At 41.0% G+C, this 124,723-nt stretch overlaps 5 protein-coding genes and 1 pseudogene across 6 annotated transcripts in view; 3 read left to right on the top strand and 3 right to left on the bottom strand.

Moving 5' to 3' along the window:
- The first annotated feature begins 6,496 nt into the window (after positions 1–6,496).
- On the top strand, positions 6,497–19,564 carry LOC120057763 (annotated as a pseudogene).
- A 3,803-nt stretch (positions 19,565–23,367) lies between these two features.
- Positions 23,368–33,522, top strand: LOC120057761 (fibroblast activation protein, alpha). The gene is made up of 24 exons (XM_039006235.1): positions 23,368–23,373; positions 23,467–23,551; positions 24,458–24,550; positions 24,688–24,782; positions 24,883–24,957; positions 25,045–25,097; positions 25,188–25,260; positions 25,884–26,004; positions 26,113–26,267; positions 26,469–26,566; positions 26,690–26,849; positions 27,349–27,419; positions 27,531–27,584; positions 27,839–27,963; positions 28,453–28,503; positions 28,624–28,722; positions 29,108–29,177; positions 29,268–29,462; positions 29,726–29,780; positions 29,899–29,998; positions 30,133–30,191; positions 31,898–31,970; positions 32,190–32,263; positions 32,671–33,522. Exons 1-24 carry the CDS (start codon positions 23,368–23,370, stop codon positions 32,776–32,778), a joined length of 2,148 nt encoding a protein of 715 aa, XP_038862163.1. The 3' UTR covers positions 32,779–33,522.
- Positions 33,523–33,996: 474 nt separating this feature from the next.
- Positions 33,997–35,243, top strand: LOC120057857 (glucagon-1-like). Its single transcript, XM_039006325.1, has 4 exons — positions 33,997–34,065; positions 34,223–34,328; positions 34,442–34,597; positions 34,989–35,243. Exons 2-4 carry the CDS (start codon positions 34,234–34,236, stop codon positions 35,107–35,109), a joined length of 372 nt encoding a protein of 123 aa, XP_038862253.1. The 5' UTR covers positions 33,997–34,065; positions 34,223–34,233; the 3' UTR covers positions 35,110–35,243.
- Positions 35,244–40,208: 4,965 nt separating this feature from the next.
- Positions 40,209–60,190, bottom strand: LOC120057760 (sodium-driven chloride bicarbonate exchanger-like). Its single transcript, XM_039006234.1, has 24 exons — positions 60,139–60,190; positions 58,524–58,667; positions 57,942–58,080; positions 56,446–56,606; positions 55,968–56,156; positions 53,510–53,601; positions 51,630–51,787; positions 51,225–51,312; positions 50,983–51,129; positions 50,771–50,868; positions 49,843–50,017; positions 49,488–49,621; positions 48,007–48,252; positions 47,738–47,843; positions 47,129–47,290; positions 46,589–46,702; positions 46,307–46,468; positions 45,761–46,012; positions 45,503–45,571; positions 42,987–43,160; positions 42,598–42,720; positions 40,895–40,959; positions 40,668–40,772; positions 40,209–40,215 (listed from the first exon to the last, which is right to left on the bottom strand). Exons 1-24 carry the CDS (start codon positions 60,173–60,175, stop codon positions 40,209–40,211), a joined length of 3,147 nt encoding a protein of 1,048 aa, XP_038862162.1. The 5' UTR covers positions 60,176–60,190.
- A 26,532-nt stretch (positions 60,191–86,722) lies between these two features.
- LOC120057856 (T-box brain protein 1-like) lies at positions 86,723–90,569 on the bottom strand. The gene is given in 7 exon segments (XM_039006323.1): positions 86,723–87,557; positions 88,316–88,377; positions 88,552–88,710; positions 89,065–89,186; positions 89,406–89,560; positions 89,883–90,473; positions 90,475–90,569. Coding segments are annotated over 7 exon segments (2,019 nt in total).
- A 22,224-nt stretch (positions 90,570–112,793) lies between these two features.
- The window catches only part of LOC120058236 (TRAF family member-associated NF-kappa-B activator-like), a 16,332-nt gene continuing 4,402 nt past the window's right edge, over positions 112,794–124,723 (bottom strand). Inside the window, exons 2-8 of one of the 2 annotated variants that reach the window (XM_039006748.1) lie at positions 117,606–117,747; positions 117,266–117,377; positions 116,875–116,984; positions 115,617–115,690; positions 115,417–115,535; positions 114,399–114,811; positions 112,794–113,272 (exon numbers count right to left, since the gene is read on the bottom strand). In XM_039006748.1, the coding sequence (XP_038862676.1) occupies positions 113,087–113,272; positions 114,399–114,811; positions 115,417–115,535; positions 115,617–115,690; positions 116,875–116,984; positions 117,266–117,377; positions 117,606–117,704 (1,113 nt within the window). In that variant the 5' untranslated portion in view covers positions 117,705–117,747 and the 3' untranslated portion in view covers positions 112,794–113,086. The remainder of the gene's footprint in view (positions 113,273–114,398; positions 114,812–115,416; positions 115,536–115,616; positions 115,691–116,874; positions 116,985–117,265; positions 117,378–117,605; positions 117,748–124,723) is intronic. The other variant, XM_039006750.1, reaches the window with a different exon arrangement.

Raw genomic sequence — 124,723 nt, 5'->3', positions numbered from 1 at the left:
TTTGGGGCGCTAAAATAAGGGCAATTGTACGGACCAAGGCGATGTACAAGTTTACGTGAGTTTACGTTATTCTCTCTAACAACACAGCAGCAGCTCCCCCAGCAAAACAAAACATCATCCATTTCCAGCAGCGTATAGCCAATAAACGACCATGAGCAAACCAACAACAAATGATAACGTGGGACAATTTTAATAAATGGCAACATTCAGATAAACATTAATAAATAGTTGGCATGTGTTAGTCACTCTAGAAGTGGCGCTAATGCTCGGTTTTTGCATACATTTAATGTAAGCTTGCTAGCTAGCCTGTGGTTATGTTCCATAGCAACCAGTCAAGCAACAAGACTTTTGTCCGGACTATGTTTTCTGGTGGAATGTATTTATTATCAATGTATTTATTAAAGCTACATTTTCAATTTAGATGTGTAGTTCCTTGCCTTACTGTGTTGGCAACCGGTTTATAAAAGCAATACAGTGGCTTGCAAAAGTATTCATCCCCCTTGGCGTTTTTCCTATTTTGTTGCATTACAACCTGTAATTTAAATAGATTTTTATTTGGCCAAATTGGTGGAGTGAAAAAAATTACTTGTTTAAAAAAATACAATTAAAACAGAAAAGTGGTGCGTGCATATGTATTCACCCCCTTTGCTATGAAGCCCCTAAATAAGATCTGGTGCAAACAATTACCTTCAGAAGTCACATAATTACTTAAATAAAGTCCACCTGTGTGCAATCTAAGTGTCACATGATCTGTCACATGATCTCAGTATATATACACCTGTTCTGAAAGGCCCCAGAGTCTGCAACACCAGTAAGCAAGCGGCACCACTAAGCAAGCGGCACCATGAAGACCAAGAGGCTCTCCAAACAGGTCAGGGACAAAGTTGTGGAGAAGTACAGATCAGGGTTTGGTTATAAAAAATATCAGAAAGTTTGAACATCCCACAGAGCACCATTAAATCCAATATTAAAAAATTGAAAGAATATGGCACCACAACAAACCTGCCAAGAGAGGGCCGCCCACCAAAACTCACAGACCAGGCAAGGAGGGCATTAATCAGAGAGTCAACAAAGAGACCAAAGATAACCGTGAAGGAGAGATTGGCCAGAAAAAAAGCCATTGCTTAAAGAAAAAAATAAGCAAACACGTTTGGTGTTTGCCAAAAGGCATGTGGGAGACTCCCCAAACATATGGAAGAAGGTACTCTGGTCAGATGAGACAAAAATTGAGCGTTTTGGCCATCAAGGAAAACGCTATGTCTGGCGCAAACCCAACACCTCTCATCACCCCAAGAACACCATCCCCACAGTGAAGCATGGTGGTGGCAGCATCATGCTGTGGGGATGTTTTTCTTCGGCAGGGACTGGGAAACTGGTCAGAATTGAAGGAATGATGGATGGCGCTAAATACAGGGAATTTCTTGAGGGAAACCTGTTTCAGCCTTCCAGAGATTTGAGACTGGGATGGAGGTTCACCTTCCAGCAGGACAATGACCCTAAGCATACTGCTAAAGCAACACTCGAGTGGTTTAAATGGAAACATTTAAATGTCTTGGAATGATCTAGCCAAAGCCCAGACCTCAATCCAATTGAGAATCTGTGGTATGACTTAAAGATTGCTGTACACCAGCAGTACCCATCCAACTTGAAGGAGCTGGAGCAGTTTTGCCTTGAAAAAAGGACAAACATCCCAGTGGCTAGATGTGCCAAGCTTGCAGCTGTAATTGCTGCAAAAGGTGGCTCTACAAAGTATTGACTTTGGGGGGGTGAATAGTTATGCACGCTCAAGTTTTCAGTTTTTTTGTCTTATTTCTTGTTTGTTTCAAAATAAAAAATATTTTACATCTTCAAAGTGGTAGGCATGTTGTGTAAATCAAATGATACACACTCCCCAAAAATACATTTTAATTCCAGGTTGTAAGTCAACAAAATAGGAAAAATGTCAAAGGGGGTGAATACTTTCGCAAGCCACTGTAAGGTACCTCAGGTATTTAAAAAAAAAAAATGTAACCTTTATTTAACTAGCCAAGTCAGTTAAGAACAAATTCTTATTTACAATGACGGCCTACACTGGCCAAACCTACGGCCTACACCGGACAACGCTGGGCCAATTGTGCACCGCCCTATGGGACTCCCAATCTCGGCTGGTTGTGATACAGTCTAGTTAGTGGTATAAGGCCTATATACCACGGCTAAGGGCTGTATCCAGGCACTCCGCGTTGCGTCGTGCTTAACAACACTTAGCCAGTGGTTTTGGCCATATGCCACACCCCCTCGGGTCTTATTGCTTAAACATGATCAATACACCAGATACAGTGCATTCGGAAAGTATTCAGATCACTTGACTTTTTCACATTTTGTTACATTACAGCCTTATTCTAAAATGGATTTAAAAAATAATGATCCTCAGCAATCTTCACACGATACCCAATAAAGACAAAGCGAAAACAGGTTTTTGGACATTTTTCCACATTTATTAGAACCCGATGGTCACTCTGACAGAGCTCTAGAGTTCCTCTGTGGAGATGGGAGAACCTTCCAGAAAGACAACCATCTTTGCAGCACTCCACCAATCAGGCCTTTATGGTAGAGGGGCCAGACAGAAGTCACTCCTCAGTAAAAGGCACATGACAGCCCGCTTGGAGTTTGCCAAAAGGCACCTAAAGACTATCAGACCATGAGAAACAAGATTCTCTGGTCTGATGAAACCAAGATTGAACTCTTTGGCCTGAATGCCAAGGGTCACATCTGGAAGAAACCTGACACCATCACTAAGGTGAAGCATGGTGTTACTAGCATCATGCAGTGGGGATGTTTTTCAGCAGACGGGACTGGAAGACTAGGCAGGATCGAGGGATAGATGAATGGAGCAAAGTACAGAGAGATCCTTGATGAAAACCTGCTCCAGAGCACTCAGGAACTCAGACTGTGGCAAAGGTTCACCTTCCAACAGGACAATGACCCTAGTTTACCAACATTTTGTCATTATGGAGTATTGTGTGTAGAGTGATGTGAAAAACAACAACAATTTAATACATTTTAGAATAATGCTGTTACGTAACAAAATGTGGAAAAAGTGAAGGGGTCTCAATACTTTCCGAATGCACTGTATATAGGCATACTGAACTCCTCTTTATACAAAGTGGGGAACCATCAAAAAGTCGCACTTTAAGGGGAGTTCTAATCCATCCCTCATTCTGCAGTCCGCAGTTCTGGATTAAGTTAGCAGCACTTGTATCGTGTCAGTTAGCATTCAACTTGAAACAAACTTTGGTGGAATCGTTTGAACAACTTATGGAAAGAGTGAGGAAATGCTGGAAATATGTAGGAGGAGCTTGCCAAGCTGGCTTCAAATGAAAGGGAAATGTGCAATGAAACCCAGGGCGGTATTCTTTTTGTACGTTTACCTTAAGTCAACAGGAAGTTACTCACTTAGTCAAATTTCCTGAAAAGTTATTGTTCCTGTTTCTTCTGAACATGCTGTGATGTCAGTCCTATATTGCATCATATTGTCCTCCTAACGTTACTTGAAAGCTGTCTTCATTGTTTTATGGATTTTAAACATTCAAATTGCATGTCCGGTCCTTCAATCAAAGCTCAACAGCTGGTGTTTCGCTGATTATAAAAGTATTACATCAGATCACTTAAAATAATGAGATGAATATGTAATTATAGTAAAGTTATAATAAGCATTTTTGGGGGTTAAAGGAAACATTTGCACTCCTCTTGAACATAATTTTGTACCAGAGTTTTAAACTAATTGAGGGGCACTTGTACATCAAGTGTAAGCATACGTTGCAGACAGTTCCATGCTTCTGGTGCACAATAGGAAAATACAGTCTTGCCTAACTCAGTAGCGGACCTCAGGACTATAAGTAGTTAGCAACCTTCTAGTAAACTGCATCTAGTAAGTCAAATCAAATTGTGAGTCGCTTACACATTTTGCAGATGTGCAGCAAAATGCTTGTAGCAAAGTTGCCTAGGAGCTAAGAACAGGGCTATCATGTATGTTGGCGCCATATTGTTAGTTGTGAAGGAGAGCAGGCTAAATAAGAATTTGTTCTTAACCTTTATTTAACTAGGCAAGTCAGTTAACTACAGAGATAGAGAGGGAGTTTACCCAGAAGGGCTTTGTTTATGAAAACATATACTATGTAGCTGTGCATGTAAAGCGAGGACCAGCCCATTAGTAACAAAGCGCAAGGATGCATGATAAACTGAATCCAGTCTGTAATTAATCACCATAATCCAACGGAAAGTAAGCCTTGTTACGAAAATAAAAACCCAATTTCACTATTGTTGCTTGTACTTGAGTTTTGAAAAAGATAGCATGAAAGGAACTTGCAGTTGATTTCCCATTTGGAGGAGAATCCATAGTTTGGGTAAGAGGAAAAAGAAATGAGAGAGAAGTTTGAATGGAAGAGTTCCTAGAGCCTGTCCTATTTGGCTCAGAGAATATGTTCCATGTGTATCATGGACAAACCACACAGAGGTTAAAAAGGGCGGAACATAGCCAAAACTCCAAATTGCAACCACATGCTATTTAGACTCCATAATGGGTCTAAAGAAAGGGTTGGATGTTGTTGCATGGTTATGATTCATTAGTGAAATAGCATTCTACCAAACAAAAAATGCGTACTTCCTCCTCATAACTGCATTTAGTAAAATAAACTCCCAACACAACTCTGCAAGCATCAGGTCAAATAGCTTTTAATTTCAGTTTCATCATCACATTTGTTGAATTAAATGACATGTCATAGCTTTGTGTACATAGATACACTACATGACCAAAAGTATGTGGACACCTGCTCGTCGACCATCTCATTCCAAAATCATGGGCATTAATATGGAGTTGGTCCTCCCTTTGCTGCAATAACAGCCTCCAAACTTCTGGGAAGGCTTTCCACTAGATGTTGGAACATTTCTGTGGGGACTTTCTTCCATTCAGCCACAAGAGCATTAGTGAGGTCAGGCACTTATGTTGGGCGATTAGGCCTGGCTTGCAGTCGACGTTCCAATCCATCCCAAAGGTGTTCAATGGGGTTGAGGTCAGGGCTCTGTGCAGGCCAGTCAAGTTCTTCCACACCGACCTTGACAAACCATTGTATGGACCTGTATGGAACTCACTTTGTGCACGGAGGCATTGTCATGTTGAAACAGGAAAGGGCCTTCCCCTTCCTCTAAACAGAATCGTCTAGAATGTCATTGTATGCTGTGTGTTAAGATATCCCTTCACTGGGACTAAGGGACCTAGCCCGAACCATGAAAAACAGCCCCAGACCATCATTCCTCTTCCACCAAACTTTACAGTTGGAACTATGCATTTGGGCAGGTAGTGTTCTCTTGGCAACCCAGATTTGTCCGTTGGACTGCCAGATGGTGAAGCGTGATTCATCACTCCAGAGAATGTGTTTCCACTGCTCCAGAGTCGGAGAGCTTTACACCGCTTTACACCGCATTGCCTACGGTGATCTTAGGCTTGTGTGCAGATGCTCAGCCATGGAAATCCATTTCATGAAGCTCCCGACTAACAGTTAATGTGCTGACTTTGCTTCCAGACTGTTTGGAACTAGGAAGTGAGTGTTACAACCGAGGACAGAGGATTTTTACGCTCTACGTGCTTCAGCACTCATCAATCTCATTCTGTGAGCTTGTGTGGCCTACCACTTCGCGGACTGAGCTGTTGTTGCTCCTAGACATTTTCAACTTTACAATAACATCACCCACAGTTGATAGGGGCAGCTCTAGCAGGGCAGAAATTTGATGAACTGACTTGTTGGAAAGGTGGCATCCTATGACGGTGCCATGTTGAAAGTCACTGAGCTCTTCAGTAAGGCCATTCTACTGCCAATGTTTGTGTATTGAGATTGCATGCCTGTGTTCAATTTATACACCTGTCAGAAACGTGTGTGCCTAAAATAGCCGAATACGCTAATTTGAAGGGGTGTCCACATACTTTTGTATATAGAGTGTAGGTCTGGGTTTTCCAGGAAGCCTCTCCTTTCTTTTTGTTGTCAGAAAGCGATTTGAATTTATGTTGATGACGCCTTGAGATCATAATCTTTCACATGCTAACACTTGAATTTAATTATGAGTAAGTGTATGCCCTTTTAGAGGCAACGTTTACTCTGCTCACCTCACGTAATAGTGATGACTGATTGGTTCACTTTATAAATCGTCCAATTGATATGTATGGCATGAATCCACCAGAAGGGGTATATGACATCATAATGATGATGTGGAGTGATGATGAGTCATGGGACGTCAATGTGATGTGGCGGTTGAGCTAACAGGAGGACAAGGACAGGTGAAGCCTGACACACTGATGCTGATATCTCCTGTCACTCAAACCAGCCTCTGATGACACCATAGTGTTGTACTGCCTTGATTTCGACTTACTGTCAATCTTGCTTACATTACTCTGCTATCAAGAGCGTGAGTTACCACAAGAAAAATAAAATGTTATACTGTATAGCTACTCTGGAAGTTGGGCACAATGCTTGATGTGAGCAGATCCAATACATCTGAGGTGATGTTGTGTTTCCATGAACCAGTGGAATGTGTGTTGCTCTGCAAAAAGAAGATATTGGAAATGCTTCATAATATATTGAAGTAGTAGACAGAAAACCAGTCTGTGTGGGATTTGTATCTTGTTGACATGGCATTAACCATGGATAATGGAGGCATTTCCTCTCTAATAAGTCAGAGGTCAGGGAATTGCTAATAAAAGAAAAGGAGTCCACAAAGTTCAATGTCTATTTCCTATTGAGTTTAGGACCATATCTCTCCATCTCCATAGTTTTGTGTTGCATGAGTCCAATTTAATAGTGTTCCTTCAGGCAAGACAGAGACCACTAACATACAATGTCTGGGCGACAGTAGGGAGATTAAAAAGTGTTCCATGTATATACAGTATGATGTTGTTTTAACAGCAGGGTTGAGAAGGACACAGCTCAGCGTAACACCAAACCCCATACAATGACAAACCAAGCCTTGACTTGCTGGGAATGTTGTAACCGTAGGCCCTAATTGTAGAGTGCTGACGTGGACAGCAGTTTTGTTATGAACCTCTCCCCTCTGCTCTGCTTTAGAGTGCTTTCCTGCTGCTTGAGGCCCTAGAAAAGATGACATTGTTCTTCAAAATTATCAGATGGCCATGGCCGGCCTTGGAGGGAAAAAACATCACCATATGCCTCTCAACAGGAAGTGGTAAAACCAGAGTTGCCGTCTATATTACCAGTGAGGGCCGATCAGTGAAGTTATTGTCCTGGTTAAGAAGGTACTAACTCCAGTTTTCCATGAAATGTCTTATGCAAACAATCTGTGTCTGTATGTGTGTGTATTGTAGCATAGCTATATGGATCACAAATAACTGCTAGTGCAGTATAGTACTGGGCAAGACACAATTTGTGTCTCTCTACTCTTCACAAATTCTATGTTAAAAGTATAAAAATACACCACTACAACATTTCAGCTTGGCACCGACTTTCTATATCTGAAAAACCCTTGTCATATGACATCTAGCGGGTTTCACATGGATAATAAAACCTGTTTTCTTCTCTATAGAAAGTGTTGCGTATAAATGATGCACATCCCAATCCATGTGGCCAATTTGAGAAATATCATTCAATAAAACCCACCATGTGATGTGCATCTTCATTAAAGTAGAGATTGAAATAAATTACTTTCCTAGTGCTGTTTTTGCGAGGAAAGGGAGTGTTTTCCCATCCGAGTACCTCCACAAACTGAAAACCAATCAACCTACTTGAAACCCTCCCTCAAACAAAGTTGAACCACTTTTGTGTCACCAGCCTAGTCTATTGACTAACTCTGTTGATAAATAGTGGCATTTTCAAACACAACAGTGAGAAATCCAGTATATCATTGTTTTTAGAGGCAGACTCTCACATCTTTAGTCTTTTTAATAATGTGTTATCCTTCAGGTGCCCCTGGTGGAGCAGCACTACTTCACAGAGTTCTGGAAGTTCCTGAAACACAAATACAATGTGGAGAGGGTCAGTGGGGACTCCCAGCTCAATCTCCTTCATAGAGATTGACCGGAAAAATTCTGTCATCATCTGTACGGCCCATATTCTGGAGAACTACTTGAAAAGGCCTCACAGTGGAGATGACAACGCGATTCAACTTTCAGGTTTGACATTTCTTGATTACTACAATGTGAGTGATGATGGTTCACGTTCATGCAAATCTTTGACTGTGTGTTTTATCTCAGCCAATGCTTTGCCTTACCCCAAAGTCAGTTTGCTGCCCACAGCTGTGGAAGTTACCAGGGATTTGAATTGGAATCGAAAGTAAACAGGAGTGTGTTTCCTCTGAGAATTCATCTGACAGGTTTTTGTCAGTCAGTTGCTTCTGGCTCTCCTGCTTGCTCTTGCTGGCACTCGCCAGTCCAAGGTGGAATATCCCTCAGTGTAACATATGCTGTTTGTTGAAACGCCTGAGAGGGTTCAAGTTTTTTCTGCTGCTTTCCAGGCCACACGTCTGTTCAAGCCATCAGTGTGTGCCTTATCAAATTCACAAGAGAGCCTCTGTCACTGCATCAGACTGAATGTTCTACTCCAGACTCCTATGCCCCTCCGGGGAAGTGATTTGTAGCACTCCTGTTTTAAAGTTGTATTTGTGAATGTTCATACCTCATCACACATCTCTCGTTGCTGTGAAATGCACACTTAAACCCCCTTCTGATAAATGGCCTCTAGCGCCACAGTAGTCATGCAGTGTGGTTGAAACTGCATCGTAGACTTCCTAGAAAAGTGGTGGTTAGTGTGGGAGTACCTCAGACACAGAGGCAGGGAGGAAGACTGACATTTGTGGGTGTCAATAAGCCACTTGTATATTTACAGCACTAGCATTATGGGAGAGAAAACAAAGGAGAGGTTGAATACCGGTAGTAAAGCTAAAGCAAACTCTTGTTCCTAGGTAGCCTACAGCAATGTAACCAGACCCACGGTACAATGTAATGGGAAAATCAGACTTTAGAGGAGACAAAGTGATCAGCAGACCAAGCTGGCCTCATCAGACGCTTTTCTACAATCTATGAGGGTCAGGCGGTTTTAGACTGTTGAATGAGTAATAGCAGGGATGTTTATGATTTGAGATGTACACCAGCTGTGACCTGCAGTGTATCCATTATATGACACATGTTCTTATGTTAAACCAATACATTTCATTGTCTTTTTGTTGACTTGTGTTTTGCTCCGTATTTCTGTTGTGTAGATTTGTCACTGATTGCCATCACACACAAAAGGGATGAGTCTACCTCAGTAGAAAAAAAGGTTCCAAAAGGGTTCTTTGCAGAGGGATAGGGTTCTACCAAGAACTGTTTTGATCTGAAGAACCCCTTTTTGGAAGACAAAGGTTATTTGTAAGGCAAAGTGTTCTACTAGAACCTTTAACTTCATAAGAACTGTTGTTGGAAGAAAGGGTTCTTTCATGATTTTTTGGAAGGCAAGAGGGCTTCTTTAAAAGGCAAGAAGGATTCTATATATATATATATATATTTCCCAGCATGCTCTATTGCAGGGTAATTTTCATAATTGTTTGTTTTAATATCTGTTTTTTTATTAATTTATTCATCTCATGCTACACAAAGATAAATAGCATAGATTTTTCTAAACTAATCCACTCTGTTAGTAGTTGGACTTATTGCACCCGTTACTGAGATGGTTGTTCCAGTTTAGATGATTGGGGTAGTCTCAGTATTCAATCATCCCTACCCTTGCAGTCATTCTGAATGCAGGTTGTGGGTGATAAAATATTCCACTTGTTGGATATCCTAAACTCTGGCTTGATTCCTATATGAATTAAACTTCACTTTGCAAGCCAACATAATGTGACTTTCAGGCCTGATGTGGCCTGTGAACCAGGAGTTTCCTAACACCACTGTGTTAGGGTAAAACTTGACCGTCAAAGAAAGGTCTTATGATATACTGTGCCTTCAGAAAGTATTCACAGTACTTGACTTTTATACCATTTTGTTGTGTTACAGGCTGAATTTAAAACAGATTACATTGAGAATGTTGGTCACTGGCCTACACACAATGCCCCATAATGGCAAAGTGGAATTAGGTTTATAGACATTTTTACAAATTAATTAAAAACAAAAAGCTGAAATGTCTTCAGTCAATACGTATTTGTTGTTATGGCAAGCCTAAATATATTCAATAGTAAAAATGTTCTGAACAAGTCACATATGTTGCAAGCACTCACTCCGTGTGCAATAATAGTGTTTAACATGATTTTTTTAATGAGTACTTCATCTCTGTACCCCATACATACAATTATCTGTAAGGTTTTCCAATGCCTTGCAAAGAAGGGCACCTATTGGTAGATGGGTAAAAATAATAAAAAGCAGACATTGAATATCTCTTTGAGCATGGTGAAGTTATTAATTAGTGTATCAATGGTGTATCAATACACCCAGTCACTACAGAGATACAGGTGTCCTTCCTAACTCTGTTGCCGGAGAGGAAGGAAACCGCTCAGGAATTTCATCATGACGCCAATGGTGACTTTAAAACAGTTATAGAGTTGAATGGTTGTGAAAAGGCTAAGGATAGATCAGCAAATTTAAAGTTACTCCACAATACTAACCTAAATGACAGAGTGAAAATAAAAAAGCCTGTACATAATCCTAAACATTCATCCTGTTTGCAATAAGGTACTAAAGTACAAAAATATGGCAAAGAAATTAACTTTATGTCCTGAATACAAAGCTTTATGTTTGGGACAAATCCAACACATCACTCTGTCACTCTGTATAATGATAGGAGACAGGCGCAGGAATACGTGATAGGTTTTTTTTCCCAACAATTGTTTACAGACATATTATTTCACTTATAATTCACTGTCACAATTCCAGTGGGTCAGAAGTTTACATACACTAAGTTGACTGTGCCAAAAAAAAAAAAAAAAAAAAAAAGTTGACTGTGCCTGTAAAAGCTTGGAAAATTCCAGAAAATTATGTCATGGCTTTAGAAGCTTCTGATACGCTAATTGACATCATTTGAATCAATTGCAGGTGTACCTGTGGATGTGTTTCAAGGGCTACCTTGACTCAGTGCCTCTTTGCTTGACATCGTGGGAAAATCAAAAGAAATCAGCCAAGACCCCAGAAAAAAAATTGTAGACCTCCACAAGTCTGGTTCATCCTTGGGAGCGATTTCCAAATGCCTGAAGGTACCACGTTCATCTGAACAAACAATAGTACGCAAGTATAAACAGCATGGGACCACACAGCCGTCATACCGCTCAGGAAGGAGACGCATTCTGTCTCCTAGAGATGAACGTACTTTGGTGCAAAAAGTGCAAATCAATCCCAGAACAGCAGCAAAGGACCTTGTGAAGATGCTGGAGGAAACAGGTACAAAAATATCTATATCCACAGTAAAACAAGTCCTATATCGACATAACCTGAAAGGCCGCTCAGCAAGGAAGAAGCCACTTCTCCAAAACCGGCATAAAAAAGCCAGACTACGGTTTGCAACTGCACATGGGGACAAAGATCGTACTTTTTGGAGAAATGTCCTCTGGTCTGAAGAAACAAAAATAGAACTGTTTGGTCATAATGACCATCGTTATGTTTGGAGGAAAAAGGGGGAGGCTTGCAAGCCGAAGAACACCATCCCAACCGTGAAGCACGGAGGTGGCAGCATCATGTTGTGGGGGTGCTTTGCTGCAGGAGGGACTGGTGCACTTCACAAAAAAGATGGCATCATGAGGGAGGAAAATTGTGTGGATATATTGAAGCAACATCTCAAGACATCAGTCAGGAAGTTAAAGCTTGGTCGCAAATGGACAATGACCCCACGCATACTTCCAAAGTTGTGGCAAAATGGCTTAAGGACAACAAAGTCAATAGAAAAATGTGTGGGCAGAAGTGAAAAAGGTTGTGCGAGCAAGAAGGCCTACAAACAGGAGGAATGGACCAAAATTCACCCAACTTATTGTGGGAAGCTTGTGGAAGGCTGCCCGAAACGTTTGACCCAAGTTAAATAATTTAAAGGCAATGCTACCAAATACTAATTGAGTGTATGTAAACTTCTGACCCACTGGGATGAAAGAAATAAAAGCTGAAATAAAATCATTCTCTCTACTATTATTCTGACATTTCACATTCTTAAAATAAAGTGGTGATCCTAACTGAACTAAAACAGAGCATTTTTACTCGGATTAAATGTCAGGAATTGTTTAAAACTGAGTTTAAATGTACTTGGCTAAGGTGTATGTAAACTTCTGACTTCCAACCAACTGTATATATGTGTTTGTTTTGGGCTTTGTCCTCGTCGTTTTCATGATGTACTTTATTTTGTTTGGAGAAATAAAACTCCCTATTACATATTCCTGCGCCTGTCTCCTGTCATTATACAGTGTGACAGAATAATCGACCCATCTAAACGGAGACAGCGCAAAAGGCCGAGCTGGTGACCATCGTAGAGACAGTCCAGCATCACGAGGACTGTCTCTCCAGACCCGGCAGTGCCATGGAGAGCTTGCTGGCAACCATCCTGCGTTTGGAGGGGAATGTGCAGTCCCTCCGGTCTCCAGCACCGGTTCTGGCATCAGCCCCCACACCACCAGTACCTGCCTCCGTCCCATCTGAGCCGGTCCGCGGAATATCCCTGTCCCCTCTGCAATGCGACTTATACCTCGCTCGCTACTCCGAGGTTGTCTCCGGGAGAGACAGGGTTGCCACCATCATCTTGGCACTGACCAGACGGGCCCTGGACTGTCTGGGAAACGGGCGGATCCGAGGTCGAGTCGTACGAGCGCTTCACCTTCCTCTTCCGCTCGGTGTTTGATCATCCTGTGGAGGGACGAGAAGGGGGTGAGTGCCTACTCCAACTACGCCAGGGATCTAGGACCACCTATGGAGTTCCGAATCATCGCGGTCTCCACCGGATGGGATGAGTCGGCTCTGGTCATCGTGTTCCCGCAACGAACTGCGGGAGGAGGTACAGATGAAGTTAGCCTGCCGGGATGACAACCTGTCACTCGACCAGCTCATCGGGATTGTGATCCGGTTGGACAACCTCCTGCGATTCCGACGAAGATCTGTGCGGAATCCGGAGCCCATGGCTACACCTGCTCCGTGGCCAGAGCCGATGGAGGTGGGCTCTGCACGTTTTACTGAGGCAGAGCATAGGAGAAGGAGGAATCTGGGCCTCTGCTCCTATTGTGGAGAAAGAAGTCATTTCTCCCCGACCTGCCCTCTATCTACTAATAGGCGAGGAGTAATGCCCTTTGGCCTGTCTAATACTCCTTCAGTCTCACAAGCCTTTATTAACGAAGTGTTTTGGGACATGCTGGGACGGGGCATAGTGGTTTAAATAGACAACATTTTGGTCTATTCTGCTGACCGCGCCCAGCATGTCTCGTTAGTCAGGTCTGTGCTGGGAAGACTGTTAGAGCATGATCTATATGTTAAACAAGAGGAATGTTTGTTTTTCCAGCAGTCCGTGTCCTTTTTGGGCTACCTCATATCCACGGAGGGAGTGGAGATGGAGGAGCAACACGTAAGCACAGTCAGGTCATGGCCCATCCCCAACTCCGTGAAAGCAGTCCAGCGATTCCTGAGGTTCGCCTACTACTTCCAGAGGTTTATCCAGGGCTTCAGCATGGTGGTCGTGCCTCTTACCCCCCTCTTGAGAGGAGGTCCCCAGCGGCTTCCTTGGACGGCGGAGGCGGAGAGGGTGTTTGAGACACTGAAGGCACACTTCACCACTGCTCCCTTGCTGGCATATCCCGACCCCTCACTCCCCTTCATCGTCGAGGTGGATGCCTCCACAGTAGGAGTTGGGGCAGTGCTGTCCCAGCACACCGGAACTCCTCCAAAACTGCGGCCCTGCGTCTTCTACTCCAAGCAGCTGAGCCCCGCCTACAGGAACTACGAAGTAGGGGACCGGGACCTCTTGGCGGTAAAGAAGGCTCTGAAGGCGTGGAGGCACTGGCTGGAGGGTTCCAAACACCCTTTCCTGGTGTGGACGGACCACCGCAACCTGGAGTACATCAGGGCAGCGAAGAGGCTAAACCCGAAACAGGCCAGGTGGGCTCTATTCTTTGCCAGGTTCCAATTAACGCTTTCCTATAGGCCAGGTTCGAAGAACGTGAATGATGCAGAGGAGAGGCAGAGAGAGGAGACACCCATCATCCCTCCGTCCCGTATCATTGTGCCATAGGTGTGGGACGTGGACGCTGACATAAGGCAGGCCCTGCGTACGGAACCCGCACCTGCACAGTGCCCGGAGAACTGTGCCTACATCCCCACGGGTGTGCGGGACTGCCTCCTTACTTGGGCGCACACGGCGCCTGTGTCGGGTCATCCTGGGATAAGCCGTACCATCGCCTGCCTGACTGAGAAGTAATGGCGGCCCACCCTGGCTAGGTACTCCCGGGTTTATGTCTCTTCCTGTTCCATCTGTGCCCAGTCAAAGACACCCTGCGTCCCTGTGGTCGTCCCCGAGGCCGGTGTCGTCCCGCTGCTGGTGCAGCGCATCAGGGGTACTGTCACGGATCCCCCCGTACTGCTGCTCATTCCGTTCACCAGCTCCGGAGGTCTACGTCACCAGCCTTCAAGGCATCACTGAATTGGAATCATTACCACCAACCCCGGACGGTCTTGTCTCATTATGCACACCTGGTTCCCATTCCCCCTGATTAGTATGTGTATATACAGTGGGGCAAAAAAATATTTAGTCAGCCACCAATTGTGCAAGTTCTCCCACTTAAAAAGATGAGAGAGGCCTGTAATGTTCATCATAGGTACACTTCAACTATGACAGACAAAATGAGAAAAAAAAAATCCAGAAAATCACATTGTAGGATTTTTTATGAATTTATTTGCAAATTATGGTGGAAAATAAGTATTTGGTCACCTACAAACAAGCAAGATTTCTGGCTCTCACAGACCTGTAACTTATTCTTTAAGAGGCTCCTCTGTCCTCCACTCGTTACCTGTATTAATGGCACCTGTTTGAACTTGTTATCAGTATAAAAGACACCTGTCCACAACCTCAAACAGTCACACTCCAAACTCCACTATGGCCAAGACCAAAGAGCTGTCAAAGGACACCAGAAACAAAATTGTAGACCTGCACCAGGCTGGGAAGACTGAATCTGCAATAGGTAAGCAGCTTGGTTTGAAGAAATCAACTGTGGGAGCAATTATTAGGAAATGGAAGACATACAAGACCACTGATAATCTCCCTCGATCTGGGGCTCCACGCAAGATCTCACCCCGTGGGGTCAAAATGATCACAAGAACGGTGAGCAAAAATCCCAGAACCACATGGGGGGACCTAGTGAATGACCTGCAGAGAGCTGGGACCAAAGTAACAAAGCCTACCATCAGTACATACTACGCCACCAGGGACTCAAATCCTGCAGTGCCAGACGTGTCCCCCTGCTTAAGCCAGTACATGTCCAGGCCCGTCTGAAGTTTGCTAGAGAGCATTTGGATGATCCAGAAGAAGATTGGGAGAATGTCATATGGTCAGATGAAACCAAAATATAACTTTTTGGTAAAAACTCAACTCGTCGTGTTTGGAGGACAAAGAATGCTGAGTTGCATCCAAAGAACACCATACCTACTGTGAAGCATGGGGGTGGAAACATCATGCTTTGGGGCTGTTTTTCTGCAAAGGGACCAGGACGATTGATCCGTGTAAATGAAAGAATGAATGGGGCCATGTATCGTGAGATTTTGACTGAAAACCTCCTTCCATCAGCAAGGGCATTGAAGATGAAACGTGGCTGGGTCTTTCAGCATGACAATGATCCCAAACACACAGCTGTAATTGCTGCCAAAGGTAATTCTAACATGGATTGCCTCAGGGAGCTGAATACTTATGGAATCAAGATATATACTGAAAGTGTTTTATTTTTCGTAAATTATAACATTTGTAAAAAAAAAAATAATAATGTTTTCACTTTGACATTACATAGTATTTTGTGTAGATCGTTGACAATTTTTTTAATAATAATAATTTAATCCATTTTAATCCCATCTTGTAACACAGCAAAATGTGGAATAAGTCAAGGGGTGTGAATACTTTCTGAAGGCAATGTATGTAATGTATTGTCATATATAATTAAATAGTGAAGGCTAATAAGGCTGGTGGAACCATTAGTAGAGGGTTCTAGGAAGAACCCTCCAAAAATAAAAGGGTTCTCGGAAGAACCCTTCATAGAGGGTTCTAGGAAAAACCTTAAAATTATAAAGTTATTGGTAGAACCCTTCATAGAGTGTTCTAGTTAGAACCATATACAGGGGTTTCTATGAATAACCCTACATGAAGGATTCTAGGGAGAACCCTCTGCAAAGGGTTCTACCTAGCACCAAATAGGGTTCCTCAATGGGGACAAACCGAAGAACCCTATATGGTTCTACTTAGCACCTTTTTTTCTAAGAGTGTACAACCACAGTATGATCCGTTACCTGAAGCAGAAGCACAAAAAAGCCATATTAAGGAAAGAGCAGAAGGATACAGCGGCCCTCCCACAGACCCTGGGCTTGGCCATCTCACCCGAAGTTGGTGGAGCCAATAAAATGGAGGAAGCCGAGGAGCACATTCTACAAGTAAATACCATGCACTAAGCTACATCTCTTTTTTTCTCCCTCTTTCTCTCTCTCTCTAGACACACACACCCTCATCATTCTCATTCTTGCCCTCCCTCTGTTCATTGAACAATTTCCTCCCTCCCAGTCAAGCACTTCCCCACCCTCCCTCAGTCCCTCCCTCATTCAGTTAGTACACTGCTCAGTGCAAACCCCTGCTCGGCCAAGCTGTTTCCAATGTTCCACATGGCCCCCGCACTCCAGGCAGCCATAAATCTTACCATGCCTCTCATACTTTCACCACACAGGAAAATGTTGGAAACAGCTTTTTATTTTAACTCTCTACAGGTCACACTGAACTGGTGATGTAAGTTGTTATTGTTTAATTTTATCACTAATCTATGTGATTGATTTAACGGAACACTACTTTGGAAGTATTGAATTGCTAATCTTTATTACAGAGTTAGATGCTTTCTGATATATGTGAAACCTTGTCATATTAGTTTGGATGTTTTTGCTCATTCATTCAACTCATGTTTTGTCTTTTGTAGATCTGTGCAAACGTGGACTCATATAAAATTGTGACAGTAAACCTTGGGGAAAACAACAACACTAAAACATTGCCACTGCTGAACAGAGAAAATAGGTACTCTTGTTATTTCCAGTGGAGAGAGAATGAATTAAGAGATGCATATACTGAAATCCTACCTGCGACCTAGGCACCCAGAGCAGTGGGTGGTCCGGAAATAACAAAATGATGAGATTACACATTTAATTTCATGTTCTACTGTACTACCGATAAGATTATTTTTCAACCATTTTTCATACCAAGTGTCATGACACCCTGTTATACCCCAAATGTACATTCCAAAGCAATTATCTATGTTTTCCTACAGCTGAAAAAGAGGAGAATCAGAAGGTGAAAGTTTGTGCTGAGCATTTACGGCAGTACAACTAGGCCCTGTACCTAAGCAAAACCATACGCATGTGTGATGCCTTCAGGTTCCTGGACAAATACTTTTACGAGGAGCTGAAGAAGAAAGTGACCCCTGAGGGCGAGGTTGCCATCATTAAGACCGACACAGAGAGATTCCGCTTCACACTTTTTAAGGGTAGCATACTGTATATCTAGTGTTTTTAGTCTGTAAAGTAGCCCTACATTGATGTCTGGGAGTTTAACTATTTTGCATGGCTTTCTTCCAAATATACTTTCTTGCAGATAGCAAAGAGAAACTGCAGGAATTGGCTAAGCTTCCCCAGTATGAATATAATATCCTCTCTAAGTTGAGAACCCTGATCCTGCCAGAGTTTACATTTAGAGAGAAGGCGAGTGGGATCATGTTCACCAAGACCCATTGCAGTGCCATTGCATTAGCTCAATTGGTTCAGGAGAACTCAAAGTTTGAGGAAGTCTGAGTAAAAGCTTACCATGTGATTGGAGGAGGAGACCAGAGTAAAGTGAAACCAATGACTGCTGTGAGTGCACTGTTTCCAATTTTATTCGGAGAGTATTCAGACCCCTTGACTTTTTCCATATTTTGTAATGTTACAGCCTTATTTTGAAATTGATTATATTGTTTCTTCCCCTCATCAATCTACACACAATTACCCATAATGACAAAGCAAAAACGGAAATATCACATTTACATAAGTATTCAGACCCTTTACTTAGTACTTTGTTGATGCACCTTTGGCAGCGATTACAGCCTCGAGTCTTGGCACACCTGTATTTGGGGAGTTTCTGCCATTTTTCTCTGCTGATCCTCTCAAGCTCTGTCAGGTTGGATGGGGAGCGTCACTGCACAGTATTTCTTTTTTTATATATATACATTTGCCAAAATGTACTGTTTTCGCTTTGTCATTATGGAGTATTGTGTGTAGATTGATGAGAAAATACAAATACATCATACAGTTTAGAATGAGGCTGTAACGCAACAAAATGTGGAAAAAGTGAAGGTCTCTGAAGACTTTCCAAATGCACTGTATTTTATTTTGCACACATTTGTGTTTATCAGGCAGAACAAAGGGAAGTTTTGGAACTGGAGGTGAACTTGCTGATGGCAACAACAGTAGCTGAAGACGGTCTGGACATAGCAGCATGTAACTTTTTGATACGATAGCTTGTGACCAATGAGATCACTATGATTCTGGTCAGTGATTTAAAAGGTTAACTGGCTTTGCCAAAAACATGTCATTATTAGTCAATATCCACGGTGTCATTATTAACTAAGAACTATGAACTAAGATTCTCTATTGTCCGCTAACTCTTTGGTATGCGCCACATGAGATAAATAGTATAATGTATTAGCAGTATAATGGTGTATAATGTATAATGGTTAGCAGACAACGTATTCACGGTACAATGGTTAGTAGACATCATCATACTGTTAGCATCACTTCAAGCTCCCGTTGCCATGGTTTAATGAGAGCATGTTTACTGTTTTTATGTCTTAGGCCCGAGGCAGAGGCGAGGACAGTAGTTACACTTTAGTGGCGGGGGAGGGTTCTGGGGTTGCTGAGCGAGAGTGTCAGTGAGTACCATGAGAAGATAATGAGCAAAGCCACCGATAAAGTCAAGAAATTAGATCAAGCGGAATATGATAAAAGGATATGCCTCCACTCTCAAATCGTAACTTCCAGTTTGATATTAAATGAATTGTTTTCCTGCAATTGAGCAAAATCATTTTAAGATTTGATTGACTTCTCAAACCTAGTTGAGTCAACATCCATAATGTAAAAAATGTATATACTAATTGTATTTCAATTGTTAGTTGCTAGATTAAGGAATTCCACATTCAGGCGATCATGGATGAAAGAGTGCGAACAACCATGAAAAAGCGTAAAGGCATGAAATAGGAGACCCCGTCCAAAGTGAAGCTCAGCTGTGGAAGCTGCAATAAACCAGTCAACGTGAAACACCAATTTAAGTATGTTCTGCTGCAAACACTGTCCTCTTGTCAAAGTAACCCAACCTGTGCAAGATCGTAGCCTAATATATAGTACACAGTTGTTGGTAAATATTTTTTGTCATGCACGCATATGTTATAGCGTTAGAAAATTGAAAAATATACCCCAAAACCCAATATTTTAATTTACAATGCATACCTCGATACAGAATCCAGACCCTCAACAAAAGATTAAGTTACTACTGAAACAATGTCTGAATGAAAAGTTCCCGGCGAAAGAGAAAACACATCACTTGTTGACCTATAATAGACAACATTTGACGTTAAAGTCTGAAAGACACTTGCTCATCTAGCAAATCAGGAGTATGTTTTGTTGCCTGAAGATTATGATCACTTGCCTGAAAATGTAAATGAACTTTTTACATGCAGGAAAGCCATAGACTGACTGTAGAAAACATTACGAACACATTCCTAATATTAAGTTGCACACCCTTTTGCCCTCAGACAGCCTCAATTTGTCGGGGCATGACCTCTACAAGGTGTCGAAACCGTTCCACAAGGATGCTGGACTATGTTGACTCCAATGCTTCCCACAGTTGTGTCAAGTTGGCTGGATGTCCTTTGGGTGGTGGACCATTCTGGATACACACAGGAAAATGTTGTGTGAAAAAAAAATCCAGCAGCGTTGCAGTTCTAGACACACTCAAACCGCTGTACCTGGCACCTACTACCATACCCCATTCAAAGGCACTTAAATACTTATTTAACCGGTCTCCTCCCCTTCATCTACACTGATTGAAGTGGATTTAACAAGTGACATCAATAAGGAATCATAACTTTCACCTGGATTCACCTAATCAGTCTATGTCATGGAAAGAGAAGGTGTTCCTAATGTTTTGTACTCTCAGTGTATATTTCCTGCTTTTCACCTACACATAGGGGATGAATCAGAAAGATCAGAATTCTTAGTATTTTTGTTGTTTTCAGTAAAAAAAAAACTCAGGATGCTGAACTTGCCCGACTGCCATAAATTGTCTGTCTTGGGACAATTGGGAGGAACCAAAATGATCAGTTTTAGGCTACTGGAATTCTTTCTGTTTGGTTGTTTTACCTGCCCAATGGGGCAACCTCAGAGGAGGCTCAACTTGCGCGTCTGCTCAGTTCACTTGCCCCAGGCAATAAGGCAACCTTTTAAAAAATCCCTGAATAGATATTCAAACATTTAAATCTATATCTACTGTAAGTGCATGTTACAAAGCTAATGCCAGTTGTCCACTCTCATTGATTTTTTCCTGCAGAGATGGGGTTCAATAATGCTCTACCGTGGAATTGAGGTACTTACTGGTGATGTGTGATGAGAAGAAGAACATCAACAAGTGGAGTGAGCTGGGTATCCAGTTACCTGCCTCTGACTATGCTGAACATGCTCAATCTGTGGTCGAAGCTCAGAGGATGAAGAATCACTGTATAACATGGTAGCTACAAGAATTGTTGGTAAATAGTAAGGTTCAAAATAAATGCGTGATGCTCCCTGTACCTTTTGGTAGTTGGACTTAATAAATCAGCCTTATTTTCCCTGCAAATTGCACATGTTCAAACTGTGTGTGACTTTTATATTTTTTATTGCGAAGACCGTTAAATGCGCAATGATATTGGGGGTTACAGATGCCTTCTTTCTTTTAACAAGTTGCCAATTGCAATGAAATGAATCAGTCATTGTCAATAAATTGAATTATGCAATCAGTAAATGTTGAATCCATTGAATAATATGCTTGCATAAAAAAAGGGATCCTAGAGAAAAGATTCCATTACTTATAACTATGTGCCCTAGATATTTCCATGCTTACTCACTGACTCGGTGTAACGATAGTCGTCATATTCCTCCTCCTCAGACGAGGAGAGGAGAGAGGGATCGGAAGACCAATTTGCAGCGAGGTATGATGACATAATGAACTTTATTAACAAGACGAAACTAAACACACGAAGAACACTTGATAATTTTACAAAACAACAAAACGACGTAGACAGACCTGAACGAGAGAACTATACATAAAACATGAAGAACGCACGAACAGGAACAGACTACATATACTAACGACAACGAAACAGTCCCGTGTGGTGCGAACATACACTGACACGGAAGACAACCACCCACAACAAACAATGTGAAACAACCTACCTTAATATGACTCTCAATCAGAGGAAACGCCAAACACCTGCCTCTAATTGAGAGCCATACCAGGCAACCCATTAACCCAACATAGAAAACACATAACATAGACTACCCACCCAAAACTCACGCCCTGACCAATTAAACACATACCAAACAACAGAAAACAGGTCAGGAACGTGACACTCGGGGAAAAAATGGTTTAGCAGGAAGAGAGCTGAGAGAGGAAGATGACTAGTTGAATATGATGTGCAAACATTTCACAATTGTGCTTGATCTGTGCTCCTAGATGAGCTATTAATGTGTCAGACACTGCATTTGCTTCCGTCAGTAACAACATAATTACACAATTATTGTCACATACCCTGGATAGGTGCAGTCAAATGTATTGTTTTACAGGGTCAACCATAGTAGTAAGTCACTCATGGAGCAAATTAGGCTTAAGTGCCTTGCTCAAGGGCACATTAACAGACTTTTCACCTTGTCAGGTCGGGCTATTCGAACCAGTGACCTTTCAGTTACTGGCCGAACTCTAACCGGAATGGATCAAACTAAAGATGATAATGAACTTCTTCACACTTCCTCTCCTTTGGGATCCTCTGGTGTTTCCCTGGTCCCTGTGGTACTTTCTCACTACAGTGCACCTGTTGGCACACATGCTCACGTTAGATCTGACATACAGAAAACAGGTGGTGTTTTTTGGTGATTTTCCTCTGCTGCTGGAAAATAGATTAATAAGTACACATCGCATTAAGATTGATGGTAAATTCACTTATCCCTTTGTCAATGTCACAGGTATGTGTTACCCTGGTTACTGGGATTTGATAGTTCAGGGAGTAATCAAAGAAAATGATATGAGGGCTTGCCTTATAAATTGCATGCTTATGCCTTTGCCCCTTGGTTATTGTTTTCATTGTTTTGTTGAATGTTTATCCTGAATGCATAGCTTTCTGGGTATTTCCAAAACACAAATTCCTGCCATGTGTAAAGTGTATGAGGAGACAATAAACTGGGGCAGAATCTGCTTTGATGTGTGTTTGCTTTCAATTATTTCTGCATGGTGTGTAAACGATGTACAAATATTTGGACTTTACAGATATACAAATTACTGGTTATTTATCCACAAAATACATAGAAATCCACAGATTGCAAATGTATTCTATATAATTGCAAAGCTTAACAAAGTTCACTGATAATAACTGGACGATTTATGATATGCGCTGAATGGAAAAGTCACTTCCTAAATCTTCACAAATTCGGCGCCATCGGAAAGTTATGTGGGCTGTTGACTTCGAGGAGGCATCCCTGTGACTAGTAAGAATTTCCAACTCTTCCTTACGGATGCACTCTGGAGTACAAGGGAAGCTATATTCAACTCGGACGGAGTAACATTGTTTATTTTCTGCTGCTTATGTTACAGTTTAATCAAGAATCTATATATTTTTTCTGCGCTATGTTAATTGTTTGACATCCAGAGAGAGTGCGAAGAAGTCGGCTGTCACTCAACGTCAGCGAACCGGATTCCTCAGGTTGAGAGCTGCATGTCCACTCCCGGGTGAATGCCGATACATCATCGGTGCTACTATGGTCAGTGAAACGAATGCATTATAAATACATACAATTGCAAAGTTAACTGTGTTTCTTTAAATGACAAGTCTTATTAATATGTAATCATATTAATAAGAAAATATGAAAACCGAAAAGATATAGATAGAATGCCAGTGAGTTCTCCTCCAAGACTATAATAGACTACTTTATAATTCACAAAGAACTTTTTGCAACATTTTGTCACCCTCGTCCCTCACCTTTAACAGGGCTGCGGCAAGGTGCTTTGGGCGGTTGTGGGGGCGGCTGTCGTCATCACTTTAATAACTGTCCCCATGGCAATATATCTGAATAGTAAGTTGCTTTATTTTATCAAAAAAGTATGATTTCAACATTTAATGCAATGAGATATGGTTTCCATTCACTCTGTAAACAATTTTCACACTATGGTGTCCACTGAGTTGACAGTGACTTATGATGATCGTTTGCTGACGAAGCGTTGTACAACTTCACCAAGTTTCATTAAGTCAGTCATCATAAATAACCAACAATACGCAGATTGTTGTGTTATTGTTTCACTGAAACTTCCAATGTGAGCATTAATTTGTCTGTTCTAGAATTATTTACGTTTCTTGAATCATTAAATCCAAAGATGAGATAGGATGGGGGGTTATTGAACCACAAACGCGAACATTTAAAATTCAAGTAGGCCTACTATACAATATAGTAATAACCATGTGGCGCCACCAAGTGATTGCTATTGCCTTTTTGGATGTACAGTTGAAGTCGGAAGTTTACATACACCAGCAGCTCTGTCAGGAGGAATGGGCTAAAATTCACCCAAGTTAAACAATTTAAAGGCAATGCTACCAAATACTAATTGAGTGTATGTAAACTTCTGACACACTGGGAATGTGATGAAAGAAATAAAAGCTGAAATAAATCATTCTCTCTACTATTATTCTGACATGTCACATTCTTAAAATAAAGTGGTGATCCTAACTGACGTAAGACAGGGAATTTTTACTAGGATTAAACGTCAGGAATTGTTTCAAACTGAGTTTAATTGTATTTGGCTAAGGTGTATGTAAACTTCTGACTTCAACTGTAGTAGTGTACAATTTCCAAGGATTTGTTGAAGATATCCACTTTTGTGGAAAGTATTAGCATATTGTTTGATTATCAACAAACCAATATTTGCAGTTGTTGATTCAAGTAAAATGCATCTGTCACTAATTCAAGTACATTTTCATGTTTCAGGAGAGGACGGAGGCTCCAAGAGGCCTTTTACCCTGGCAGATTATTTCAATGACACAATTAGGTATAAAATATATAATTTGCGGTGGATATCAGGTATTGCATTGTTTTCTTTATTCAATTGCTTCTAAAAGTGTATGCATGCATTCCTTGTCATTATCTGTTTTGATTTTAAGGGGCCTGCATTTTGATCATGTCTCAAAAAGTTACATTTCTGTCTCATTCTCCTATAGATAACGAATACGTGCATAAAACGAGACAAGGCAACATTATGCTTCACAATGCTGAAACAGGGGATTTCTTTGAATATATAAGCAACAACACATTTGTAAGATATTTTTCACGCAAAGAGCATTTTAAATCACCCGTAGTATCTTTCAAAGCGAATAATGTATTGACATTTTATATTTAAAATGTTTATGTCATAGGAACAAGTGTATGCCACAGACTATATTATTTCTGCTGATCGGAAATACATCTGCTTTGAGAGCAACTACTCCAAGGTAATATATTGAATGATTGTTTATAGTTTGATCATGGGGTGTCTTTTTGAATACACAACACTGATTTACTGTATCATGTGTTTACAGCAATGGAGACATTCATTCACAGCCTCTTACTCCATCTATGATTATGACAGTTCGTAAGTACATCTCTGTTTTCCCAGTGGAAGTGCCAGCCTCAACTACTCCTCTATCACTAAAGACCTGTTGTTTCCATCTCTTTCTCCCAGAACATTTCTCAAGTCTGTGAACATTCCACAAGTTGTGCAATACTTTGCCTGGGCACCAACAGGAAACAAACTGGTGAGTGATTAAAAACCAGTCTGATACACTATCTAGGGAAGTATGTCCCAAATGGCACCCTATTCCCTATTTAGTGCACTACTGTTGACCAGGGCCCATAGGGAAGTAGTGTACTGTGTAGGGAATAGGGTACCATTTGGGATGCACACGGGGTGTTCAAAGTCATGTGTATACACTATAAAATACAAATTCAAGTCTATCCATGGACAATATCTAACAAGATCAGATCAATAAATCAGATTATAACCTTTATTTGAAAAAAACAACATTTGTTACCTGACTAAAAGTCCTCTGAGGCCCTTGGTAATTATAACAAGTGTATAATGAGAAAAGAGGCTGGAGTGTATTTAATGTCATTGCTATTGCATCGTTCATCTGCTCACTAGTATCCTGCTAGGTTTTTGCAAACTGCTGGCACCATAATTAGCTCTCTCTCCCATGGCGAGTATGGGCGTTGGCCCAGAGAGATGCAAAACACAGTGGGATTAGCTGCTGCACCAACCAAAAGAATCTGGAATAGGATGCCAGGGAATAAAACCACTGTAGAGGAAGTAGGCTGTCTCTAGTATAAACTAAAGTCAATGGAATGCTGACATTAACTTGACTGCTGATCTCTCTGCCAGGCTTACGTCTGGAATTACAACATTTATTTGAAACCCAACGCCACTGCTGAAGCCATACAAGTGACCCATAATGGAAAAGAGAATCAGATTCTTAACGGTGCCCCTGACTGGGTATATGAGGGTGGGTATTAAGTAACATTGACCCATTTCATTTTAGGGGGAAGGGATGAGGTGGGTTTCATCACACACAAGGCTTTTGGGTAACTTGATTTCTTCCTCTTTTTTTCAGAGGAGGTTTTCTCATCGAACGAGGCAATATGGTGGTCACCAACTGGAAAGTATCTGGCTTATGCTGAGTTTAATGACACAGAGGTCCACACGATCGAGTACTCTTTGTATGGAAATGGACAATACCCCAGTACAGTGGTTGTCCCATATCCCAAGGTGGGATGTTGTAATATGTGCCTTTTTTAATGCATGGTATGAATGTCATAAGAATGAGAGACATACCACTGATAGCACGTAATAGGTCAATATACCATGATTATACACACAGTATGTGAATTATATGTACTGTACCCTTAAAAAATGCTCATGATTTTTGAAGATATCGAGTTTTTGTTATGCATGTTATCTCCTATCAAGGCTGGCTCAACTAATCCTAAGGCAAAGCTGTTTGTAGTGGACACAATAAATCCATCAAGACGGACACAGGTGGTGGTGCCAGATTCCATTGGTGCAGGGTACAGTATAATTTCATACTTTAATATACATTTGTAGTGGTTTAAATAGTCAAGGATAGTCAATATCAATCACATGTAAAAAGGGTGATATAAACCTGTCACTTTGTGTTGTTTTTCTCCCAGTGATCACTATTTGAGTTCAGTCACTTGGGTGACGGATGAGCGCATCGCTGTTCAGTGGACCAAGAGGAAGCAGAACCATGTCCTTTTACAGATCTATGACTTTGACGGAAACAACTGGAATGAGAACCAGGTACTTGTCACCTCACCTCAGACTCTGTGGGTGAGCTCATTGGTAGACAGCACTCAGTGAACAGAGGATCGTGTGTTTTTCGACATTAACTCCAGGAATGTTACTGTGTGAAGCATTCTGTAACTGTATAGGCCTAATAGGAATAAATGTAATAAAATATTTGTATTTTTTTCTTTTAGAAATATGAACAAATTAGCAAGACGGGTTGGGTTGGCCAAGTAAGTTCACATACTGTATACTGAAAGAACCATGAGAACTAAATCTAGGTTCTGAAATATTTTGTTTTCTAATAATCAATTATTTCAACTTTCCAGTATGTTCCTCTCCAACCTATGTTTGCAGAGGATCATATCAGTTTCTACAAAGTGATGAGTGACACGTACGGTTATAAGCACCTTCACCATGTGAAAGATGTAAGTATTTTATTCCTCAAAGTCATTGTTTCATCAAAATCAAAAAGTGCTTACTTACATGTAAATGTTAGCAATATCAGAATGCAGTACCTATGAAAGTGCATATCATTCCAAAGGGCAAGGCAACACCCATTACCTCAGGCAAGTGGGAGGTCATCTACATTTCAAAACTCACCAAAGACGCTATGTAAGTACAGATGCACAAGATGTATGTAAGAACTAGAAAAGTATCATTATAAACTATGGCATGTGTGTTGCTCCTTCAGAATGCTTCTTCACTATCGTTTCATTTTCACAGATACTATGTAAGTAATGAGTACCAAGGAAAGCCTGGACAGAGAAATCTATACAAGTAAGAAATACATTTAATTTAATTCGATAACAGAATAGAGTACATTTAGTATTTATCTATCACTATGACCATATTGTTTTTGATGTGTTTCTCATGATCCCCATAGATATTTCATTTAAAGTGCTTTCCCTAAATTCTTAATCATTCTGAATACAAAATAAACCATAAAAGTATGTTCAATTGCTACCGTAAATATTTTCGTTATTCAGACAGCAATGTTAACTCGTATGAACCTGTGTTTGTTTGTTTGTCAGGGTTATGATCGGAAGGAGCCACTCGGCTCCCCAGTGCCTCACCTGTGGCCTGTATAAGGACAGGTGTCAGTACAACTCAGCCTACTTCAGCTACGATGCCTCCTACTACCGCATGGACTGCTATGGTCAGTTACCCCATTCCCCATTCACATCCTGAGCACTAACCCATTCGTGATCAATGCTAAAAAAAAATAACTGGGGTGCGGAGTATCAATAAGTGATACAGGAAGTGTCCCAAATGACACCTTATTTTTATTTTATTTTCAATTTAACCTTTATTTAACTAGGCAAGTTGGTTAAGAACAAATTCTTATTTACAATGACAACCTACCAAAAGTCAAAAGGCCTCCTGCGGGGATGGGGGCTGGGAAAAATAAAAAATATAGGACAAAACACACATCACGACAAGAGAGACAACACAACCCCACATAATTCCCTATGTAGTGCACTACTTTTGACCAGGGCCCATAGGGAATAATGTGCCATTTGGGATGAAGCCGCAGTCTCAGTTCTGACCTCTGACCTCTAGGTCAGCTTGTACCTGAAGTTATGTGGTGAACAATTAGCCTACGTGATGTCATACTGTATTGTGTGTGCTGATTGTTTCTTTACAGGACCTGGAACACCATTGTTCACACTCATGGACAATAGAGGCTCAGGTAAAGGTATGCAAAAAGTACCAGTACTTTGAAGATACTCTTTGTAACTCAGCAATATACAGGTTCATGAATCTTTACCGTAAACGGGGAACTTCTGATTCAATTGATTAAGTTGTTTTGTGTTAGAGCTCCTGGTTCTTCGTGACAACAAAGATCTTGAAGAAATGCTAAAAGAATTCCAAATGCCAACCATGCAGCGTGGGACCCTGAGGGTAGCAGGATTTGGTGAGTGATAGTTTTAGAGACTGGTGGATCCAATCAAATCATGCCATGCATAATCAAATGTACAGATGTAGGATCTTAATTTAAGCCAGTCTGCTACAGTACACCAGAAAAATAATCCTGTAGCAACAGGAAATTTGAAATGTTATGTGGGTTATAATTAATGGACATTTGTGTAGGGGTTGATACATTTTGTGTAAGGGAAAAATCAAGTCTAAAATTTCAAAGTGTAAATTGCAAAACTTCAGATGCTTTTTTAAACCTCAAATACAATACACGTTTTAAATGTATTACATTGGAGGAATGTTCTCCTGCAACAGGGTGAACAAATTAAGATCCTACATCTATATTTCTAATGGCCTCATGTTTTACTACCTTTTGCCAATAGATCTATGGTATCAGATGATGTTACCCCCCAATTTCCAAAAGAACAAAAAGTACCCTCTTCTAATTGATGTGTAAGTATACAGGCTTAAGTATCTTTAAAGAGGATTTGCAGAGAATTAATTAGCCCAGCTGTGATTGTTAAATACTTATTTCCCTTACAGATATGGAGGCCCCTGTAGTCAGAAGGCAGATTATCGCTACAGACTAAACTGGGGTTCGTACCTCTCCAGTACAGAGGGGATCATAGTGGCCAGTTTCGATGGAAGGGGAAGCGGTTACCAAGGTGACAAAATAATGCACTCTATCTACCAACGTCTTGGAACATTTGAAGTGGAAGATCAAATAACGGCCACAAGGTAAAGTGCCATTGAAGTACAGAGACATCAGTGTGTAAAGTCTAACATCTGTTTAATAATATGTAAAAAAATATATATAATAATAATAATAATAAATACAAGACTTAATGTATTCATATCTGATAATGAATGTGAATTGGGAGTATCCTAAAGTATGCTATCTGTTGCTCTTGAAAATGGTCAATCAATCAATTGAATCTGCTCAACACTTTTAATGACATATAGCTAGAGCTATATAAAGATCTATATTTTTTTGTCACTAGAAAATTTATTGACATGGGCTTTATAGACAAAGAACGAATAGCCATATGGGGTTGGGTAAGTTGGAAATTCTTTTTGATTTTGACAATATTTCTTATAAATCTGTTGTTGTAAATACACAGTATTTGTTGAATTAAACTCTAATTGATGTGGTTTGAAATAATCTGTTTTTCAGTCATATGGTGGCTATGTCACGTCAATGGCTTTGGGTGCTGGAAGTGGAGTTTTCAAGTGTGGAATTGCAGTTGCCCCAGTAGCTAAGTGGGAATATTATGGTATGTATCAGTGCGTATAATCGTAGAAAGGGTCAAATAGGGAGAACACAGATTTAGTCATGCATAAACTTCAAAAGCCGGTGTTTCTTTCATCCTATATGAGTTCAGTCTCTATCTGGATATTCCTTTTCCAGACTCGGTGTATACTGAACGCTATATGAGTAAACCGGAGGAGAATGCTGACTCTTACAAGGTAAAGACCATAGAAATAGAATGAATAGAACGGCCATCCCCATTCAAGTCAGTGATGGCATAATGGGTGGACTGGCAGCCATTTTGAGTGTACCCATGCCTAGGTCAAAAATATACAGGTTAAGACAATGTCGTCACAAATCTGGGACCATCTTTGTTGCTAACTACCAGCGCCGTTACCAATTAGCATAGCAACCCATTGTTGCAAAGAGTTATGAGACATTAGGATCCCGTTGTCTTAACCTTTGTCATCGTCAACCTAGACGAATGCTAGGTTAAACACATACAGTTTAAGACAAGAGATTTCGAATATCCCATAACTCTTTGTGCCACTAGTCAACAAGGGACCAGCTTCCACATTCAGAATGACTGGGAGTGAATGGTAGCAGCACAGAAAGTTCACCATCAAAGTGAAAAATTAACACAATCGTATTGAATTTCAGCTAACTACTCAGTGAACACAAGCATAACTGCCTTACTGTCATTCTAGTAGTTTAGACATTAAAAAAATTACTTTATTACTAGATTTTCCAACCACTGGTCACATTTTCGATGCTGATCCAGGAGAATCCAGCAATGGCACTGGTCCCATTAATTTGTTTATTTTCAAACGCTTCCGCCTGAAATTATTATGCTGTCTTAACCTTCCCATCTTCAACCTAGACCCATGCAGGAAGTGTAACCTTCAATTTGTGCAGTGATTTGTTGAGTCACAACAGTTAGCATCATTTGAATGAACATTGTGCTTTACCATGGCAATCCAGCATAGTCCCAGTTCGTATTAAATAAAACGTTGCGGACCCGCCCGCCTGTGGGGAAAATAACCTGTGGTTACCTAGGTTACCACATTGGCTCACAGCAAAAACGTAGACTTTTTCCAAGTGCAATTTTCTTGTCTGTTTGTTTTAGTCAATTACAAAATTACATTTAAGAAAAGTAAAACATGTCTAAAGATGACTTTTCAACATTGCCCTACTCCCTAGCATTCTCACTAGTTATATAAACGTAATATTGTAGGGCTTCCCTCATTACCCTTTTCATGAGGATGCTAGCAGCCACGTGAGTGAGTGCTAGCTAGCTACCGACCAGAACATTAAGCTAGCCAAGACCAACAACACAAACAAATGGACTATACAGATACAAGTAGTGAGTGGCGTTACAAACAAACTATACTAAAACAAGTTAAAAGTCTCACCTGTGATTAAATGTTTTCCAATCATGTGTAGCCTACTTGGACACCTGGTCCCCACTCTCCCATGCCGAATAGCCTGAAGCCACAGTGCTCTTCTCGCAGTCTCTATTTCCCTACGTGGGAGCATTGCGAACCGTAGGTCAGGATTTTTTTACACTGGGGGTCAATGGGAAAGAATGTTTGTTTTCCCCAACTTGTGGGCTTCGTCGAGGGGCATTCCTTATTTACTATGTGAATATCGACTCGGAGTATCAGTTGATAGAACATTCCAAATTACCATGGAAATTATTAGCTCACAATACCAGGCAGCCATTGCAAGTGTACCCATGAGTTTACCAGTCAAATTGCCAGGTTAGAGCTTCCAAGCCCGTTCTATTCATTCTATATCTATGGTAAAGACATCAGACACATCAAAAAGCATGGTCTCTCTTTATTTGGATAGTCGTCACATAATCTGTTGTACTGTATGTCAACCGTAACTGTGTCCACATACAAACAACTTTCTATTCCAACAGAATTCCACAGTAACAAGTAGAGCAAAGAATTTCAAATCAGTGAACTATCTCCTGGTTCATGGGACAGCTGATGGTATGTGTTTCTGTTTCAGTGAAATACTGTATTTTACATTCTAAACAACCACACACTCATACACAATGTTCTATTCCTAATGTGTAATGTATAGGATACAGTATTCCGTATAGCCATTAAGAGGCTCCTGATCTTGTGCAAAATAATTTATCGTATTTTCACAGATGCATATGCTTCCTTGTTCAATCAGGTATTACAAACAGTTTGTTTTTCCTGTAGACAATGTTCACTTCCAGCAATCTGCACAGATCTCCAAAGCCCTGGTTGTCCAGCAAGTTGACTTTGAGGCGATGGTAAATGTTGGTTTTGGGGAGGACTACCTGAGAGGGGTGGTGGGGATGACGTGTTGCACTTGGAGTCTTATACTCTTCATCGGTTCTGATCTACAGTATGCCTATTTTTGATAAAGCCCTTATTTGATAGTCCCAGGGGTAAGTACAGTACGTGCAAGAATATTTTGGAGAGTTAGTACTGTGTGTTACAACTTTAATTACACAAATTTTACAGTCTATAAGACATTTTAGATGTCCTTCACTAGCTTATCGGTATATATAATATAATTATATGATATATGACCTGTCTATAATCTATATCTAGCCTCTGCTACAGACTTTCACCTGTGAGCGAGGCCTGGAGTCTAACCTATGTCCAACACCTTATCTAGAATAATAGTAATTGTGTGTTTTTGGATTCTTTTCAGTGGTACACTGACAGGGATCACGGACTTGGAGGACCTGCCTACCATCACCTCTACACCCACATGAGTCAATTCTTACAGAAATGTCTTGTCAAACCCAAGTCGATCTAATAACCCCTTACTAAGTTCAATGCCTTTTCATTGTATCAGTACGGCAGCATTTATATAGTATATTGCTACAATAAAAATGTTGACCGCTTTTCTTTATTGATGATATTCTGGACAGAGGATTCCATGCTATTGAAGTCTGTATTTTTTTTAAATAAGTTATATACTGTAATTAATATGTTGTTGCTTGTAATGACTATTTGTGTTTGATATGAAATGATTGTGCTGATCATAGACAAAAATGTGGCCATTGAATTCACCACTATGTACTCAAAGCCATTGCATGTTGGTATAATGGTATTTCATATCAATGACTTCAGTAATATTGGTTAAAATTGTTACTGCACTGAATTTGTTGTGTAATGTTCAAATCTTGTTTGTATTTTACATTGTATGTCAGATGTATTTGCATGTGGAATTTAAATATGGTTATAGCCATTTTCTCATTTGAAAATGTTGACAAAGACTGTTAATTGTCCTTACATGTGTTCAAAAGGAACACATCTTAGCGAGAGATATATTGACAAACATATATTGACAGACATTTTGGAATTCATTATCTTTCTAGCATGTTTGATACACTTCTGTATCCTGTTTATTCGGTAGAAAAAAGGGAAATTATGTATATGTATGCTTATTAGAAATTTGTGAAAAGATCTTATGGTATATGATTGTTCACTCTGGACATCTTATTGATACAGACTGTGTGTTTTGCATATTATCATAAGAGTATTGAACAAATAAAAAACTGAATATAAAACTGAAGAACATTGTATTTGTGCCTTAATCACCTAAGAAGCAGATAATTCACTAAATTCTACTTAGGGATAATATGCTGGAAAAACATGTTTTACAGTTTAACTCCATATTCAGAAATATTCAGAAATATTCCATGAACACTGAACCTGCAGTGCAAACCAGGTTATCTGAACACAGATGGCGGATGGTTATATAAGTATTTGGATTTGTTGGACAGGATGAAATCATGTTTGATTTCGACACCTAAGTGACAGCTTTTAACTCTGGACATTTCCACATCTCCTTTTGAACAAAGATGGACTGCAAATCTATCCAGTGCATTGAGTCGAGTTCTGACTAATGGATTGAGAGTAACAAACGGGCTAGTGCGTCTGTGAGGAAGGTGCCACCTGAGTAAACAGTCATTCATCTCAACTATATAAAGGCTGGTCAGACCTAGAAGGGATCATGAAGCAACTCCAGGGAACCAGAGAGAGAGAAGCCAGAAGACATCGACCAACATTTCTCACACACTCAACAGAGGGAATACAGGTGAGCAGCACCAAACCCCCTAATACTCCTTTTCAACCGCTGAAATATTTCTCATCGGGAATTTTCTCTGAATTATATTATCTTCTATCATGATGCTGTTTGGCTGAAATTGCTGACATTTGAAACAGCTCGTCCTCTTTTCTCTGCTAATATCTAGGAGGTCAAAAGATGAAAAGTACACACTCTTTCGCTGGACTTCTGCTCTTGATCATTGTTCAGAGCAGCTGGCAGATCCCACAGGAGGACACAGAGGACAACGCTAGGTAAGAGCCTCGAACTCGGAGCAACTTCTGAACTCTGCACCATTCAGGTTGAGGCTTTCTCTCTCTCTCTGTGAATCATCATCCTATAACTGCTGACTTGTCTGTTTTTTCAGCCTGCTGACAGAGGACTCTATGTTCGGTGAGCCAAGGGAGCTTTCAAACATGAAGAGACATTCAGAGGGAACATTCTCTAACGACTACAGTAAATATCTTGAGTCGAGACGAGCACAAGACTTTGTCCAGTGGCTAATGAACTCCAAGAGAAGTGGGTGAGTGTCTTTTTCTTCTTCCCCTGCTGCCTGTCGGTCTTCCTCATTCCATTTCACAATGCAGTGGATCATCTTCCAATATGAGACAACTTAAACTGAAACTGTATGAATGCAGTAGTTATAATAAGAGATATGGCTAGTGAAATGTCAAATGTTTTTGCTGCGCTGTAACCAAAGATAAGCTTCTGCTACACTTCATGACATACTGCAGATATTTACTGCATGTTGGTGATTATCTTGGTTTTATATGGTTTTAAGTTACAGCTCAGTAAAACCTTACTACATCAGCTTAACAATGCACAGTGAATCAATTTGCTTATATTATCAATTATATATTATCAATTATAAATAGTTATTATCAACACTATAAAATCTCTCCATGTGTTTTCAGTGGTCCCATCAAACGGCATGCAGAGGGTACCTACACCAGCGACGTGAGCTCCTACCTGCAGGACCAGGCAGCCAAGGAGTTTGTGTCCTGGCTGAAGAATGGCAGAGGCAGACGAGAGTAGGGCTCCTCTGCTCAGCCACAGAGTCCCAGTGTCTTATGTCCCTGCAGTCAAGAGAGAATGCAACTCATCCAGAATGACCCCCTTGTTCCATTTCATGTTTTATAACCTGTATCGTCCTCTGGTCATGCTAATAAATCCCCTGACAAGAAATTCTGTTGTCTGTCAATTGCTAATGTTTTGGTTGTTATTAACAGAAAATGGTGACAATGTATTATCTAAATGCTTCACTCTGTACTTAAACATCAGCGGCAAGATGTTCGAAGTGATACAAAAGGAGAGGAATAAGATATTATGGTTAACGAGTAGCCTAAGAGTGAGATTTTCTTTCACTCTCCTAAAAATAACAGGTGCAAAATGTTGGTAAAACTGGCCCAAAATCTGTCACCTGTACCTTGCTAATTTTTGGTAGAAACATTTTAAAGGTCCAATGCAGTCATTTCTAGCTCAATATCAAGTCATTTCTGGCTAACAATTAAGTACCTTACTGTGAGTGTTTTCATTTAAAATTGGCAAAAAGAAACAAAAATTGCTTTTTTAGCAAAGAGCAATTTATCAAGCAAGAATCTTGATAGGATTGTCTGGTAGTGGTCTGAGTGAGGAGGGGAAAACTGTAAACTAGCTGTTATTGGCAGAGATGTTTGGAACTCTTTCTTATTGGTATATTAACTAATTTACCACCTGGTGATGTCACCAGGCAGGCCAAAACTCAGGCTGAAATTTCAGGCGGTCTTTTCAAACAACTTCCAACACAAAAAGGGGAGGCAGGTAGCCTAGTGGTTAGAGCGCTGGGCCAGTAACCGAAAGGTTGCTGGATCGAATTCCCGAGCTGACAAGGTAAAAATCTGTCATTCTGCCCCTGAACAAGGCAGTTAACCCGGTAGGCCGTCATTGTAAATAAGAATTTGTTCTTAACTGACTTAGTTAAATAAAGTTGAAATTTAAAATGGGCATTAGCATAATTTTCACAATTTCACAATATTATTCCAACATCATAGTGTGGATATATACACTGAGTATACAAAACATTAAGAATACCTGCTCTTTCCATGATATAGACTGACCAGGTGAATCCAGTTGAAAGCTATGATCCCTTATTGATGTCACTTGTTAAATCCACTTCAATCAGTGTAGATGAAGGGGAGGAGACAAGTTAAAGAAGGATTTTTAAGCCTTGAGACAATTGAGACATGGATTGTGTATGTGTGTCATTCAGAGAGTGAATAGGCAAGACAAAATATTTAGGTGCCATTGAACGGGGTATGGTAGTAGGTGCCAGGCGCACCGGTTTGTGTCAAGAAATGCAATGCTGCTGGGTTTTTCACGCTCAACATTTTCCTGTGTTTATCATTAATGGTCCACCACACAAAGGACATCCAGCCAACTTGACACATCTTTGGGAAGCATTGGAGTCAACATGGGCCAGCAACCCTGTTGATCGCTTTCGACACCTTGTAGAGTCTATGCCCCAACACATTTTTTGGACTGCATAGGGCCTTTGATAAATCGTTAATCTTGCCATAATTTTTTAAAATAAAAATATAAAAATCTAAACATTAACAAGAGAGATGCATTATAAAATTAACCCATAAACAAAAATTAAGTGAAAATATAATCCTTACTTTTATAATACATTTAATTGTATTATATATAAGTAACACTTCAAGGACATCATGTTCAAGTAGAGACCCTGTATTCACGGAGGTGGAACCCAAATCAATCAGCCTTGAGGACAGCCGTATCACCAAGAGGAAAACACACCCAGGGATTTCAATCAGGTAATGGAAAGACGTGCTGTCACATCTGCTAATTTAGCGTCATAACACATTTTACCGATGTAGCACCGGCAGCAAGGACACTTGAGGAAACCAATAGACAATACTATCTCAATGACAGCCTGGCAGAGATCAGTGGTCAATCAGGCGTCACTTCCTGGGTCTTCCTGGCACGGAAACAAACTAGTCACATGAGCCAGATATATGTCATGCTTTGGGATGCTATACCTTTCTAAGCTGTCAGCTAGTGCATCAAAAAGCATCTGTTGATTTTTTTAAAAGCCTGCCCGCTCAATTCTATTTATATTCCAAATCTCTAAGGGTTATACTTGGCATTTGTCGTAATCAAAATTTGGGGGTTCTTTTGTTGTTGAATTAAGAAAAGCTAAGTAGATTCTGTAGATGAGGATGACATTGTGTTCTGTATAGTATGTTCAAGTGAAGTCATATTGTATTACCTCCAGGCAAATTTAGTTCCTGCACTGAATGACTTCAGCATGTGTACTTCATTATCCAACCTCGTTATCCAACCTCATGCTCACATGGCAGATGTGGCTGTGAGTGTAGCGGAAGACTCAGTTGAGCGGATTGCTGTCAAACACTCTCACCTACAGTGTAAGTGACCTGACCTAGTGTATACGGTTGACTGGCCAACTCAAAGTAGACCCTCACTGCCGTTTTTCACTGGAATTTGGACACGCTTTGGCTATCTCGGAAGTCAAAGTTTACAAAGTGAATCTAGAAACTCTCTCAAAATGAGAATGAAGGTTATTTTGGGGGGCATTTGTTGAAGTGTCAAGCCCATATCAGACATTCCAAACAGCATGCAATGATATTGATGGGGAAAAGAAACATGTTCAAATAAATGTATTACATTTGAGGTTTATAGTTTCATAGTAAATGTACATATACAAGATGCATCATAAACAGTAATACATCAGCTCTAAAGACCAATAACAACTTAGAAGCAGAAACAACACAATGTTTTCCAGTGCCATGTTTCCTTACAATGATTTATGTCACAAACAAAACTGATTGAGTGACTATTTAAACAAATTAATTCCGAGCTAAGTAAAATTAGTAACGAGTAGTACTAGAAATGTTCAACAAGAGATTTTAAAATATTTTGCAGATACTGATACTTTAAAAGTAAGCAACAGGTATGTATTATAGATAAATAGGCATAGCTAATTATATGTGAACAAATACATTTTTGTTATTGTAAAAAGGAAATTGTTTCAAAAATGTTATAACAATAAATATACTATACATTTTCCCCTTCTAGAAAAAGTGCTATTGCAATTGTTTCTATAGCCATGTATGTCGCCCTTTAGTAGACACCTTCAAGTATTAGTTGAGCTTCATATTTAGTTATTGAATGGACAATCATTCCTGGGCACACACGATGGCCCATGACAAACAACAAACATAAAATGAAACACAAGCATGTACTTTGCAGCTTGAAAAATATTGATATACTGCAATAACTGCAACTATTTCAACTTTTGCAGTATGACTATGAAAACAAATATTTTGATTTAAACTAAAGCCAAGATTTTATTTTCTTCTTTAACATTGTTTCAATACTATCTATTGATATGCATAACAGTATTCTACAACTTAAGTCAGGCTTTTTACTATTCAAACGCTCAATGCAATGCTTGCTCTTTGTACAAGAACATGTTGCCAACCATAAATAATATAAAAAAGCTATTTTCAACTAATCTCCTGGTAGTAATACATTTTAACAATATTCAAAGCTTAAAGACAATTGCAAAAAGCTGAAATCATGATGCGAATGCTCAAACACAGATACTGTAGATTTTCTTCGCATTTATAGCGTTTTGAAATTCAAGCAGATGCAGTATATTTTATAATACTTCATTAAATAAAACTTCATGCATAAAGTACATTTTGACTTTGCCTAGATGAATTCATCAATTATATATATATATATATATATATATATATATACTTGCTTTCATAGTCTTTAACTGCAGTATTGCACAAACTTTTAAATTGATTATTTATCTAGTTGGATAATTTATCAATTTCAAACAACTGTAATATTATGATACTGGAAAAAATACAAAAACATACAAAATACATACAATAAATAAATGTCTTTAGGTTGCCTCACAAAGAAGCAGTTTTGGACACGTCAACTAAAAAATACTGTATTAAGCTTTTGAACACACAAAGATTTACAAGACAAAACATAAAGGAATGGTAAACTGTGGCACACAATATTGATTTGTTTTAAACACAGTGAAGGGGGAAACGTCATAAACTTGACTCCCTGTCGAAGCAGCCCTTCTGCATCTTTCTCCTCTTCTTTTGTTTCCTTCCACTGTTCTTGGATAAGCTGTGGGTATAAACACTGGCTGTTAGTTCTTTCAAGTATACAGCTTCAGAACGTAGCTTATACCGATCAGCTGTCCAGCTCCAACAATGAAGATTCTCCATTGAGCATGCTTTTTAGTCCAGGACTAGGCTTAATCAGTGTCCGGGAAACTGCCCCCAAATGTATCATCAACTGATGTCTTAGTTGGGAATAGGCTTTACATTAACATTAGGTTCATAATTGACATGCTTTAGTAACCACATGCTAATCCACTCACATGTATAGTATTGTACTGTATGTTCCAGGCAGCTGAGAGGTATGGGGTCTGAAGGGCAACACCTCAGACAATGTTCATGAAAGAGCAGTTCTCAGGAGAGATGTACTAATAATAAGTCACTCTCTAGCTGTTGCGTATCGGAGCCTACAGCTAGTATGCTGTACTGTAGTGCTCCTTGTCAAACTGCCCTTCACAGCCATTGGCTGAGGCATACAGTCAAAGGATGAATGGCATGCTAGCAGAGACTGATTGATACAGTTAGCATCATTCAGAGATGGCTCCTACATGCACTTTACATCCTTGCTGTCTCAGTCATGTCACTTTAAACTGAGCGCATGTTTACTCTTCACTGCCTGTCATATGCTGGGTTTATATTCCAAGCAGCGGAAAGGTAATGGATTTAGCATCCATAATGTTTACCTTTGCCTAACACCGGCAGTCATTAAAGAGTTCCTAAGAGCTGTGCACTCTCAGTGTTGATGAAGTAAAACAATTATAATGTAACTTGACAATTTGTAGAATGCAAAATAAGCAGCATCTAGTTTCAACCAAATGATCAATTAAAAAAATTGACATTTTCCTGTCCTGCCTCATATCATGCAAAGATAAAAAATATTATTAAAAAAAAAATTCTCAAAAAACTGACCAAACAGACTAAGGATGAGCAAGCAAGGGCACGGGGATCAGATGCTTACCTTTGGGGGATTCAGCATCTATGAGGATATAAGGGAACTTATGATAGAGATGGAATGGGAAAATACAGTCAAGAAATGGAACAACTCATCAGCTCTAAAATGTACCGGCAAGCCATTTTGTTTACAGTAGCATTGACTTACAGTATCAATATCCTAAAAATCCTTTATCTGAACATTACACTTGGTAAATATGAGGCATTCTATGGATTCAATGGTACATAGATGTTATTTGTTTCTTTAATGGGTTATGACACAAATACACTCGAGGAGGAATCCTAAATTGAGATATTCTAAATGAACTGATGCCATAGAGAAATTAGCAAGAAAGTTAGAGTTACATGCATGTATCTTAAATTCGGATTCATATTAATACATTTTTTATACAGACGGACAGAAGAGAAGAAAACAAAGAGATGTTTTCAACATCAATGTGTTGACTTCGGATGAACACGACTGAGGCAATTCAATACCTTTTTGAGTCTAGCTCTTTTTTAGAGTTGTCAGAGTTGACATTCCACGTGTTTCCAAAAGAGCCTTTGGACATTTCATCAGTGATGTTGAGTGCGGATTCACTCCTAGAAAACAACACATAATCATGTGTAATAATTCACAACAATCACTAAACTATTTGACTACTAATGAAGCATGAAGTGTGATTCTATTCATATTTTTTCACTCACAATGGCTGATGACTTACTTTTGATATCCTTCTAACGGCACTTGCACTACTCCATCTTCCTCTCCCAAAATACTTTGCTCCTCCTCCTTAGGAATAATTAAATCAACAAGAACTTGTTATACTAGTGATATCTAGTACTCTATGTAATACATTTGTTAAAACACACGCAGAGATGAACCATTACAACGGAAGTTACATATCTCAAGTAAAAATGATCTACTGATATTGTCACACCCTGATCTGGTTCACCTGTCTTTGTGCTTGTCTCCACCTTCCTCCAGGTGTCGCCCATCTTCCCAATTATTAGTGAAACCTTTGCTCTCCAACAGGTTCTCCAACGCCCTCTAGGAGAACCAGCTTTTTATAAAAGTAGAGAAGTGCGAATTCCATCGATCCACAATCCCCTTTCTGGTTTACATCATCGCTGCATGGAGTGTATAGATGGATCCCAGGAAGGTGAGAGCGGTGGTGGATTGGCCCCAGCCTATGTCCAGAGTACAGCAGCAACGTTTCCTGGGATTCATCAACTTTTATCGCCGCTTTATCCGGGGCTACAGCACCCTGGCTTCCCCTGGACCTCAAGTTACATCCCTGCGCCGCCTTCTCCCACCGCTTCAACGCCACGGAGAGGAACTACGATGTGGGGAATCATGAGCTTCTCAGTGTGAAGATGGCGTTGGAGGAGAGGAGGCACTGGCTAGAGGGGGCAGAACATCCATTCATTGTGTGGACCGACCACAAGAACCTGGAATATCTCCACAAGTGCCTCAATTCCAAGCAGGCTAGGTGGGCCCTACTGTTCACCCGGTTCAACTTCTCCTTCTCCTCCCGGCCGGGATCCAAGAATGTCAAGCCGGATGTCATGCCGCTATTGCCCCACAACTACTAGGGTTATAGCCCGAAGGAGAGGTGCTGGGTCCCGCCAGGGACATCTTGGACCCAGGCCTCATCGCGGATTTCCAACGCCGGTACCCCGGTCAACCAGATATGCGCCCAGGTAGGACGCCAGGTGGCAACCCCTAGAGGGGGGTACTGTCACTCCCTGATCTGTTTCACCTGTCTTTGTGCTTGTCTCCACCCCCCTCCAGGTGCCCATCTTCCCCATTATCCCCTGTGTATTTATACCTGTGTTCTCTCTTTGTCTGTTGCCAGTTAGTGAAACCTATCAGCGTTTGTTCCCCTGCTCCTGTCTGTTTCTTGCTCCTGTTTTCTAGTCCTTCCCGGTTTTTACCCTTCTGTCTGCCCTGAGCCTGCCTGCCATTCTATACCTTGCCCCACCTCACTGGATTATTGATCCCTGCCTGCCCTGACCCTGAGACTGCCTGCCGTTTTGGACCCTTTGCACCCTCTCTGGATTTCTGACCCCTGGTTTGCCTGCCCCTGTATTAGAAATAAACTTTTGTTTCTTTGAAACTGTCTGTATCTGGGTCCTCCTTGAAACGTGATAGATATATGGCATATTAGTGTTATGTATTGATTTTTAGGGTTTATTTTAGCCCACCAAAGGGCTAATCTTCCTTGATGCTATTTTTATACCACAGGAGTTTGATGCCACCTGAATTGGGGAGGATGGGCTCGTGGTAATGGCTGGAGCAGAATGAGTGGAATGGTATCAAATGAATCAAACACATGATTTCTATGTGTTTGATGCCTTTCCATTGGCTCCGTTCCAGCCATTATTATGAGCCGTCCTCCCCTCAGCAGCCTCCACTGTTTCATACCTCTTCTTCAGCATCCTCCAGTTTCTTCTTCTTACTCTCTGGCATTAGATCATCCAGCCAGCTCATCTCTCTCTTGGTGAAGAAGCAATCCATCAGTTTCCTAATGAACACCAGAGCCAACACCTGCAAGGAACACAAACTCTACATTACTATACAGACAGAATCATCTGCAGAAGTAATTTTTGTCCCAGCCGTAGGGCAGCAGCCCATCTCCTGTTTCTGTAGCGCATCAAGGCATCTAGGTTTCATAATGTATAACTTAAGACATTGTCTTACTTCAATCTACAAAACAGCCAAATAAAGCTATGTACCCAGATTGCCTTCGCATATTTGGCATATAACCCCATCCAGATGAATCTACTGTATAAGGCAGAAAGATGTTTGCTAACCATCATGGGGAAGACGATGGCATAATTGGAGGTCTTGATGACCCAGAGCATGACCAGGCAGCTGAGTTGGATGATGGTGAAGAGATGGACCTTCCTCAGGGGAACGTGTCTCAGGTAGATGAAGTCAGGCTGGTGCTTGGCTGGCATGCCAAACAGCTTCAGACGGTCAAATAACTGATAAGCAATAGAACAATGGATTACATTACAACCTCAGGACCATTGTATTCCGGTTTATGCGTTTCTGTACTGTGTTTTAATGTCCTCAGATGGTCTTTGTGAAATTAGCTTTAGATGTAGGTCAAGTGTGCTGGGACAGCCTTACAAGTCCCCCTCCCCCCTCCCTTTGCATTCAGAACAGCCTCAATTCATCAGGCATGGACTCTACAGGGTGTCGAAAGCGTTCAACAGGGATCCTGGCCCATGTTGACTCCAATGCTTCCCGCAGTTGTGTCAAGTTGGCTGGGCCTGATCACCGACAACGACGAAACCGCCTATAGGGAGGAGGCCAGAGACCTCGGAGATGATCGTGGACAACAGGAAAAGGAGGGCCGAGCCCGCCCCCATTCTCATCGACGGGGCTGTAGTGGAGCAGGTTGAAAGCTTCAAGTTCCTTGGTGTCCACATCACCAACAAACTATCATTGTCCAAACACATCAAAACAGTCGTGAAGAGGGCATGACAATGCCTATTCCTCCTCAGGAAACTGAAAAGATTTGGCGCGGGTCCTCAGATCCTCAAAAAGTTCTGCAGTTGCACCATCGAGAGCATCCTGGCTGGTTATATCACCGCCTGTTTGGCAACTTCTCGTCCTCCGACTGCAAGGTGCTATAGAGGGTAGTGAGTACTGCCCAGTACATCCCTGGGGCCAAGCTTCCTACCATCCAGGACATTTATACCAGGCGGTGTCAGAGGAAGGTCCTAAAAATTGCCAAAGACTCCAGCCACCCTAGTCAAAGACTGTTCTCTCTGCTACCGCATGGCAATCAAATGGCTACCCGGACTATTTGCATTGATGATTGCTTTGCACACTTTTGGCATTCTCTCAACCAGTTTCATGAGGTAGTCACCTGGAATGCATTTAAGTTCAACAGGTTTGCCTTGTTAAAAGTTCATTTGTGGAATTTCTTTCCTTCTTAATGCATTTGAGCCAATCAGTTGTGTTGTGACAAGGTAGGGGTGGTATACAGAAGATAGCCCTATTTGATAAAAGACCAAAGTCCATATTATGGCAAGAAAAGCTCAAATAAGAAAAGAGAAACAACAGTCCATCATTACTTTAAGACAGGGCTCTCCAACCCTGTTCCTGGAGAGCTACCCTTCTGTAGGTTTTTCACTCCAACCCCAGTTGTAACTAACCTGATTTCAGCTCATCAACTACCTAATTAGTAGAATCAGGTGTGCTAGAATAGGGTTGGAGCGAAAACCTACAGGAAGGTAGCTCTCCAGGAACAGGGTTGGAAAGCCCTGCTTTAAGACTTGAAAGTCAGTAATCCGGAAATATATTTTCATTTGTTGAACCCTTTTTTGGTTACTAAATTATTCCATATCTGTTATTTCATAGTTTTGATGTCTTCACTATTATTCTACAATGTAGAAAATAATACAAATAAAGAAAAACCCTTGAATATGTAGGTGTGTCCAAACTTTTGACTGGTACTGTACATACTACCTCAATTACCTTGACTAACCTGCCACCCCCACACATTGACTCGGTAACGGTACCTCCTGCCTCGTTATTGTTATTTTATTGTTCCCCTTTTATTTTTTACTTTAGTTAATTTAGTTAATACTTTCTCAACTCTTATATTTTGTATTTTAGCCCCTTTTTCTACCCAATTTTGATCTTGTCTCATCACTGCAACTCCCCAACAGGCTCGGAAGGCGACCTGAGTCATGCGTCCCCCGAAACATGACCCAAACCGCGCTTCTTAACACCCACCCGCTTAACCTGGAAGCCAGCAGGCGCCCGCCCCGCCACAAGGAATCGCTAGAGTGCGATGAGCCAAGGAAAGCCCCCCCCGGCCAAACCCTCCTCTAACCCGGACAACACTGGGCCAATTGTGCGCCGCCCTATGGGACTCCCGATCATGGTCAGTTGTGACACAGCCCGGGAACGAACCCTTATTCTTCTTAAAACTGCATTGTTGGTTAAGGGCTTGTAAGGTAGCATTTCACTGTAAGGTGTATTCGGCACATGTGACAAATAACATTTGATTTGATTTGATGTCCTTTGGGTGGTGGACCATTCTTCATACACACTGGAAACTGTTGAGAGTGAAAAACCCAGCAGCATTGGGATCATCAATAAGGGATCATAGCTTTCACCTGGATTCACCTGGTCAGTCTATGTCATGGAAAGAGCAGGTGTCCTTAATGTTTTGTGTACTCAGTGTATGTCGCTTGTGCCTGGCTTGTTACCCACTCGACCACGGCCCTGCACCTTACAAGTCAATGTTGACTATGAATGTCATGTACTGTACAGAAACTGCATCTGAGTGTGTTTAGTGATCTCCTACCTGTATTCCTCTGAGCGAAGATGCTCCCATGTACAGGAATACTCCATACAACACAGGCATGGGAATGTACTAAAGGGACAAGAGAAATTATATAATGATTCAGTCATACAAGCATCAACCAAGAAATGGTTGAAAAGTGAGATTCAACTATACAAAACGTAGTGTAAAATATCGGTCCACTTTGAGACACTGCAGACTAATACACAGGGTGCAAAATAAATACAACGTGTGCATGAGAGACGAGAGAAGCTATCTGACCTTGAGCACAGAGGTCATGAACACCGAGCAGCCCATGAGTAGGAAGATCATGAGGCCAGTGAAGCGCTGCTCGCGGATGCCCAGGAACTTGGGTTGTTCCCCGGGGGCCGAGCACTCCGACTCCAGCTTCAGACTGTTGACGTGGGAGATGGAGAGAACGGTGGCAGCCACGAACCAGGGCAAACCCATGATGGAACATACCCCCAGCATGACACCCACCACAAACAAGTCCAAATGGTACCCACAGCCTTTCTGTGGGGAGGGAAACACAATACAGTACAACTGAGAATACACTACTCAATATTCCGCGTCGGCAACATTTCATAATAGTTCAGGAAAATATTGTCAAAATGTTAACTAATTCCCCAAGTAGAAAGAGATTTCTGAAAGGGACTTTTTCAGTCCATATCAACCAGTACTGGACGCTATTTGACAATCAACTACACATGCACCAAATCAAAGCCAACTAAAAAGTGGACATTCAGGTTATGGTGAACAAAGCCTCCCGTATGAGCTGAGCTGAGCCACTACAGTATCCTACAATACCTTTAGTTTGTGCTCCTTCCTGTTGATGATGACAGCGGTGATCTGTTGGTCCATGAAGATGAGGATGGTGCAGAGCAGAGCAGGGATCACTGTTACGATGGTGGTCCACCAAGGGTTGCCGCCTAACGGGCTGATCAACCAACCACGGTCATCTCTAGTCGGCTACAAGGATTTGGATTGTTGTTAAATATTGCATCTACATAGCATGGCACATGTCCATGGTGTACAGTATTCTGAGTCAAAATGTATAATCATCTTGTAATACTTTGTTATATAGCTCACCTTGAACACACTGGGGACTTTTAGTTTTGGAGATGGGACCCCTAAGGCGTAGTCCACCAGTACCATGGTAAAGATGGTGATGAACACAGCAAAGTCACTGATGACAGCTCTCAACTGTGCAAGAGATGGGTGCATGTCAACCGTCTGGTCTTAGTACAGGGACCATCTATGTCATTGTTCAATATCAATCACAGATTGCACAGGGCACTCAAACACTGAGCACCACGGTTGTGGATTCAATTCTCCGGAAAAAAGGGGGGGGCGTCCGTGGCCAAACATCGGGATAAGTGGCGCTGCCTTAAATCATAATAGAATCCAAAGAAAGTGGGGGAGGCGTGACACTTTTCTTAATTAAAAACCTTGTTTTATTACTAATTTGCTTTGAACTACCATAATCACACAGTACTCACATATGACCACTAGAGTGCTCCACTGCACCGTAAACCTCAGCTGAAGGACAGAAACCTCATCTGCAGTCTACACACGCATAATAGGTAGAAACCAGTGGGATTACAGTAGGATCTGGGTCTGCTGCCTCACCTTGGTGGGGAAGTAACGGCTGAACTTGAACTCTTTGAGGAAAGCTGACATGAAGACAGTGGAGAAGAAGAGAACCACGGACCAGAAGAGAACATCTGGAATATAGGGTCCGTGAGGGCCACAGGCACTGCCCACAAACTCTCCTCTTTTCTCCATGCAGTCCTGCAACAACAGGTAGAGGAGGGTGATTGGTCTGCCCTACTACAAGTGGAATTAATAGTGCATGACAATGCAGTCAATTACAAAATCCTTTTGGTTAAGAGGGCCTTGGATTAAGAGCATCCCTTGTCCACAAAAAGCAACATTAATACTAAAAATGTGCTTTTATGGTGATTTGGCATGGGGTAATCCAGAATAATCCAGCCCACCACATGTCCTTAATCTTCTGCACAGGACCAACTCCATCTGGGAGAGTATGCCACTTTGTGCGGAACACCTGTTTTTGTTCTCTAATTCAGTTTATTAAACCACAAACTGTTGTCCTTCATGTACTAGAAGGCTAGGGTTTTTTCTCGTGAACACGAGACCTGACCCAGATTAACTCCTCTGAATGTTGCTTGATCCTTTCCATAGATTCCACAGATTTAACTAGACACTCGTATACGGTACCTTAACCTCGAGTGCCTCCCAGTACACCTCAGAAGCAGTGATGTTGTTCTGCTCCCAGTACCGTACGGTGGCATTGCTTGGATCCGGAGGTTCAACACATGAACACCTATAGAAACAAGGGAACACTTCACCGTCAAATCCCTCCGTCACAATCACCTCAAATCAAGATATTACTTTCGTTCAGAACTCTAAGGAATGTTTTCCTGGACACAGATTATGCCTAGTTCTGTATTAAAAAGGCACTTTCAATGGAGTGAGTGCAAACGTACGAGTACTGTGTGAGTTTGTCCAGGTTGTTGTTCATGTTGATGGGGTAGTGTTCCCCCAGGTGGATGAGCTTCTCCAAGGCCTCGTAGATGAAGATGATGCAGATGAGCGAGGCGAAGGCCTCCTCTGTGAAGCGTGTGATGTAACAGACCAGGGAGCTGGCGTCTGTGGCCACTAGGACCAGGCAGAGGAACGCTGTCCACAGCCCTATACAGGTTCTCAGTGAGAGGTAGGATAATCCATACTCCCTGAGGAGAGAGTTAAAACATAACTGCAATCTAATACTTTACACTTTTCATTTAACCAGGCAAGTCAGTTAAGAACAAACTCTTATTTACAATGACAGCCTATGAACAGTGGGTTAACTGCCTTGTTCAGGGGCAGAACGATAGATTTCTTACCTCATCAGCTTGGGGATTTGACCTCGCAACCTTTCAGTTACTGACCCAACACGCTAACCACTAGGCTACCTGCCACCTCATATATGACAACATGTGTGGGATATGATATGCACTATCTACAGATATCTGCCAGAATAATGAAAACACTTGAGTAAATGAGGGACACAAAGTATATTGAAAGCAGGTGCTTCCACACAGGTGTGGTTCCTGAGTTAATTAAGCAATTAACATCCCATCATGCTTAGGGTCATGTATAAAACTGCTGGCAGGCCATTATTCCGTCTACCATGTCTATGCCTCCATGGGATGACAATGCCCCCATCCACAGGGCACGAGTGGTCACTGAATGGTTTGATGAGCATGATCTCAACCCAATTGAACACTTATGGGAGATTCTGGAGCGGTTCCTGAGACAGCGTTTTCCACCACCATCAACAAAACACCAAATGATGGAATTTCTGGTGGAAGAATGATGTCGCATCCCTCCAGTAGAGTTCCAGACACTCTTAGAATCTATGCCAAGGTGCATTGAAGCTGTTCTGGCTCGGTGGCCCAATGCCCTACTAAGACACTTTATGTTGGTGTTTCCTTTATGTTGGCAGTTACCTGTATATATCTATCTATCTGCAGAATATGGTGCATCTGAGGCCGTCATTATGTTATTTTAATACTTTAAAGAAGTATAGATCATTAAATGATCCATGTATTTTGGCAGTACACTCTGAGAAAAAAAAAGGTTCCAAAAGTGTTCTTCGGCTGTCCCCATAGGAGAACCCTTTTTGGTTTTAGGTAGATGGAATGGAACACAAAAGGGTTTTACCTGGAAACAATAAGGTTTCTTCATAGGGTTCTCCTATGGGGACAGCCGAAGAACCATTTAAGGATATAGATATCACTTATAGATAGCACACGGTCATCCTATATTGCTATTGTTATAAGGACAGAAGATCATAACACAATCTAATCACAGATTATCTGAGATGTGGGTACAGATACAGAAATGGCCTGAGAGCAGTGGGCTATAGATGATTCATCACATGGGTGTTATAGAATTACAACGACAGTGTTTTACTCAAACTTACTTGCAGAATTTGTACAATATCTTCTCAAACACCAGTACAGGCCCTGTACTGCCCAAAATGGTGAGTGGCTGGCCAGCAAACAGGGAATAGGCTATTCCCGTCATTGAGGCGCCAAAAAGCGATTCGATTGCACTCTGCGGGAAACAAATGCAGAGGAAATCTATTAGTAAGAAAAGCTGAACTTCAATCAATCTCAAATCGTTTTTTCATTCTAGCACTGTGTATTCGAAAAGGATGGGCTGCATACAAATGGCTTCCGATTCCCTATACAGTGCACTACTTTTGACCATGGCCCAAAAGTAGTGCACTATGTAGGGAATAGGGAGCCATTTGGGATGAAACCATGGTGTCTTACTATGCGTCCTTCTGTTGCCTCTCCTAGTAGGCCCCCGAACGTGATGACAGGCGACATGCATGCACAGTACAGGAAGAGAAAGGAGGCCAAGCACTGCAGGCTGACAGCGTCTGTGTAGTCAGACAGGTAGTGTGGCGCCTTGCGTTTGATGTCCAACAGGAGACCACCACAGAATCTGGAAATATTATAACGCCATGGAGAAAATAGTGGATTGCATTAATACGGTTATGTATTGCATTTTTTTCCTAATGATTGAATGAAACTACAACCACATGGGTAACCTGCTGTCTCGTGGTGAGGTGTGCATTCAGCTTGTAGCTGGAGCCTTTCTTTTTTTATTTTCCCCCTCTACAGCTGGACTTAATGTGTTACTCTCCTCACACTACTTAAAGTGCATAAAATAGACACAGTCGTGAGGATGACTTAGCATGAGCTAATGCCCCTGTTGCAGAATATAGCCAAGGCAATTGGGAGCTCACTGCAGTAGGTTGCTATGGAAACCTTTGCATGAACTGCACACAGTCACCTGGGAGGGAGTTCAGTGGCAATGGCCTCTGTCCAATGTTCCGTAGATAGATGTTTCAAAAAGCAGGAGAGAAACCTTTTTTTTTAATCCGTCTTTCTTTCTTAATACACAACCACAACCACATAATACACAACCACATAATACACAACCACATAATACACAACCACATAATACACAACCACATAATACACAACCACATAATACACAACCACATAATACACAACCACATAATACACAACCACATAATACACAACCACAACCACATAATACACAACCACATAATACACAACCACATAATACACAACCACATAATACACAACCACAACCACATATACATCCAGGCTCCCATAGCACACACTCTCTAAGTCCCTGGTAACATCCCCCCTGCACCAACCCACCTACCGTCCTGTCCGCTGCAGCTCCGGACCCCCATGTCCCTCGTCCTCCTCCTCTTCATCCCCTGGGTCTGTGCCGCACTGTGCTGCACTCCTCCTCTTCTCCTGTTTTTCAAACACCACATCTGTTATTTCTTTCCTTTTTCAAATGAAAGACATTGCTGTGATTTGTGTGTTCACTGACGAAAGACTTGTTTTTAATGAAGGGGCTAAACTCACTTGAGACGGTACGTTTTTTGGTGGCTCTATTCTTATAGAGGGATCCCACTCCCCCGGTGGCAGGACAGTCACTTGGTCAAGGAACTCATCGATTCCAGCAATCAGATCATTGCGGTCCTTCGCTTTGTAGGCGACATCATGGAAAACCTTGGAATGAAGAAGAATGGAAATTCAGTCATTAATTGACTGGTTCGTTCGGTCATGCCCAACAACTATGTTCACCACTGGAGAGGCCGTCTTACCTCGTCTGTCATGAGAGTTGCAATGGACCGGCCAATCTCATGGTACTGTGGCCCTTTCCCAAGAGGCCCCAGCAGAATGAACAAGAACCTAACGGAGGTAGATAAAACGAGGGCCACAATAAGAGTCAGACAGAGCGGTGAAGAGACAGTTAGGGTCAATCCAAAAAGGATTAAGAAGGCCATAACGTTAGTCATAGACAGGAGACCATAATGACAGACTAATTGGAAGTAGGGTTGCGAAACTTCAGTATCTTTCTCAAAAATCCCAGGTTTCCAGGAATCTAAGTCGGAGGATACCTCGGATTTCCTACTTATTCCTGATTCCAGGGAATCTTCTAACCCTGATTTCTGGAAAACCTGGGATTTTTGAGAAAGTTACTGCAATTTTGCCACAGTATTTCTAACCTGGTAACGATGGGGACCTCAGCCAGCCCGTTGAGCATGACCGCAGGTGAGAGGCGTACAAACGCCACCACAGGCTTGTCTAGGAACTCCGCCTCGCCCACCAACACGTTGGACGCTTCCGCTCCCGGCGGAATCTTCTTCATGAAATGGAGGTCTATCTACACGGACGTAGGATAGAATACGCAGTCATTAGTTGAGCGTTTTTAGACTGAAGTCTAAATGGTGCATTTTACTTTATGAATATCGCAACTCATAGGAAAAGAAATGCAGATGTATGAAATACCTTCGCGAAACAAATATAACTTAATCCCTACTGTTGATCCCTGCTGTGACTAGGGTTGCAAAATTCTGGTAACTTTCACCAAATTCCCTGGATTTCCATTTGCCTTCTTATTCCCTCCTGATTCGGGGAATTGTCCAACCAGGATTACCGGTACTGGAAAACCTGAGAATTTTGGGATAGTTACCAGAATTTTGGAACCTTATGTGTTTTTGTAATTAATATCCTGTTACTGGCTTAAGATAGATAATAGATTGGCCAACTGGACCCTATTTCATATATTTAATAACATTACCATCACAACATACATTTAACCATGTGTTATGATGAAATATTACAGCAGATTGCCATCATCAGCCTAAAGTGGTATTATCAGTTACATAACATTTCCAGAGGTTATCATCTCCTTGATACCCTGTCTGCCCCCACAGCGACACGTCCATCCAGACCTGAGCCTGCTGACTGCCTGCTAACTGATCCTCCTATCACTATTCTGCTGCGATCCTGTCTGTCTGTCTGCTTTCGAGCTGCACTGCGTCAAATGGAAGTGCTGTAACATTAAGTGGAAGCAGTAGGGGCATCAGAGTCCCAGTTATAAACACCATGCTAACTGCTAACATAACAAGAATATCATGTAGTGATGGTATTCAGCAAAACTCATCCCATGCAATGTGGAACAGATTGATGCACTTAGCAAATTTAATTTTAATAGTATCATGGGCCAATAAATACATAATATGGGCTTCTGCCTCCTGACTGAGGAGTATGGATAATGACATGCGGCAGATACTGAGTTAAATACATTATTTATGTTCATATATACAATGAAGAAGTGATTGGGACATAGACTGGAAAGTAGCACGGTCAAGGGTTGAACCCATGCCTCCAGGGACAATGTGTGGACCGAGGGCACCAGCACTACCACTAGACCAGCCCTTGTCACGACACTGAGGTTAATGGTGTTGTTATCATTATAGTGTACAGTTCAAATATACGTAGGCCTAAGTACGTTAAATATGCATTTCAAACATCCAGAACATCCGGGACAAACATTACTCTCCATTAAGCTTTGTCTAAAAATATCCGGTTGTATTCTAATTATGGTTCGATTTTGATCACACTGTCTTTTCTAAAATGCTTTTGGGGCGAGTTCAACCACATTAGGCAGCTCAAATAAAGTACCAGAACAAGAGCAAAAGGCTCTGAACAAAAGGTTACTGACAAAAGGTTATCATTGTAGGATTCAGAGGTAAGGGAAACTCTTGCTGTCCTACTATAATCTACAGTGCTAATGGCAGTGTGAGTGAGATGACTGGCTTGCTATGTTTGTAGCATGGTTATAATAATAGTTTATGGTTGAAACCATTATTTCAAGCAATACATAGAAACAATCAATAAAAATGGAACAGATTACTGTGTTCATACACACTTGAACTGCCAGAGCTGGTATATTGAGTATGTCGTACTGTAGTATACTAGTACGTCAAGGCCCATATTCATAAATCGTCTCAGACTTGGGAGTGCTGATCTAGGATTGGTTTTGCCTTTAAAGCATAATGAATAAGAGGGGGGACCTGATAGTAATAATGTCTTACTGTACCTTACTGAAGTCCACAGCGCTGTTCTCTCTGCTCACTTCAGCTTTGCCATCATTGGGGACGGGCAGAGAGGTCTGGGGAGAAATCGCCTGACCTGGATCAAACAGAGATGACAGAGACCAATAAGTCAACTACTAAAACCCTATATCAGACCAACACCAAGGTTTCATGGCAGTGCAGGCGCCAATGTTAATAAATCACAGAGAGAGAGCTCTTGGCCTACCAAAATGACCAAAAATGCTTTGGTAATCTATAGATTTGCACTCTAAGGTTGAAGTAATCTGGGATTTATCAGACATTGGCAAAGTACCCTTATTTAGTGCAGATCCCAAGAGAGGACAGAAGATAAAGCCTAAGAGTGGCTGCATGGTGAAGGATGGAAGTCATGGATGGCCTTGGTGAGGATGGGTGGATGAAGCTTGTCCATTAGGATTTCGCCATTATCATTGTGTCAAGGAGACTGACCGACGCAAACACGAAATTAGCCCACAGCTGCCAGAGTAGAGCAAGAAGGATTTAAATCCAAAGGATTAATTTTCATTTGTGAAGGGCACAGATAAATACTAATTTCAGTGTTTGATCCGTTCACAAGCCAGTGGAAACTACCAGTGACTAACAGTTGCATCTGAATCAAGAGAATCAGAAATAAAAGCATGCCTTGCAAAGGTTCATTTCGACTCATATTTCCACATGAAGTCAATGAGAGGGCTAAGTCTAAAAGCAATTTACAGAGTCAGCTGCTGCTGCCCATGAAGAAACACCACAGCGACAAACCCTTTAGATGTAAATGTTAGTACTTGCAATGAGCAGGAGGGTGCCGTCACTAACATGGGCACTGGTCTTGTTTATTAGTCACGCACTCACTGTTGCCGCTCTTTCATTGAGCTTTTGCATAACTCTACTAGAATGAATGTGCCTGTGACAAACCACTCTGAATTAAAATTACCGCAAATGATTAGCTTAAAGGGTTTTGGGTGTTCTTCATGTTTCAAAATTGGCATGTGGAACACTGGCAAACTTGCTTCCGAAACATAATTCCTGTAAAAGGTGATGGACATTCTCAATGAGGTATCATTCGCAAGAGGACGTAAAGGTTCCTTATTATTTTACATTGACATTTTAGTCATTTAGCAGACGCTCTTATCCAGAGCGAATTACGGTAATGAGCGCACACATTTTTGTGTTTTTTTCCGTACGGGTCCCCCATGGGAAACGAACCCACAACCCTATTATCAGTGAACACTGCTGCTCAGGGCCTTTTCTCTTCTGAATATTGTCCTGTTAACATCTTCTACATTCGTTAGGCCTACACCCTATCGCCATACTTTAACATAGTCTGAAATTTAAAAAAATATAAATGAATATAGTCAATGTTAATGTCAATGATAAGTTCAGCAACTCTTTCAAGCAGCTCCTTCAACTTTATCCCCGTTGAGAGCGCTATATCTAGTCACTTCCACCGATTTCTCATTGTGCTCGATAAAATACAATGTACGTCTCATATGATATGAGTTATTGTCTATATACTATACACTTTCTCACCTGATGGACTACTACTGACTTCGTTAAAGTATCTGAAGTACAAAACACAACCTCTAACTATTACTGATGGAAACAACTTTGAGATTACCACCTTTACAAGTTATGTTTTAGGAAGTGCTAGCAGTAGAGAAAGGTTCTGTCAAGGTTTAAGAGTTGCCTGGGTCCGGGTCGTCCTCTTTGTCCACGGGCTGGATATCAGTCTGGGTTCTGGGACCCTGTTTCTGTGGTCTGGGGCCTGGTTGTGGAGTGGCTGGAGGGGGGCGGGTGGTGGATGAGGTCGGGAGTGGAGAGGAGATGGAGGAGGAGACACACTGGGAACAACAGAGCGGCCATGGGGTGCAGGGTGTGACCTGCCTGTCACTCCTAGACCCCGCTGCCATAAATGAGCCCCAGAAGGAGGACTTAAAGGTAGAACAGAGTGATGGACCGCCTGCCAGACACACACACATACATCCACCCACGTATACACACAAACAAACACACAAACAAACAAACACACACACGCACACAAGGAAACAAGAGAAGAGAGTCACACTGAGACACTGAAAAGAAGGTCATACATGGACAATGTAATGTAGAATGAGAAAAGCATCCACATGGGATGACTGAGAGCACTACTTACAACAAGATTACTTCCAGTTTCAATGTTTCTATGACCAGCAGTACAAAGTGAGGAGAACTGAAAAACGTGCAGTCATCTAGAACCATTAATGTAGCAGTAGTAGGGTTGCTGAATTCCGGGTAACTTTCCCAGAATCCCCAGTTTTTCCAGAAATCCTGGTTGGAGGATTCACGCATTCCCTGCTTATTCCCTCCTGATGCCAGGAATCTTCCAACTAAGATTTCTAGAAAACCTGGGAATTTTGGGAAGGTTAGAGGAATTATGCAACCCTAAGCAGAGGAATGCCTGTTACTGACCGTTCTTGTCCATGGAGTGGGGCTCGGACTGCTTCTTGCCAATGTCAGCGAAGGAGCGGACAATGGGGATGCGGTTGGCCAACTTCTTCTGGTTCTGGTGATGGTGCGTTTTGAGGAGGGCCTCTCTCACCTTCCTCCTCACCTCTTCCCCCAGTGGACCTGTGGTCTCCTGCTGGTCCAACACCATGTCTGACAAACAGGACCACACAGTCAACAGTTCAACAGCAACCAGGAAACCGTCCATTACATTCCGATTGCAATGTTTACAATTGTACAATGAAGATCATAGAACAGGGTCGTATTCACTAGGAACAGAACAGAAGCAAACGAGCCAAAAACGGTGAGGGACCTAGCTGCAACTGTCCAATAAGAAATGCTGATTTTTGTTTCACCCAAATCCTTTTGCTACGGTATGCACTAATGAATACGACAAATGTGTACGGTGTAATTCCAGATGCCTCTCTGTGCTCTACAGTACCTGCTACCTCCTCCACGGAGTTGGCCCTCATGTCAAGCAGCACGACGCCATTGAGGATGCAGCTGCGCAGCTCGAACAGGCTGTGCAGGGACAGCGTGGCCACGTAGGGCTTACTCCAGCGCTCCCCTCCATCCTCCACATCCTCCTCAAACTTCAGCCACCTGTATAAGGCACAAATGCCCACACTCTTAGAAAAGAAAGTGTGGTCTAGAACTGTAGAAAAGGCTCTTGTTTTTTCTCACACTTTTTCGCTAACTGTTCCTTTAATTGCACTTTTTTGTAAACTGTCTCTAAAATTGCAGGAGCCATAGAGATGTGTAGTGATCTCTACATTTCAGTCCTCAAATGGAACTGCCCATATTATACAGGCTTTTGTGCACTAGAGATCTCTATACATCTCTATGCTCTGAGCGCACCTGCACCCAATTTCCCTTGTTAAATACCTGAGATCCTTTGTAAAAGGTTTCTTCGGCTGTCCCCATAGGAGAAGCCTTTGAAGAACCCTTTTTGGTTCCAGGTTTCGACAGAGGGTTCTAAATGGAACCCAAAAGGGTTCTACCTGGAACCAAAAAGGGTTATCCTATGGTGACAGCTGAAGAACCCTTTTGGAACCCTTTTTTCTAAGAGTGCAGACCAGTAACACTGAGCCAAGGGACCAGGGGATAGATGACAGCCAGCTGTCCAGCCATCTGGAAGCCATGTGCTGATAGAGCTCAGCTTACACTGATGGGGACACCAAGGACACATCAGACATTACCCAAAAGCCTACCCAAATGCATTTCAGCCCAGCTTGAACAAAAAAGGGAATCAGGTGTTCGACTGAGGGACTTGCTCATCCAAAAAAGCATTTTTTACCATAGGACACTTCAACAGGTGACTTTCCCAAGACAATACAGAATAAGTGTCACTCTGTGTCTGCATAAACCTTTTTTTATTCACAGGACAACTAAACACCGTACACCGTGGCAGGGACTGACTAACTGAGTGACCGACTGACTGACTGACTGACAAGCTATGACAAGTAAAGCTCTGTCAGTCAATATGTGACGTGACATTTGTATCTAGATGCACTGTAGCACAGATAGTACTGCACAACAGGATATTTCTCCAGTCCAGACATTATGCTTGTGTACTACAAGTTAACAAGCATTTCCTTTAGAGCTGGGCTCCCATGCATTGCTCACGCAGCAGTCTTTATAATTAGAGCTTTATATAGCCCATCTCCAAGGTTACACAACAATCTCTCTTTATGTAACGTTAACTCTTTCAGGTAACAGTTGTTTAATGTTTCTGACATTAAGATATTATAATGAGGAATAAATTATAGATCATAAATCATATTATATATAACAATCTCATCACTTAGCATGATTAAAATGCAACAGGTAAAAAAACAAACTATGGATCACGTTGGAGTTGACTAAAAGCGTTCAGTAATAACATGGACTTGTCCGTGATTGGCTGATGGGCCAGGGGTGTGTCATGTGACTCTCTACCTGGCGGTTTCCCTCCACTCTGCTTCCTCTCCGTCTTTCAGGCAGATCTCGTCCAGCTCAGTGAAGAGGTCATGGGGGATGTGCTCCTCATCGTCATCCTCTGTGCCCAGGAGGAACTGCACTCTCTGGGATGGCGTGTCTGAAGCACAGGGTCAAGTAAGGTCCTCACTTACAGTACTGTCTGCCATACACACTCCCTGACTACGGAGCTCTGCAGAACGTTATGCACATACACTTTCGGGAACTTTGCACATTTGCACTTTTTCACTTTTGTAAAAATAAATATAGCTACTATTTTCATTAGTATATTTGATGAGTATATTTGATGAGTATACGTTGAGTTTTGAATCCAAATGTATATATTTTTTGCAATGTGTAGACAGAATCCCCTCTTTTGAATTGCATTATGCAGCCATATAGACTTAGCATATGATTACAGAATCCTATAACTTATAAAATGATACAAATATGATATACTGTAAGAACAGACGAGGAGGAAAATTGCATTGTTCTACCCCAAAGTACCAGACACTTTGACTGCTGCTTTGAAATGTGCCAGCCAGCTAGAGTGGCAAGACTTACTGTATGTGGGAGACTCTCTTCCGTCCTCCACTCCAGAGTCCCGCTCCCTGCTCCTCTTCCTGTGTCTATGTCCATGATGCCGATGCCTCCGATGGCTCTTCCTTCCCAGGGGGACATGTACCCCGATGTAGAGTGTCCTGTGACCTGGAGGCAGCCATCACAGAGAGAAAAATAAGATTAGACAAAATAATGAAGAATAAGGTAAGAAGTATACGAGAAGATAAATTATTACATTCAGAGAAGCTACTGATTCAGTCTGCTTCTTCTGTTTGTATATATGGGTCAACTTCCAACAGCAATATGCCCACAAAAAATAAATGATGGGTTACAATTTACTTGACTTAGTTTGTTACGCAATACAGTATATACCAAGTAAATACCAGCTTACACAGGGCTATAAAATGACGCATTACCAAATTGAATGAATATACTGTATATTCTAATCATCTAGATTCATGCTTCTAAGGTCATGTGACTGGTATTTCATTGAGCGATACCTACCACACATCTCTTTGACATTAAAGAACTGGCATGCAACCCTTTTACTGATATCATTACTTTGTATCAGTCTAAGTCTAAAAATACATCTCTGGGAATGTTTTTAGCTTCAACATCTGCCACAGAAGTACCACACAGGCTTGAGTTCTCTTAAAAAAAATTAGAGCATCATCTGGTAGGATGAATAAATCATTTAATAAAAACTCACCTAAAAATAGTGAACAGATTTGACATGTAAAGCTAATATTTGATATCAAACAGTTTTGATATTTATTCATATTCGATGTAATATTACTGTTAAACTGAGTTACATAAATGGCACAGTTGTCAAAATAATACAGGAAAAGCAAACTATTGAGTGAAGTACACCAATTGCAAAGTATATTTTACCATCTGTAAATGGCAAATATTTTATCGTGTGTGCATGATTATTGTATAAATAGTTATATAAATATGTCTAATATTCTGTAATTGATGAGTCATTCACACTCATCTAGAAACTCAAAGCAAACCGTATGGTGTACACAACCAGAGCTGCAGAATGGGGAGGATGAGCAGGCAGAAGGGGTGGATCGTCACCCTGCTGATATCAGTGAGGCTGAATAGATGTGGTGCTGTGACAGTGTGAGGGTAATCCACCCTGACTCCAGCCTGCTCTCTCCTCAGGGAGAAACACAGCTTTGTGAGTGCTCTTTCAGGCCTGGGGCTACAGCCAGGCAGCTAGCAGCCTCTGCTGTTCAAACCAATCCCAGTTATCCCAGCCACGAACACTAGGGTATCAGGACTAATCACTGCCTTCAGTGCTATGATGAATGCATGGCTGGAAATGTAGATGAAATGAATTGTAAGTAAAGTCCTTGAAAGCTCAGCATAAATGGTTCTGCAGACTCTTGATGTGTTACTGTGTGCTTTTGTGTGCTCAAGCAGCTCTTTCGTTGCCACCCTCTGTAGTCTCATGGGTACGGAGTCCATATTAGGACAGCCTCTGTCTCAGCAGGAGATGCCTCAGTCTAGAAAACAACCTATTCTCTGGATGCCATGTAGGTGGCCTTCGAGTCTTCCTTCCTCAAAACTGAATGAAGGCCTCAAGGCATTGTACTTCATAAAGTTGGTGTACCTTCGAGTTCCTCCTTTTCAAAGTTGGTTTTCAGCATGGACCGGGTTCCACCTCTGTCCACCACAGCCTCTTCATCATTTCTCTGTGAAGGACAGACAGAGTTCTGTCAGTATCTATTGTTAGAGGATGATTGAAATGGTCAGAAATTGTCTGTCCTTGTTACTATTCTATTCTTCACACGTCATTATTCTAACGTTGTGTCAAATTTGTATGTGACTTTAGGCTACTGAATATCACTTGAAAAGCCTTATCAAAGGTATATCTCTAGTCTAAACCATGGTATTAAGATAGCATGTCCTTGTGTTGATATTTACAGCAGAGAGCATTTTAATAGCGGTTGACCTTTTTTTAATTTGTTTTTATTATTTCATCTTTATGTAACCAGGAAGAAACCCATTGAGACACACAATCTCTTCTGTGTGCTTCCATAGTGGGCTCAGTGAATAAACACACTAACCACTTTAATAAGACAGTTTCCATGGCAACTAATAGCAAGTCTGCTCAACTAATCGAGAAAATACTGTAGTCATAATCGACAAACACATTGTTGTACAGGCCTCTAAACCAGCCAAGCAGCCAATCAACAACTGAAACCTAAAGTGGTGTAGTAGTGAATGTGTGCATTGCTTGATGGCAATTTTGTTCCATAATGGGAACAATTGCAATGTTGAATCCATATAGTGATTACACAGTCATTATCTTCCCCAGGAGAATATATTTGCTTTAAAACAGACTCCATCCATAATACCCAGGAGTCTCGTTAGGCACTGTTGCTTTGAGGTGCAGTGAATCAGCCTGATCACAATGTGGTTAATCAAAACGTCACACCGCGCTTGTTGTCTCGGAGCTGCATCATGCACGTAGTAGCCAGGTCACCTAGGCATTTCAATGTGGCCAGCTCAATATCTACTAGAAAGTAAACAACAAAGCACTCAAGAGTTTATTACATGACCGTGACTGGTGTATTCATTACCGTCAAATTTCAGAGTAACAAGAAACATAAACTAGTACGTATGCTACCCAAGTATTGGGACAAGAGAAGGTTAAAACAGGGCAACATAACATAACATATAAGACATTTATAAAAAGGAGGTTAACCTCAGAATACTTCATTAAAGACAGCTGGATAGTAAGGATTTACATACTGTGTATGTTTAGCAAAGCCCCACTCTGAGAGAGCCTCTTCTCAAAACACTTACCACCAGAGTGAATAACCACTCAGTCCCATTGTGAATTAACTGTGATGCAGTTACTAATTTTAACACATTTGGCACCTCACACACAATCCTGCACGGCAAAATGCCTCTGCTAGCCAAAATAATAGATGGAGGAAAAAGAGTGTACGTGAAGTGTGAAAGTGTCAAATGTGTGGTGCTGATAAGTGGATGACTTGGGGTGATTAGTGATGAATGCTGCTGATGCAGCTTCTACTGTGTGATAGCCACATGTCTACCCATGTGAGACAGCAGAAAGGATGATGAGAGAGAGAGAGGGATGACGAGAGAGAAGGCGAGACAGAGAGAGCGAGAGAGAGCGAGAGAGAGAGAGAGAGAGAGAGAGAGAGAGAGAGAGAGAGAGAGAGAGAGAGAGAGAGAGAGAGAGAGAGAGAGAGAGAGAGAGAGAGAGATGGATGATGAGAGAGAGGCAGAGAGAGTGAGAGAGCGAGAGAGAGAGAGAGAGAGAGAGAGAGAGAGAGAGAGAGAGAGAGAGAGAGAGCGAGAGAGAGAGAGCGAGAGAGAGAGAGAGAGAGAGAGAGAGAGAGAGAGAGAGAGAGAGAGAGAGAGATGGATGATGAGAGAGAGGCAGAGAGAGTGAGAGAGCGAGAGAACCAGAGAGAGAGAGAGAGAGAGAGAGAGAGAGAGAGAGAGAGAGAGAGAGAGAGAGAGAGAGAGAGAGAGAGAGAGAGAGAGAGATGTTGTCGTTTCGGAACTGGGTGTCGCGACATGACAAGATGTTCACAAATCGAATTTCAAAAGATTTCCCCTTCGAAACCCTAGGAATTACAATCTCCAACTGAGCAGTCTTCATCCTGAACAGACCTTGTCCAGATGTGATGTATTATTAATGTCTATTACAGACTCACATTGACAAATCTTCCACTCCCAAACATGACATTGATAATAAATCACAAGGTTGTGAGCAGGTGCAACAGCAATAAATAAGTGATTTATGCTTTGTCATTGTTATGACTTGGGTTATGGTCTCAGGATGGCTGTTGTAGTCCAAATGTTATGTTGCTACTAGCAAACCATAAGAACCTATGAATAGCCGAGATGACCAGGAAATCCAACAACCCAACAACTTCAAGCTGTCTCTCTCACCCCTGCTTGAGTGGAACACAACCCCTATAGTGTTCCATCTAAATGCAAGTACTTATGCTAGTACTATTACTCTAGCACGACCTGGTGTATCCCCAGACACACAGCTGGCCTGACAAGGCCACTGAATCCTCAGAGCTCTGTTCAAGCCTTCACAGTAGTTCACAGCTCTACGTTTTAACATGCCTTATTTAGTGCCTTCCAGTCACTTACGACGCGAATAAGTGCAATTGCTAATGTGTGCATGTGGCAGTTTGGAGGACATATGACCAGAACTCCCAGGAAATGGGGGAGGTTGGTACTGCAGGAAGAAGCAGGAGCGTGCACGTCACCAGCCCACTCAGTGACGTCCGCAAGAGATACATACACTGCCTGTCTGCCGGCCTCAAGGGCACCTTTGAAGAGACAGCTGAGAGAGAGAGAGAGAGAGAGAGAGAGAGAGAGAGAGAGAGAGAGAGAGAGAGAGAGAGAGAGAGAGAGAGAGAGAGAGAGAGAGAGAGAGACAGCTGAGAGAGAGAGAGAGAGAGAGAGAGAGAGAGAGAGAGAGAGAGAGAGAGAGAGAGAGAGAGAGAGAGAGAGAGAGAGAGAGAGAGAGAGAGAGAGAGAGAGAGTGGCACACAGCAGAGAGAGAAGAGGGAAGCATGGACATATGAAGATATATTTCTTCAAACAGCTAGCAGGTAGAGCAAGTGAACTGTGGGAAGGCTAGTAATTGCAGCACTTCAATGATACTGCCCCCTACAAAGTGCCATTGGATGCTGTGTTTTTGTCCATCTTGCTCAACGGGTCTACACTTTGATTGGTTTATCAGCATTGACTGTCAGCAACATACTGTAACATTGGATAGGCCTGCAAACGTTTGAAGGATCCGGTAGTTTGTTGTGCCATATGCTCTACATTTGAGTCACCTCTCACACACAGACACACACAGACACACACAGACACACACACACACACACACAGGATCACAGACATGAGAGCACTTCTTTTAAAAGAAAAGCATTTTATGCCATAAAAATAAATGACTTTTAATCTGTATAAAACATAATCCAGCTCCTTCTTCTCTTGACATAAATACTATCATTCCAATCTCACCCTGACTATGTGACCCAAAAAGCTGTCTTCTTATATTTAGTGGGGAAATGGGCAGAATCAAAAGCGATACAACTACTATCCATGTCTCTGACCATAGGACCAGTAACAATACCCGGATAATGTTACATGGCAACGGAAGTGGAGCCGATATTGGGTGAAGGTTGTTCAATGTAACAGCAATATTTAGACTTTGTCACGAATCCCGCTTCCTGAGTCTGTTTTTGCCTGTGTTCTGTCCTGGAGTGTTTTTTCCGGTGTCCTGGAACGCACCCTGTCTGGTTGCCGGGCGATGTAGCTGGTTGGGAGATCTCTGATTTACCGCACCTGTTTCCAATCCGCTATCTGCACACCTGGTCCTGATCATCACCCCTCCACTTCATAAGCACTGACCTGACATCCATTCCCTGCCGGATCGTTAGCCATGAACATCATTCACCCGGAACACTCATCTCATCCCTACCTGGTCGTCGGTGACTTCAGTTACTTCATTGGATCTTCCTATTCAATCCCATCAACTCACCTCCGCTGCCCGCTCCATCACTTGGATTTTTCTATCACTACATTCAAACTTGTAAATAAATACTCACCTTCGTCTTACTCTCCTTGTCCTGGTCTGCTTCTGGGTTCAACTTTAGAAAACCGTGACAGACTTAGGGTTACCACCCATTCGATAAAATACGGAACGGTTCCATATTTCACTGAAAGAATAAACGTTTTGTTTTCGAAATTATAGTTTCCAGATTTGACCATATTAATGGCCTACGGCTTGTATTTCGGTGTGTTTATTATATTATAATTAAGTCTATGATTTGATATTTGATAGAGCAGTCTGACTTAGCGGTGGTAGTCAGCAGCAGGCTCGTAAGCATTCATTCAAACAGCACTTTACTGCGTTTGCCAGCAGCGCTTAGCAATGCTTGAAGCACAGCGCTGTTTATGACTTCAAGCCTATCAACTCCCGAGATTAGCCTGGCGATACTATAGTGCCTATAAGAACATCCAATAGTCAAAGGTATATGAAATACAAATGGTATAGAGAGAAATAGTTGACACGTCATAATTCCTATAATAACTACAACCTAAAACTTCTTAACTGGGAATATTGAAGACTCATGTTAAAAGGAACCACCAGCTTTCATACGTTCTCATGTTCTGAGCAAGGAACTTAAACGTTAGCTTTTTTACATGGCACATATTGCACTTTTACTTTCTTCTCCAACACTGTGTTTTTGCATTATTTAAACCAAATTGAACATGTTTCATTATTTATTTGAGACTAAATTGATTTTATTTATGTTTATATTAAGATAAAATGAAAGTGTTCATTGTTCATTCAGTATTGTTGTAATTGTCATTACAAATATATATAAAAATCGTCCGATTAATCGGTATCAGCTTTTTTTGGTCCTCCAATAATCGGTATCGGTCAACCTCTACCTCCCAGACTCAGGAAAACCCTAGGGGTTTTTCAATCTCGTGAGATACTTTATTCCATCTTATTCTGAAATAGCTTTATAGAATTGACGAAAGGGAGGAGGGGTCACAAAACATTAGAGTGGAGTAAATAGTGTGAGGAAGCGTTTGTCAAGCTAATTAAAAGTACCTTTTACATTTTAGACAAAAAACGATTAATGAGTGGGGGGAGGACAGTGGCATACCTGTGAACAGAAGTTATCATGTTTTGTTTTGTCTATAATTTAAAACCTTTCGTTCACCTGGTAAAGTAACGTTAGACAGAAAGAGAAAGCGTATAGTAGTGATTGTAGAGGGAAACAAGTGTTAGAGTAGAAGAGAAATGTACTGGGTAATGGTGATTGAGAGGGCTTCTGAGTTAAAGGAAACAGAGATGTAGATTAATTGGAAAGTAAAAGGGTTTAAGATTTAGCAAAGTGAAAACTAATTTAAAAAATGTATTTTCTATTTTAGGAGAGGATGGGCTGTCCCTATCTCTCTCTTTGAAATGTTTCCCAATTGGGAGAACAGTTAGTGAAATTCTGCAGTTTTGTAACGTATAAACGTACACGATCCGGCCGTAGAGGGAGCTCCCAAATAAGTAAGGCCTGACCATTGGTTTGTTTGTTTTTGTCTACGTTTTACCAAACACACCAGCACACATGGGCACACAACCCACCAGTTATTAATATTTTGTAGTGGTGTTAATACCATGTTTTATTTATTGTGTGGGGTCTTTTTTAATTTGGTTGTAAACTGGGTACGCAGAATGATGGAACTATTTCAAATGGTTTTAAATGGTTTCGGAAGTACAGGGAAAGAAAATACTTAACAGGGCTGACTGACCTCTGACCTCTGTTCTGACTTCCTGGTGAGACCTGATCACCCTCACTAGAAAGACTGGAGACATTGGGTGAGTTTAAAATGGGCTATGTAAACACTATAGTTAGGAAGAAGTTAATAATCTAGCAATATTCCTATGTGTGATTCAGAACACGAAGGAGAGAGAGAGAGCGCTGCCCCTGAATGAGGGACACCTGTCTCTAGTCTATTTTACCATTACCTCATGGGATATAATTATTTCCTTAATGGAGTTATCAAGAGTTGTAATGCTAATTCGATTTTTTATTCTAATTCATTTATTTTTAATTTAACAGGCAGTGTTGTTTTTTTAATTACCGGTCCCCTGTGGCCCTTTGGTAAATATGCAAATTGGTTTTCTTCACATGCCTGCCTATAAAAGGAAGAAATATATTTTGGTAATGGTTGAAAGTTACTCCAAATAGATTGAAGTTTTTCCCACCTCAAGTGATACATGTGTAGTTTTTTCCACACCTCTAGTTTTATATGAAGAAGTGTATTGCTGTTGTTGTGTTGTTTGTTTGTTTTTGTCTTGCTTCAATAACAAATCTCACCAGATTGGGTCTGCTGGATTGTTGGGATTTCTTCCTAAAGGTTAGCTCTCTAACTCCCTGAGCCGGCGAATTTGCAGTGAGATCACCAAGATGATAGGGGAGTAAAAGCCAATTTAGGGAAACAATTTTTATACTGTGTATTGTTATTCTCTTTGACATTTGTTTTACAAATCTGTATTAAGAATATTGGTAGTAGTCATAATTTGTCACACAGTAAATAATTTGTCTGGATTTCCTGAATCAGAAATGCCTTAAACTAAACTGTTGTTCTGGTCTGTCCTCTTTGTCCTGGTCTGGTGAAGGTGACCACAGATGGTGTCTAGATGCATGGAAGGGATAATTTGACCAAGAACCGTGTGAACCTCATCCCCCTTTACCAGCTCAAGTAATGGCAAAAATGGTGTTCAATACGGGCCTGTTCTGCACCACTTCCACCGTGAGACCTGAGTCCGAGCCAGCAACCTGTACACAGCATCCAGTAGAAGATATCAACTGCCTTTTCTCTCATTCCATTTCTCTCAGGAGTGCGACATGAGTCCACATGGAGTGAGCATGGAGAGAGATCCCGTCCAAACTTCTCTCATGTTATTGGTGTACTGGTAGGAAAACGGACAAGACATAATGGACTGTAAACGACAGTGGCGGCATAGGTGAAAGACATTATCAAAGGCCATCCACTTTGAACATGTGGCATTGGAAGGACGAACTGAAACACTATCTGAAGAAGAACGTGAAGAAATGCCAGAAGGATGAGTGCCGGGAGGGAGGGGGTGGTCAACCGTGCCCGTAATTGATTTAGGCTTATCCAACATTGTTTATTTGGGGTATCAGGTTGATTGTGGAGGGCTACATACTGCGAAATGTATAGTAATTTAGACTAAGAATGCAATGAGATACCAATCTGTCATTACCACAAGTGATAAGAATAGTTAATCCTGGAAATATAAGATGAATATACTGTTTGTAAATTTACATTTTAACCGTGTCGATGTGTGCTAAGTTGAGGGTCTTGAGTTTAAGTGATAGACTCAACATGAAGCACTGAACACTGTCATTCTAAATGTGGGTTGTATAAAATTGATAGTAGGGGTTTTGTTTTACCATGTTATCAGAATTATAATTTTTAATTCATATGTATTTTCCCCTCATGGTAATGCTTGTTTGATGAAAATGCTTGCAAGTCATTTTGTATTAGGTTGAGACTTAGCCTCAAAAGGGAGGACATGTTGTGGAAAATTACAAAATTAGTCATGCTATCCCGTGTTTCACTGCTTAAAGAATTGTTTCTTGTTATATGCTAGTGTTGTTTTTCTAACCTGATACAAACTTGTCTTTGTGTGACTTAGTCATAAGACTGGGCGTACAGCTAAGATCTGATTAGGAGCGACCGCAGCATGTGAGATATCCTGTGGTTTTACTATCTGCTGGAAATCAGCCATATGGAAAGTTGCAGGAAGGAGCACATTATAGTGTGAACTGTAACAAAATGCAGTTATACGGTTGAGCGCTTGTGCTATCAACCTTGGGCTATCTTAATCTGCACATACAAACCAATCACCTTTTACACTATGTTGCGCCCCTTTTTCCACACATCTGCTAAACTGACACGTAGACAAAAGAGGTTGTACTTTTTCTATAAAAGCTGAGATCCAACTATGTTCATTGAGCTTTCAACTCTGAACTATTCTTAGTAATGGTTGAATACTTAATTTTTGCAAATCTTATAATAAAATTGTTGTTTGAAAGAATCTAACCACAGAAGTCCAAGGGCTGTTCAGGAGAACTAACGGTAATAACCTCATTACTGACAATGAGTTACTACTCACTTGTAATAGGGGGCGCAACTTTCACTGGGGATGGGAAGGTCATGTCCCCCACCACCTACATTCTGAAATTGCATTTTTGTACCCCCAGGTTTTATCATTGCAATGTGATACAAAAAGTGGCAACGGTGTGCTTTAGGACCATGCAAGCGATCGGATAGGCTGTTTGGAGTGATCAGCCGGCTGGATTTAGGTCCGCTCGGACACCACAGAGCGGGCTGACAGGCTGTGTGAAGGCAAATCTTCTGAAAGACTGGATGGAACAGCACGGGAGAGTTGAGCATAGTTCAATGTGCATGTGTTGCACTCTTATACCGAGTTGTAAAAGCAAGCAGAGCAAAAACTGGCTACTCTTTAGTTGACTGATGTAGCTGGCAAGGTACAGTAACTGCTGTTTAACTTAACAGAAAAAAACGAAACTAGTTTTTATTCGCAGTGCTGAGCTAGTATTGTAACTGACATGTAATGTTAGCTAATGTTTTATCCCCTCTCGACTGAGGTGAATGAATAAACTAGCTATGCTAGCTAGTAGTTGATGTTACACCAGCCAGGTCAGCTCTAGCCTCTAGTTATCAATCAGATAGTAATAATAGCCACCTCATATCGCTAACGAACAGCTATTGTTTGTATGGAAATGTTTTGTAGACTTTTTTTGTCCTGTTTTGGAAGTAAATACATTTGGCTAGCTTTCCCCAGTTGATGTACCGTTAGAGGAAGAGCTGGCCAAAGGTTGGCTAACGTTAGCTATGATTTTTGCCTCAATCTCACTAGACCTGAATCAAACGATGAAACCGTCAGTCAAACAATTTAATGTGAGTTTTATTAGTCAGTATGGCAATGTAACGTTAATGATCTGTCAGATTCCCTACTTTCACACTGACACAGTAATAAACAGCTCTGTTACAGGCTTCTCTGTCATGGTGCACAGCAGAGGTCTGCGTGGACCGATTTCTTCATCCCGCTCCCGCTGGCTTTCTGTCTGACTCACCTGCTACCCCAAGAACTGGTCCCAAACCCAACCGCAATCCCACAATGTTATTTTAGGCATATGTGACGCAGCTCACTTGTCAGCTAAGGTCCTAGCAATTTTGCGCCCTATAGGCAATATCAAAAGCACATAAATAACTTAAGAAATAAGTTAAATTACCAGAGATTCTCACATCGGCCTTATATTGTATTACTGGGCTATATCAGCCAATATGCTAGATGTAGTTTGAAGAGAGCAGAGTACTTACATTTCCTTGGAAAGATAACTTCCCTGTGCTTCTCCGCCCTTGCATAGGCTATAGGCTACTCTATTTAATTGACACGCACACCTGATCTCGCAGGTATGGCTACTGAACTGGAAGCAGCAAGAATGATGACAGCAACACTTGCAACATTTTGCATAGGACTATAGAATAAAGCCTACCTTTCAGGAGGAAGATTTGCAAGCAGAGACAAATAAATGGGTAATCAATACTTACTGTGTGCAAGTAAAAAGAGCTCTACAGCACTATTAGTCCTATGAGATTAACTGTATGGAGGATTTTCTGTTTTTGTGTGTTAATGTATATTTGAGGTGTATGTGTGTTTTATTGTGTGTTTTTTTCCAAACCTTTCCCTTGGGAATGAAAAAAATTAAAGGTGCGAACTGGGAAGAAAATTGTGTTGGGAGAGAGTCAAGTTATTGACTAGACTGGTGGGGGTCGGGCGTGCAGGCGGCTCAGGCTGGCTGGTCGGTTATGTCTGAAATGTTATAGAGAGAATGTCTTAATAAAGACAATCAAAAGTGTTTGCCTTTTCTTAAGCATTGTTCATTTGTTAGGCTATTGGTTAAAGGTGCAACACAATATTTATTATTGAATTATCTTTGATCTAGTTCAGTCTTATTAATCACTTAAACATATTTAATAATGATATCTTACCTAGTTTGATGACTGTGGGTATTTTTGCTTACTTTTTGTTCTAAATGGAGATGGCATATTTGATTGTGTAAAAATACAGGAAATAAGAATTAGATGCCCCAAAAAATTAGAGACCCCCAGAACCCATGCCAGGTTATGTCGTCCCCACCCAACTTCTAAAACCAAGGTGGCGCCCTTGCTTGTAATGCCCCCTATCTTATGTTCAGAACCTTTGATTGTGCATTCATTGGAGTTTCACACATCTTTCCCCCCCCTCAGTCATGCAAAATCAAAGTTTTCTGTGAAATACCATTTTGTTTAGGTACCAATACATCAGATAATGATAGGCTCACCATTTAGTCATTGAAATACCATTTGATCCAATAGAAAAAAAATACAAGATAGAAAACTAAAAAATGTTATTTTTGAAGTCCTGGTTAGAAAGAATAGTAGATTGTAAATACCACTTCCCATACAGTATTGGACTATAATTTCACATGCACCATTTACATGTTTTAAAATTGTATCTAACGCAGGTTGAGAAATATGTCAGTTTTAAAGTTGAATTATCCTTATAAAGTACATATGTGGGACAAATCATCAGAAATAGGGGTATTGTAAAGCACTTGGCTATTGTAAAAACGTAGCACGGTGTGGTATGCCATTTCTGGCCCGTGCAACATTGTACAAGATCTCCCTTTCTACTAATACAGTATTGCCTGTCTCTCTGCTTGAAATTCATCAGCTTACAGTGTATCAATGAAATTGAAATAATGACTGGAATATTGTTATATTCAACCCAGGTATTTCAGCTGTGCATTGTACACTACACTATAATTGTACACTACACATAGACTCTATTCACTTTGTCCTATTGAAGCACACTGGCAGAGGGAAAATGTTGATGTACCGTAGTATTTACAACCACATCCATATATGATTTGGTTTTACCTTCCAACATAAATTGAAGTCAAATTAATAGATGTATGAGGTAAAAATATAGAAATTGACAATGTTCAGCACCTTTTCTTTTGTATGTGGTGAATTTACAAAACTCCAAACTGGTAACACGTGTAATGCAGCCAGTCTTATATTCAAAACATTTCATTGTGCATTCATTGTGTTTGTAGACATCCTTCACCACACAACCATTAATCCAAAATATGAATTTACTGTGAAATATAATGAGTCCATTGGTTTAATCACCAAAACACAACATAATGATATCTTCTCAATTTAGTTATTTTAACAACGAGTTAATCCAATAGCAAAAAATCTAAGATACATGTTTCAAAATTGTGCTTTAAATGTAGTATGCTACAGTACTGTAAATTGCGGGTCGTATGCTCATGGGGATGGCAATCGTACATCATCCACCTGTAATGTAATCTTGTATTGTATTTTCTTATGCTTATGTATTGTAGTGGTACTGTACGTGGCTCAGTTCACAAGAGCATGGCACTAGCAACACCAGATTTGTGGGTTTGATTCCCACTGGGGTCACATACCAAAATGTGTGGACTGTTGTCACTTTGGATAAAGGTGTCTGCTACGTAATTGGCATATATTACAGTAATACAGTACTGTATTGTCCAATGCAATTTTAGTAAAGCAGTGTGTATAGGTTTACCAAACATTTAAGTGATCATCAATTAAGTGCAATCGGATTAACTAATAGTAAGATGTATTTTAACAAAAGAGAAGAGAATCATATCCAAAGTAATGAGAGCACTGCATTGTGAAAGGCAATTACTTTATATGAGCATATATCGCAATGTGAAACACGTATTTTCCAGATGAAAAAGTGACTATGATTTTGTGTGTTGTACTTAGTCAATTGAAAATGTGCTTAGAGTTTTGAAACAAGACATTTTGAATTTCTGTTTTGAGTTTTGTATTAGGAGTTGTGAAAATGTGCCACATACTTGTGAAAATTGGACCAGTGATTGAAAAAAACTGCACTCAAAAAACTGAAGCCAATTTAACAAGATATACTACATACACTTGAAATACATTCATAGAAATTGCTTGACATTTTTAAATAGAAGAATTTGACATAAAGCATCATGTACGCAGTACAAATATTTAGAAACATTGCCAAGAATTAGCATCTTGTACAGAACGTGTTACACTAAGAATGATGAAATCAGCTTTATTTTGATGCTGTTCACTAAGATGGTCGGAAACTCAGATGAATTCTACTTTTTTAGTGACAAAAATAAGTAGATTTTTGTCTAAGGTATAAGCCAAACAAAGTGGGGGAAAACGTTGCTGGCATCAAAAAGCTACATTTAGCTTAGAAGACAGCAGTACTGTAATTCTCTGATTCCTCAGTCAGGGCTATGCCCTCTCACACAAAACATTGTGGGATGATGTCATGTGTGTGAATGGGTGGAGGGACAGCGTAATGACAAAAAAGCACAGATCAAGTACTTTTGACCAGGGCCCAGTATTTCTTTAACTTTATGGTTTGTCTTGCCACATGCTTAACTGAAACCTGTTTTGGACATCAGAAGCTCTGGTCCAGGACGTTTACGCACAGCTTGCTGGTGCTGAACCTTCTTGCAGAAGAAGGCGGCTCAGCATCAGCAAGCCGCACGTCAACGCCCTGGACCAGAGCTAGGACACCAGGGCCTATTTGGATGAAGAAGGACACTGCTGTCCGTCCACAGCTGCAGTGGCACATGGGTCAGACTCCATGGCCAAGACCCAGGATGATAATCTGAATACTAATACACTGGAGAGGGATCAAAGTCTGTGCAGGGCTACAGGATTAAAGTACAACACTGCACATTTTGTTTAGCGATACATTACATTGGCATACATTAAAATGAGCTGTTACTGTATTCTGTTACTGCTTCCCGAAGTGTGTTTATGTTTTGTTGTGCTGCCTGTAGGCCAATGCATATGTTGTTGTGCGTGTAAAGAGTTAAAGTAGTGTAAAACTGTCTTAGGGTTAATCTACTGTTCTCCAGAAGCAATGGCTTGTGACCTATTTTCCCTATCTAGAACACCTCTCAACGTGGGGTTTCTGACTAGCCTGGTGAGCTATATCCAAAACTCCTAATGAGAATGACATAAGTGCATAGAAGCCTGACATACTGTAGGAATGACTAACAAGAGAAAAAAGGTGACCAAAGATCGGTAGGCTACAATGCATGTCCTGAACAACAGTGGTGAAAATAGGGAGTGTGATGATGATGAATAGTGTTGGCCTAGCTCACACTGTTTGAGTGGTGTGCGCTCCAAGCAAAGCCATCTTTAAGAGCAGAGGACTGGAGGATTGCTGGGGGCAGCCAAAGTGATTTCATTGGATGAGGGGTCTGATCCCTGCAGATGGCAATGGTCACTATGGCAGCATCAGCACCAGGCCAGCAGCATCATAATGATGACAACAACACTGTGCTCAGATGAGCTCAGCTTGGCATAGAACACAACTTACATAGTACAGCGAATACAGTCTTGTTCAAATTCCATTCACTTTTCCCCAACAAAGTTGGCACATCTCAAAGACTCAAGAAAGACATCCAAGGGACAGAGACCCTATAGGCTTTGTAATACAAAATGGTAAGCAGGCGTTTGCCTTTGCTGGTGCAGAGTAAACATGAGTGCACTTATCTCCTTTCCTGCATCCCAGGAATCAATGGCTGACACAGCAGGACAGGCTCTCTCCTCTCTCCGTTCCCCTCTCTCCTCTCTCTTCTCTCTCCACTTTCCACTCTCCTCTCTCTTCTCTTCGCTCTTTCCTCTCTCTCTCCTCTCTCCACTCTCCACTCTCATCTCTCCCATCTCCTCTCTCCCCTCTCTTCTCTCCTCTCTCCTCTTTCCTTATTCCTCGCTCTTCTCTCCTCTCTTCTCTCCTTTCTCCTCTCTGCTCTCCCCTCATTCCTTTCTCTCTTCTCTCCTCTCTCTTCTCTGCCACCTGTCCTCTACTGTATCGCTCTCCTACCTCCTCCTATCTCTTAGAGTTAACATTGTACGCTTACATACAATGTTAACTCTGCCATTAAACTAAAGCCATTCAAATAGTGTGTCCTTGTGTTAACTTTGCCCTTTAACAGGTCATTAAAGAACAGGATACTGCATGCATGATGAAGTCAAGCTGTTTGACATTGAGGTGTACAGATATTTCCAAAAAGGCTATCAGCAGCACCAACAAACACCAGCATCAAACACACATCCTTTAACCTTAGATAACCTTAAGAACACCTGGAGATGAAAAAAACTCCCAAACACAGAGCAGAGAACAGAGCATAGTTATACCTTTACAGAGTAAACAGAGCACAGGCATACCTTTAAAGAATAAAAGCGACTGTTGGGATCCAAGCCTCCAGCAGAATGCATGACCTTTTCCTTTCCTCTTGTAGTTAAGAGTGCTGCTGAGCCGAAGAGAGGAGGCTGAGCCGAGCTGAGCTCCGTAGCACCAGCGTGCCTCTGCTGCCGGGACAGGCACACACGCGGCTAAGCAATCTACCCTCTCAACATGCCAGGAACCGACTTACAAACGCACCACTCGCTGCCTCTGTTGATTCAGCCATTTATCCACCAATCCTGCATGAGATTACAGCAGTGACATCACTGGTGTCCAGCCTCTTATCTAAGAGGGAGCTAGCTGGTGCTAAGCCACTGTGTTTCCCTCTTTTGTATGGCTTTCAGTGTATAGCCCCTGTAGCAGCAGCTTGCCATCGCTGCACTGCTCCATACCACACCGCAGAGCACAGAGCATCGCTTTGCGCCTCCCCTGGGGCTGCTGGGAGAGTTCCCAGTATCTGCAGCATGACCTGTCAGCTCAGCCACTCTGGCCTGACCTTGCTCTCTCTCTCTCTCTCTCTCTCTCTCTCTCTCTCTCTCTCTCTCTCTCTCTCTCTCTCTCTCTCTCTCTGCTGATTGGAGCTCAGGTAAGCCATGGGGCAATACAAAAGATGGAAAGCCATCTCACCAATGTAGCCAACTAAAACTCTTCTATTGTAGTCACACTGGGATTTTCTTTGATAGAGAGACCGGTGAACATTTTCAAGCACTTTAAAAGTAAATCAGAGGGCTAACTTACCACACTTCTGCGTCCAGGAGTTGACACCTGAAAAGACAATATTGTCATTATCAGCATTTTTTTAGGCAAGCAAGACCATGGTATGAAACCTAACACCTTCAAAAGCAACTTAGTAACCTGTGCAAGGCAGCTGTCCTGCTTTCCTTAAGTCTTGCGTCTGCGTCCCAAATGGCACCCTATTCCCTAATCCATTTTGCAGAGCCCTGGTCAAAAGTAGCGCACTATAAAGTAATAGGGTGTAGGATTGGGTGGTATCCAGATTTTATACCGTCACAACGTTTCTGTACCATACCGGGGTATACGGTATTACCAGAAGTGCACACAAGGGGCGCTATAAAACGAATTAAACAAACATTTCGAAAACAGGGATCTTGATCCAGGAGGGGGTTGAATATCTCTGCTGTAACCACGAAGCTTGATCTTTGACATGTAACCACTTAGCTAGCAAGTTAGCCAACCAAATGCATAGCTGGAGCCCTGAGCTGGATATAATTTACTTGACACATCTTAGATTTCTTATAGTTATACTTAATTTATGGTTATAAGTAGTGGGGTAGCACGAACCCCCGCGGTATTGAAAATCATACCGTGGGTATTTCAAAATACCCCCGTATTAACAGTATATCGCCCAAGCCTAATAGGGTGTAATGTGGGATGCAGCCTGGTATTCAAAGAGGCTTTTGGAGGCAAAGATCTCCACAAATGTATGCCATATGGTTCACCTGTGGTTCATCAATCAAATCCGTTTGAGCCACCGGGTCTTCTCAGCAGGATTGAGGACAGCGAGTGAATTACTTTAGGCCAAATATTTGCCAAGGGGGAGCCCGGCATATAGATAACTTTGAGCAACTACTGGACTAGAACATAATGAAAGAATATCCAATATACACTGCTCAAAAAAATAAAGGGAACACTTAAACAACACAATGTAACTCCAAGTCAATCACACTTCTGTGAAATCAAACTGTCCACTTAGGAAGCAACACTGATTGACAATAAATTTCACATGCTGTTGTGCAAATGGAATAGACAAAAGGTGGAAATTATAGGCAATTAGCAAGACACCCCCAATAAAGGAGTGATTCTGCAGGTGGTGACCACAGACCACTTCTCAGTTCCTATGCTTCCTGGCTGATGTTTTGGTCACTTTTGAATGCTGGCGGTGCTCTCACTCTAGTGGTAGCATGAGACACAAGTGGCTCAGGTAGTGCAGCTCATCCAGGATGGCACATCAATGCGAGCTGTGGCAAGAAGGTTTGCTGTGTCTGTCAGCGTAGTGTCCAGAGCATGGAGGCGCTACCAGGAGACAGGCCAGTACATCAGGAGACGTGGAGGAGGCCGTAGGAGGGCAACAACCCAGCAGCAGGACCGCTACCTCCGCCTTTGAGCAGGAGGAGCACTGCCAGAGCCCTGCAAAATGACCTCCAGCAGGCCACAAATGTGCTTGTGTCTGCTCAAACGGTCAGAAACAGACTCCATGAGGGTGGTATGAGGGCCCGACGTCCACAGGTGGGGGTTGTGCTTACAGCCCAACACCGTGCAGGACGTTTGGCATTTGCCAGAGAACACCAAGATTGGCAAATTCGCCACTGGCACCCTGTGCTCTTCACAGATGAAAGCAGGTTCACACTGAGCACATGAGCACATGTGACAGACGTGACAGAGTCTGGAGACGCCGTGGAGAACGTTCTGCTGCCTGCAACATCCTCCAGCATGACCGGTTTGGCGGTGGGTCAGTCATGGTGTGGGGTGGCATTTCTTTGTGGGGCCGCACAGCCCTCCATGTGCTCGCCAGAGGTAGCCTGACTGCCATTAGGTACCGAGATGAGATCCTCAGAGCCCTTGTGAGACCATATGCTGACACATGCACATTTGTGGCCTGCTGGAGGTCATTTTGCAGGGCTCTGGCAGTGCTCCTCCTGCTCAAAGGCGGAGGTAGCGGTCCTGCTGCTGGGTTGTTGCCCTCCTACAGCCTCCTCCACGTCTCCTGATGTACTGGCCTGTCTCCTGGTAGCGCCTCCATGCTCTGGACACTACGCTGACAGACACAGCAAACCTTCTTGCCACAGCTCGCATTGATGTGCCATCCTGGATGAGCTGCACTACCTGAGCCACTTGTGTGGGTTGTAGACTCCGTCTCATGCTACCACTAGAGTGAGAGCACCGCCAGCATTCAAAAGTGACCAAAACATCAGCCAGGAAGCATAGGAACTGAGAAGTGGTCTGTGGTCACCACCTGCAGAATCACTCCTTTATTGGGGGTGTCTTGCTAATTGCCTATAATTTCCACCTTTTGTCTATTCCATTTGCACAACAGCATGTGAAATTTTTTGTCAATCAGTGTTGCTTCCTAAGTGGACAGTTTGATTTCACAGAAGTGTGATTGACTTGGAGTTACATTGTGTTGTTTAAGTGTTCCCTTTATTTTTTTGAGCAGTGTATATGATGATGATGCCTCTGAATATGAGTCTTATATATATGAATGCAATGAATGCAGCGAAGCCGTGTGTGCATATTTCTTTACACTCCACTAACATGTTATGTAGAAAAGGATTATGGTCTCATTACAGGAAACCTATGAAGACGCAGGCCCAGTGCAGTCAAAATGCTGTCTTTCCTGTGTTTTGTATCATATTGTCCAGCTGATGAAACTAACACTGTAAAAGTGTGAAGAAATTTGATCAATGTTAGCTGCTGGTTGAAAATACAATCTACACAGAACCTTCTGATTAGCAGAGGTGCGTTCAGTTCACTTGAACGTTTGCTACTCTGCGGTACGGTTTGTACTGAACAACACGTTTCCCCAAAACGTTCTTGTACGTTCTAAAAAATGTAAAGTCTATTTAATAGACTTTGAGGTACGTTTGCTCCTGATTGTTGGGTATGGCGAGGTGTGGCTTGAAGCAATGAGTGACGTATTTAAAGGGAAATGGCCATGCTGACAGTGTTCCCCAACCCCCAACACCTCCCAGTTTTTCAACTGGTCGTTCAGTACAGCACCGTTTCCATTCAATGTAATGTTCCAGAATGTTAAAACATACTGAACGCAGCCCAGGTTTTGGATGGGTTGAGTTTTGGCTTGCCTGGTGACATCACTAGGCGGTATACTGTAAGTTAATATAGAACAATAACAAAGCTAGTTCAAAATCTTTCTGCCAATAACAGCTACTTTCAGATTACATATCCCTCCCCACTCAGACCAGACAGTCCTAGTTTTGAGAAATAGTTTTTGTTGTTGCTAAAAGGCTATTTTTGTTTATTTTTGACCATTGTAATGGAAAACTATTAAAGTACGGTATTTAAATGTAACCCAGAAATGATTTGATTTTGAGATATTTTTTTAAAGGCTGCATTGGACCTTTAAGTTGTCGTTTCCATAAATTGTTTGTATGTTCCTTATTAGTGTTTTATGTCTCTCTTTTTGTTGTGGATTTTTCTGAAATTTATGTGAACAACAGACAATCAAGTATACATAATATAATCTAAATCAAATTACTGATGATTGAAGTGTGTGATAAGTGTGTGAGGTGATTTAAAATTAGCTCATCAAATCACATTTTGCGCACAGAGATTAATCAGGAATATAGTGCTGTAGGCAGAAGAGATAACTCATCATTGCACATGGCTCTCAAACACCTAGATAGCATTCTGATTCACAACCACTCTAATTAAGGGGGTGTAACATAGGTACAAGACAGTATTAAGCACAGGATCAGAACAGACTCATCCACCTGTCAGTCACCACACCAGTCAATGCAGACAGAGGATTGTATTTTGGGGGTTATACAAAAAGCTGCTTTACTGTCAACAGCAAATGGATAATGAAAACAAATCTCTTTGGAAGTGAATTTATAGCAGCACAGATGCCGGTAGTGCATAAACATTTTTGTTTTTCATTTAATCTGGACTAGTTTGCAAAATATTCATTGGATCCTTCCTTCCAAATCAAATCAAACATTATTTGTCACATGCTTTGTAAACAACAGGTGTAGACTACCATGGAAATGTTTACTTACAGGCCCTTCCCAACAATGCAGAAAGAAAGAAAATAGAGAAATAATATAAAAGTAAGACACGTAATAATAAAAGTAATAATAAATACACAATGAGTAGCGATAACTTGGCTATATACCAGTACCGAGTCGATGTGTAAGGTAAGTGAGGTAGATATGTAGATATAACTAGGAATAAAGTGACTAGTCAACAGAACAGATACTAAACAGAAGCAGCAGTGTATGTGATGAATCAAAAAAAGTTTGTGCAAAAAGGGTCAATGCAGATAGACCAGGTAGCTATTTGGTTAACTAATTAACTAACTACTTAGCAGTCTAATGGTTTGGGGGTAGAAGCTGTTCAGGGTCCTGTTGGTTCCAGGTGCATCGGTACCGTTTGCAGTGCGGTAGCAGAGCGGACAGTCTATGAAAAGGGTGGCTGGAGTCTTTGACAATTTTTAGGTCCGTCCTCTGACACAGCCTGGTATAGAGGTCCTGAATGGCAGGGCAGGGAGCTCGGCCTGTCCTGGGCCGTATGCACTGCCCTCTGTAGCACCTTGCGGTCGGATGCTAAGCAATTCCACAAGCACTCACAGACATGCTAAACTGAGGTTGACATCAGAGGCCCGTGCAGTTGCTGGATATTCCCTTAGGAAGCCCATCACCCCCCAATGCAGCCAACCCAAATACTGTCCCAGTTCTATGCAGTGCAAGATATAAGCAATACGTTATATGCTACAAGCTATAACTTTGCCCACAAGCAATTATTGAATACAATTTTCAGCCTCGTTACAGACACCCATGGTCCTGTGATCCCTGGTGAAAATTAGTGCACTGTGAAGGGAATAGGCTGCCATTTGGGATGTATCCAACTTGTCTGATCACTTAACTCAAGGCTCTCTGATCGTTAGCAGGGCACTTGGCAGGCACCCTGAGACTATCCACAAATATATAATTAAGCAACCTCATAGATCAATCAGGCTTATGAGTTCATAGGTTGCACTAATGTGTCTGTGAATCGGTGAATGTCCGTGTAAACATACTGTACAATCTATTTCCCTGGGTTCATATACAGTACTACATGACCTTGGTGCATGGGGTCACCACTGGTTTGACCAAATTAAAATCAAATGTCATCTGCCAGAGAAGAAGCACTTACTAACAATAATTAGGAAATTAATGAAATGTGTATAGGCCTGCAATGCTAAGCTACACTCTTCAGTCACAGAAAGTCCGCTTTTTTATTCAGATTCACTCATTTATTTATGAGCAATATGTTTATATTCATATTTTATAACCTAGTGGTATAATTGGTCCTGTTTGACTCACCAAATCCTTGTGCAAGGAATTTCCCTCCTAGAAGAAAATGAAGAATTCTGTTCTATTATATTCTACATAACACGAGTCTACAGACTATTGACGAAAAGAGACCTATATCTAAATGCACTGATATTATAATGAAAAAATGTGACGCCTATAATAGAATGTCTTCATAACATCAATCAAAGCTGTCCAAAATATTTCCTTGACCAAAATTGTATTTCACAGTTATGCATAGGTTAGAACGCTTGGTGTGTGAAAATAATATGGCATATTTTATGCTACTGCAGGTGGTTGATATAACCACTGTAGCAGGTTTTAAAAATGATACCGGCTTTCCTGTTTATCTAATTGTATCAATGTCTGTGGTGATATCGGCTGTGACACTGTAGTACATTCCACATGCTACTTGTCATCATCTAAATCACTTTCACCGCCAAAATATCTGGATCATAAAAATGCACGCGGGATGTAGTCAATGTGCACCACAAAGAAAATAACGTCCGCTGAGAGCAGTGCAATGGGGGGTGAGTGGCTCCTTACCGTTGGCAGTAGCGGCTCCATTTGAGCTCCTTGGTCCTTGATGTCCATGTTCTGTTGCGTGAACAATAATGGATCCGTGTATATGGAATGGTGGTAGTCAACTGTTCTTTTCACTATTTCTGTCAGGTCTGAAAAGTGCGGTGCAGAAGAACCACGAATTGACACGCTATGGTCACATGTTTAGCAGTCGTGAAGCCCTGCCAGATAATTATTCCTCACAGAGGCGCAGTTTATATTACATCCATGCTAACAAACCATGAGCATCCCTTCTGCTTTGTCGTGATGCGGCAGAATAGATTATCGGGGCCCTTCTCTCACCCATGATGTTGGTAGACTACCTCTTGAACGGATGATGTTGGTAGGCTACCGTATCTCATTTAATTTTTTTGTGATAACAAAATTACAATTCTAAAGAACAAAACAGATTCAACACAGGAGACAAACTTTACACAACTCTGACTCAAACTACAGTACTAGGCTAGAAACCAGAGCATATAATGTCATTTTAAATGTCCATGTCTTTCAAAAGTCAAGTTTATTTTAAGTGTATTCGTTTTATTTATTCAAATGTGTAATGGGTAGTGTATTAAGGATATATGTGAATGCATGGCAGTAAATGTGTGGCTGAGAAAAAAGTCCATCTACACATAAGATATTCTGCCCCCTCTTGGCTGGTCAAATGCAATGCTCAGGTCATAGGTCATGATAATGTCTCACTTTCCCTAGTCCCCTCCTCTAGACAGCAGCATGCCCTATTCCCACAACAACTGTTGCGTCTCCAAGCCCTTACAGACCATATACAGTCCAACTCTGAACATTTATCCATCTCACAACCAGCAGCTTCCCCTGTGCACTCGCTCACTCACCACAGAGATCAGGGCCCATCCTCATAAACTGTCTCAGATTAGGAGTGGATCAAAATGGATTAGGATCTCATGGACAGGCCTTGGAGGTTACCAAGATAGGACATCACACTACTCATACTGGTCACACCTGACCATTACTAGGCAATGATCCCGTCATCCAAATTCAGAGTCCGACTTGGCCTTGGTTCGAAAGCATGGCAGCAGCTCTCCTTTGACTCTCAGCATCAAAGGGGGAGCCCACGTTGCCCTCCATTAGGTTTCAGCTGTGCTCCAGTCCTACTCTAAACAACACATCTCTTATGCCCGGTGCCAGTCCCATGTCCTCACCATCCACCTCAAACATCATCACTCCTTTCCTCTGGGTACAATACCTGCTGCTATTCATCATATAAAATATATCAAGTCATAGAATCGTTCAGTCAACTGGCAGAATTGATGTTGTTTTGACTGATTCATCTGAACTATTGTTCATTCTCATAAAGCATAGTTTTGGGAAAGTATTTGATGCCCTCTGGTGTATACAAATGGAATGGCATCAATGAGACACAGCTATTGAAGCAGTATTTGCCTTTAGACCAGAATATTGGTCACTAATGATTGTGGAAAGTAATACTGCATTTGAGAATGCCTTGCATAGCTTAATAGTCTTCATATATCTAAATCATCATGACGTACAGTACCAGTCAAAAGTTTGGACACACCTACTCATTCCACGGTTTTTCTTTATTTTTACTACTTTCTACTTTACTACTTTACTACTTTCTACATTGTAGAATAATAGTGAAGACATCGAAACCAAAAAAGTGTTAAACAAATCAAAATATATTTGAGATTCTTCAAAGTAGCCACCCTTTGCCTTGATGACAGCTTTGCACACTCTTGGCATTCTCTCAACCAGCTTCATGAGTTAGTCACCTGGTATGCATTTCAATGAACAGGTGTGCCTTGTTAAAAGTTAATTTGTGGAATTTCTTTACTTCTTAATGCGTTTGAGCCAATCAATGTGTTGTGACAAGTAGGGGTGGTATACAGAAGATAGCCCTATTTGCTAAAAGACCAAGTCCATTTTATGGCAAGAACAGCTCAAATAAGCAAAGAGAAACGACAGTCCATCATTACTTTGAGACATGAAATGTCAGTCAATCCGGGAATGTCAAGAACTTTGCAAGTTTCTTCAAGTGCAGTCGCAAAAACCATCAAGCGCTATGATGAAACTGGCTCTCTTGAGGACTGCCACAGGAAAGGAAGACCCAGAGTTACCTCTGCTGCAGAGGATAAGTTCATTAGAGTTACCAACCTCAGAAATTGCAGCTAAAATAAATGCATCAAAATCTCAACATCAACTGTTCAGAGGAGACTGAGTGAATCAGGCCTTCATGGACGAATTGCTGCAAAGAAACAACTACTAAAGGACACCAATAAGAAGAAGAGACTTGCTTGGGCCAAGAAACACGAGGAATGGAAATTAGACCGGTGGAAATCTGGCCTTTGGTCTGATGAGTCCAAATTTGAGATTTTTGGTTCCAACCACCGTGTCTTTGTGAGATGCAGAGTAGCTGAACGGATGATCTCCGTGTGGTTCCCACCGTGAAGCATGGAGGAGGAGGTGTGATGGTGTGGGGGTGCTTTGCTGCTGACACTGTCTGTGATTTATTTATAATTCAAGGCACTCTTAACCAGCATGGCTACCACAGCATTCTGCAGGGATACACCATCCAATCTGGTTTGCACTTAGTGGGACTATAATTTGTTTTTCAACAGAACAATGACCCAACACACCTCCAGGCTGTGTAAGGGCTATTTGACCAAGAAGGAGAGTGATGGAGTGCTGCATCAGATGACCTGGCCTCCACAATCACCCGACTTCAACCCAATTGAGGTGGTTTGGGATGAGTTGGACCGCAGAGTGAAGGAAAAGCAGCCAACAAGTGCTCAGCTCATGTGGGAACTCCTTCAAGACTGTTGGAAAAGCCTTCCAGGTGAAGCTGGTTGAGAGAATGCCAAGAGTGTGCAAAGCTGTCATCAAGTCAAAGGGTGGCTACTTTGAAGAACCTCAAATATAAAATATATTTTGATATGTTTAACACTTTTTTGGTTACTACATGATTCCATATGTGTTATTTCATAGTGTTGATGTCTTCACTATTATTCTACAATGTAGAAAATAGTAAAAATAAAGAAAAACCATTGAATGAGTAGGTGTGTCCAAACTTTTGACTGGTACTGTACGTCATGATGATTTAGATATATGAAGACTATTTAGCTATGCAAGGCATTCTCAAATGCAGTATTACTTTCCACAATGTTGACTGGTAGTGTATGTTTGTATTGTCTACCTAAAAGACAATAAACAATAAAATACGCAATTTAACATGTAATGCATCATGATAGCCACAAGATGTCAGTGGTGCAGATACTGTATAGGCCTACAGGTCCTGAGTAACAGAGGGGGGCTCAGAACCCACCAATGAGACATGAGCTCCCCTAAATGCAACAAAAGTCCAACTTTAGGGGGGTCTCTAATTTAATCATTCTCCAATTTGTTTAAAAGGCAATGTTGCACTGATACAGTGGTAAATATGAAAATTAAACCTTATTTCAAATGAAACGAACACCCCCAGCTCTATGTCATGGTTTAAACCAGTGACGTTTGGTTCAGGTTGTTTCAATTGCATTCATCTCTGCCCGCCTGTCTGCCTCTCTCTCTGTCTGTCTTGAGTTTTCGCTAGCAAACTTGCAACATTGTATCAATTGGGTGGGGGGGGGGGCTCTGCATGGGGGATGACATGTTAAATGTTGTTGCCTTGTTTCAACTGGGCCCTCACAGTTTCCAGCTCAGGACAGACACAGCTATATTTTCGTCCCCTATTTCAGCCCCCTTTCAGGTGTCCCGAATTTTCTTTGTGCAAAAATGTATCAATTTGTCAGCAAGACGCATTCATTAATTCAGGCTACAAGAGTGTAGTTCTAATGACAATCACTGAATGTCATTACAAGTTTCGGTGTTTTGTAACAGATGTCTCTTTCCATTCATCCAATGGCTGATGTACTGCTTGGATGCTGGAATTATTTTGGAGTAGACAAATGTATGCAGGTAGCCTACTTTCTGAAGTGATTTGTTAGACAATCAGATGAAAACATCATGACTGGTTGTGTTCATACCACAATAAAAGGTCAAACATGTGTACCATTAAAATACATGTCCTAACTATTAAGCCCATAAAATTATGTAATATGAACTCACGTGAAAAGAAATGTGACCACTGAATGTCACTATAATTCGCACTTGGGCCCGTCCCTGAATGGGGCCTTTTGCCTAACTTAAAATAGGGCTTGCATAGCCTAGCCCCATAATATTCTTTATGATCGGTGGATCTGTGAGGATAACTTATACATGCTTTCTCTCTCTCTCTCTCTCTCTCTCTACGTCTGAAATGGCACCCTATTCCCTTTATAGTGCACTACTTTTGATCAGGCAGAGTTGACCCCTCTGTTCAAAAGTAGTGCACTAGGATGCCATTTCAGGCGGGATACACCCCCCCCCGCTCTCTCTCTCTCTCTCTCTCTCTGTCTCTCTCTCTCTCTCTCTCTCTCTCTCTCTCTCTCTCTCTCAGTATATACATTTGAGTAGAAAAACAATGAATAAAAAAACTTCGTTCATATCTATGGCCTTGAGTTACTGAGATGCGCTCGTATCTCGCATTTTCGCATAATATCGCACCTTTTCGGAATGTGGTCCCTGCTGTTTTAAGCCCGTGACTTCCAGGCCTACCTATATTAACTTGTAATTAGCCACAAAATCCAATAATTTTGCCATTCTATGAAAAATTGGTCATTTATGTTGGAAATGTTTTGGGTACGTCACGTTTGGTCCATGCATAGGCTACAGTGGATTTAGAAGGATGAAAGCATCTTGGTCCAACGTTTCTATAATTTATTGCAATGAAGCACATTACAGCAGATACAGAAGCTTCCACATACACTAGTACACAATCTGTAAAAAATAATGGAAGGTCCGAAAAAGACGTAAAAATTACAACATTGTTTTTCCCCCTTATTAATGTAGCCTAGTAAAAAGTACACTATATCAACATTTAGAACGTTTATTACCACACCTATAATGAATTTCCATCTTATTTTGCGTAAGATAAAATGGCTGCGTCCTCAAATGTCTAACATCTGGATATTTTGTACTGACACTGTGATTGAACATGATGGGCAAAGAGTAGCCTACTACAATGAGTTCAGAAATAATTAGGCTACATACACTCAGATCTCGCTCCTACCAGTAAATGTATGCTACACAACGACATAGCCATCATAGACTCGCAATAGTTATTTTTTTTGTTATCTAACACATTGTATGAGATCACTTGTTTATAGTTTAGGCCTACGATATGCGTTTTAAAACACAACCAACGAGTATGTCTATACTTAGAAATATTACAAATTAATTCAATAGTTTACATTAATTTCACAGTATCACTAAAGGGTTAAATATTATGTACATTATTTTCATAATTACAATAGACAATTGCTGTTGGTGAAAAATCTTCAAATTAAATAAATAGCCTACTGTATTAAGGCCTTTCAGATAGCAAACTAATACTGTTAAATGGAAGAATCTCGCCTAAATGTGCCTAGTAGACCTATGCGCTACGAGGCAACATCTCTAAATCGTTCGTCAACGTTGGTCCAAGACAGGGTGTGCATTGCAACTGATAGGCCTATCCGTTGGATATTATTAGTTGGATATAGGCTACAGATAGATGGATCTAAAAATAACACATGGGTCATGCGTTTTTTTCCCAGATGTCTGGTTGTTTAACTGTGTGGATAGAAACTGTAGTAACCAATGTCCTTGGCGCAATTTTTCTCACACTCTCTTGGTGCCAACATCTCAGATTTCAACTGGGTTTCCGAAACCGGTGTGGCAGACGGTGAAATTCTTCTCCGTTTGGCTTGCTCAAAAATACCAGAATCACTTGAATCAATCGACTTGATTGAAGACGGCGTCTCTATCCAGTTGGATTCGGATAAGTCTTTTGGTTTTGCCTCATCAGACCCTCCGATGGGTGACCTTTCTGTTGGGATGGTGTCGGCTTCATCAACCAGGTAGTTAGAGGTGCCTGATCTGCCACCAACAGAATTTGTGGGCCAGCAGGATAGAACAGGGCTAGACTTACTGCAGTACTGGGGTGGTGTGCGTGTGCCCCAGCCGGATGGGTCGGCATAGTAACCGAGAGGTCTGCTTGAGCACCCTGCAGTGGGCAGGGGAAGGGCCTTTACTCCAGCGGCTGCATATGACAGCAGGGTGGCCGCGTTACCGGCAAAATCAGCAGCCGCGGCGGCATCGTATGCCGAGGCGGCAAAGTCCAGTCGGTTATTGGCAGGGGTGACAAACCATCGCTGCGGGGATGCAACTGTGGGCTCTTCGGTTTGTTGCGGGGATAGCAAGCTGTTACAAAGTGGGACGCTGCGGTCCGTGCCAGGACCAGTCCCTACGCCAGGGTGAAAGCGAGATTTGGCATAACTGCTGACAAATTGGTCCTGTAGGAAAGAACCAGCCATGGCATATCTCGCACCAGGCATGATCTGAGAGCGAGGCGAGTCACCCGGTGATGGCGTTAACCGGTCAATGTCGCAACCTGTGTAGACACTGAAAAGATGAGGGAGAAACATACAAACAAATTATGAATCATGAGAAATAGCCGTCACTGCCAATGTGCAAGAATGGAACAAACTTTCACAAATGCTAATTTGATACAAATGCAGAAGGAACTAGGCCTAGGACTACCTACATTTTTTGGGGACATCATTAAATAATTATTATCATCATCTAACCATGCCATTATAAAATGGCATATGCTTATTAATGTGTTCCCATTAAAATTAAACGGAAACTTGAACCTTGATAGGCTAATTCGTTATCGATGCTGATCACATTTTAAGATTATTGATATTGAAGAGCCAACGTGGACACAACATAGACTATATACCAATCCTCGCACCCAATGAACGCACGTCCCAAGAATTTGATAGGCCTATATCATATATTATATGGCTTCTCATGAATAGCCTATTTTGTTCATTTGCAATAGCCTAACGAAAAGCCTAACAATCTCACAATATAACCAAAAACTTGCTGTATTCGAAATGTTGGTTAAACGTTTTCCTGCGATTGAAATTTCTTTAGATTCAAATGTAGCATGAGCAAAAAAAGAATGAGGCATGATTAGGCTACACTTAATTTACACAAAAATGATCTCTATCATTTGAATTGCCTCAAATGGATTCTCTCCAATTAATGTACCTATATCATTTAATTTCTAATCGGAGAGAGGCAGAACCAAGCAAAACAAACGGGATTAAACACAAAGAATAAAAGCACAAATAGTAATTGACAAATAGTCTTACGTGTCATAGTTGTCCCGAAATCCTTTAGCAAATGGATTGTGGTCGATTTTTAGCTGCGTAATCTGCACAGAAAAAAAATTAGGCAGATTTGAACGAATAACAGGTGCTTGTTGTTTTCTACCGTTCCAAATCCTAATATACCGAAGGAAATGTGGCTTTTGGATATAGGCAACAATACTGTAATACTTAACGAATGGAATTATCGTCAATAAGATTTTTCAAAAGGATTTTCTTACGTCGGTATTCTGGTAAGCTGTGACTGCGATGAACTGTGTTTCTGGGAAAGTGAACGTCTGTACTCTTCCAGGTTGGCTGGAGTCCTCGGTTCCATCTTCGTTGACCTCCACTACATGGAGCCTGGGCTGGTACTTGTGAAGGGATTGTAGAACCACCATCTGGAGGTACAAGTAAGGAAGAGATTCCATAAATGACCAAAGTTAATTTCGAACTTAAAATTGGAGTCAATAAGCCATGGTATTTTCTTGATAGAGCCTAAAGGACCAACACTGAAGACAGGATAAGACATTCGTTTTGAAGAAAAATAACACATTTTATAAAAATTGTTATTTAGACTTTAGATTATGATCAATTATTGGGGGGAACATAATAAGCAAACTATTATGTAACTGTAGGTGTAAGCACAACAAACTCTCGTTGCTCAATAGTTGAGGGTCTTTGAACGTTTCTGGTCATAGTATTTAACGTTTTGTTTTATAGCCTGTATCTAAAATGAAAATGTCGTAGCTGACCTGTCCCGTGTTGTTTGAACCTCCTTTGTTGTTCGTTAACTTCAGCTTTCCAAATGAGATTTCTTGGCGCATCCAGTGCGCCCCGGTGTTTGGAGAGTCAGGGTGCATATACACCCTGTTTCCTGTGGAAAATAAAGACAAGTAAATACATTGAAATGCACTGCTATTAGAAAATATCATACAAATATTGATTTTCAATGATATTAATTAGATCATATATTTGTTTGGTTGTATTAGTTCAATGTTGCGCGTTAGCTTCCCTTGCAGAATCAAGGCCTACGTAATTATCAACCGTTATCTTCTCTGTATACTTCACCGAGATGTAGGCTAAAGGAAAGTACCTGTCACATTTGTATCCGCTTTGCCACATGGTACCCACTTGCCACCTTGGAATCGCCAGTGATTTGGATCAGCAAGAATAACATCCACAAATATGTTGTAGTGCGCCGTCGGGTCGAGACCAGAAATGTTGAAACTCAAAAAGGGGAACATCCGTCTGTAATAATACAAAGAATAATCATATAAATGTTGTGCGCTGATGTGATATCAGGCGATGTGTCATGCGTAACAGACCAGCACGTTTGGTGATCTATCAAATTGTGAAATTATTTGTGAAACAATCCAAGAAAATATATAGTCAGTTAAACATGTTCAATTATATTGAGAATATAGCCAATATTATTGAACGTATTACAATTGCAATTACCTTCCATACCCCCCCCCCCCCCCCCCCAATTTTTTTTTTGCGTATTAGGCTATTATCACAATATTTGCCTCCACTTGTGATGAAAAGGATGTAACTGGAGAGGAATACCTACCGTCCTTGTTTAGTGATTATCATCTCTGTTTGATGTCTGTGAAACTTCAGCCACAGGGCCCTGTTGCACAGATATACCTGCGCTTTCCCAGGCACCAGCCCAGCTTGCGCGGAGGAAAACTGGTAGAACGCCGCTCCTTGATAAGTGTGTCCATACTGTTGCGCGTATGGGTAACCCGCGGTTGGGTAGCCTTGCGGGGAGCTGTTGGTCAGAAGACTGTTGTACGCTCCATTAGTGATGACTGGATGGTGGGCCATATAACGACTCGGACTCCCAATAGAAAAAGCCGGGTGCGCTGGTCCATGTTGACTCGGATAGGGGAACATAGCACTTGGAGTTGCTGAGACTGACTGTGGTTGGTTAGATTGAGAAAGGATATACCTTTCTCCTGAAGATCCATCGAAATTATGACGAATTTCAGAGACTCCGTGGAGATCAGGAGAGAGTTTGCCTCTCTGGACGTCCCCTGATGCGTCCTTGGAGTCGGAAAAATTGTCTGCCTCTGACTGATTCGTCATCCCCATGGAATTTTTTTTCAGAGGTGAACTTCTCTCCAGGTTGTCACTATCAGATATAATAGTATGGTCCTGCGAGCTCAGATCCATCGGAGCATGGGTAGCCACTGCCCACATTCAGACATTTCTTGGAGAGCACACTAGCTGGCAAGATGCAATTCTCGAGCTGCATAGCTCTCAATGACAAACCGCTATTAAGGCAAACTATATGTAAGCTTTTGTCCACGCCTAATAACTCTAATCTAGCAAACGAAAACAACGCCTTCCTATGGTTTGAGGCACTTTGAGTAAGAGAGCAAATAAGCCAATTGACACCATCCTGCAATCAGGAAGGATTTACTTTTCAACACTCTTCCTTGCTAATGAAACAACTATTGCTATTGGTTAGCTCAAGACAGTAATTTAATAAGACAGCTCTTAATTGGGATAATCATCATGGCTTTGTGCATAAACCCCATTTGCGTGTAGAGACAATCAATCAGCATCATGTCCTAATTTGATCAAATTAGAACTTTATGTGATGTAGATCACATCTATATGATAACTATTTCATATCTTTGTGGTGCATTGCCACATGCTCATGTTGATTGTAGAAACCAACAGCAATACAAATGGGCGTGCCGGAAACATACAATTATGTTTTCCCCCTGTAGATTTTGACATTATTAAGGAAAACGTGCGTTATTTACCTATTAATGTGGTAAGAGTGGTAAAGTATGTTTACCGGGGAAACAAAAATATATTATTAACACAGCAAAAATGACAGGCAATGACAGGCAGTGCACTTCATGCTTTAAAATGTTTGTGATATAGCGTGAAATCATGCCGTTCATCTGAAGATGTGTTTATGAGTCCCAAGGCAGGTAAATATTTTATTACTCTGGTCTAAAGTTTTGAATCAGGGCACTCCACGCGAGTTCCCTGACAAATAAAACAACATCATCAAAATCAGCAAGAATGAAAAAACAAAATCACCAATCAAATAACATTCTGAAAATAATTTTTAAATCCGATGGACTTGAGCCAAAGGAAGTTATTTCACCCAATTTGTATTTCAGAATTCTAACAAATGTGTAAAATCTTAAGAATTCATGCGATTTTGTTTAATGATATGATAAGATATCACTGTAATTATTAAACAATTGGACTCTTTTGAGTTGTATTGTTTGATTAGCAGTTATAGACCTAATTAATTATGCACAGGGGGGGAAAAATCTGATATTCCTCTCAAATATATAGACTAACTTTAGAGGGAACTATTCTGCAGAAAAAGGTCGATCTCATCTTGTCATCTTGACTATTTTTCAGTATTAGAGCTTCATTGATGTGTGGCAGTGTGACAGGGTCATTGGACAAAATCCAACATGGATGTTGTAGTCCAGAATGAGCCAAGTCGATGCTGTGTGTTGCTTTACAAGGTTGGAAAAACTTCACATTTTTACTTAAGTCTACTTATCGATTGAAATACGTAAGACTAATCAAAATATGCATACATGGACATTTTGTTTTGATAAATATCACAAGGCCATCCCCAAATTCTATAAACATTTCGCAAAAATCAAATCAAATATTATTTATCACATGCACGTATTTAGCAGATGTTATTGCGGGTGTAGCGAAATAATTGTGTTCCTAGCTCCAATGTTTTCTTGAAGTGCATAAATTGCATTGTGTTTTTATGCTCCATATCAACACAATGTAACTGTCGTTGATATTACAGTATTTTTCGAAAATAGCATGTTCCTCAACATGTGGGCATTGCAAAGCTCATTGGTAGAGGTCATGATAAGACAACATATCGTTGTTCTAACTTCAGAGCCCGCTGTTTGGCTGCCATTGTCCTCCTCCCCAACCCTCAACAGCTTGAAATAGAGAACTCAACTCAGTAACCATGTGCAGTGTTCACAGATGTGTGTTAACTCAGAGAGATCAGCACAACTGTTTACATAATTGTATACCCTTACCATACACTTATGGTAGACCCTTGCAAGTTCTAGCAAGTTCAGAAAATGCATTTACCAAGATATAAAGAGAAAACACAATGTGAACAATCAGAAGAAGTGCTGTGTTAGCTGCATGGTTAAATACCATTCCTACAGGTCAAGACAATTGACTAGTGAAAGTGGGAGGATGAGCTGCTAATAACTGAAATAGCCAGCATAGCCTATTGGCAGAAACCAGTCAGGTTTGAAACGGAGTAAAATATACGGAATACTTTCGATGTATAAAAAGTTCCTGTGTTTTCTTGAGTCATCAACGTTATATTTCCGAGGGAAAACAGCCAGACTTGAAATAAAGTATCAAGTATCAGCATACTGAACATCACTTTGAATAAATGTTGCATTCTGTTTCAATAAAGTTGCATAAAGTCTGTGTTTGAACCTTAAACAAGCCAAATTGAACGGTGCAAAACAAGCCCCCATCTATGCTAGTGGGGTATCCAGAGAGGTGAAAGGCTTTGCATTCTAATGAAGAGACATGCATCTGAGGTTAACAAGAGAGGTCATTACAGCAGGGCAATAGGCTCCAGTAATCTATTCCTGTAAAACGTACAAGCATGGGCTTGCCTGTGCCTCCAACCAGGAGCTGGCGCAGGCCTTCCCGTCCTCATTACAGCATTATGGTTCACTTCCATCACTGATCTTTAACAAGCAAACTGGGCTTGCTTTTTTTTCTTTGAACCAACCAATGGTTGAATCATCCATGCAGCAGCACCATCGTTTGTTTTCTCACCACGCTCTACTCCCATTTGTTTGTTATTAGCCCCAGTACTTTGTTCTTATTAGCCCAGCTAGTAGCCATAACCACAGAGGGATCCGGCTGATTATCCATGCCACGGCCAGTCAGTCCCTCAGGAGGTCATTGTGCAGGTTAAGGAGGGACCTCGGGCTTGGCACACACCCTCCTCTGACCAGACAATATGAAGACAATATGAAAGAATGAAAGTTGAATCTGTTATAACCATAAGCATTATTTAAATGCATGGTTATAATGGGAGATATAAAGAACAATACTGCCTGCTAATGTCTTCAGTTCAATCCATTTGATATCTCTTTTTTAAAATATATTTACCTGTATGCCTATGGACAGCTCGTTCAACTAAAGTTAATGTCCCCAAAGCGTACTATTACACAGCAAATTGGCCAGTGTAACATTTCTAGTGTTGATTCAAGAGTTAAATTAATTCTGCAAGAGTGATGGTGTTAATATCCAGAGTTCATGTTTTACACTGTGGAGAGTAAAACAGTCCCATCAAAACCACACCCACCATTATCATATTTCCCAGCATGCTCAGCATGTAGATTTTTTGGGATTGTTTTTAATATCTGTATTTTTGCACATACATTGATTGATTCATCTTATGCTACACAAAGATGAATAACATAATTGTTTTCTAGGCCTCCCGAGCGGCGCGGTGGTGTGCCACTAGAGATCCTGGTTCGAGTCCAGGCTCTGTCGCAGCCGGCCGCGACCGGGAGACCCATGGGGAAGCGCACAATTGGCCCAACGTTGTCCGGGTTAGGGGAGGGTTTGGCCGGCAGGGATGTTCTTGTCCCATTGTGCTCTAGCGACTCCTGTTGCGGGTGAATAAAAATTCCAACTGTTGGATATCCTAACTCTGTCTGGATTCCAATAGGAATTACACATCACTTTGCAAGCCAGAATATTGTGACTTGCAGGCCTGATGTGGCCTGCAAACCAGGAGTTTCCTAACACCAATGTGTTAGGGTAAACTAGGCCATCAAAGTAACACCTTATGATATATGTAATGTGTTGTCATAAAGTAAAATGTTTATGATAACATTCGCCTTAGATACTCATTTGGTGAAAACCACATGCCTTCAATAGGAAAGAATTCAACAACCATATCTCTGTCATTAACCAATACAGTCATGGGTGGTAATTTGTGCAAATTTGGCTTTACACAAACAGTGTTAAAACAACACCCGAAAATGACTTACTGTCACAGTGTTTTTGTTTAACACTAATATGAGTTAACTCTAGGTCAACCGTAGTGTTAAATAAAAATAACACTGGCAAGTGTAATGCAGTTTTAATTTTGACGCTATGGAGATGTGTATATAACACTATAATCAGAGTACTTTTTACACTCTGTAGAGTGGGACCATATGTTATCTGAGAAAGTGTTCAAATTAACTCTTTAAGTGTTGATTTAACACTGCAAAATGTACTGTGTACCATCAATGAAAGCATAAACGTTAGTTACAGTAAGGGGAGCTATCCACCGCACCAACAAATCTGCCTATGGTTGCTAGCCAGGTCTCTTTTTAAGGTATTAAGGTATCTCCTTTTAACAATTATTGTAAATATTAAAATACATAATAATAACATATGAATAATCTTTGAACATTTTAACTCTGAATTCTCAGTCATGAACGGTATCATCCTTTTCCTTGATGTCCCAAAGAACTATGTTTGCCACCTGGGTCTAATCTAATCAATGTGGATGACAAGGAGAGAAAAAGCCTGAAAGTGAGCACCAGCTCAGGGACTTTACCTAATGCCCGGCACTGTCACATCAATGATGTGATCACAGCACACAAAATGACAACAAAATTATAGCCAGCAAGGATATGGGGACAGAGTGTGCTGCCCCAGTCAGATGCAATTCCTTTTTGTGACTATGAAATGGCATCTCTCTTGTCGGATGGGTAAACATTTCCCTGTCAGACCAGTAATAAGGAATGAAGCACACTGAGCTGAACTAAGAGGATAGAGCCAAGGTTATTTGTGATTCATGACAGGTAGTGGCTTATATTACAGTGGCACTAAAAATTTCATGGGAATGCATTTAAGATGCCCTTTAAGTTATTTATATGTTGTTTGCCAGACATCACATTGGAATTTTCATCAATAAATCAAGTTAGTAAGTAAGTATTTCTCTTTTTCTGTTTGAATAAAAAAGAGAGGAAGCAAATAAATTCCCCCTAAACTTAATTAGTCCAACTAATTTCTCTTTAGCCTTTGTTTGTTTGACGCTAACATAAATGTTGGCCCCTGTGGTATCCTGCAACCACAGATCTCCCACTGTCAGAAAGAATCAGGGTGCACTTTGGGAAAAAGACAGCTGGTGGTCTGCTAAGGGGCCAGGTGGACAGTTGTGGCTTTTAAAGCCTTATTAGCCATCCTCCCGGCCATGTCATCCCAAGAAGTGCACTCCTATAGCCCTCATTATTGATGTCCTTTTGGGTCCTCAAGTCAGAGATCCCGCCGATTCTTGACCACAACCCTTTACTTAGCTGTCAGTGAGTTACATAAAAGGGCAGATGACATAAGGTGTCTCTTCGAACACTCTTGACTCCAAACTAAAATGAAAGTCTAGTCGCCAAGCTGTAATCACAAGCCTACAAACCCTTGCACTTGGAATCTTGAAACTAATAAGAGACCTAACCTTTTCAGTGCCAAAGATAAAGTTAGTATGAGATCATCATATCACACTTTCTTATACACACTGAGTGCACAAAACATTAGGAACACCTTCATAATATTGAGTTGCACCCAGTAGCGGTGTGTGGGTAAAATCACTGGGGAAACCAAGCCAGGGAAAAAAAGCCATATTACAACCAATTTGTTGTGATAATTGCATTGTTTGCTCTATAACCTGGTAGTTCGTATGCCTTGCCATCGTGATACAGTTGAAGTCGGAAGTTTACATACACTTAGGTTGGAGTCATGTAAACTCGTTTTTCAACCACTCCACAAATTTCTTGTTAGCAAACTATAGTTTTGGCAAGTCGGTTAGGACATCTACTTTGTGCATGACACAAGTAATTTTTCCAACAATTGTTTACAGACAGATTATTTCACTTATAATTCACTGTATCACAATTCCAGTGGGTCAGAAGTTGACATACACTAAGTTGACTGTGCCTTTAAACAACTTGGAAAATTCCAGAAAATGATATCATGGCTTTAGAAGCTTCTGATAGGCTAATTGACATAATTTGAGTCAATTGGAGGTGTACCTGTGGATGTATTTCAAGGCCTACCTTCAAACTCAGTGCCTCTTCGCTTGACATCATGGGAAAATCAAAAGAAATTAGCCAAGACCTCAGAAAAGAAATTGTAGACCTCCAGAAGTCTGGTTCATCCATTGAAGCAATTTCCAAATGCCTGAAGGTACCACGTTCATCTGTACAAACAATAGTACGCAAGTATAAACACCATGGGACCATGCCGCCGCCATACCGCTCAGGAAGGAGACGCGTTCTGTCTCCTAGAGATGAACGTACTTTGGTGCGAAAAGTGCAAATCAATCCAAGAACAGCAGCAAAGGACCTTGTGAAGATGCTGGAGGAAACAGGTACAAAGTATCTATATCCACAGTAAAGCGAGTCCTATATCGACATAACCTGAAACAAGGAAGAAGCCACTGCTCCAAAACCGGCATAAAAAAGCCAGACTACGATTTGCAACTGCACACGGGGACAAAGATTGTACTTTTTGGAGAAATGTCATCTGGTCTGATGATACAAAAATGGAACTGTTTGGCCATAATGACCATCATCATGTTTGGAGGAAAAAGTGGGAGGTGTCACATGGGATGATGCTGGAGAGACGAAGCAGGTACGGGGAGTAAAACATTTAATATAGAACGGACATGGAACGAGATGGTAACAGCGTCAGCAAACAGGTAACACAGACAAAAAACTATTAATGCAGAAGCGGGGAACAGAGCAGGGGAACTGACAAATATAGGGGAAGTAATACTTAGACAATGTCAGTGAGTCCAGGTGAGTCCAATATCGCTGATGTGCATGACGAGGGAAGGCAGGTGTGCGTAATAGATGACAGGAGTGCGTGATGCAGGGCAGCCTGGCGCCCTCAAGCGCCAGGGGAGGGAAAAGCGGGAGCAGATATGACAGGAGGCTTGCAAGCCGAAGAACACCATCCCAACCGTGAAGGACGGGGGTGGCAGCATCATGTTGTGGGGGTGCTTTGCTGCAGGAGGGACTGGTGCACTTCACAAAATAGATGGCATCATGAGGATAGGAAAATTATGTGGATATTTTGAAGGAACATCTCAAGACATCAGTCAGGAAGTTAAAGCTTGGTTGCAAATGAGTCTTCCAAATGAACAATGACCCCAAGCATACTTCCAAAGTTGTGGCAAAATGGCTTAAGGACAACAAAGTCAAGGTATTGGAGTGGCCATCACAAAGCCCTGACCTCAATCCCAAAGAAAATTTGTGGGCAGAACTGAAAAAACGTGTGCGAGCAAGGAGGCCTACAAACCTGACTCAGTTACACTGGCTCTGTCAGGAGGAATGGGCCAAAATTCACCCAACTTATTGTGGGAAGCTCGTGGAAGGCTACCTGAAATGTTTGACCCAAGTTAAACAATTTAAAGGCAATGCTACCAAATACTAATTGAGTGTATGTAAACTTCTGACCCACTGGGAATGTGATTAAAGAAATAAAAGCTGAAATAAATAATTCTCTCTACTATTATTCTGACATTTTACATTCTTAAAATAAAGTGGTGATCCTAACTGACGTAAGACAGGGAATTTTTACTAGGATTAAACGTCAGGAATTGTGAAAAATTGAGTTAAAATGTATTTGGCTAAGGTGTATGTAAACTTCCGACTTCAACTGTACTGTATATAAGCCTAAGGCCAAGACAATAAGAAGACACAGTAGCAGAATAACTTCAACCTTTGTGTTTCTTCACAAAACCGGATAGCAACCTCTGTCCGCTGAAGTCCACAAAGCATATCGCATGTAACAAACAGTTACATGACCTACAGCATGGTCAAGCAAGTTAATGTTTCCACATTTTTCGACTAATACTGTAGACAACTATTGATTTAGAACCACGGAGAGTAACCACATGTCGCAAAGAAAACAGGAGCTGCCTCCACTATTCCTGCACCATTTCAACTTCAACATTTCAACATCATCAAATCACCTCTGCTTTGTCTCATACAGTGACAACTAAAATACACCAAAAACAAGCTAAATAAGTGGCTGTCCATGGTTATGATATCTGTGTGTGTGTGTGTGTGTGTGTGTGTGTGTGTGTGCGTGCGTGCGTGCGTGCGTGCGTGCGTGCGTGCGTGCGTGCGTGCGTGCGTGCGTGCGTGCTGATTTTGTTGTCCTAGTCTGCCTAGCTAAAATGCTTGCTCGCTAGCCTAACTTCCTTTCATGGGCAACGATGAGCCAGCTAGTTAACATTAGCCTTCTACCTCTAGATACATATTGAACTTCCATCCTCTCAGGCCAGGGGCACAATGTAGGAATTTACGGTTGGATCAGAATCGCCATTATAATCATTGGCCGGTACAGAGAATTAAGTAAAACCACAAGTTCAAATCCCTATCTCTATCCATGGCTAATTTAGGAAAGGGACCATTTTAGCTAGATAGCTATCCACTGGAGGACAACAACACAAAGAGATGCAACAATTCAATTTTTTTCTGTCAATGATCTTTTGCTCTCGATGTGATTTGATTGGTGTGAAGCCCTATCCAAACTGGCTTTCCTTGACACTTTTTTTTGGTGCGCCAGCACCATTCACAGTTGAGCTCACTCAGTTTAGCTCAATGCTGATTAGTTATTATTTTTATACTACGCTGATTGGTCAAATGCTCGCTGGCTTCCCTTGCGTTCAATGCTACGGCAGCAACAATGTCATACTCTTTTCGACCAGACAGCATCAGATAGATGGGTTACACATACAGACACAGAGAGGCGCTGTTTCGCTCGCTCGGATGCTTTGTCTGGTAAGATACATTCAGCCTCTTGCGAATTGAAGGACAATTATGAAACAGAGAGAGACGAAATATCAATTATTTTATATGTATTTTTTTGGGGAAGCCTGGCTTCCCTTGGCATTGAATACACTGGTTGCGTCCCCTTTTGCCCTCAAAACCGCCTCAATTTGTTGGGGCAAGGAGTCAAAAGCGTTCCAAAGGGATGCTGGCCGATATTGACGCCAATGCTTCCCATAGTTGTGTCAAGTTGGCGGGATGTCCTTTGGGTAGTGGACCATTCTTGATACACGGGAAACTGTTGAGTGTGAAAAAACCCGGTAGCGTTTCAGTTTTTGACACACTCAAACCGGTGCGCCTAGCACCTACTACCATACCCCATACCATACCCCATTCAAATACCCCATTCACTAAAATATTTTGTCTTGCCCATTCACCCTCAATCGCACACATACACAATCCATGTCTTAATAGTCTCAAGGCTTAAAAATTCCTTCTTTAACCTGTCTCCTCCCCTTCATCTACACTGATTGAAGTTAATTTAACATGTGGCATCAATAAGGGATCATAGCTTTCAACCAGATTCACGTGGGTCAGTCTATGTCAATGAAAGAGTGGGTGTTCCTAATGTTTTTTACACTCATTGTGTGGTACTGAGTGTCCAGATGTCCGGATTTCACCATGTTTGAACTCAAGCTCTTGGACTTGAGCACCAATATACAGCTGTGTGAATTCCTGACACATGTGAACTCACCAAAATCAGCAATGTTGTACAATTTATTTCTTTTATTTTTATATATGACAATACCAAAGAGCACTATAGATAGCTAGTACGATATTCCTTTGGATTATAGGATTCTCTACAACTGCTTGGCCAAGCTAAATCACTGATGTGTATTCGAAAGGGTTATTGGGTCTAGGAGGATATAATGCCAGAAATCCCAAAGTGTAGAAAATGGCTAATGTTCCAACTAAAACTTATTTTATCACCTGCTACTGACCTGTTATCAACTGTTCAGTTTGTTGCTAGTCTCTTTAAAAATGTACCCAACTGTGTGACCCTGTGAGTGCAGCTGGGGTTTGTGACCATTTTGTTATTTCTGCTGCCATGCACTGTCAGACGTCTACAAGTGAAGAACATCGGCCACTGTCCCTAGTAAGCCCATGGCATAAAAAATTCAGGCCAACTCTAATTTAAAGCCCTTTCTGATGAAAAGCACACAGAAATGAAACTGACTTATGCCAAATGAATATCACTGAATCGCTGTGATTGTGGGGTTGATGTTTGTAACGTTGAAATTATTTATAAAACATCAATTTCATTTTAACAGTACCGATGCCATGAAGTGTGGACATTTTTCCTTCAGCCTCCTCAGAGAGTTTTTATACACTGGGCCTAAATCTAATGATGTAAAAAAAACTCCAGTATCCGCAGCATTGCCCTTTTAATAGATCATACCAAGCATGTCGGTAGAAGCTGCTACAATCCCAATATCTGCAAAGAGACACAAGTAAAATCACATTATAATAACATTTGCTTTGAGATAGTGAGACTATTAGAAGTATTTTCCCTTTTTTTTTTTTTTTACGGAATGTTAAGAAAATGTTAACCTGAAAACCACTTAAGCATATTTATATATTTTGTGATAAAAACAACAACCTGCAAATCATATTCATGGAAAATTTGTGGATATTGCGTAACACCAAGATATGAAATTGAGGGGCGGTTTCCTGGACAAAGATTAAGCCTAGTCCTAGACTAAAAAGCACTTTCAATGGAGATTCTCTATTGACCTTGCTATTTAGTACAGGATGAGTTTTAATCTGTGCCCGGGAATCCGCCCCTAAATGCACAATAAAAATTCCCCTCTGCACAGAAAATACAATATTCTCAGGCAAGGTGCAGGAAGGAGGGCATTTTGAAAATGGGAGCAAACAACCAATTGTGGTGTTACAAGAATAATCTTAATTAAAGTAGCAAGCAACAACAGCAGGCCAACACGCGGCTCATTGGGAATGCAGTGTGAAAAGAGAGGCCCACAGATTATCGCTCTAACTCATGTTTCATTTATCCTACAGCAATACAGTCCGGCTCCCTCTCTGTCAAAGGAATAGTGACTGATAAAACCTGGAATCCAACCCAAAAAGGCAAGGCCAGAAATAACACAGCCACACAGTCACCGCACAAAATGGCTGAGTGAACGCTCGAGAGTGAAAGCATTAGAGACATCTTCAATATGTTAACCACGGCTTCACAGCAGCGTCATATCACCGGTTTATGTCCATTCATATTTCAGGAAGAGCCCCATCTCGAAGTGAAGTTACCAATGAGGTGTTCACGCAACAGCTAGACATGATATGTTAAACCTTTGCAGTAATTTCAAACTTCAGGAAGAATACCTACGCCAGCACTATAGGCCTACACAAAATATGTTTGATAATAGTAATAAAATGTAAAAAAAATCGAAGCAACAAAAGCAGACAAACCGTGTCCTTGCCATTCAACTATGAGAGGTACCCCTTAACCAATTTCTGTGTGCTGTACGGTGTACCTGACTCTTTCCTCCTCCCCATGGCAAAGTGAAATGGAATTGCCTCTCACATTCAAAGACAGCTCTGTGAAGGTGATAATAGAACTACTCCCTGCTGTCTGCAAGCAGGAAATAGGAAAGCGGCATATGGGGCCAGGAACCAAATAGAAAGGAGAGGCGCCCAGGCAAGGGAGGAAACCATAAGAAAGGTTAATGATCATTTCTGAATTCTACAGGGAGAAACTACGCTCCAAGTTGAGAGGGGAAAAAAATGTGACATGACTGTCAGACTGACGTACATCTCTTCTATATGACAAACAAACACAGGTGAAAAACAGTAATATCTTCATGCCACTTTAACAAACAAGCTACGGCAGTAATGTAGGCTGCTGCAACAAGAGATGTCAAATTGAATTGACATTGAATTAACTAGATGACCTGAAACTGAGTATTGGATTTCTCACAAGTAAAATTCACTGTGTTTAAGTTATATGTTACAAATTAACCAGTATATATTGCATAGAGTAAATTACACAGAATTAGACTGTCACATTGCCTCTCATGTGGACATGAGATACACAAGGGTAAAGGTGAGGAATATAAGAATACCTGGTAGATATACACTCTGGAAGGGATCCGCCATCACCATGGCAGCACCTGCATGCTCCGACAAGAACCTCTGCTAGGTGTTAATATGGTCTCCAGACAGCCTGCAGTTACAACCAGGGTGGCTTTGATAGCCAGTCACCAGTACCATCTCAGGCCTGCAGCACAAGAAGGACTTACGAGTAGCTATGCCAATCCATAAATGACCGGACACCTGCACCAAAATGGGTATAAATTGGGCAGATTGGTCTGATGAGAAATTGAGGGTGTGAAAAAAATAAAACAAAGGACATTTAGAGATGTCGTTTACAACATGCCTGAGTGAAAACGTGAGAATGAGCGCTGCAAGTGGATTGCGGGAAGGTGTGCTTACATTAAGCGGGGTGTACATTAGCAGTGGAAGAATTTGCTTTCAATTTTTCACCCTGTTACCACACCTAGGCCGAGACAGTTTGTAGCCTTTCAGCACCCGAGACTGGATACCCACCCTTTAAGTATCAATTAAATCAGCAGTGGGACTAAGGAATCCATCATGAAGCAATTTGCACTACGCTGCTCTGCTGCTGAGCCTTTGTTCACATTCATTTTAATGTTTTTTTTCTTTCTATATAAAAGGTATTCAAAGAAGTGGTTGACAACTGTTGAAGGGAACAGAATGGACAATTATTGTAACTGAAATAGATTGTGCTAATCCTCATCACATGTGCTTTCCATCTTTCTATCAAACATGATAATAGAATGCAATAAAATAAAGAGACACAAACACAAATGTGCACAGCTATTATGCCTGTTCACAATTATACACAGATGTATCATATTCTATAATTATGCACTGCAGTAACATAGTATAAACCAGCTTTTATCTTGAACTCTTTGGTTGTTTACTACACTACTCACTCTGTTTAGCACATGGCCTCACATGTGAATCCTTAATGAGATGGGTGGGGCTAAGTCTTAAGAGGGTGTTAACAAAGAAGAGCTCTCCAGTAGGTGTACCATATTATTCAAGGACCATTTTCTCAAAAGTGAGGTTACAAGTTTATCAACTTTCAGAGCAGAATGACTTTCCCGTTGTTCTTCAACTGCAGTGTATGAAAGTCGATTTTCTAGCTCTGAGTCTCTACTTTTATCCAATGTAAAAAACACAATTTCAAATGTTGCTACATAAGACCGAATCGAGCCGGTCGGTCACATATGAGTTTCAGCTACATGTATACGTCACAGGGACATCTCCCGAATCTGACATAGAGATCATTGGATCCTGACAAGATAACACTTAAACACAGAGGTGACATGACAGTGTCTTCAGAGCCAAAGGGATCGATACTTAGCTTAGCTCAGTGGGCATCTGAGCAGTTATACTGCAATGTTTATCCGCTTCAATATTTTGTCCAACCAGATTCAGTAGCACTACATTTTTTTGAATTAAGTCGTAATAATTTGTGAGGTTCCTTAATCTTCAAACTATAGAATGCCTGGTAGAGGTTCCAGTCAGACGTTCTAAAGGTCTGTTCAAATGGTGACCTTTCGGTTACTGCAAGTGAGGTGATGTGACGTGCATGGCAGGAAGGATGACTTAAACAAATGAGTAAGACAGGCAGAGCTATAGAAAACAAAAACCCCATCATCTTCACAGCTGCATATTTGTGAGAAATTGAAAGATGTCACTGAACAGCATTAGATATCCCAACGGGTGAAAAACAAAATCTCACTGTATTTTCTCTGCCGATACTGTCACTGTGCATCTCTCATTTTCTCCCCATCTAAATCTATATCCTTAAATAAAAAATCAAATATCTCCTTCAAATATTCAACAGTCGCTTTTTCCCTCCGAGAGGTAGGGAGTGTGGTTTAATAATGCAACTACACAGGGATCTCCCAGTGCAGGTCTCTACAGACATGGCAGAGTAGCTCTGGTTTGTGCTGTGGAGCTATAGTGTTTCTGAACAAGATCCTCACACACAGAGACATTGAGATAGTCCCATAGATTAAGGAGTAGTATCACATAACTTGAAGTTACTCCAAATCCAAAACAGTTCTATGCTACATATATTTAGATCAATCTATCGGCCATCTGTTGATCTAAATCATGGTTTGACTGCCAATTCTAAATGTATTGTGCAAAACAGTAGCTAACACATTTGCTTGAAGAAGACTGGCCTATAAGACACCCACATATTGTTATATCTTATGTAATTCTATGGGTTGTGTAAATGCAAAAACCACAGGGACAAGAAATGAAGGAAGAGGAAAACGAACAACATCTTTCTTGTCTCGATGCAACGGCAGAACAGGGTCCCTAACTTGCAGATTAGGGCACTGGGAGCACTTTGCAGGTCTCGTCACAGGTATGACGGGGGAGATTTGCGCTTGCTATCCCCAGATAGAGAAAGGTGTGAAGAAAATATGCAGCCAATTTGTCTTGTGCTGAATCAAAATTGAGAAAAACATAACCTGCATATATTCTGGATCATCATATACTGTCAGACACAGATTCCAACTACTCCCAAACATAAAATTAAGCATGAACGAGATTTCAAAAATGTATATATATATAAAATCCACGAAGTTCAATCTAATCACACAGACAAAGAGAGAGATAGAGTGATCCATGGGGAATTGGTGTGGCTAACAGCAGGCAGGAGCATTACATATGGGGTGCCATTTTCACAGCTTCCACAAAGAGAACACATTAAGTGCTACCTCTCACTATCCAATCCTGTTAAAACAATAAACAGGTTTACCATGGCAACAAAGACTCCAGGTGAATTAACTAAGCCCATTTTACCACAAACAAATAGTGAAGAGAGAGATGGATATTCAACAGGGATACAATAATGTCTGTGTAGGAGAGCAAAGAGACTGGGCATTAATGAAGCCATCATCCTCCCACTAATGCAATGAGGTGTCAGTCAGGCAACTGGCCTGCCAGAATGGCTTTCAGTTCTACCCAAGCCAGATGGTTTGTTAACACTGAATAAATAACTGGATGTATGTGTGGACCTCTATAGCAGGGATCATGTACATATATACAGGAAAACATGATGGTCATCAGAAGGAGAATCAAGCTATGATCTACTAACCCGGATAGCGCGTGTTACCGAGGAAAGGTTTCTGCCGCTCATGAAGTCGACTAACATGTTCACAGTCTCTAAAGCTGTTATGTTGACAAAGTGTTAAGACGGGAACCTTTGTCAACATAACTGTACACAGCTCACACCTAAAAGTGTTATCCACCAAGTCCTCCTCCACTTCAATTTGTTAACGTCATTAGATAGATCACTCCACCTTTTCCTATGGTGTGAACCGGTATCAATTATTTAGCTGTCTTTCAATTAGGATGTATTGTTCAAATACCTGCTAATGAATCGTGAAACCAAGTCTTATGGTGTGATTGTGGCAGTTCCACTAGAACAATTCACCACATTTACAACGGTATGCAAGCACCTTTTTCAATTACAGTCCATCTTTAGTGGTTTTCATTCATTAGGCCAGTAGTTGGTGTGAGGGTGTCCACCTTACACATAGACAAAGGTGTTTATGGTTTTGTTATTTGCCACCTTCATTACAGGCCAAAAGCAGAGGACACTCTACCTGCAGAGGGACTCGGAGGAAAACAAAGGAGTGCCCAGTGTGATTTTCACCAAGGGCTTAGAAATTCACACCTATACGAGGTGTTGTTTTTAAGGCTGATAAACATGTGTGAAATGTAAGGGGTGGAGTAGAATGGATTCTTCGTCCAAAAATAGATTTTATGACACAGAAATCAAGAGAATATTGAGGCTGAGATTGTCATTTCTTAATCTCCATGTAAAACAAAAAGAGGAGAGAAAACATTTGCAGTAGAGCAGCAGTGTATCTTAGATACCAGAGTGGTTGTTCTAATTGAAGCTGAACATGGCCATATGGGCAAGTGTGAAAATAGAATGTCCGGCAAGTGTGAAAATAGAATGTCCGTCAAGTGTGAAAAAAGAATGTCCAAGAAGTGCGTAAGGATTCATGAGGTACATGAAAAAACACAGCATTTCCAGTATTACCAGTCTGATACTCCATTCTCAAATATCTCAACAAACGACGGGTTTATTATGACGGTATTATTAATACAAAATGACAGGTTTATTAACACAAAAATGACTCTGCAGACAAATTCAACAACAACAAAAAAGGAGAAATGGCGTGGGCAAAAGATTATTTGTATTGCATGCCGAATTTCTAGTCCCTAAAAATTACAAAATCAGTGGATGAATAGCAGGAGTTGCTCCTCTCCTGGCATTGGTGATGTGCAGAGGCAGCCTGTTATTGAAGGTGTTAATTGGCAAATTCAGTACAAGTCAAGAGCATGTTCCCTGTCGTCCTCGCCCAGCAAGGCTAGGTCATTAAACTGAGAATGGATTCTCTCATGCTGCCTTAACCCTTGAAATGCAAGTTATCATTTTATTCCATAACCCCCTTCACCCCACCCCCCAAGCTCCAACCCACCCCCATGTGTTATGGTGAAAAACAACTTACATCGATGCAACAGAGGGGCATCGAAGAAGAAGTCATTTCATTTGGGCTATGGCTTTTAATGGCACAACCGTAATGCCAACTATCTACCAACTATTCTGCACTAAGTATCGACCAATTATTCTGACAACTATTCTCATGATAATCTTTCTACAACCCAGACGTGAGATGTTATTTTCATATACTCTATGAGGCCATGTCAATAAGGGCCAGAACCCTTGGAGCTGTTAACGTGATGTTGAAAAATGATTTTAACAATGGCATTATCAAAATCACACTGATCATTACTCATGCGAACATGTGTACCATCCAGCCTCCAGGTCCCCTGAAATCGGAGGCTCCTTTGGGGTTCGGGGTGCGATCTCACCACTGCCTCTGTCATCTTTTGCTGTGACTGCCAAATCTGTTCTCCAGAAATCAGGGCTCTCAAACCAGCACTGCAACAAACACACCATGGAGAGAGGGGCCGTTCTGAGACTTTCCAAAGGCAACAATGGCTTCAACACATTTAATCTGACACTGGTAAATCCTACCGCTTTGACACAAAGAGCAAGATGCAGCCCAGCGCATGGTATGGAAACTGTGAGGTGATACGCTGGGCTCACTATGCCAGGAGATTTGGCAGTCCCATTGTGACCAGCCTGCAGATAACTGAATATGTTTCTCTCATGAGTTGTTAATTGTTTGCGTGACATTGATGTTGAGACGCTGTTCTGGACAGGTGGCCTTATTACACTGGCTGGGCATGTGTGGACAGACATCTAGACTGTAGGCTTTTTTTAAATGTTAAGATGGAAAAGGTGGACACATGTCTAGAAGAGGAGAAAATTAGTAACAGATAATACAAACATTTAATCAAATGATTCCTCAACTAGTAGACAAGTCCTTCGAAGATTACAATATATGATAACTGTAGAATAATGTTCAGTAGCAAGATAGTTTGCTTTTTACGTTACAGTAGGAACACATTTGTACCTGTCTGGGTCATAGCATTTACATCCTGGTGGGTCTGTCTACTGTACGTAAACAAGAAAAGACAGAGAAAGAAGCCATTGTAAACAATGCAGCAATTAGAAGTCTAGGCCTACTAATTAAACTTCCCAAATGTTGGTGGTAATTAAAACGGCTGATCAAACTTCCTGTTAATTAACACTACATACTAATTCTAGAATCTGACTTCCTTTTCTATCTAACAAACATTTCCTCTTTTTTACAGACGTTCTGGTAAACAGAAGTGGCACGGCTCTATAGAGGGTTTCCATCAAAAGCATTTTAGTCAATCATTTCACAGTGACTAAATATAGTGTGGTGTGATATGGTGTGGATATGTTGGCCTTATGCAATGTTGATATGCAATGTATGTTTATTAATCATTGTTCAGTTTGACCTGTTTGTGTCCGATGTAATTATACAGTGCTGTAGAATATTACAGCTGGATATTGGTCGGCTTTATGACTACAATGTAATGTAGGGGTAGCATTGTATGGATCTCTCCTGACTGATAAGGATCACAGAATAAATTGGTCTTTGACATAAGATAATCAATAACAAGTGGTTTTTAAAAATACTGTAGATGTAAACAGTGCACCTTAGTGTAAAGTATTCAAATACACATGGATTTGAAGCATATATCTCAGTACTATATTTCACTGATTGTGACATGTTAGTCTGGAGTTACATCTAATGAGAGATTGACAAGTGATCTCGCTAGGACAATTTTTTTCCTTGTTTCAAGCTTGGTTTACATTCCACCTAAAGTAGGCGTGAAAGCCCTTGAGTAATGTCATGACAGTGTATTGCGTATACAGTACTTTACTTAAATTAAAGATCCCATGGCACTTGTCGTAAGAGTAGGGGTGTTAACCCCGGTGTCCTGGCTAAATTCCCAATCTGGCCCTCAACCATCACGGTCACCTAATAATCCCCAGTTTACAATTGGCTCATTCATCCCCCTCCTCTCCCCTGTAACTATTCCCCAGGTCATTGCTGCAAATGAGAACGTGTTCTCAGTCAATTTACCTGGTAAAATAACGGATAAATAAATAAATAAATAAATACTTCAAACACTTTGTAAGTCTGCCACTATGGGAATTTGTTCAGTAATTATGAAAATCTCAATAAGCATAGAATTGTATTTTGAGTAAACATATATATATACACATTCTAAAATATAAATTATTAGTAGTTACGGTTTAATACCAGCTATTGTGAAAGGAATGTCAGATATTAAATTGATCACTGTGATCATAGAAATCCCTCATTCAGGTTATATTAGATTCATTTGATAGTTGAATGAAAATGGAAGAACTTCAGATGTACAATCTGCAGATTCATTTCCTAACCGGTTAGAATACAGAGATGTGATGATACAGGCCACACAAATCAACTCCTGCCTACGATGACCTTTTGGCTCATTCATGCATTGGCAGAACTGGTGCCAGCACAAATATGTCAGTCCCCCCCTCTCCTCCAGTTGGAATTGACTGCAAGTCCCCTGAAGCTGGTGACTTCCTATTTTTCCCTGAACTCTGTGTAGCTCAGAATGGCGGTGCAGCAGCACTACTGATTAGCATGAGGTAATGATGGTGAGCTGGGCTCCATTGTTCTAACACCTCCCCTCTCCTCCGCACCAATCTGTCACCGTTCAGCGGGCTAGCGCTGCCTCAAATGCTGCTCTCCACAAATGAGATGGATAATTAGTTGCCCCTCACGAATGCTGCACTCTTCTCACCCCTGATTGCTTTCACCTTTTTGCTCCTGGCAATTTTGACACCTCGTAATCAGCCTGCTGCTTCCCCCTCCCGATCCATATCGTTCTTCCTCCTATTCCTCAAATGTTCCCTCCAAACACAGCCGACACAACTCACATGGAACAACAAGAGGCTAGGTGCACCTCAAGGTGGGCATACAATGGGATCCCCAGGAGCTGAAGTGACTTATCTTATCTCGCTGTCCACATTACTTTATTAACAAGTGAGTAAACATACAAAAGAGACTGGAAAAAAAATCATAAGCCCAGCTCTCAGTCCCTTCCAAATAACAGGCAGAGACAACATAATTATGTGCAAGCATCTGTCGATGATTTCAGAGAGAGAGCCATACAGTCTGCACTGTGTTCAACTCTTCACAGATTTACAAGGCACAATCATTAGGGAGATTGGGTATTTGTATTTGCTACATTTTTCAGAATAAATTCTCTCTCCTTCACTGTCCATAATTTGATGTGAAAATTCTACAGTTTATGTTCATCCAAATTAGGCATAGCACATTATGCTTGGCACATTGTACATGACCAAAATGTAATATTGAGATTTGTAAATACAGCACAAGGACATGTTGTTTCAGCTATTTTGCCCCCTCAGATAATGTATTGTTTTTGTATTTGTGTGGTGTCCACTTGAACAGCAACAAAGTGTTCTAATAACCTATTAGCATAGGTCAAAGAGAATGAATAGGCTCTCCTCTCCCTTTTGATATTAAATTCTAATCCCTTTCTCTTGGTCCCGAAGATTTGAGCATAACTATAAAGATTGTTGAAGTTCTATATAAATCAGGCAATACTGTCAGTGATAAAGCAATGACAGTATTCTGTGAATATCACATCCATAAAACACATCTAAATATGATTCAAAATGATGTACAATCAATTAAATAGCTATAAAGTACAAAAATTTAAATGTATGCACTCACTACTCACTCACTCACACTCACTGGATAAGAGCTTCTGCTAAATGACTCAAATATAAAATGCAGTATCGGTGTTGAGTAAAGCATGCAAAATGGGATTAATAAAATATCCCGTTTGCAGTCTTCACACCAGCTCATCTACACAGCACAAGTGTTACCAGCCCATATCCGAAGGGCTACAAGGTCCTCAATGCACACAGATGTGTTTTAATACACATATTTTCCCTATTTCCCTAAGACAACGTCACACAAGATAGTGAAAATTACTACAATTATTTGCAAAGCTGTGAATAAATATTGCCGAAGTCAAAAGCTATTTGTAGGCAAGAGGCTAAAGTCTCGCCATGAAAACTCCCGTGTTTCTAACAGCTTGTGTATTTAGTATACTGTTACTAGCTGGTCATTGATAGATTTAAAGACTATCAAATTTAAAATGTAGATCTAATAGTGTAAGCCTAATCACCAACCCATAAAAAGGGAGCAGGGGAATACAAAATAAACCATGATCATTTGTTTAGTCATCTGTTAATAATGCACTACCTAAAATCTAAATATGTTTAAAACTAATCTTTGCCAAGGATAAAAACATTACGCTACAAATTATAAGATAATTGTGCATGTAATTGAATAACTGAGCATGTACCTGATGTTATGTTGAGTAACACATGTTTTAATTAACATGTTTACCTGCACACATCTGCTTTCAATGACCATATGGTGTTAACTTATAAAATTGTTTTAATTAACTGGAATGACTTCACATCCTGTTCTAAGCATACCATACAGCTGCTACAAATTACAAAAGCAAATTTATCCTATTAGTATTTAGGCATTGCCAAAGCCTACTTTTAATAACAACTTCTGACCAATATTTTACTATGCAGACAGCCTAATCATTTAAAAGTTGCCAAAGATCCTCACTGTAAATTGATTAGTAACACATTATGCTGGACTATGTATTGTAGATTGAAAGGATTTATGTTATGCAGATACTGTAATTATTCTCCTCAAATGTATGAATGGGTGCTGTACTGAACAAAAATATAGTGGCTAGGGAAATCCTGGTTTACAGGCCACATCAGGCCTGAAAGTCACATCATGCTGCCTTGCAAAGTGATGTGCAATTCCTATTGGAATCCAGCCAGTGTTAGGATATCCAATAAGTGGACATTTTAAATCATCCGCAACCTGCATTCAGAATGACTGCCAGGATAGGGAATATTGAATACTGAGACTACCTCAATCATATAAACTGGAACAACCATCTCAGTAATGGGTGCAATCAGTCAAACTACTAACAGATTGGATTAGTATAGAAAAATGTGTTATATACACTGAACAAAAATATAAATGCAACATATAAAGTGTTGGTTCCATGTTTCATGAGCTGAAATAAAAGATCCCAGAAATTGTCCATACGCACAAAAAGCTTATTTCTCTAAAATGTTGAGCACAAATTTGTTTACATCCCAGTTAGTGAGCATTTCTCATTTGCCAAGATAATCCATCCACCTGACAGGTGTGGCATATCAAGAAGCTCATTAAACAGCATGATTATTACACAGGTGTACCTTGTGCTGTGGACAATAAAAGGCCACCAAAATGTGAAGTTTTCCCACCCAACACAATACCACAGATGTCTCAAGTTGAGGGAGCGTGCAATTGGCATGCTGACTGCAGGAATGTCCAACAGAGCTGTTGCCAGAGAATTGCATGTTCGTTTCTCTACCATAAGCCGCCTCCAGCATCATTTTACAGAATTTGGCAGTACGTCCGACCGGCTTCACAACCGCAGACCACGTGTAATCACGCCAGCCCACGACCTCCACATCCAGTTTATTCACCTGTGGGATCATCTGAGGGGTATTTCTGTCTGTAATAAAACCCTTTTGTGTGGAAAAACTCATTCTGATTGGCTGGGCCTGCCTCCCTAGTGGGTGGGCCTAGCTTCCAAGTGGGTGGGCCTACGCCCTCCTGAGCCCCTGCCCAGTCATGTGAAATCCATAGATTAGTGGCCTAATGACTAATTTCCTTATATGAACTGTAACTCAGTAAAATCTTTGAAATTGTTGTGTTTTGTTCAGTATATATATATCATAACTACAAAAAATATTGTTCAGTACTTCAATAATTTTCACAACACGCATTTCCAGATCCACGTGGAGAATTAAAGTTGAATGTTTCCCTGAAAATACATACAGTATCAAAATCTTACTGCTTTGGGGGAGATGTGTACAGTAGGCCTACATGTACATACTGTATGTCAACATACTTGCACCATGCCAAGTCCCTGTGTTTTATAAAGACTAACAAAATAATACAACTGAAAAATCAAGATTAAATTATTGCTTTATTATACTTAAACCTACATACTGTACAATTAAATTTCCTAGGTCTAGAGATGTACAATTTCAAAGTAATATCTTAAGACGACGACTGTAAAATGTACCATTCAACTCTTACAAATTAAATATATGATCAAGAGTGGATTCTAGTCCTGTTGCAAACACCAGTGTCATGTGACATCCAGCCCAGCGCGTGTAATTCATGGCGGCAACAAAGACATGAATAAACCATGAATTAAGCCTAGAGGTGTTTCATTGGGCAGCCACTGTCTGCTAGTGTCAATTGCTGGCTTCACTCTCCCTCTGGCAATGAGTATAAAGGTGGCTCTTCATGTGGTCTTGGGGAACTTCCGCGTTGCAGTAGGCACAGATATCAGGGCTGTTGTTGATCTGTTGTTGTGGCTTCGCACTCACGGCCTGTGCTGCCGCTGCTACTGCATCACAAAGCTCAGGGCTCCACAGAGGCTACATGGAGGGACAAACACACCACTTATACTCCATTATTCATACACTTTGCATTGCTTACACTCACCCACTTACAGTTGGCCATGTGCTTGGGTCTCCACTGAGGAAAGATATGTTGCTCCGGGGAATACAAGCAAAGCAGTGTCCCACTTGAACCCGCTTTCTCAACATCTATAGTTCCTGCCCCACTACTTGTACTATTGTAATGCTGTGCATTTGCTACAGTAGGATTTAGTAGTTACTTGTTCCTGGCATTGTTAATGCCTGAGGCAACGTTTGTTAAGTTAGAAACAGAGAAATCCAAACAATGAAATGTTCGACCATCGGTGTAGGTGTTAATCACAACCCAAATACGCGTCTGAACAAAGGTGCATTTCTTCTGTGTCATTTTTAACCAAAAGCCTGGTTAAGCAATACTCAACAAAGAATACATGACAGCTAAATATCAATTTGAGGTACACATCCAGCAATATGGGACTCAGATGAGCCAAGAAATCTGGGAGGCCAATTGCTGTGTATTATCAAAATATGTACTACATCAATAGATAAAAAAGAAAGATTGCTTCTATAATTCTGCATACACGACCTCACAGGGGGTGCAGTTGTACTGATAATGGTAGTCATAAAATATACATTACCTTGGTTCTGACATCAACATGGACTTACATAACCAACTACTAAACTGCATGGCAAAAAAAAGCATTATCATCCAAAACAATTGGTGTGTTTTATGATCATTTGTTACTTCTCTATTTGCTGATTTTATGTCAATGACAAATAGCAAGGTAGACACATTGTAATAAATATGCAACAAGCATTGTCGTACACATAGGCCTATCACATCTCAACTCACCTCTGTTTTAGCAGGTATACATCTACTGAATCTAACCAATTAATGGCATTTCCATGTTAGTTTAAAGTTTGACTGGAGCTCTCAACTCGGTAATCAGAGAAAAATTGGCCTTTTATCGCGAGCAACAACTTTCATTGATGTTTTAGGTTGTCTTTCACTACTTATACGCTCTCTCTCTCTCTCCCATTCATTTGCCAGAACAAATCAGGTGTTGTGAATTTCCTACATTTACCTGCTGCAAATAAAGGAAAGAGCATTTCCCGCGAATCTCACCTGCAGGGGCCCACGCACACTCTCGTGTGAGAGTGAGGTGGAGGGGGAGGTGGGGTGAGAGGGAGACGTAGGATACAGGAATGGGATGGCCAGCTCCATAGACGATTCCTCTATGACGGCAGGGATACTGCTGACTGCTGCCCGTTGCCTTGGCATAGACAGGTCAAAGTGTTTCTCTGGAGCGCTGTTCAAGAACTCGTATTCACTGTCTGTGGAGGGGGGGAACTTGACGCTGAGTCTGGTGAGGGAGTCCACTAGATCCCTGTCCTCTTGGCTGGCACCGCGGGATGCCAGGGATGTGGGCGGGTGCTGGAGGATGACCCCTGGCCTTAAGGCTGAGGCTGAGGGGAAGGACCTCTCCGCCTGCTCCGCGGTCACGTCTGTACACTGAATGGGCATGGAGAACTGCTGCTCTGTCGAATGGCAAACACAAGGCTTTTATCATACTGTTTATGTAACATAATCGATATTCACTTGCAACATTGAGATATTAACTTATGCTATTGAGTAGCGATTAGTTCAAGTAATGATGAATAATCAGGTAATAATGAATAACGCCGAGAACCTTTTCCCTGTTTAATTTAATCTTCTAATTTCACACAATAAGTATAATAGGAACATTCTTTATTTCATTCCAACTTGTTTTTCATTCAACTAACCAGCGCTACATCACACCATGTGTCTGTGGAATAATGAAACATGTTTATCTGCTCATTCTATTTCCACACAGGTAGGTGGGTGGGCCAAGGGTCAATAGGCCAATGAGGCATTAATGTACAGTTCAGCTTAGTGTGTTGCTATCTAATTGTGTACAGGAATCAAGCTAAAGCTACAATATATAATTACTAATACAGTGTTATGACATATCCAAAGCAATTGTAAGTCAACATATTTTCTCTATTGTAATTAAATTAGAGTCAAGCTGGACATGAGTTCAGGCAATGGGTGCCTTTCAACAGTGCTGGAATAATAAGCAATTTCTCCAATCTAAAATTACTATTGTGCGGACTAATATTACCATTTGCCATGTAATTTCCTTTGTAGAATTTTTTCAGGTGATCTTTTTGTCTCCGGGTTAATGTCTGTATCTGCTGGAATTTCCCCTGAAGAGCTTGAAATGCCTCAAAAACATATTTTCTGAGAGACAAAGAAATACAAGTAAGAAAACTGCTTTTCAGCCAACAATGAAGTAAAGATACTGGTGACTAAAGCACATACTTCTCAAAACTGCTGTTTACAGGTGCTGTGTGTGGTGAAGGTGACACAATCATTGCCGTTTCCATGTTCCCCTTCTGAAAAACAGACACACATGGCATTGAGGACTTACATGGCAAGAGAACATCCACCATTCAAAATAAAAATTATCTGATTATTGTTAATGAATCTACTAAAATGGTTGCTGCTTTGTGATCGATTAGGGAATTATTTCTCAACAAGAAAGCTGGTGGTTTATTACGGCCTCAGACCCTGAGGTTTGGTGATGTTATCCTCTAGCGCCACCTGTTGATGAAAGACTGTATGTGTGTATTCATTCTTTTAAAATTACACATGATAACGAGTTATGATTATATTAGAAAATAACAAATTCCAAAACACATGTTTTATTTTTGATTAAGGGGGGAAAATAATGCTTTTACATTAGCCAAACAGGTTCAGTGAATTTGTTATCTGGCTAAAAATTAGAGCTTGCGACCTTTATAAGAGTGACGCAACAAAATGAAAGATGACCTATGTCACAGGAAGTGGAGCTATTGTATTGTGCATTGGCATGAGCTATGCTACTGCTCTCTGGCCCTGCTGAAACAGAATATCTACAAGCAATGTACAATTTGTGAACAACGTATGTTTGTGTGTGTGGCTGTATGTGTGCTCGCTTTAAAAAAAAAAAGAGGATATTGAGCTCATTTGAGAGAAAACCAAAATAAAATAATTATGAGGCAGCAACCGGGGATGCCATGTTCGCACCCTATCCAGAGCGTGAACCCCTGAATGAGACATACAGCCCCCTAAATGCAACAAAGTCAAACTTTTTTTGGGGGGGGGGTCTCTAAATAATGCTCATTTAACCATTATCCTATTTATTTAAAATGCTATTTTTACTATTTCAAATTAAACAAACACCCCCACCTCCATGTCATGATTTAACACCCCCCCCCCCCCCCCCCCACAAAAAAGGCCCTTCTTTTGACGATTCAATTTATTCAGGCTACAAGAGTGTAGACCAAACGACAAATCGGCACATGTCATTACACTTTTTACCGTTAAATGACATGTATTTTCTATATTTACTTATTTTTTCACACATAGGTCCCGTGAAAAAAATGTAGACACCCCAAATGTCACAATATAATTCGCACTCTGACCCTATCACATCCTTGCATTTTGCCTGTCTGAATCATATTTGTAAACATAAATAAACAATATCTAATTATCCTCTTATGTGGATTGTATTACTAATTGTGTTAAACATGGTTACCAAGTAATGAATCTTCCGGAAGGAGCTGCTTGGGTTGTCAAAGAGATCGTTGGAAGGAGACAGGGTTTCTTCTTCCTGTTTTCTAGGAACAACCTCACCTTTCACCTCTCCTAACAATCAAATTAGATAAAAAATATAATGTAGCAGCCCAACCACAGTCAACACGGGAAGTGTCATTTGCGATGGAAAGTGTACAATGTCCCGAAACAGCAATAATATTTCTTACAGCACAATTTATCTCCAGGGGAACCGAAAATGTAACAGAATGCATGCACATGCCCAATATAGACTACGGTTTTACTGTTTCTTTCACTATAGTTCAACGGTATGGTATAGAATATGTCATCATGCAAACAATAGTATTAAAAAAACAATTATGCTTGTCATTTACCTGAAGGTTGCTTAGTTGCTGCTATCAACTGATCTTTTAGTTTTGAAATCAACTGCTGCTGGTCTTCTATCTGTTTCTGAAGTTTCTGAGTGTGCCGTTGATAATATTCATTCTGCAAAAGTTAACCTTCCATTACATATTAAATCATGAATGTCATCACTTACTAGGTAGGTAGCCTTTTGTAGCCTCTATTGTAAATGACTGTAATTACCATGCTACAGCACTTAATTATATCAAAGCACTGTATAGAAGGCTACGCCACATCGCACTGGATGGGGTTGAAGTCTCATAGGTAATTTTGAAGAGTTAGATTTCTATCGCAATGATTTAGGTATAATACCGTGTTCTGTAGTTCCCTTTTGGCGCTGTCTCGCTCGATAGAGGCCTGGCGGTAAGCTTCAAATGCCTTGTTGAGCTGGTCTCCAATATTCCTCTCCATGCCGTGTGCTCCACAATCATTACTGACACAGCAGTCATGGGCCCTGTGGCAACATATCACACAACCAATGTTTAGGGGCACAATGCTGCATCAAAGCACATTATCACATGATTTGCTGTAAAAACGAAGTCCTCCTCGCTAATCATGAAACTGGGGCCAGTGCATACTTCTCTTTTACGCCTGTACTTGCTAATTTTAGAAACGTACGGTAAACATTTCAGGATGATCATAAGTGGCCTGTGTAGAAATAGCCTCTTGATGAGAAAGCAAAAACAAACATCCAAAATATCTACTAAAGAAATAAATGTTTAAGTACTCATGATGATAAGAACATCACTTAAATAAATTGATGACATCTATTGACATATTTGGTTCATACATGACCAATGGCTGCAACAACTCTACTAAATAATAGGTTTCATAAATTATAATGAAATGTACAATATTTGGGGTAAACGTACCTCAATGTTGTTAGCTATTATTATGATAGCTAATGACTAATACCAAATAACCTACTGTATCTCTATCAATACAATTGCATTATGACATGATCAATACATTAAGCTACTAATACAATAAAGTCAATTGCCAATGACCTAAACCAGGGGTCTTCAACCTTTTCTTGCCCAGGGAGCCCTCCCAGGCAAACCAGCGACCCAGGGTCCCCCAACATACGTTAGGGCTAAAGAAAAAAGGGCTTAGCATCAGGTGAATGATAATGGCAAGGAGAAGTAATCAACATTTTAAAATAAATAGATTTGGAATATAGTTTTTCATTATTTTAACATTATTTAACATTCACACATTATAATTGGTAGAGTTAATCAAAGGTTAGCCATGTGCTGACAAAAATCTATGTCCAAGTCAAGAAAGCTTACCAGCAGGCAGTGGCACTTGCCGAACCAGTGGCCTATTTGAGGGTAGTTTTTCAAGGCCTATGTCAGATATACTCCAATGAGTGTAATTTGCTCAATATTAGGAGTTGGGAAATAAAGTTTGACATCCTTAGAAAAAAGATATTCTCTTCTTTTTTACTGTTGTTGCTAGCGATATTCATAAAATCATTGAATTCATTTTAAAACAATTAAATACATTTTAGAATAAGGCTGTAAGGTAACAAAATGTTGAGAAAGTGAAGCGATCTGAATACTTTCTGAATGCACTGTATATGTATATTCGGAAAGTATTCAGACCCCTTCACTTTTCCCACATTTTGTTACGTTACAGCCTTATTCTAAAATTGATTAAATCGTTTCCCCCCCCCTCATCAATCTACACACAATACCCGATAATGACAAAGCAAAAACAGGTTTTTAGAAATTGTTGCAACTTTATAAAAAAAAAAAAAAAAAATGAAATATCACATTTACATATGTATTCAGACCCCTTACTCAGTACTTTGTTGAAACACCTTTGGCAGCGATTACAGCCTCGAGTCTACTTGGGTATGATGATACAAGCTTGGCACACCAGTATTTGGGTGGGGTCTCCCAATCTTCTCTGGAGATCCACTCAAGCTCTGTCAGGTTGGATGGGGAGCGTCGCTGCACAGCTATTTTCAGGTCTCTTCAGAGATGTTCGATCGGGTTAAAGTCCAGGCTCTGGCTGGGCCACTCAAGGACATTCAGAGACTTGTCCCCAAGCCACCCTTGCATTGTCTTGGCTGTGTGCTTAGGGTTGTTGTCCTGTTGGAAGGTGAACCTTCGCCCCAGTCTGAGGTCCCAAGCGTTCTGGAGCAGGTTTTCATCAAGGACCTCTGTACTTTGCTCCGTTTATCTTTCCCTCGATGCTGACTTGTCTCCCAGTCCCTGCCGCTGAAAAACATCCCCACAGCATGATGCTGCAACCATCATGCTTCACCGTAGGGATGGTGCCAGGATTCCTCCAGACGTGACGCTTGGCATTCAGGCCAAAGAGTTCAATCTTGCCTTCATCAGACCAGAGAATCTTGTTGGTCATAGTCTGAGAGTCCTTAGGTGGAGACTGTCATGTGCATTTTACTGAGGAGTGGCTTCCGTCTGGCCACTCCACCATAAAGGCCTGATTGGCGGAGTGCTGCAGAGATGGTTGTCCTTCTAGAAGGTTCTCCCATCACCCCAGAGGAACTCTGGAGCTCTGCAAAGTGAACATTGAGTTCTTGGTCACCTCCCTAACCAAGGCCCTTCTTCCCCGATTGCACAATTTGGCCAGGGTGCCAGCTCTAGGAAGAGTCTTGGTGGTTCCAAACTTCTTTCATTCAATAATAATAGAGGCCACTGTCTTCTTGGGAACCTTCAATGCAGAAGTCATTTTTTATTACCCTTCCCCAGATCTGTGCCTCAACAAACCTGTCTCGGAGCTCTAAGGACAATTCCTTCAAACTCATGCACTGTCAACTGTGGGACCTTACATAGAAAAGGTGTGTCTCTTTCCAAATCATGTCCAATCAATTGAATTTACCACAGGTGGACTCCAATGAAGTTGTAGAAACATCTCAAGGATGATCAATGGAAACAGGATGCACCTGAGCTCAATTTCGATTCTAAAAGCAAATGGTCTAAAACCTTATTTATGTAAGTTATGTTTTTTATTTGTAATAAATTAGCAAAATATTGTGTGTAGATTGCTGGGAGAATTTTTTTTTTTTAATCCATTGTAGAAATAGGCTGTAATTTAACAAAATGTGGAAAGTCAAGGGGTCTAAATAGTTTCCAAATGTATCATATACACTACCGTTCAAAAGTTTGGAGTCACTCTAGAAATGTCCTTGTTTTTTGTCCATTAAAATAACATCAAATTGATCAGAAATACAGTGTAGACATTGTTAATGTTGTAAATTACTATTGTACCTGGAAACGGCAGAATTTCGATGGAATATCTACATAGGCGTACAGAGGCCAATTATCAGCAACCATCACTCCTCTGCTCCAATGGCACGTTGTGTTAGCTAATCCAAGTTGATCATTTTAAAAGGCTAATTGATCATTAGAAAACTCTTTTGCAATTATGTTAGCACAGCTGAAAACTGTTGTTCTGATTAAAGAAGCAATAAGACTGGCCTTTTTTAGACTAGTTGAATATCTGGAGCATCAGCATTTCTGGGTTTGATTACAGGCTCAAAATGGCCAGAATCAAACACTTACTTCTGAAACTTGTCACTCTATTCTTGTTCGGAGAAATGAAGGCTATTCCAATGTGAGAAATTGCCAAGAAACTGAAGATCTCGTACAATGCTGTGAACTACTCCCTTCACAGAACAGCGCAAACTGGCCCTAACCAGAATAGAAAGAGGAGTGGAAGGCCCCGGTGCACAACTGAGCAAGACGACAAGTACATTAGAGTGTCTAGTTTGAGAAACAGACGCCTCACAAGTCCTCAACTGGCAGCTTCATTAAATAGTACCCGCAAAACACCAGTCTCATCGTCAACAGTGAAGAGGCGACTCCGGGATGCTGGCCTTCTAGGCAGTTGCAAAGAAAATACATATCTCAGACTGGCCAGTAAAAATAAAAGATTAAGAAGGGAAGAAACACAGACACTGGATAGAGGAACTCTGCCTGGAAGGCCAGCATCCTGGAGTCGCCTCTTCCTTGTTGACGTTGAGACTAGTGTTTCAGGATTGGTGGGTCCCCTGTGGGATGGTTGAGCTAACGTAGGCTAATGCGATTAGCATGAGGTTGTAAGTAACAAGAACATTTCCCAAGACATAGACATATCTGAAATTGGCAGAAAGCTTAAATTCTTGTTAATCTAACTGCACTGTCCAATTTACAGTAGCTACTACAGTGAAAGAATACCATGCTAATGTTTGAGGAGAGTGCACAGTTTAACATGAAAAGTTATTAATAAACAACTTAGGCACATTTGGGCAGTCTTGATACAACATTTTGAACAGAAATGCAATGGTTCATTGGATCAGACAAAATCTTTGCACATACACTGCTGCCATCTAGTGGTCAATATCTAAATTGCATCTGGGCTGGAATAAAACATTATGGCCTTTCTCTTGCATTTCAAAGATGGTACAAAAAAAAATACAAAAAACTTTTTTTTCTTTGTATTATCTTTTACCAGATCTAATGCGTTATATTCTCCTACATTCCTTTCACATTTCCAAAAACTTTAAAAAGTGTTTCCTTTCAAATGGTACCAAGAAAATGTATATCCTTGCTTCAGGGGCTGAGCTACAGGCAGTTAGATTTGAGTATTTCATTTTAGGCGAAAATTGAAGGAAAAAAAAGGGACCGTTCCTTTAAGAGTTTAATCAGAACAACAGTTTTGCGCTGTGCTAACATAATTGCAAAAGGGTTTTCTAATGATCAATTAGCCTTTTAAAATTATAAACTTGGATTAGCTAACACAACATGTCATTGGAACACAGGAGTGATGGTTGCCGATAATAGGCCTCTGTACGTCTATGTACAGTTGAAGTCGGAAGTTTACATACACCTTTGCCAAATACATTTAAGTTAGTTTTTCACAATTCTTGACATTTAATCCTAGTAAAAATGCACTGTCTAAGTTCAGTTAGGATCACCACTTTATTTTAAGAATGTGAAATTTCAGAATAATAGTAGAGAGAATGATTTATTTCAGCTTTTATTTCTTTCATCACATTCCCAGTGGGTCAGAAGTTTATACACTCAATTAGTATTTGGTAACATTGTCTTTAAATTGTTTAACTTGGGTCAAACGTTTCAGGTAGGCTTCCACAATCTTCCCACAATAAGTTGGGTGAATTTTGGCCCATTCTTCCTGACAGAGCTGGTGTAACTGAGTCATGTTTGTAGGCCTCCTTGCTCGCACAAGCTTTTTCACTTCTGCCCACAGATTTTCTATAGGATTGAGGTCAGGGCTTTGTGATGGCCACTCCAATACCTTGACTTTGTTGTCCATAAGGCATTTTTGCCACAACTTTGGAAGCATGCTTGGGGTCATTGTCCATTTGGAAGAACCATTTGCGACCAAGCTTCCTGACTGATGTCTTGAGATGTTGCTTCAATATATCCACATAATTTTCCTATCCTCATGATGCCATCTATTTTGTGAAGTGCACCAGTCCCTCCTGCAGCAAAGCACCCCCACAACATGATGCTGCCACCCCCGTGCTTCGCGGTTGGGATGGTGTTCTTCGGCTTGCAAGCCTCCCCCTTTTTCCTCCAAACATAACGATGGTCATTATGGCCAAACAGTTCTATTTTTGTTTCATCAGACCAGAGGACATTTCTCCAAAAAGTATGATCTTTGTCCCCATGTGCAGTTGCAAACCGTAGTCTGGCTTTTTTATGGCGGTTTTGGAGCAGTGTCTTTTTCCTTGCTGAGCGGCCTTTCAGGTTATGTCGATATAGGAGTCGTTTTACTGTGGCTATAGATACATCTGTACCTGTTTCCTCCAGCATCTTCACAAGGTCCTTTGCTGTTGTTCTGGGATTGATTTGCACTTTTCGCACCAAAGTACGTTCATCTCTAGGAGACAGAATGCGTCTCCTTCCTGAGCGGTATGACGGCTGTGTGGTCCCATGGTTTTTATACTTGCGTACTATTGTTTGTACAGATGAACGTGGTACCGTTAGGCGTTTGGAAATTGCTCCCAAGGATGAACCAGACTTGTGGAGGTCTACAATTGTTTTCTGAGGTCTTGGCAGATTTATTTGAATTTTTCCATGATGTCAAGCAAAGAGACACTGAGTTTGAAGGTAGGCCTTGAAATACATCCACAGGTACACCTCCAATTGACTCAAATGATGTCAATTAGCCTATCAGATGCTTCCAAAGCCATGACATCATTTTCTGGACTATTCCAAGCTGTTTAAAGGCACAGTCAACTTAGTGTATGTAAACTTCTGACCCACTGGAATTGTGATACAGTGAATTATAAGTGAAATAATCTGTCTGTAAACAATTGTTGGAAAAATTACTTGTGTCATGCACAAAGTAGATGTCCTAACCGACTTGCCAAAACTATAGTTTGTTAACAAGAAATGTGTGGAGTGGTTGAAAAACTAGTTTTAATGACTCCAACTTAAGTGTATGTAAACTTCCGACTTCAACTGTACATATTCCATTCAAAATCAGCCGTTTCCAGCTACAATAGTCTTTTACAACATTACCAATGTCTATACTGTACCTCTGATACATTTGATGTTATTTTAAATGGACAAAATAATTTGCTTTTCTTTCAAAACAAGGAAATGTCTACACTGTAGGATCTCGTCACAGCATTTTTGTGCATTCAAATTGCCATCGATAAAATGCAATTGTGTTAGTTGTCCATAGATTATGCCAGCCCATACCATAACGCCACCACCACCACAGCAAACCGCGCACCCATACGATGTCATACACGTGGTCTGCGGTTGTGAGGCCAGTTGGACGTACTGTCAAATTCTCTAAAGCAACACTGGAGGCAACTTATGGTAGAAAGATGAACATTAAATTCTCTGGCAACAGCTCTGGTGGACATTCCTGCAGTTAGCATGTCAATTGCACCCTCCCTCAAAACTTGAGACATTTTAGTGGCCTTTTATTGTCCACAGCACAAGGTGCACCTGTGTAATAATCATGCTGTTTAAACAGCTTGTTGATATGCCACACTTGTCAGGTAGATGGATTATTTTGGCAAAGGAGAAATGCTCACTAACAAGGGTGTAAACAAATGTGTGCACAAAATGTGAGAGCAATAACCTTTTTGTGCATATGGAACATTTCTGGGATATTTTATTTCAGCTCATGAACCATGGGACCAACACTTCACATGTTGTATTTATATTTTTGTTCAGTATAAATCTATATATACACACACAGTACCAGTCAAACGTTTGGACACACCTACTCATTCAAGGGTTTTTCTTTATTTTACTATTTTCTACATTGTAGAATAATAGTGAAGACATCAAAACTATGAAATAACACATATGGAATCATGTAGTAACCAGAAAAAGTGTTAAACAAATCAAAATATATTTGAGATTCTTCAAAGTAGCCACCCTTTGCCTTGACGACAGCTTTGCACACGCTTGGCATTCTCTCAACCAGCTTCA

The sequence above is a fragment of the Salvelinus namaycush genome, chromosome 13 (assembly GCF_016432855.1).
Source record: "Salvelinus namaycush isolate Seneca chromosome 13, SaNama_1.0, whole genome shotgun sequence".
Lineage (NCBI taxonomy): Eukaryota > Metazoa > Chordata > Actinopteri > Salmoniformes > Salmonidae > Salvelinus > Salvelinus namaycush.
The sequence above is the reverse complement of the archived record's forward strand: the minus strand, read 5'-3'. Positions and strand labels throughout refer to the sequence as shown.

Excerpts from the sequence above, each read along its gene's own strand:
- LOC120057761 (XM_039006235.1), top strand. Across the intron at positions 25,261-25,883 it reads CACCAACAGGAAACAAACTG|GCTTACGTCTGGAATTACAA; the intron begins GTGAGTGATTAA and ends TCTCTCTGCCAG. Across the intron at positions 28,504-28,623 it reads CAATAGAGGCTCAGGTAAAG|AGCTCCTGGTTCTTCGTGAC; the intron begins GTATGCAAAAAG and ends GTTTTGTGTTAG.
- LOC120057857 (XM_039006325.1), top strand. The coding sequence starts at position 34,234 with ATGAAAAGTACACACTCTTTCGCTGGACTTCTGCTCTTGATCATTGTT. Across the intron at positions 34,329-34,441 it reads GACACAGAGGACAACGCTAG|CCTGCTGACAGAGGACTCTA; the intron begins GTAAGAGCCTCG and ends CTGTTTTTTCAG. Across the intron at positions 34,598-34,988 it reads ATGAACTCCAAGAGAAGTGG|TGGTCCCATCAAACGGCATG; the intron begins GTGAGTGTCTTT and ends ATGTGTTTTCAG.
- LOC120057760 (XM_039006234.1), bottom strand. The coding sequence starts at position 60,175 with ATGCTGAAAACCAACTTTGAAAAGGAGGAACTCGAAG. Across the intron at positions 58,081-58,523 it reads AAGAGAGTCTCCCACATACA|ACACGCCATCCCAGAGAGTG; the intron begins GTAAGTCTTGCC and ends CCTGTGCTTCAG. Across the intron at positions 46,469-46,588 it reads AAGTCCCCAGTGTGTTCAAG|CCGACTAGAGATGACCGTGG; the intron begins GTGAGCTATATA and ends AAATCCTTGTAG.